This window comes from Anabrus simplex, chromosome 5, assembly GCF_040414725.1.
Source record: "Anabrus simplex isolate iqAnaSimp1 chromosome 5, ASM4041472v1, whole genome shotgun sequence".
NCBI classification, from domain to species: domain Eukaryota; kingdom Metazoa; phylum Arthropoda; class Insecta; order Orthoptera; family Tettigoniidae; genus Anabrus; species Anabrus simplex.
In genome coordinates, this window is record NC_090269.1 from 436,265,915 (window position 1) to 436,410,093 (window position 144,179).

The following is a 144,179-nucleotide window of genomic DNA, read 5'->3' on the forward strand; positions in this document are numbered from 1 at the left end:
AAAAAGGGTAATCAGAGGTAAAGCTTTTTTGCAGATGATGTTATTCTGCATAGAGTAATAAATAAGTTACAAGATCGCGTGGAACTGCAGCTTGACCTCGATAATGTTGTGAGTTGGACAGCAGGCAATGGTATGTTGATAAACGGGGTTAAAAGTCAGGTTGTGAGTTTAACAAATAATAAAAGTCCTCTCAGTTTTAATTACTGTGTTGATGGGATGAACGTTCCTTTTGAGGATCATTGTAAGTATCAAGGTGTTAATATAAGGAAAGATCTTCAATGGGGTAATCACACAAATGGGATTGTAAATAAAGGGTACAGATCTCTGCACATGGTTATGAGAGTGTTTAGGGGTTGTAGTAAGGATGTAAAGGAGAGGGCATATAAGTCTGTGGTAAGAACCCAACTAGAGAATGGTTCGAGTGTATTGGACCCTCACCAGGATTACCTGATTCATGAACAGGAAAAAAAATCCTAAGTAAAGCAGCTCGATTTGTTCTGAGTGATTTCCGACAAAAGAGTAGCATTACCAAAATGTAGCAAAGTTTGGACTGGGAAGACTTTGGAGAGAGAAGACAAGCTCCTCGACTAAGTGGTATGTTACATGTGATAAATATCATTTTGATCACTACTGATGACATTTGACTGAAATAATAACAATAAGTTATTTTATTAATTTGTCCACCTAATCAATACAATAAATCTTGTCTTTGTTGAGTTACACTGACATATTAATTAAAATGGTACATGTTTTGCCTTACATATAGGCATCGTCAGCTATGGGTTTAACCTTGAAATATAATCAGGCACCTGATTTACATAAAAATAAGATAAAACTAATATATAAAAAGCATTGAAGAGACTTGAAAGAAATTTAACATTAACATTTTATACGTTATAACATCATATCAATTTTTAATACGTTATAACATCATATCAATTGAGATGGTCCATGGAGGTCCAATATAAACATCATATATTACCCTTCAACGACAGCCTCGTACTTTCTCAACAAAGCGAACCACAATATCAGCACGTGCTCATGACTTTTGACTTTTAACTCACGTAAACAAATAATTACAGGTCACTGGACCATCTTTCAACTTTACTTTGTTCAACATTATATTTTGAAAATACAATTTTGAGTGTCATCCTCAATCTTACCTAGATTCAACTGCTAGTCTGTCAATATTATTTTATAGCCATTTTACCACTTGTTTATAACAAACTGTTGCTCTATTCATTTTACTTATAATATTAGTCTATCAATGTTTCTATCGTGAATACTTTCTCCAATTATAAACTTCTCACTTATAGCATTGTTTTAAAACCAACATTGTTCTTGTTAATTTTCTTTCCAGTCTCTTCATGGCCCTGAATGCAGATCAGTATTGATTGATTGATTGAAAACGGAGCATTTATTTGAATACAAGAGGGCTCTTAATGTCATCTACTAGGGTTCTTGGACACAACTTGGAAAATAAAATGATCTCTCATAAAGGATGTATGCAACAGAAACAATGGAACACAGCCAATGGAATTATGAGTTCTTTTATTTTCACAAGTTCCTTTATATAGCACCGACATCGATAGGCCTTATGGCAAAGATGGGATTGGAAATGGCTGGGAGATGGAAGGAAGCAGCAGTGGCTTTCACTAAGGTACAGCCCTAGCTGTACTTTGCAATCCCACTGGTAGATAGCACACAGGTGTTCCATTTGGTGGAATAGCATGATGGTAAAGCAATAGTCAGAAATGGGTGAGTAAGTGGTTGTGTGAGGGGGTTGCCAGAGACATCCATTTCCAAACAAATGCATGTATTCAATCTACATGTACAAAGGGACTATGTGTAAAACTAAGGAAGAAGTGATGTCTGCCCAGCTACTCCAGGAATGTTATGAATTACCATGAGGTTGTAGTGACTGTGAGAAATGAAGAGTTGAGTTGCTCTGCATCATCATCATATGCACCTGCAAACATGCAAAAGAACAAACATGTGGCACTTAATCAAATGTAAGTGCACTTCAGCAAGTGGTTCTATGAGGGATGGACAACCTGTATTACACTATGAGAAGTGCTTTAATAACTTCTGTGAATAATTTGAAATCAAACACAGTTCTGAAACAAAAGAGAACTTATATCCTGACATATTGTTACCTCTTCTACCACAATACTTTGGGAAAGCAAACTTTTCTGACACGTACCTTCTAGCTGCAATATCTACTCACCATTGACAGCATTATCTCATGATGCATACTAGATAATGGATGGAAATGAGATTGTGGTGCTGAGTTAGTCTGGTGGATTATTCATTCATCTACTGTGCATTTGCTTAGTGAAGAGAGGAAAACACTTCCCTTATTATGGCAAAACCGATTACAATACTAAGTTTATCTGCTACATACAGAAGACTGTACATGGCTATGCAACAAAATTCAACAATAGAAGATCACAACTAATCTCAACTACCTATATAATAACACGAATTAATACCAATCAATCAATACTGATCTGCATTTAGGGCAGTCGCCCAGGTGGCAGATTCCCTATCTGTTGCTTTCCTAGCCTTTTCCGAAATGATTTCAAAGAAATTGGAAATTTATTGAACATCTCCCTTGGTAAGTTATTCCAATCCCTAACTCCCCTTCCTATAAATGAATATTTGCCCCAGTTTGTCCTCTTGAATTCCAACTTTATCTTCATATTGTGATCTTTCCTACTTTTATAAACGCCATTCAAACCTATTCGTCTACTAATATCATTCCACGCCATCTCTCCGCTGACAGCTCGAAACATACCACTTAATGTAGGATGCTAAAAGGTTTGTTTTTTCACCTATTCAATACTATAAATTTTATAAATTAGGAATTTATTATTGATTCCACTTGAGACATGTTTCGCCCTTCATTGAGGGCATCATCAGTCAAATTATCACCTCAAGGTAAAAAATCAGGTATCTGGCTAGTAGTTGACAAGCACAAATAAGTACATATTATTAATATACATACAAAAATTAAGTATGGGAAATAGTTGTAAAAAAGTGATGGATGAACATGTAGGTTTCTAGATGAAAAGTCAGCACCAATGCGTAAAATTAACATAGTAGAGTTCAGCAGTGGTGTTCTGGAGAAACAATTGACGCGATCATAGGAAAATAAAAAGTTTGAAAATATTTACATTAAAACAATTAAGGGAGAAAAGGTGTAGTGTTCGGCGTCAATGTTTGTAACCAAAAATTAATGTCAAAGGTTGGTAAATATACAGTATACAGTATTTACATTGTTCAGTTGAGATAAAGTTTTAAAAAATAATTACATTATAACATTCAGCGTAAAAGTTTGTAATAAAAACTAATGTCAATGGTAGGTAACTATATAGTAATTACATTATCTAATTGAACAGTTGAGAATTTACAAATATATACATAATTATACAAGAACAGCTTGGTGTGCAAGGATAAAAAAAATTTTTTTTCTAGTACATAGTGCGTCCTGATGTTTTAGAGGTTGGAAGAAGGAATTAGCATTGACATTTCAGAAATATGTAGATCAGTTTATTTTAGTTAAAATCACCGGGGGTAGGGAAGTAATTTCGTAGTCATATGAGGTTATATAGGCTTCAAGTTGAAAGTTGTCCGGTTGCAGCGCTAGATCGGTACGGAGACTGGTCAGTGTGGATGGAGATTCATGGGTGTTCCGTGCATTTGAATGGCAACAATGGGCCGACTGAGCCCCCTTCATAGTCCACCAATACTCATCAACAATTACCTCTCAGCGACACATCAGATAACTTCCACTTCATACAATACAACTTTCAACAACACGCCGGAACCCAGCGCACATCGGCACGAATATGGCGTGCCACTACGGCTCCTCTTCGCAGTCAGAATGAGAAAATGCCTCACCCCAGCTATAACGCTCTGACTCTGCAGTTGCCGTATACTTTCTAATCTCTCCACAGCAGTTCACAACACAAGCAACTCTATTCTATCTCACCAGACCAGTAAAGAACAATAACTTCATCCAGATGTCCGCCATACTTATTCCACGGAACAATATCAATTTTTCTCACCGGCATTTCACACCGATGTCTTCACATCACATTCGATGCTACAGAAGTCAACTAAAAGAATAAGCGAAAGTTTCAACCCGCAACATTTTCCTAATTAGCAATTATCCACTAATAACTGTCACCATTGTTGCCATTCAAATGCACGGAACACCCATGAATCTCCATCCACACTGACCAGTCTCCGTACCGATCTAGCGCTGCAACCGGACAACTTTCAACTTGAAGCCTATATAACCTCATATGACTACGAAATTACTTCCCTACCCCCGGTGATTTTAACTAAAATAAACTGATCTACATATTTCTGAAATGTCAATGCTAATTCCTTCTTCCAACCTCTAAAACATCAGGACGCACTATGTACTAGAAAAAAAAAATTTTTTATCCTTGCACACCAAGCTGCTCTTGTGTAATTATGTATATATTTGTAAATTCTCAACTGTTCAATTAGATAATGTAATTACTATATAGTTACCTACCATTGACATTAGTTTTTATTACAAACTTTTACGCTGAATGTTATAATGTAATTATTTTTTAAAACTTTATCTCAACTGAACACTGTAAATACTGTATACTGTATATTTACCAACCTTTGACATTAATTTTTGGTTACAAACATTGACGCCGAACACTACACCTTTTCTCCCTTAATTGTATTAATGTAAATATTTTTAAACTTTTTATTTTCCTATGATCGCGTCAATTGTCTCTCCAGAACACCACTGCTGAACTCTACTATGTTAATTTTACGCATTGGTGCTGACTTTTCATCTAGAAACCTATATGTTCAACCATCACTTTTTTACAACTATTTCCCATACTTAATTTTTGTATGTATATTAATAATATGTACTTATTTGTGCTTGTCAACTACTAACCAGATACCTGATTTTTTACCTTGAGGTGATAATTTGACTGATGATGCCCTCAATGAAGGGCGAAACATGTCTCAAGTGGAATCAATAATAAATTCCTAATTTATAAAATTTATAGTATTGAATAGGTGAAAAAACAAACCTTTTAGCATCCTACATTCAGTATCTTCAATACGGATAACAATGATTTTTATCACTTGCAACATACCACTTAGTCGAGCAGCTCTTCTTCTTTCTCTCAATTCTTCCCAACCCAAACATTGCAACATTTTTGTAACGCTACTCTTTTGTCGGAAATCACACAAAACAAATCGAGCTGCTTTTCTTTGGATTTTTTCCAGTTCTTGAATCAGGTAATCCTAGTGAGGGTCCCATACACTGGAACCATACTCTAGTTGGGGTCTTACCAGAGACTTATATGCACTCTCCTTTACATCCTTACTACAACCCCTGAACACCCTCATAACCATGTGCAGAGATCGGTTCCCTTTATTTACAATCCCATTTATGTGATTACCCCAGTGAAGATCTTTCCTTATATTAACACCTAGATACTTACAATGATCCCCAAAAGGAACTTTCACCCCATCAATGCAGTAATTAAAACTGAGAGGACTTTTCCTATTTGTGAAACTCACAACCTGACTTTTAGCCCTGTTTATCAACATACCATTGTCTGCTGTCCATCTCACAACATTTTCGAGGTCACGTTGCAGTTGCTCACAATCTTGTAACTTATTTATCACTCTATAGAGAATAACATCATCCGCAAAAAGCCTTACCTCTGATTCCACTCATTTACTCATATCATTTATATGTATAAGAAAACATAAAGGTCCGATAACACTGCCCTGAGGAACTCCCCTCTCAACTATTACAGGGTCAGACAAAGCTTCACCTACTCTAACTCTCTGAGATCTATTTTCTAGAAATATAGCAACCCATTCAGTCACTCTTTTGTCTAGTCCAATTGCACTCATTTTTGCCAGTAGTCTCCCATGATCCACCCTATCAAATGCTTTAGACATGTCAATCGCGATACAGTCCATTTGACCTCCAGAATCCAAGATATCTGCTATATCTTGCTGGAATCCTACAAGTTGAGCTTCAGTGGAATAACCTTTCCCAAAACCAAATTGCCTTCTATCGAACCAGTTATTAATTTCACAAACATGTCTAATATAATCAGAAAGAATGCCTTCCCAAAGCTTACATACAATGCATGTCAAATTTACTGGCCTGTAATTTTCAGCTTTATGTCTATCACCGTTTCCTTTATACACAGGGGCTACTATAGCAACTCTCCATTCATCTGGTATAGCTCCTTCGACCAAACAATAATCAAATAAGTACTTCATATATGGTACTATATTCCAACCCATTGTCTTTAGTATATCCCCAGAAATCTGATCAATTCCAGCCGCTTTTCTAGTTTTCAACTTTTGTATCTTATTGTAAATGTCATTGTTATCATATGTAAAATTTTATTACTTCTTTGGCCTTAGTCTCTTCCTCTATCTCGACATTATCCTTGTAACCAACAATCTTTACATACTGCTGACTGAATACTTCCGCCTTTTGAAGATCTTCACATACACACTCCCCTTGTTCATTAATTATTCCTGGAATGTCCTTCTTGTAACCTGTTTCTGCCTTAAAATACCTATACATACCCTTACATTTTTCACTAAAATTTGTATGACTGCCAATTATGCTTGCCATCATGTTATCCTTAGCTGCCTTCTTTGCTAGATTCAATTTTCTAGTAAGTTCCTTCAATTTCTCCTTACTTCCACAGCCATTTCTAACTCTATTTCTTTCCAGTCTGCACCTCCTTCTTAGTCTCTTTATTTCTCTATTATAATAAGGTGGGTCTTTACCATTCCTTACCACCCTTAAAGGTACAAACCTGTTTTCGCATTCCTCAACAATTTCTTTAAACCCATCCCAGAGTCTGTTTACATTTTTATTTACCGTTTTCCACCGATCATAGTTACTTTTTAGAAACTGCCTCATACCTGCTTTATCAGCCATATGGTACTGCCTAACAGTCCTACTTTTAAGACCTTCCTTTCTATCGCATTTATTTTTAACTACCACAAAAACAGCTTCATGATCACTAATACCATCTATTACTTCAGTTTCCCTATAGAGCTCATCTGGTTTTATCAGCACCACATCCAGGATATTTTTCCCTCTGGTTGGTTCCGTCACTTTCTGAATCAGCTGTCCTTCCCATATTAACTTATTTGCCATTTGTTGGTCATGCTTCCTGTCGTTCGCACTTCCTTCCCAATTTACATCTGGCAAATTCAGATCTCCCGCTACAATCACATTTCTTTCCATGTCGTTTCCCACATAGCTGACTATCCTATCAAATAATTCCGAATCCGCATCAGTGCTACCCTTTCCCGATCTGTACACTCCAAATATATCAAGTTGCCTATTATCTTTAGAAATGAGCCTTACACCTAGAATTTCATGTGTCTCATCTTTAACTTTTTCGTAGCTTACAAATTCTTCTTTCACCAGAATGAAAACTCCCCCTCCCACCTTTCCTATCCTATCTCTACGATACACACTCCAGTGCCGTGAAAAAATTTCTGCATCCATTATATAATTTCTCAGCCATGATTCAACTCCTATTACAATATCTGGTAAATATATATGTATTAAATTACTTAATTCTATTCCTTTCTTTACAATACTTGTACAGTTCAACACTAACAATTTTATGTCATCCCTACTTGATTTCCAGTTCCCTGTTCCCTTATCACTGCTCCCTAGGCCATCCCGTTTCCCTGAATGTACCTCCCTATTACCCTTCCAAACAAATTTCCTAACTTATACGTACCACTGCGGTTTAAATGAAGGCCATCCGAGCGCAGATCCCTATCTCCTACCCACCCATTAGGATCTAGAAATCTCACTCCCAGTTTCCCACATACCCACTCCATAGTCTCATTTAAATCCCCAATCACCCTCCAGTCAGTATCCCTCCTACACAGTATTCCACTAATAACAATCTCCGCTTTCTTAAACTTCACCCGTGCTGCATTTACCAGATCCCACACATCTCCAACTATGTTGGTACTTATATCAGCTTGCCTTACGTTGTTGGTACCAACGTGAAACACTACCACCTTCTCCTTCCCCTCCTCCCTCTCTTGTACTTTCCTCAACATCTGCCTCAACCTAATTCCTAGATAACATTCTACCCTGGTTCCCTTTCCTCCACACACTTTCCCCACGTGTCTAACGATGGAATCCCCCATGACCAGAGCCTCAACCCTACCCACCTCATTTGATCCCCTCCCCTCCTGGTCAGCCCTATCTTTCCTGATAGCTGCAGAAGCTACTTCCTCCTCCCTTTTCTCCTTCCCATGACCCTGTTCCACCTGTGTTTTCCTATCCTCTACTCTACATTTCCCTTTCCTAACTTTTCCCTTCCTCCTACTTCCATGCATCTCAGCAACAGTTCCCTGTCCATCTTCCCTCTGTTGTTCTACCTGGAGTGACTCGTACCGATTTCGCACAGACACCTGTCCTGAATTCTGATCCTGAATAGAGCCTTTGGCCTGCAATCTCCTTCCCCTTAGAACATTAGACCACCTGTCTTCTACAACTCCTCCCTTTCCTTCCCCTCCCTCTTGTACACCTACTGTAACCTGTACATTGTTTGAGGGAGTCCTATCTTCCTTCCTGTCTTTTGTGAGAATCCTAATTGTCTCCTTCAAACTTTCCAACTCCTCCCTCATACCCCTCAATGCCTCACCACACCCACAATAAGTACACTCGCGCTCCTTAGCCATTCTTTACGGGGGAAAAATTTTTAATTAAAAAATAAAGTAACTTATTTGCAAAAAAATAAATGAACGGAGGGATATATTGTCTGGGATATTACACAACAATAAGGTAATTAATATACGACTACACTACAATACTACTTAGTCGTGCTCTATTTTTTTTTTTCAAACAACAATTTTCAAAACAACAATCCTTTAATCACAATACTGTAATGTGTAATATATATGAAATAAACTTACCGGTTATTATGTTGTGTAGATTATATTTGGGGTGTAAATTGCAGTACAAAAATAGTCAACTATACACTCGGGGGATTGTAACGCACTACCTCATATAAAACGATGTACAATAAACGGCCATATAAGCGGCCTAAATTGTGTTAAAATTAATGTACATTTAGACATATATTGGCTTTTGAAGGTGAAATTCTTTACCTTTCGCAGAGAGCTTTGCTCTGCGTCATCAGAAGAAAATCTCGACTGTCCACGAGAAAGGCTCCAAGCCGGCCGTACGTGCCAAAAACCAAATTCACATCATACCTTAAACAACAAACCTACCCCTTCGAAACCGAACCGAACCGTACATCGGTAATTGACTTTCATGGAAACGTATGTATATTACTGTACTCTTTGCCCATATAAATACAACCACGATATAAGTCGCTTAAAATACTATTACTAGTACTACTCTGCATGAAGCTGAATTATGCCAAGGAAAACAAACAGTTTACTGTACAGTTTACAGTACATAATCAGTATCAAAAGCAAAGTGTACATTATGTGTTAAAGCATAATCAATGTATAACGACCAGTTAACCATCGGGGACTAGGCAACGATACACGGACAGAAAGTAACGCAAGCACTATTTCACTCGAGGGTGGCGCTTCCGCAAGCGGGCCGGCATTGGTTTTGCAATACGATACCTAGAGTACCAGAGAGGAGGGATCCTTCAACTACGCTTGCTATAACCCCACTATCCCGCCCCAAAAGATATTCTTTCTTATATAGGAAAATTGAAAGCAAGACAGCATGAAAGAAGAAATTGCCACCATTATCTTTACTCTCATTGGCCAGCTCCGATCATTGAACTGTAGGTAACTTAATACTGTATGGGAGCGAAGTGCGACTAGCTGTGCGGCATGGAGGCATGACTGACATACACGTACATGCGACAAGACAGGTATCTAAGCGAATTTTAAAGATTTAGGCGGAATGTCTCTTGAAAATTTCACCTGATTTACGGTGAAATATATATTTCAGCGGATTAATAGCAATTTGAAACTGAAAATGGCTAGGAATATTGCGGAAAATGAAAATATATTCTAGGCCTGATTATTCTCAAACAATTTTTCCTTTAAGAGATCACAAGACAGTAAATGCGTATACCTATACCAAAAAAGTACCAAACCCCTGACAAAACAGCCTCAAAGGGTAAGGGCCTATGAAGAGACCGCTGCTCAGCCCTAAGGCCTGCAGATTAGGAGGTGTCGTGGGGTTAGCACGACGAATCCTCTCGGGCGTTATTCTTGGCTTTCCAGATCGATACCTACACTAGAACATAGAGGTCATACAAACGAAACATATGCATAAAAATTATAGCTTAGTGAGTTTAGACGGGAAATATCTGCGAATGATGGTCAATTGAAAATACATTGCAATCAGATTTTGAACCATATTTATTATCAGGGCAAAGGCAGCATACGTATGCGTGTATATACAGATACACAATGCACAACTTTACATTGGAATATGCACTTAATAAACAAAATATATATACGTTACAAAATATTCAATCAGATTTCCTATCAGTTGTTTCTTTAGTCTTTTTTGAAATGATTTCAAAGAAGTTGAAAATGTATCGAACATCTCCCATTTTGTTGGGGTCCAATATTTCCTTCTCACAGCTATAACCCACGTTTTTAATATTTCCGAACGTTTCCACGGGAATCTGCAGTTGAAGTTTTAAATTCTGTAACAATATCATTCTGACTATAACCTATAAAACGCAACGTACTGCACCTGTCCAGGGTTCCAGTGCATGACAATTTATATTAATTGGCTTATGAAGTGGCAGAAAGGATTTATTTGACGAGACCCTCGGACATTCCCTAGAATCGAAGACCATCACCCCTACTTGAGTCTTTCCTCGGCTTGCTCAAGAGCTTGGGTACGTGGTATGTCCGGAAAGGGGCTTAAACTATTTAATTCTAAGTAGGGGAAAGAGTCTCGGACATCATAGGAATACGAACATATCAAATAAGAGGGGAGATAATATATATATTTTTGCAAAAACATTTCTTTATTATCTAAGGAAACACTTGTATAGTACGCTACACACAGATATGCCGGGATATGTATATATGCCATAACATTAATTCCTAAATTAGGTTTGAGTTTAGAATGTCCATTTCTGTCCTTTCAGATTAGCATTTATCATCTCATAACCTTAAAAAATTATTGAAAATACATCGAAAGGGCGTCCCCTCCCAGAACAATTTAACACACGAAGACCTTATCAGCTAACACATTAAAACATTTTATACCTATTTCACCAAGACATATCTCCCTTATGACTTGAGTCATTTCATTCAGTTTTATCCTTCAATTTATATATCATGTTAGCTGAGGTTCACTACGAAATTTTTTGAGCGCATTTAAACCACATGACAGGTATGTCACATTCTCTATATTAATAACTTCCTCTAATTTATCATACAGAGTATTAACTCCTCATAACACTTGCTTCATAGGGATTACCAATACATTAATATATCACACGACCTTTCGAGTTCAACGGTGTCCTTAAAATAACAGGCATACCAATCGACAACCAATAGATTACATCATAAACATACAATACACTCACTGGAAGAAATAACACAACATCTTGCCTTGCTTCTCCATGCCAACAAAACAACAAAAAAAAAAGATCTTGCACGGCCCATCTCAGTGGCCATAGATGAGCAACAGTCTCCGTCGGACCCTGGATGTGGAACCCAGGACTTACACATGTAGGGTGTAATACCTGAAAAACCCTACAACGGTTTTTACTTTTAATTAAATAAAATAACAAAGACTGGAGGATTTCATTCATTTGTCAAATCTGAGATATGTACAACGTTGTCAATTTCTTGATTTATGCATGGTCAACCCACTTCGTTCGCCCCCTAGGCCATAAAACTGTCAGACGGGTCGGCTCGCCCGATCTTATTTTTCTTTTCCTTCCCCGCAGAGCAGACCTTCACTTCACTTGCTACTTTTAAATTAACGCTATCAGCGTAACATCACACACATGGCCTCAATCATTTTATTCACGAGACGGCATTATCCATCGTCCGAAATATACATTCAACGGGGGAATTTACATATTAAATCACCACTGGATATTCCAATTTACCGGCCTACCAATCAAATATTGTCTTCTCAACCCTCACATGCCAAAGACATGCATATTTAAAGAGAGTACTCTAACCTTCAGGATAAAAAAGAAATCACAGTTAATCGCGATCTATGTCAATGAGTTACACCCCACACTTGGTTCTTTGTCGTTTTGGAGTACACAGTCTTAAATCTATACAGGAGGAATTTCTACCATTTATTTGTGACGTGTCATCCAGAATAACTAATCGGGAATTCTTGTGATGAATCATAGCATTTAAACTAGCCTTGGACAATCAGATCATATTACGAAACTTTATTCCCTTCCATTGACGTCACGTCACCTGTAAGTTATACTGGGCCTTATTAACTACCATGCACTATATCCCCTAATTAATGAAGTGAGTGGTTCAGACCACGAAGAAAATCCCACAGGAAAGTCTTACAAACTATAATTCCCTGAAACTTGTGTTATACACAAATAATATTCAAAGTATTTACATGCAAATGATTTATCTATATGAATGTGACTAACTGTCATGCCAAAGAAATTCATATGTACTCAACACTCAGGTATCTGCCATCAGCTTAGGCCATCATTAGGGCGTTATCATTTGCGAAGGTTCCAGAGTCGTCCTATGACGGCTCGCCTGCATGCTGGTTGAATCCTCGGCTGGCGTCAGAAGGTACAGAGTATCCCTGATGCGTTGGCGTGACTGTACAGCGGACCGCTAACCAGCTCCCTTCCAACCTGAAGTTCTCGGAGGTCAAATATGCAAATGAGGAAGAACTAATTTGTTATAAATGCACTAATTGTGTCATGCATTATAACTTTGATATGACTATGAGTACTCATAAATTTAAGCACCTTAGCCCCATATTGGTGTTTGTCCTGCAGCCAATATCGATACCTTCATTTTCATACACTAGTTCAATTGTTCTCGGAGTACCACACACAGACCGGTCGACAGGATATGAATATTAGGTCTTTATACACTGACTGACAGTGACAATGCAACACCAAGGAGGAGTGGTTCGAAAGGGATGAAAGTTGGGAAAAAAACAGAGACGGCACGGACGAATAATTGATGTTTATTTCAAACCGATATGCAGGTTACACAATGCGCACGGCATCGACTCAGTAGGATGTAGGACCACCGCGAGCGGCGATGCACGCAGAAACACGTCGAGGTACAGAGTCAATAAGAGTGCGGATGGTGTCCTGAGGGATGGTTCTCCATTCTCTGTCAACCATTTGCCACAGTTGGTCGTCCGTACGAGGCTGGGGCAGAGTTTGCAACCGGCGTCCAATGAGATCCCACACGTGTTCGATTGGTGAGAGATCTGGAGAGTACGCTGGCCACGGAAGCATCTGTACACCTCGTAGAGCCTGTTGGGAGATGCGAGCAGTGTGTGGGCGGGCATTATCCTGCTGAAACAGAGCATTGGGCAGCCCCTGAAGGTACGGGAGTGCCACCGGCCGCAGCACATGCTGCACGTAGCGGTGGGCATTTAACGTGCCTTGAATACGCACTAGAGGTGACGTGGAATCATACGCAAAAGCGCCCCAAACCATGATGCCGCGTTGTCTAGCGGTAGGGCACTCCACAGTTACTGCCGGATTTGACCTTTCTCCACGCCGACGCCACACTCGTCTGCGGTGACTATCACTGACAGAACAGAAGCGTGACTCATCGCAGAACACGACGTTCCGCCATTCCCCCATCCAAGTCGCTCTAGCCCGGCACCATGCCAGGCGTGCACGTCTATGCTGTGGAGTCAATGGTAGTCTTCTGAGCGGACGCCGGGAGTGCAGGCCTCCTTCAACCAATCGACGGGAAATTGTTCTGGTCGATACTGGAACGGCCAGGGTGTCTTGCACATGCTGAAGAATGGCGGTTGACGTGGCGTGGGGGGCTGCCACCGCTTGGCGGCGGATGTGCCGATCCTCGCGTGCTGACGTCACTCGGGCTGCGCCTGGACCCCTCGCACGTGCCACATGTCCCTGCGCCAACCATCTTCGCCACAGGCGCTGCACCGTGGACACATCCCTATGGGTATCGGCTGCGATTTGACCAAGCGACCAACCTGCCCTTCTCAGCCCGAACACCATACCCCTCGTAAAGTCGTCTGTCAGCTGGAAATGCCTCCGTTGATGGCGGCCTGGCATTCTTAGCTATACACGTGTCCTGTGGCACACGACAACACGTTCTACAATGACTGTCGGCTGAAAAATCACGGTACGAAGTGGGCCATTCGCCAACGCCGTGTCCCATTTATCGTTCGCTACGTGCACAGCACAGCGGCGCATTTCACATCATGAGCATACCTCAGTGACGTCAGTCTACCCTGCAATTGGCATAAAGTTCTGACCACTCCTTCTTGGTGTTGCATTTGCTCTGTCAGTCAGTGTAGATTTTTTATCGGTCATCAACTGACCCACTCCACTTCGCTAATCATTGATACAAAGTACAACTCACTGCGTGAGAGAGAATACGGAGGACGCTGCCCGGCCTACATAATTATATCTGATAGCCGCTCACTGCTAGCGTGGTTCAGGCCTTACTGGAACACTGTGATCGAACTATCTCTTTATTGGACTACTTACTTCATTTAACCCCGTTTATCAATATCTCGTATAATGCGACACAGTCCACTATATTCATTTAGATCAGTTTCATAACTGTGCACGTAATAATTTACATTAACCGATCACTTCTCTCGCCTCTCTGACACATAATTACAGTAAAATTCCTTTCACGTCCAGATCGTAACAAACTGCATTAAGGAATTGATAAATATTTGGCACGCAGCTCACCATCACTCACTGAGTATTGTCATTTACCAATACATAACACTGTTCTATAAGGAATCTTCGCACTGCAAAACACTGAATATTAAACTGACTGTTCACTCACGAATAGGTCTGCTGATTAGACCGAATGCACTGCATATACTAGAATACACTGGCTTCTTGCCTCTCGCCGATATAGTGGAAAGACTTATTTCTGGAGGGGGAGCCAGTCCACGCCCCCTTGTCAAACATCGCTCCGCTGGCAGGTATATTTACACTCTGAATTTAATATCAAATTAAAGCCTGTACATCCCACTTTTCACTGATCAATTTTCGTTCCGAATCCTTGACGGGTTTGACTGTAATCATCAAAGCGTCAGTATCAATTCCCAGTAGGTGGAGCCTGTCTCCGGGGATATTTTTAGTTTTCCTGGTCCTGTCAGAGTTGGGCATCTGGTTTTAATCACTTCAAGACATCAACTACCTGCGCACTTCCCATTATTCTTATTATGTAGAATGGTTTTCTGCATGATAAATCCGCATAAAATCTCCTCATTCATCGAAGCTATAACTCGAAATGATCTATCAAGTATTTCCGAGTTATTAATGTTAATACCCTCGAAACAGTTGTCAGCTACACATTGGTGCCACTAGGTATTTAGGGGAATACATGGGGTGATATCGTCTCGTATGTTGAGACGACTTCTTTGAGGCTGTTTCGTGACCTCACTTCTCAGTCATGTGACATCTTGCTTGCTCCAGCTCTCTCGCCCAGAGAGAGACCGAACTCCACTTACCGGCGCTTGTACTCCCTGTTTTCCCAATTGCGCACAACGAGAGGAGGGGCGCGTGACTCTACGGGCGGGCGGCTCGAGTCCCGGAACCGTCAAGAATATCCTCGTTTGGCGGCTATTTAACGTAGAACTGCGCGGAAAACGGCACATTCTCTATACAGGATGTCTCTATATACATATGACGAGGTCATGAACGGTCACAGTACGACATTTAATATGCCAAAATATATTGTAAGATAGCTCCATAAGTGTAGAATACTTAATGACAAGAGCCAAACTGGAAGAAAGAAGTAATTATCGTTTTAAAATACCATACTTATAGCTTTGCAGTGAGATAGTGTTTAAACTGCTTACCTGTGGAAATGAAGCTTTTGTGAGTTCACAAATGGTTTCTTCTGCTGCCTGTTAGCGCAACCGTATGCTACACAAGAGATAGGCATCTTGGTTTTATCACAAATTTGACGTATGTTCAGATATTACCAAAAGAGTCCATTAAACACAGCACATCAACTATCTTCCATGCTCTGTATCTAGTCAACTTTGCCGTACACGAGGGAGCGTGACTAGCCAAGGAACAGGAAGCAGTTTTCTGCGAGAGCTACCACTACAGTCAGCATTCCAGTATTACCTATAGTTCAATGTCTCCGATCAGCTGTGAAGAAGTCTATGTAACTTTTTCCCGCTAGAGTTCGCATGTGCGCCACACCAACCCGCGCAAAAGAAACACCCTCGCTCGTCAAAAACAAAAATGTAATTCAGTAGCTGTAACCTATCTTCGTAAATCCAGGCCAAGCTTTGTCATGAGAACAGTGGCCCCCTTCGGGGCCTCGCTCCATTCGAGAGGCTCTTAACTCTCGCCGCGGCGCATACTGCCCGCACGGCAAGAAAAAAAGTTCATTTAGTGGTTGTAACATATCGTCACATTTTCTCAACAGTTGGTGGCAGCAATACCCGCCGCCAAGCCTCCGTGTGTACAGCGAGCGGAGTGTGAGGCGCGCCATGCCCGGCCCGCTTGCGGAAGTTTTACCTTTTTTTTTTTTTGCTAGGGGCTTTACGTCGCACCGACACAGATAGATCTTATGGTGACGATGGGATAGGAAAGGCCTAGGAGTTGGAAGGAAGCGGCCGTGGCCTTAATTAAGGTACAGCCCCAGCATTTGCCTGGTGTGAAAATGGGAAACCACGGAAAACCATTTTCAGGGCTGCCGATAGTGGGATTCGAACCTACTATCTCCCGGATGCAAGCTCACAGCCGAGCGCCTCTACGCGCACGGCCAACTCGCCCGGTGATTTATTATTAAAACAGCACCACACACAATTAACAACCAGATATAAACAAACCCACATAAACATACATTTCACAAGTAGGTTATACAAACTTAAAAGGAGCAAAGAGAGAATGTAAAGACTGATCACTAAGTCTTTGGATTCGTTTTGATGTAGATGGAGCCACCACAACACTTTGAGGTTTGCTTTTGAACAGGGTGGCATTGCATGGCGCGAGAACTTGCGTATTTTTATTCAGAGGGTTTTGAGGGTTTTGCTATTTCTCTCAGATTTTATCAAGCGAATGTGATTCCTTTCATTTCCTATTGTTACCACAGCCTATTGACACACTGCTGATAAAGTTCGAGTCTCAATTATTTACTGTTTTAGGCTTCCAGGTCTCAACGAAGTACTTCATACCTTACGCGACCTCATAAGGAATCAGGTAAGCTTCATTGTTCAGTACATATTTTCATGCAAAAGAGCAACGGTAAATATCTCTACCTCTACCTTTGGGGCTACTGTTGGCTTTCTAAATTAAATATTATCCAGAGACCATTCCTAAGTGTAATACATATATATTTTTTCATATTATCAAATTGGGCAGTCTCAATCAATCAGTCAGTCAATCAATCAATCAATCTTGATCTGCATTTAGGACAGTCGCCCAGGTGGCAGATTCCCCATCTATTGTTTTCCTAGCCTTTTCCTATTGAACTTCACTCTTGGTAAATGAATCCAATCCCTAACTTTCCGAGCTATAAACGGATATTTGCCCTAGTTTATCCCCTTTAATTCCAACCTTATCTTCATATTGTGAATTTTCCTGCTTTTAAAGGCACCACTCAAACTTATTCATCTACTCATGTCATTCCACGCCATCTCCGCTGACATCTCGGAACATACCACTTACTGGAGCAGCTCGTCTCCTTTCTTCCAAGTCTTCCCACCCCCAAAGTTTGCAACATTTTTGTAATACTACCTACTCTTTTGTCGGATATCACCCAAAACAAATCGAGCTGCTTTTCATTGGATTTTTTTCAGTTATTGAGTCAAGTAATCTTGGTGAGGGTCCCATATGCTGGAACCATACTCCACTTCGGGTCTTACGAGAGACTTATATGCCCTCTCGTTTACATCCGTACTACAACCCGTAAATACTCTCATAATCATGTGCAGAGATATGTATATATTTACAATCATATTTACGTATTTACTCCAGTAATGATCCTTACTTATATTAACACCTAGGTACCTACTTACAATGATCTCCAAAAGGAACTTTCAACCCATCAACGCAGTAATTAAAACTGAGAGGACTTTTCCTATTTGTGAAACTCACAACCTGACATATGACGCTGTTTATCATCATACTGCCTACTGTCCATCTCACAACATTATCGAGGTCATTTTGTAGTTTTTTACAAACTTGTAAGTTATTTATTACTCTGTACGGAATAACATCATCTGCAGAAAGCCTTATATCTGATTCCACGTCTATACACATATCATTGATATATATCGACATATATAAGAAAACATAAAGGTCCAAAAATACTGCCTCGAGGAATTCCCCTCTTAATTATTAGAAGGACAGATAAAGCTTCACCTAATATAATTCTTGGAGTTCTATTTTCTAGAAATATAGTCACCCATTCAGTCACTCTCTTTTCTAGTACAGTTGCACCCATTTTTGCCAGTAGTCTCACATGAACTGCCTCCGTGGCTCAGGCGGCAGCGCGTTGGCCTCTCACCGCTGGGTTCCGTGAATCAAATCCCAGTCACTCCATGTGAGATTTGTGCTGGACGAAGCAGAGGGGGACATGTTTTTCTCTGCGTACTCCGGTTTTCCCGGTCATCTTTCATTCCAGCAACACTCTCCATTATCATTTCATTTCACATGTCAATCATTAATCGTTGCCGAAAGGAGTTTGACAGGTCTCGGCAGCCGGTACATTTGCTATCCTCGCCGCAAGGTGGGGGCTTCATTAATTCCATCCCTGGCCCAGTCAATGACTGGAAAACTGGTTGTAGGTTTTCGTTTTCGTTTCTTCCATGATCTACCCTATCAAATGTTTTAGATAGGTCAATTGGAATACAGTCCATTTGACCTCCTGAATCCAGGATATCTGCTATATCTTGCTGGAATCCTACAAGTTGAGCATCAGTGGAATGATCTTTCCTAAACACGAGCTGCCTTCTATCAAACCAGTTATTAATTTTGCAAACATAACTTATATAATCAGAAAGAATACTTTACCAAGCTTATATGCAATGCATAGCAAACTGACTGGCCGGCAATTTTCAGCTTTATGTCTGCCACCCTTTCCGTTATACACAGGGGCTACTATAAAATCTCTCCTTTCATTTGGTATAGCTCCTTCATACAAACAATAATCAAATAAGTATTTCAGATATGGTACTGTATGCCAACCCATTGTCTGTAGTATATCCCCAGAAATCTTATCAATTCCAGCTGCTTTTCTAGTTTCCAATTTGTATCTTACTGTGTCATTGTTATTGTACCGGGAGGTACACCTCAAATTCGCTCGTTCAAAAGAAGCGCCTTAAAGAACTCTATCTAGCAAACAAAACGTGAAACATCTACGGCATGAAATTGGGACGTTGACCTGAAGATGTCACCATTGAAGTATTGAGTAATTGTGTTATTGTAAAGTTGCCTAAAGTGTCTGGATTTATTTGCTTTGTGTTTGTTTACTTCAAGAAGTGTATACCTTTCTCCATAGATGTCATTGCACAAAAACTGAGGTCACGCATTCTGGTGCAAGGTGGAATAATTTGTTGTTGAAAGAAATTTTATGTTTAGGGGTTTTCTCAAGTAAATTAACTTTCAATTTTTAAATATATATTTCAAGGTCTGGAACTCTTCTTTCTCATTCCGCAAGTTTTGAATCTGGCCAATAAGGAATATTCTGCAATTATTTTTCAGCCTATCACTGGCTTCATGTTGGTTTTTGGGTGTAACTTTTGATTCGGCCAATAAAATTGAGGGTTTGTCCGGATTAGTCCAGAACCCTCTAGAACCGTCCCCTTGCGTATATAAACTGCGGTCTTTCCGGCTACCTTGTCTCTTGATCGCCGTACTTCTGTGAGTGTGTTTGCGTTAAGACAGGACGCGGGGCGCCTTATCATTCGCCAGGCAGACCACCAGCCAATGTAATGACCACCAATCTAATTTCTTGTAGCTACCTCCGCAGACTTATACGAGGGGAAGATTCAAATTTCTAATTATGCGACCTTCTGTTTTCTAAAATGTAAACCTTGTTTCGGCTAATGTAAACGTCCATAAATTCTTAAAACTGTAAATCGGGGATAGAGAGTGCGTTACCCTCTTAAGTTCCCCTTCAATTTAATTTGAGATGACTAATATTTTGTAACCTTTTCTCTCTTCTGTAAAAAGTTGCATTAATCTCCATTCTAGTCAACTCAGTAGTTTGGGATTAGCCTCAGCGTCATCGGGCTGAGAGCCCAATTTGGATTTTTAACTTTCTAGGAGTGCAAGTGTACGCCTCCATTCATTTTGTGTTCAGGCCAGGTAATTTAACCTCTTTTTCTTTCCCACGAAGGCCCAGTAGTTTGGGTACTAGTTACGCCTGTGTACGAAATTGTAAAGTATACGTTAAGCCTAGAGAGGTCAGAAATTTATAAGATTTTTGATGTAATGTTGCCTTGAATAGGCTGTAAGATATCGGTTAAAGTGGGAGAGCGTGTAAGCACTTTTTGCTGATTTCTAAATTCAAATGTAATATTGAGGAGTGCCTCTGGAAGGCTGTAAATTTGTTGAAGCAAAGTGCTCTTGTTTTAGGGAGATTTCTCCTTGTCTATGTAAACACTAATTGGCAATATTGTAAAGTGGAAATTAGGGGCTTGAATCCCAAACTTGCCAAATTCTCTAATCTTGTGTTTTCCAATTCTTGTTTCAAGATTGCTATTTGTACCTGTCATTTTATTATTTTACCTAGTGAAAAGCTTGTTAAGTTGGTGATTTAAAGAGAGTTTGCGATTTAAAGAGAAATATAACCTATGTTAAAGTTTTAATTTAATTTATGATATCGTAGATAGACCCATAGCACCCAGCACCTTGTTTTACCTCTGCCTTCCACAGATAACGCCAGAACAGTTATCATTGGTAAATTTTAATACTTCTTTAGTATTAGTGGCCTCCTCTAAGTGGACATTGTCCCTGTAACCTACAATCTGTACATACTGCTCACTGAATGCTTCTGCCTTTTGAAGATCCTCGTATACACACTCCCCTTGTTCATTAATGATTCCTGGATTGTCCTTCTTAGAACATCTTTCTCCTTCAATGTACATATACATATTATTCTATTTTCACTAAAATTTTTATGATCGCCCATTGTGCTTGACATCGTGTTATCCTTAGCTGACTTCTTTGCTAGATTCAATTTCGTATTAAGTTCCTTCAATTTCTCCTTACTTCCACAGCAATTTCTAGCTCTAATTTCTTTCCAACGTACACCTCCTTCTCAGTCTACTTCTCTGTTATATTATAGTGGATCTTTACCATTCCTTACCACCTATTTTCACATTTCTCAACAATTGCTTTAAACCCATCCCACAGTCTGTTTACATTACATTTTTCCACCGATCATAGTTACTTTTTAAAATCTACCTCATGCCTGTTTTATTAGCTAAATGGCACAGCCTTACCTTCCTTTCTTCCACATTTATTTTTAACTGAGACAGAAACAGTTTCGTGATTACTAATGCCACCTATTACTTCGGTTTCTCTATAGTTTGTACAGGATTATATACATCAACAAGATTATACCCTCGATACGTATGGGTGGGGCAGAATGTCTCCCCATATATCTAATGAATTTTAAGTTTTTGAGCTGCTGAGGAAGGAAATACAGCTGATTTCTTGCTGCCATACCTCAGTGGCTTGTATTGCAAAATCAACAAATGTATACAGGATTTATGTGGGAGATATGAACCCTAAATATCCTCTCGGTGGCGGGGTTGCTCACCAAAAATGTGACCGGTGTTAAGAAATCTAAAATTATACACGGTGCGTGAAATCTCGGCGCAATCTTGCCTGCAGGGACGAAATTCTTAACCACGACCTGATCTCCGACCTTTAAATTGAAGGGCCTCCTTCCACGATCCTATTTCTCCCTAACCTTCTCATGAGAAGCCTTAAGGTTACTTTTAGCCTTCCTGCACAGGTCCCTAATGTTACGGGGGTGTATTGTCTCTGGCAATATCGCATTGAGGGACCAAAAGTTAGAAAACGGCTTGTTAGAAACAAACTTGAACATGAGAGAGGCAGGAGTGAACTTGTGGGACTCATGAACGGTCGAATTTAGAGCAAAGTATAACCAATGCAGAGAAGTATCCCATCTGGAATGATCTTCATGATGAAAAGCTATCAAAGCAGATTGAAGATTACGATTGACCCGCTCAGCCAGGGACGGTTCAGGGTAATAAGGGGAAGTAGTTACGTGGGATATTGACAAATCAAAGCATAATTTTCGAAATTAGTTAGCTGTGAAAGTCTTTGCACTATCAGAAACTGTATATTGAGGGGGAACGAAAGAAGCAAAGGTAGTTTTAAGACAGGAAATGGTAGACTGAGCGGTAGCCAGCTCATTCGGAAATAACTATGCAAATCTAGTGAAATCGTAGAATCAGTGGTAGAACTGCATTCTAAGGTGTCACCACTCGATCACTTGCAATCTCCTCCTTTAATCTGGCGAATGCTGATTCACATGAACTAATCCAATGAAACTTCCTATTCTTGCGAAGAAGCTGCCTCGAATGGTAGGTCATAGGTGAAATACAAATTTGTAATGAATCTTGAATAATATGTTATCAATCAAGGAATCTTCCAACATCGTCTGTAATGACCGGACGAGGCATTTTAAGTATTGCTTTAACTTTTGCTGGTGACTTCATGATTTTGTTATATTCAATAACATGGCCCAGATATTCGTTGCTGGTTTCAAAGAAAGCACACTTCCTTTGATTTAGATGTAAGTCGAACTCTGTGAGCCTTTGAAGGCAGGCAAATAGGTCATGTTGACATTCTGTTTTTTTAGAGCCATGGATCAAAATATGAATGACTTCTTGTTAGTCGAGATAAAACTTTATCTATGATTATATTAAATTTGGACTGAGCTGTTTTTATCCCAAAGGAAAGATGATGCATGCGATATGTACCTCTCTCCATCAACTTGGAAATGAAGATTTCTATTATATATGTCCAGACGGCAAAAGTACCTCGATTTTCTCAAGCTATTTAGGATGCCATCCAGTTTACGAATTGGGTACTTTGCTGCTACTAATTTGTTATTAACTCCTATCTTGTAATCAACGCAAAGTCAAACTCCGCCATCGGACTTTGGAATCACGACTAGTAGCGAACCCCAATCACTGTATTTGATTTCTGAGATTATCCCACCTGCTTCTAAATTGTCTAATTCATTTTCTGCATTCTCCCGGAAGGCATATGGAATGTTGCGTTCTTTATGGAATACAGGCTTGGCATCCTTACGGAGCTGAAGAGGCACTTTAAAATTTGGCACGCAGCCTATCTTTTCTTCGAAAATTTCTGGAAATCTCGTGATTATCTCAGTAATACTACTGACTGACTGGATGTTGATTCCGCTTCACGGTCAATTCCTGGAAAATTGATATCAAGGTGACGGATAGATACACGCCCAGAAGTGGCTCGAAGTCGTCTGGTACTACAAATAATTCTTCAGACGAAGTTCTGTTCTTATTTGTGACTGTAACTTTAAACTTGCCATCAGGTAAAAACACATTCTTATTATAAGAACGAAATGCAACCTCTTATTTCAGGAGTTGTACGCGTAAGTCAAGAGCTTTGAAAGTAGAACGTGATAGCAAGGTAAAATCCGCCACAGAATCTACTTCAAATCTCTGGGGTATTCCTTCTCTCAGATCTGTACCGTAAAATTTCTTCGCATGTGGATAGTCGTGATATTGAAAAATGTTTATTATATGGCTAACGCCAAATGTTTGAGTAATATCTTCTTCCTGAAGAAAATGAGAGTAGCTTTTGGAATTCCTTCTCGTTGCTAACAAAGTTCGTATGCACACTTTCTTAATACGGCTGAGTTCTCCACACGAACTGCATTTCAGATTGTTAAAATCAGTCCTACAGTCCTTTGCTAGATGATTTTCTCTACCACAAAGTAAACACATATTTTGAATTCCCAATTCCTTGAAGTCAGTTTTTGATCTGGTCTTGTTTGCTGGTGTTGCTTGGGCCTTGATTTTAGATTGATTTTTTGAACAAAATCATTATATGTACCCCTGTATGTAGCTGATGGTGATATTTCCTTGCTGACTAACTTACGTGCCTCAAGAGCGACAGATTTTTAATTTCGTTAAATTCTTGAACATTTCCCTGGAGTAATTGCTCACGAATTCAACTGTCATAAATTCCCCTGATGAATAGTGCTTTTAGAAATATATCAGCAATGCTTAGCTTACATTGACATGCAGATTTGAAGTCGCAGTCCATTGTAGCACGTCTTAATGTAGCCACATAGCAATAGGTTGCTTTTCAAGCTGGTAAGTGGATAAAATTCTATGCTGAGCTGCAAGAACATTCTTCTTAGGACAGAGGTGTTTTCTAGGGTTACAATTAAATTGTCATAATCGAAATCATTAGGTGTTTTTGGTGCCACGAGTACAGATAATGTGTTATAACACGTAGATCCAATCGAATTAAGTAGCATCTGAGCGGCATATTTCTTGTTGGTGGACAGATTTTTCAACTGTAGATAGTTTTCTAAATGTTGCGGGTACTTTTCGTAACTTCTCTGCTTGCGGGTTGAAACATCGGAAGGGGGGAATTAGAAATGTATTCGAATTAATAATAGGTTGAGTAGGTTGAAATGGTGCTCGACTTCGCAGTTGATCTAAGAGTGCCTGTTGATTGGCATTCATTGCCGCCAAAAAATCCCTAAACTTGTCTGCATCCATGTAGGAATGTTTTGAGTTATGTCTGATACAAAATTACTTGAATTGTAGGAATATGATATTTACGTAGTCGAGGTTATACAGGTAACACAACAGTCGTATTTTCGTTCAGGTCTAATCGCACAACATGTTTTATTCACACACAATATTATCATTTCCCTCTGAAGATTGAAAGATTTCCTCGTCGCCAATTGTTATGACCATACATAAATTACATGTATGATTAAGCATGAATACATTGCTTACAAAAATAATTGTATTGGAATTTGCCTCATGATACATCTGAATAATCAACCACAGCAGATGGAAAAGACTAAGAGTAAAACACTCACTATACTTTATAAATGCTGTGGTCGACATGCGCGCTTTCTACTGAGATATAACAATTCTCTTAATGATAATAATAATAATAATAATAATAATAATAATAATAATAATAATAATAATATTCTCGGATGTAATTCGCGGGTAGTGTATTGTGTTTCATTGTGGCCCTCAGTGGCACATGGGGTTATTCACTAGCCGACAATTCTCAAGATGGATGAAGCAGTGCGCATAACTCGGCTGTGGTGGTGGAATCATTTTTATGCGAATGGAGGAGGATAGACTTCCTTGAAGACTATTGGACTTGGTCATGGAGTGTAAGAGAAGTAGAGGGAGATAAAGGCTGCGATGGTTAGACTCGGTTTTTATTGATTTGAGGATAAGAGGTATGGAACTAAATGGTGCTCAGAGCTGGTCATAAATAGGGGATGTGGATGCATTTAGTAAATACACAGGGGAGTGCAGACTGATGGCTGAAATGCATAACGGTATATACAGTAGTGAAGTTAGATGCATGAATGTATTTTTAATTGTTTACATTCACCATGCCACGTTACTTGATAGTAATACTATATGCTGTAAGTATTTGTGTTACAAATTTATAACTTAATTTTCTAATTACATGTGACATATATTCATACAATGGCTGTTACATTATTAATTAATGTAAACAAAACTATATCGTTTTTTCACCGTAGCTCAAGTACAATTGAGTTCGTGATACGTCAGAATTGTTTGAAATAATTTTTGACTAACCTGTTCTTGCTCACTGGCCATGACTCTGTACCTAAAATATCTTTAATGAAACACCTTTCTCTCTCTCTCTCTAGTAATTCAAAATGGTCACCAGTTTGATCACTGGCATTGCTTGGACTATCTATACCGATGAAAATAAGGTCTTAATTTTCGATGAGCCATTTCCATTGCGGTGAAATTTGGCATTATATAAATATGTTGGGCATGTCGGTGTATTACATTGGGAAAAATTATTTTCTTTCTTAACCTTTCATCGTTTGATCCCATTCATTCTGCATTTTAATCAAGCTCTCGTCTCCCAATTCCTTAATCATAACCTGGAACACTTACTAATTTCACTGTCCTTGGTCTGATGATCCGCGAGCTCGTAATGTGGACCATAATCCAGGTTAACTCGATTTTGCACAGGAATCTTCACTTTAATCTTGATTTGAGGAATAAGTTAGTTCTAGTCTATTGATATTTTACTGTGATTGAACATCGTAGCTTGCTGCGAGATGTTTTCCTTTTATATCGATATTTCAATTCATTCAAGTGCTTTCAGAATTGCCAACCTTTCTGCTTGATTATTGAGCAACTTTTATCCTATTTAAATGTTAAATGTTGTGTACGTTTATTTTCCGAAAATATATATACTCCTGAACCAACTCCGATGTCACTCTTGCTTGTCTCTTGAACTCTCTAACTGCGATGTTCTCTGCTTGATGTAATCTGTGTTCACTTCCCACTGCAAGGTCTATTCAGTTATTATGTGTCATGTCTTTGAAATCTTTGTATAATTTTGCATACTCTTCTTCTTTAATAACAAAAAAGTGTAAGTTCTGTAGTGACACATAGTGCTTTTTTAGATATAGTCCGGAAAGCTGTTGCGAAGCCGTTGGTAAGCCGTTGCACACTTACGTAAATTTTCCTGGCGCATTCCATTTCCATAGCTCCTATCATACAGGTGTTGTTTAAGCCCCAAAATATTTTCGCTGATTTTGACAATGAGTGAATTAATTTCGCACACTTCTCGGCTGCATGGTATTTATGATGCTTAAAGTTAAAGTTGTGGTCTAATGTATTATCCCCAGATCCTGCCGACTTGCTCCGAGGTATTATTACCGAGGTAAATTATTATCACTTTTCTTATCGTCCTTTTTCCTCGTTATGGACAGTCTTTGATTTCTGTTCATTGAAATGAATTATTTTTAGTCCAGGTTGCTAAATTGTTCGTTTCCAAGTTCGTGTAGCATTCAGTTTCTTTAACGGTTTCCCCTTTGATGCCTAACATTAAATCATCTGCAGATGCTACTGCTATTGCATGTTTTGTAAATTCAAAGTTAAGCTAAGAGTTGTATATTCAAAATCCATGTCCACAGCCCAAACGTAATGGCCAGCCCATTGTCTTGGGAACTTCGTCATTTATGGTCGTGAAAGCTGTCATTTTGTCGAAGTAACTCCTTGTCATATTGTATAAATTCCTTGGAGATTTGAAGTCTCTTAAAGCTTTTAGAATATCCAGCCACAAAGCCGCATCAAACGCTTCTTGGACAACAAGGCTAACTAGCAACACATGTGCAACTTGCGAGCACACAAAACAGCGCCTTGTTTGCATTTGCCTTTAAATTATTGAGACACCATTTTTGTGTCTTTTTAAGCCAGTCAATTCCTGCTGAGTTAAACATTTCAGTTTCTGAACCTTTTTACACTAAGGCCCTCGAGATTCGGAGCCTGACGTTTAGCGCCACCGGCGAGAAAAAGTTGAGGAACGGTGCTCGATAATGGTCCGTTGCTATGGCAACAATAACAGAGTTGCCACATTTAAGGAAGCTATTGCCACGTGGGTTGGTTTCTGTATTTAACACGAGCATTTTGAAGTTATTGTCAGAAAGTGAAGATTTTGGTGATTATGAAATCTCATATTTATCGACAATGACGTGTCCTGTCTTAAATGATGGAATTATTAGCACGTGGTTTGGAACGGGTCAGAGTTTATTCCATTGCATTAGGGCTACATGTTTTATTAAACACTCAGCCGGTAGGAGAGGGTGACGTGCCGCAGATGGAAGTAACTATGACCACGCAGCGTACCTCGTAGTTACTGCTTTCGCCGCTGAAATATAAAAACCAACTCTCTTGAGCCCAACTATACATGCAAATGAAAAACTGAGGTAGCTAACGGTAGTCTCTGTTTGCGACTCAGCACTTCAGAAGTTTAATAGAACAATCTACGGAAGCCGAAGCAATGAGGTTTTATCTTAAGTAAAGTTACTCACAGGCATAGTTGTCTATATTAGTAAGACTCTTTTAAAGGTCCTAAGTGTGTTTTGTTTTTGAGTGTTGATTTAAATAAACTTCAAGGTATATTTCAGCGTTCTGTAAATTTGTATCCGGTGTTTGACAGACAATACTTGTGTTATTAAGTGTGGAGTGTGGCCTGTATTGAGGTAAGAGTACTGATTGCTTGTAGTCTTGTTAAATGTCTGACCAGGTCACAGAATAAGAGGTAATGAATGTAATTGAAGAGAAGAGAGCAATTTACCGTAAGAAGCTAAGGACACCCAGAATTGTTTTAGCGGATATTGAAGTAAAGTGCAGGGTGGGTAACAAACAGATTAGAGTACATGTACAGGGTCTGGCAGAAGCAGCTTGTACGGCCCTGCAATGAGCAGAGTAGCATGTAGCAGGAAGGATGCCATTTTAGTTATCATCCGTGATTTAGTTGGAAAAAAATATTTACAGGAACTCACTTTATTAATTCAGCCATTTTCAGATGGACTCGTATTGGGTGTCAAAATCAGCGGCCTCATGTTTCCGACAAGTCGTTTCATCAGATGAACGTCTCCCCTTTCGTAGCCATGACTTGACATATGGTTGTATGCACAGGAGGTCAAACGCTGCTTATGAAAATAAGTCCGCTTGATCTTGCAGCCAGCAGCCTATTTCTCTTTTCGGTCTGGATCTCATTCATGGTACTGAAAACTCTTTCAGCTTCTGCTGAAAAGATGGGAATAGTCTGTACATTCTTGATTAAAAGCATCAGCTCCACTGGAATTTCCTTGGTCTCGACATACTTTCTAAAAGCATTAATGTACCTCCTCTTGTCTGACATGTGGAAAAAGTCACAAAGGTTGCCAACACTCTCATCGCCATAGCAGATATCCAAAGTAGAAGTGGAGGGCCAATTATTTTTGTATAGTACCTTTGAATCACTGATAATTATGAACATAAAACCGTAAGGTTCAATATTAGTCCGCTAGAGTACACCCATGACGTTTCAGCGCTATGTATGGATTATAAGATTTTCTTAATGAATGTAAAAATGTTACGTTATTCTAAAGCGGGAAAATGTTTTCCGGAACGGCGTTCCGGCCCGTTCCGGTCCAACTAAACCACTGGTTATCATGGAGTGTTGGACCGCGACTCATCGTGCTTTTGTGATTGAAGCGTATTCAAAAAGTGGTGACAGTGTGGTAGCTACGCAGCGGAAGTTTCGACATTGGTAGACATGGAAGAGCACCAGAACAGCACATAATTCTGAGGTTGGTTGAGCAGCTCCGTGCTACCTCAACTCCCACAAAAACGAAGCCACTGGGAAACACAAGGAGAGTGCGGTCGCCAGAAAATATTGAGAGAATACGGAATGCTATCGACAGGAGTCGTAGGCGTTCAGTAAACAAACACGCTGCAGTGTTACACATGTCAGATACCCTGAAGACATTTAGAGAGTACGGAATGCTATTGGCAGGAGTCCTAGGTGTTCAGTAAACAAACACGCTGCAGTTTTACACAGGTCAGATAGCCTGAAGACATTGAGAGCATACGGAATTCTCCTGACAAGAGTCCTAGGCGTTCAGTAAACAAACACGCTGCAGTGTTACACATGTCAGATACCCTGAAGACATTTAGAGAGTACGGAATGCTATTGGCAGGAGTCCTAGGTGTTCAGTAAACAAACATGCTGCAGTGTTACACATGTCAGATACCCTGTGGCAACGCGTTCGTGAAGAGGTCCAAGCTATTCCATCTGAAATGGTGGTGAAAGTAATGTACAGCAGTTCGACTCCATGAGTGCATCGCAAGGGACGGTGGTTATCCGATAAATGTGATATTCACAAAATGAAAATTAAACATGATTTGTGGTATTGTGCTACACACTGGCATTATGTTACAAATCAATAACCAGTCTACTCGTTTACGTTTCCTATTTTGTATTACTGTAGGACTTATATCAAAAGGGTGGACTGTTTCTACCGGACACTACAATGTAGAACAAGGTAGGTGCGTACAGAGTGGTGGAACAAATTACTCTTTAGACCCAGCTGTAGTGAGAAATTAGTAACTGGCATAATGTTAGTGTTTTCACCAAGGGAGTGCAAATATATCCCAACCAATGTATATAAGATATTTTTTCAGTGAATATGTATGTCCCTCAGCTTCTTAACCAGGAGGTCCTGTGGCTAAGAACACAACATCAACCATCACCTAAGACTACAGTATTGACTGTATACTGATGACTCAAACAACATTAACAGTAATGAAATGATTCTGGTTCATTTTTCAGTGTGAGGTCAGTGGAAGTGTTATACATCCCCAGCACCATCTAAAACTTGGTATACTTTGTGAAATGGAGCTGGAAGCAAGGATCAAACAGGAACCGGTCTGTCTTGAGGAAACAGGAAATACTTCACTTGTAAGTACCATTTTATGCAGTGATTTGAATTTAACAGTTAGCAGTTGATTAAGCATGACTGGTCACAAAATTCTACCTGTACCTCCACATTTCAACATGGTTATGTTTTTTGGGCTGGAGGGGGGGTCTATCCGAAACTATCATGGGCAAAAGGCCGACACCTTAATCATTGTATTCATTTCCATGGTAGAACGACACCATGTAAAGGCATGTTTTTGGAAGATGTTGATTATTCGATATGCTGGACATAGAAAGAGAGACTGTAAACAAAGCACTGGAGAGGGAAGAAAACATTATTTTTGTCTTCTAAGCTTAAAAACTTATACATGATTCAATTTTTCTCCAAGTAGCTGAGAATATAGTAACTTTTTATACTAATCTAAAATTGGTATAAAATTATTTATATGATTACATTAATGGTGAAAATGCAGAATTAGAAGGAATAGGTCTGTTATTCTGCATCATCATGTCTGTAAGTTGAATTTATATTTATGTTCTTGCACTAGAAGTAGTTCATATTTTAGAGAGTTTGCACATTGAATCCCTGATGAACCTGGGGGTATTAAAGGTGCTCAAACCCACCAGCCTCATATTGGTAAATTTACTGGCAAATAAAGACCTGTTGCTCTTGTTGTAAAGGGTTGGCACGTTCAATCCCTGAACAATCTGGAGTTATTTAAGGTGTTCAAACACACCTGCCTCATGTTGGTATACTTACTGGAACATAAAAGACCTCTTGTGGGACATATTTCCTATGTCTTAGCCTGTCAAGGAACCATGCAAGTAGTAAGTGTGATGTGAACCTGTAATAATAATAATGTGATGGAGAAAATCTCTTCGATAAACTATGTCCTTCTACTTTGTAGATGTGATATTCCACAGGAGTTGCTGAAAGCTTAATACTGTAACATTATATTGCCAAGGGTTGGAAATCTTTCCTCACATCTTTGTTTCTTGTTTTAGTAGATAAAAAGGCATTGCATGCTGCACCTTCTAGTGAACCAGGGGATATTTTCTGAGTTTGTGAATTATCATACAGTCATGTTATTCTTAGAGCTTATGGAAGATCGATATGCTGAAGCTTGGAATGCTGACTGTGTTCATGTGAAGTTTCAGCACTTGGAACAGAAGATGAGCCTGTAGTACTGTAGGATGTTCTCTTGCAAAGAAGGTGCATCCCGTCGTGAGGAGGAGAGTCTCTGAACAGTCGCAGTCTCTGAGCAGAGGTTGGAAATCCAATCTGAACAATGCCGTGTGAACAGATTTTTCTGATGCACAGTACATCTTCATATGTATTTTAGTCATGGAAATCTCTGTCTCCCAGTGGACCTTTTCCCATGTATATTTCCTTCAGTAATTAGCTGTAATAATTTATATCATTTTCCTTTCATAACATGTACCAGGTATTGAGTTTTCTTTTGCTTTATACTAAGCAGCAGTTCTTTTTGCTTTTTCATCCAATTAAGAACGTGGATATATGAAATTTTCTGTATCCATGGTATGCACACTAGATGGTGATACAGATACATTTCAAAGACATCGGTTTGTTTTTCAGTCCTTGGATCCTTGGCCCAGCTTTCACATCCATTTCGGAGAAAACATAGCAATGGATCATGTAGCTGCAGACTGAGATGATAATGGCGTGTTCAGTTCTAGATTTTATCACTCAGTTCGAATCACATTGGTCATTGAACATTGTACCTAATTATTTGGAGGAGGACACTGACTGGACTATACTGTCTGTAGTTATGATATTTCCTCGTATTGTCTGTTTAGAGAACACCATTATTCTTGTTTTGGAGTGGTTAACACAAAAACCAAACTCTTCACTAAGCTGGACTAAGCGTTTAATCATGAATTGAAAGGTGATATACTAATCTGCCCTAAATGCAGGTGATTGATTGATTGATTGATTGATTGATTGATTGATTGATTGATTGATTGATTGATTGATTGATCGATCGATCGATCGATCAATCTTGTTTATAACTTCCCCATTTATCTTGATTCTGCCACATTAAGTCACTGTTTCCTTAAATATTACCTCAGAATAAATGTGAAGCAAAAGAGTTGACAAGTACACAATCCTGATGGACATCTTTACTGATTGAAGGCATTTCTGAAGCTCCTTGATCTGTTCAGAGATCTCCAATCTGATTCCACTACAGGATAGTGATTATGCGTAGATCTTTACGGTCAATCAGCTTTCTATGCCTGACATAATAAAATGCTCTTTTTTGTAATCTATGAGACATGCATAGAAAAGAAATTTATATCCCAGAATCTCTGCATCAGTACATTTAAAGAGAAGAGTGCCTCACATGTACCAACAACATTTTGGAAACCAAACTTATTCTGTTCCATCAGAAATTCACATTTCTCATTTATTTAGATGTGAATGATTCGCGAGGATGTTTCAAGGACAGTTCTTGATAAATCAAACTAACAGTACGATAATAATCACATTGAGAAAAGTTGCTGTTCTTTGGGAGTGGTACATTAGCCAATTAGGTGGCATCTCTCCTGAGATATATATTCTATTGAATTAAAATGTTAAAATATTGAGTCAGTGGATGCCTGTTCTAACATTACTTAGGGAACTTCAGCACATACTCCATCCGAACCCGTGACTTTACCATTCTTTTGAAGTTTTACCACATGCATAACATCATTTTTTTTATTATTTCCAGACAAGTCTCATTCATTCTCTCATCAGGTGAAAAAAAGGATAATTTCTCATCTTTAAAAAGACTATCACTGTATTCCTTCCACCTTCAGTTTCCCTTCTACAACCAAGATGATTTCACTGTTGGCATTTCTCAGAAATTCCCCACATCAACTGTGCCTTGCTGCAGGAAAGGGGTCTATGATTATTACTAAAACTCCCAGAGTTCATTGTGAATATCAGTAGTGAAGGGGGCCTTCCATTATAATGAAAATTCTCAACTTGATTGTGACTGGAAGTAGGTAAGGGAGCCTGCCATTATTATGACAAATCTCCAGCTCGACTCTTGCAGTCATTGTAATGAAAACTCCTGTACTCGATTGTGACTGTCAGTGGGCTAGGATGCTTGTTATAATAATGAAAACTTCCAAACTGCATTGTGACTGGCAGTAGGCAAGGAGGGCTTCCATTATAATTGAAACTCCCCAAGTTAGTGGTAACTGGTAGTAGGCAAGGGAGCCTGGCATTATAATGAAAATACCACATCTCTGTTTTCACTGGCAGTAGGAATGGGGTCTGGCATTTTAATTAACTATCCCCAAATGAAATGTGACTGGGAGTAGGCAAGGAGGCCTGCCATTATAATGACAAATCCCCAGCTCGACTCTTGCAGTCATTGTAATGAAAACTCCCCTACTCGATTGTGACTGTCAGTAGGCTAGGAGGCTTGCTATAATAATGAAAACTTCGAAACTGCATTATGACTGGCAGTAGGCAAGGAGGGCTTCCATTATAATTAAAACTCCCCAAGTCAGTGGTGACTGGTAGTAGGCAAGGAAGCCTGTCATTATAATGAAAATACAACAACTCCGTTTTCACTAGCAGTAGGAATGGGGTCTGCCATTATAATTAAATATCCCAAATGAAATATGACTGCAGGTAGGCAAGGAGGTTTGCCATTATAATGAAAACTTCCCAACTGCTTTGTGACTGACAGTAGCAATTGGGGCCTTTTATTATAACAACTGTGACCTGCAGTAGGAAAATGGCCTACCATGGTAATGAAGAATACCAAACTTGACAATGACTGGCAGTAGGCAAGGTAGCCTGTCATTATAATCAGAACTCCCAAACATGACTGTGACTGGCAGAAGAAAAGGGTATCACCTCAACCCTATTGCGACTGGAAATAGGACGAATGGTCTGCCATTATACTGAAAATTCCCGACTCCATTGTGACAGCCAGTAGGGAAGGAACCCTTCCGTTACAACCAAAACTCACTAAAGTCAATAGTGTCTGGCAGGAGGAGAGGATACTTGCCTTTTTAATGAAAAATCCCCTATTCAACTCTCACAGGCATTGCAACTCCCTTACTCAATTGTGACTCGAAGTACTGCAGGTAAAGGCACCTGTCTTTATAATAGGAACACCACAACATGATTTTTTTGTTACGGGCTTTACGTCGCACCGACACAGATAGGTCTTATGGCGACGGAACATGATTTTAACTGGTAGTAATATTGATGGGTCCTGCTATTATAATGAAGAATCCCCAACTCGATTTTGATTGGAAGTAGAAAATGGGACTTGCCACTCCACAAATCTGCTGGTACTTGCAGTAGGTATTGGATTCTGACATTATATTCTAAACTCCTCATCTCGAATGAGACTGACAGTAGGCGAGGAAGCTTTCCATTTTAATCAAAATTCCTCAACTTGATTGTGACTGGCATTGGGCAGGGGCCTGCCATTGTAATGAAAACGCCCCCAAAACGACTGTTACTGGCAGGGTACTAGAGTGCCTGCCATTATATTGGAGACTTCCAAGCCAGTTTTGCATTGCATTAGGGAAGGTGGCCGGGCACTATAATAGAAACTCCCAAACTCGACTGTTTCTGGCAGTAGGAAATTTAAATAGGAAACTTAAAAGTTTCCTATCTTACATTCTCAGTTCAATACAGACAAAAAATGAAATTCTTTGATTTCAATAAAAAAGGCAGTAGGAAAGGTGGCCTGTCATTATGATTAAAACTCCCCAGGCTAGGATTTCCATGACAAACACCTTAACGGGACCTCCCTGTGGTGTTTCTTAGGTAACGTTAAGATAAATGGAATTTAATATAATCTTACAGCGTGTACAGTTATTTACTAGAAATCCATATACAGTCCAGAAGTCTGTTGTGAAACATGGGTACATTTGCTAGGTCCAGTAATATTTGCATGACTATATACAAGACACAAGTAAGGAAGAGACAGGCATATATTCACTGTTATGTTGGACCACTAACTCTGTCATCATAGTTTCCCATTATGCAGTGCTACCTCCATTTATCTATTAGAGCTCGGTGTGATTTAAAAAGTCATAATGCTCATGTCCGTCACAAGGAAAACGTTCATCTTTTCTATGTACAATAAGTTTGCAAGGAGGAGTAGTGAATGTTCTGCTGAGCATTAATAACACCTCAGTACATGAGGGAGCAGTGTAGGAAGAAGAGAAGACTAGATGTGGAGATTGTCCCTGTCCATCTTTCATATTTCTCTCCCTTCCTATGTTTATCCTGTTGTGTGTTGATCTCTCTGTGTAATTATGACTTGCTACTTCCTTTCCGACACTTATATTTTGGCATTGGAAGATAAATTAATAATATGTTTATTATGCAACTAAGAAATGTATCTTATCAGTTTTCCTACTTATTTGTATATTGTTACTTCCTTACTTTACTTTTCTTAATTACTTTCTTTATTTACAGCCTACTGCAGACATTAAGAAGGAAACAATCATAGAAGAACTGGTCCCTTTTGTCAAAGAAGAAAGCAGGTAAGTACAATTTAGTTGTCACCCCTTAACTTAGCTCCTTCGTGGATCAGTGGTAGTGTGTCACCCTCTGGATCCCATGGTCACAGGTTCAAAACCAACAAAAGTGATAGGATTTTTGAGAGTGAATAAAAGATTTGATCGATACTTCTCCTTGTACAGTGTAGGATGTAAAGGATATCTGTTGACACATTTCGTGTTTAACCAACAAAACTCAGCCATAGACACTTAAGAGAAATTGAAGTCACTCTGTCATCTAGTAGGTCTGGGGTGAAATGGAACGCCCGATTTCATAAGCAGGTAGCCAGATGGCGTTGAATTAAGAGGCCTGCATATGGAAGCTGAAGGCATGATTCATTAATGCCCACTTACATCCTACGGCAAGATGTATCCTTGTGAACTTGCCATTTTTCTCAATTTAATGTTTTGTTTCTGAGATAATATTTAATCTCTGATTTCTTAAAATACTAGAAGTTGGAATTGCAACTTAATTCGAGCTATAAAGTCCCAGCCTGTTACGTCATGAAATCAAAATGACGTAAAGAAAATGTTTGTTATTAATAGTAGTGTACATTTTTATTAACACCAATGAAAAGACAATAATAATAATGTACGGATCTACTTTGGACTTAGGGTTATGGGCCTATATCCTAGGATACTCTGTTCTATACTTAGTCTTTAATACCTGTCAATACCACAGGACGTGCTTGCAAGGTTTACTTTCATTAAGTAATTATGTTATGTGGGTATGTCATTTTAATAATTATTTTGTTGTGTGTCCACTTTGACATGCACGAAATGTACTGTGTTTACCGAAATTCTTTATAAAACAAATGCATATTAGTCATCCAAACACAGGAGGAGTTTCAGTATTAGGATTTCAGCGGTTTTCTACGCCAGTCTGTTAAGGATACCTTAGCACATGATAATCACAATATAGATGTTGCATCATTCGGGCATGATGATCAGATGCTGCTCCGTGACACGCCGCCAGTACTAGCAAAATTGCATGTGAGCGAGCGACTACGGTACCGCACCGCCCAGGAGTTCTCTGGGCTACATGCTGCAGAGGCAGAGTCAAAAGTTGCTCACGATTGAACTTACATTTCTTTGTCGAATTTGCTGCGAGATTTCACTGCGAGGAAGCAAAGTTTGCTATAGATCGATGTTGTTTTCAAAACTCTATGTCCTCTTATATTTACCTCAACTCTTTTCAGACAACCTGTATAGTTATACTCTTGACTATTTTTAACCTCCGTACCAGGGAACCATTTACTTAACTCCAGAAAGAATTTGCTTGCAAGTAGAAGATAATCATATTAATACCAAGATGAGGAAATTCTTGTACTCCTACAGTTTGCTCCTAGCACTTGCTTTTACTTCTACTTTTTGCTCATAAATATTTCCTTCACGTTTATCCATATGGCGCACTCATTCATCTGCAGACAAATTTTTTGTTTCTTCCAGGCCTAGTGATACTTAAGTTACTCCAGATCAGACACTGGCCTTTATCATTGGAAAAACTCCGTAATACCCACATATTCTTAACAGATTTCCTCATTTGGAAATCAGCTTTCCTGCAGCTGATCAGCAACCTTGTTATCCTGCAAAGAAGAAACTCTTATATTTTGCGAAGTTTGCATCTCTCTGAGGAGAGTAACAACTGCCTACAAAACCTGTGTCAGCTTATTCAGTTCCGATAATATTCTTTTGGACTCTAAGAAAATAAGACAATTACTTAGAGATCAAGAATTCTAGAAGTTTTGTCGGCTTCCTCAAGAGAGAGAAGGTGTTATCTTATTTAAAGAGAACTTTTCGGCTGACAGTTTGTTGCAAGTGTGTAATGACTAGTATATCTTGGGGCCAGTTCTCTAAACTCATGGGTAAATAGCGAAGATATCGAGCTCGATTTGTAGGTGTTATTATAAATCAATCAATACTGATCTGCATTTAGGGCAGTCTCCCAGGTGGCAGATTCCCTATTTGTTGCTTTCCTAGCCTTTTCCGAAATGATTTCAAAGAAATTGGAAATTTATTGAACGTCTCCCTTGGTAAGTTATTTCAATCACTAACTCCCCTTCCTATAAATGAATATTTGCCCCAGTTTGTCCTCTTGAATTCCAACTTTATCTTCATATTGTGATCTTTCCTACTTTTATAAACGCCATTCAAACCTATTAGTCTACTAATGTCATTCCACGCCAACTCTCCGCTGACAGCTCAGAACATACCACTTAGTCGAGCAGCTCTTCTTCTTTCTCTCAATTCTTCCGAACCCAAACATTGCAACATTTTTGTAACGCTACTCTTTTGTCAGAAATCACCCAGAACAAATTGAGCTGCTTTTCTTTGGATTTTTTCCAGTTTTTGAATCAGGAAATCCTGGTGAGGGACCCATACACTGGAACCATACTCTAGTTGGGGTCTTACCAGGGACTTATATGCCCTCTCCGTTACATCCTTACTACAACCCCTAAACACCCTCATAACCATGTGCAGAGATCTCTACCCTTTATTTACAATCCCATTTATGTGATAACCCCAATGAAGATCTTTCCTTATATTAACACCTAGATACTTACAATGATCCCCAAAAGGAACTTTCACCCCATCAACGCAGTAATTAAAACTGAGAGGACTTTTCCTATTTGTGAAACTCACAACCTGACTTTTAACCCCGTTTATCATCATACCATTGCCTGCTGTCTACCTCACAACATTTTCGAGGTCACGCTGCAGTTGCTCACAATCTTGTAACTTATTTATCACTCTGTAGAGAATAACATCATCCGCAAAAAGCCTTACCTCCGATTCCACTCCTTTACTCATATCATTTATATATATAAGAAAACATAAAGGTCCGATAATACTGCCTTGAGGAATTCCCCTCTTAATTTTTACAGGGTCAGATAAAGCTTCACCTACCCTAATTCTCTGAGATCTATTTTCTAGAAATATAGCAACCCATTCAGTCACTCTTTTGTCTAGTCCAATTGCACTCTTTTTTGCCAGTAGTCTCCCATGATCCACCTTATCAAATGCTTTAGACAGGTCAATCGCGATACAGTCCATTTGACCTCCAGAATCCAAGATATCTGGTATACCTTGCTGGAATCCTACAAGTTGAGCTTCAGTGGAATAACCTTTCCTAAAACCGAATTGCCTTCTATCGAACCAGTTATTAATTTCGCAAACATGTCTAATATATTCAGAAAGAATGCCTTCCCAAAGCTTACATACAATGCATGTCAAACTTACTGGCCTGTAATTTTCAGCTTTATGTCTATCACCCTTTCCTTTATACACAGGGGCTACTATAGCAACTCTCCATTCATCTGGTATAGCTCCTTCGACCAAACAATAATCAAATAAGTACTTCAGATATGGTACTATATCCTAAATCATTGTCTTTAGTGTATCCCCAGAAATCTGATCAATTCCAGCCGCTTTTCTAGTTTTCAACTTTTGTATCTTATTGTAAATGTCATTGTTATCATATGTAAATTTTATTACTTCTTTGGCCTTAGTCTCCTCCTCTATCTCGACATTTTCCTTGTAACCAACAATCTTTACATACTGCTGACTGAATACTTCTGCCTTTTGAAGATCCTCACATACACACTCCCCTTGTTCATTAATTATTCCTGGAATGTCCTTCTTGTAACCTGTTTCTGCCTTAAAATACGTATACATACCCTTCCATTTTTCACTAAAATTCGTATGACTGCCAATTATGCTTGCCATCATGTTATCCTTAGCTGCCTTCATTGCTAGATTCAATTTTCTAGTAAGTTCCTTCAGTTTCTCCTTACTTCCACAGCCATTTCTAACTCTATTTTTTTCCAGTCAGCACCTCCTTCTTAGTCTCTTTATTTCTCTGTTATAATAATGTGGGTCTTTACCATTCCTTACCACCCTTAATGGTACAAACCTGTTTTCGCATTCCTCAACAATTTCTTTAAACCCATCCCAGAGTCTGTTTACATTTTTATTTACTGTTTTCCACCGATCATAATTACTTTTTAGAAACTGCCTCATGCCTGCTTTATCAGCCATATGGTACTGCCTAACAGTCCTACTTTTAAGACCTTCCTTTCTATCACATTTATTTTTAACTACCACAAAAACAGCTTCATGATCACTAATACCATCTATTACTTCAGTTTCCCTATAGAGCTCATCTGGTTTTATCAGCACAACATCCAGGATATTTTTCCCTCTGGTTGGTTCCATCACTTTCTGAATCAGCTGTCCTTCCCATATTAACTTATTTGCCATTTGTTTGTCATGCTTCCTGTCGTTCGCATTTCCTTCCCAATTGACGTCTGGCAAATTCAGATCTCCCGCTACAATCACATTTCTTTCCATGTCGTTTCCCACATAGCTGACTATCCTATCAAATAATTCCGAATCCGCGTCAGTGCTACCCTTTCCTGATCTGTACACTCCAAATATATCAAGTTGCCTACTATCTTTAGAAATGAGCCTTACACCTAGAATTTCATGTGTCTCATCTCTAACTTTTTCGTAGCTTACAAATTCTTCTTTCACCAGAATGAACACTCCCCCTCCCACCCTTCCTATCCTATCTCTACGATACACACTCCAGTGCCGTGAGAAAATTTCTGCATCCATTATATCATTTCTCAGCCATGATTCAACTCCTATTACAATATCTGGTAAATATATATCTATTAAATTACTTAATTCTATTCCTTTTCTTACAATACTTCTACAGTTCAATACTAACAATTTTATGTCATCCCTACTTGATTTCCAGTTCCCTGTTCCCTTATCACTGCTCCCTAGGCCACCCCGTTTCCCTGAATGTACCTCCCTATTACCCTTCCAAACAAATTTCCTAACTTATACGTACCACTGCGGTTAAAATGAAGGCCATCTGAGCGCAGATCCCTATCTCCTACCCACCCATTAGGATCTAGAAATTTCACTCCCAGTTTCCCACATACCCACTCAATAGTCTCATTTAAATCCCCAATCACCCTCCAGTCAGTATCCCTTCTACACAGTATTCCACTAATAACAATCTCCGCTTTCTTAAACTTCACCCATGCTGCATTTACCAGATCCCACACATCTCCAACTATGTTGGTACTTATATCAGCTTGCCTTACATTGTTGGTACCAACATGAAACGCTACCACCTTCTCCTTCCCCTCCTCCCTTTCTTCTACTTTCCTCAACATCTGCCTCAACCTAATTCCTGGATAACACTCTACCCTGGTACCCTTTCCTCCACACACTTTCCCCACGTGTCTAACGATGGAATCCCCCATGACCAGAGCCTCAACCCTACCCACGCCATTTGATCCCCTCCCCTCGTGGTCAGCCCTATCTTTCCTGATAGCTGCAGAAGCTACTTCCTCCTCCCTTTTCTCCTTCCCATGACCCTGTTCCACATGTCTTTTCCTATCCTCTACACTATGTTTTCCTTTCCTACCTTTTACCTTCCTCCTTCCACACATCTCACCAACAGTTCCCTGTCCCTCATCTTCCCTCTGTTGTTCTACCTGGAGTGACTCGTACCGATTTCGCACAGACACCTGTCCTGAATTCTGATCCTGAATAGAGCCCTTAACCTGCAATCTCCTTCCCCTTAGAACATTAGACCACCTGTCTTCTACAACTCCTCCCTTTCCTTCCCCTCCCTCTTGTACACCTACTGTAACCTGTATATTGTTTGAGGGAATCCTATCTTCCTTCCTGTCTTCTGTGAGAATCCTAATTATCTCCCTCAAACTTTCCAACTCCTCCCTCATACCCCTCAATGCCTCGCTACACCCACAGTAAGAACACTCGCGCTCCTTAGCCATTCTTTACGGGGAAAAAATGAAATTAAAAATAAAATAACTTATTTGCAAAAAATAAATGAACGGAGGGGTATATTGTCTGGGATAGTACACAACAATAAGGTAATTAATATATGACTACACTACAATATTACTTAGTCGTGTTCTATTTTTTTTATCCTACAAACCCTGACAGGATAAAAACTGCTGTTAATTACTGAATATCGAAAGTAATAGTCTACACAAGAACTACACAATTCCAAACTGCAATTAAGCCTATTCTAATTACAACAACAATATTTTAGTAAGAGTTTCTACGGATACCTCTACTACACCAGTACTACACAAATAATTTACAATAATAAAATAATGACAATAAATTCTAATAGGATATTACTTGTATACTACTGTACAGTACACTACAGTAATTTTAAACTACTTTCAGATGTATCCTAATTACGATACCAGTACCGAACCGTATGTCACTAAACTAAGCACAACAGAAATGAATTTTGCAAGATCTACTGTACTCAAAGGTTACCAACAAAGCTAAATGCTTAGACAAATTATTATTAGTATTACGGTCTAATAGATAGATTATTAATGTATTATTGATATTATTACTTGTGAGATGTGGCTATGTACGCTAGTATTTCGATTTATGAACTTGTTTACGTCTATTATTATTATTATTATTATTATTATTACTACGTATTATATATGCAGTTATATAGGGCAGGTTGTCAGTACGGACTTTATTTTGTATAAATCGTGGTTACATCATTTATTATTTGTGTGTTGTATGATCTGTCTTGTGTAGCTGAAAATGTGAGGGTATGTCACGATAATCATGCTGCATGTTTATTAATATGACTTTATTTAATGTAAGAACACGTAATTAATATTATACAATTTGTTATTACCTGTAAATATGATGTAATATTGTGCAACACAGGGTAAAAGTCTAGAAGCGTGCACCCTTGTCCTGAGGTCACTCGAGTTTTACCTAATGTTGTTCTACTCATTTGTATATAGGAGACTCGAGAAGATACCAGAAAGCATGTTGTTTCATACTTTTCTGGAAGCCTGGCGAGGCAAAGTATATAAAAGGACAGCCTTGAGTTGTTAGTGAGAATGGTTAATCGAGTTATGTATATGAACTCATGTTGTGTTTTGCCGTTGAAGTAGTTATGTTGTGTTGGTACAAGTGTTCTGTAGTTGGTAGACATGCTAATGTGCAGTCGATTGAGCTCAAGATGGTGGTTCATTTGATGTGCAACTGTTAATGTGCATACAAGTTGTAAATATAACAGTTTACATGTGTGACAGCATCTCGTGTGTGAATACAGCAAGTGGCGACCGTGACAAGCTGAGTGAATAAGAGTGTAAGTGGAAATCAGAATAAAATGAAAGTGAAACTGGAAATTTTGTTTGTAAAACAACTTCTAGACGAACTCGCAAAACGAAATCTTCCCACGAACGGTAGTAAGTGATCATTGAAGACACGGCTACAAGAACACCTCATTAAAATGATGAATATCCAGAAAAAGGTTTTTCATTGAGGTGGGAGAACAACCGAACACGTCATCGAAAATGAGATAAATATGACCGCAATGAGTTCCAACGTTATGAGCAAGGTACAGGCAATCGATTCCACCTTAACAGAACAGATTTCACGAGTTAATTTCGCCTCAACGGAGAAGCTTTCCGACAATGTATCGAAAGTAAATGGTATTATTTTAGACGAAATTTCTCAAGCTATTACAGTCTTATCCGGATAAATCTCTCAAGTATACACGCAGGTTTTCAAAGTAGAACAATGACAGAATTAAAAGGTTCCACCGTAGATGATAAAATGTGGCAGATCGATTCCCAAATTAATGACGTCACCAACCATTTAACGCAGCAGATATCGGACTGGAACAGGTTGAGCAGGTCAATAGTAGGGTAAGCCAGCTAGAAAGGGACGTCTCGAACATCAAGGGGGTGGTGGAATAACAGGTTGAGGGGAGAATTTCTGCCATCGAGGGAAATTATGGAAATCGTATCTCCGCCATTGAGGGAAATTTTGGGATCCATATTTCTGCCTTTGAAGGAACGTTAGAAAACCGGACTTCTAGCGTCAAGGGCGATGTTGAGAACATGAGAGAGACCATCCTTCACGTGGTAGAAGATAGATTACTTTGAACAGGACCTATCACCACACCTTCAACCCCCTCTGAGCTTACCGGCAATACAGGACAGCTAGATCCGAAGGTGATTAAAAAGAGCCTTGCGGAATTCCACGGGAGACTGAAAAAGAAACCGACTACTTTCATCGAGGGATGGGTAAGTCTACTAGGAAGGATCAATCTGCTTGAGGACATCTTCGTTCAACTCGTCACACTGCAGTGAAGGGGGCAAGCCATTATTTGATAGAATAACTTAAATGGATTGAACTTAAACTGGACTGATTTCAAGAGGGAATTCCTCGCTAGGTCTAATTCTGAAGGTGTGAAGAGTTCTGTGAAGAAGAAGCTACTGACTGATGCACAACCCACCGCCATGAAAGGTGGCGCGTTCGTCCTCCAGAAGAACCAGCACTCCATGCGGCTGCATCCTGAAGGAAACGAGAGCGAGGTCCTACCAGACATCATAGAGCTACTCCACGACAAGATTAGATCGCTAGTGATGGTATCGCAACCGAGATCCTTTGATGATCTGTGTACAATCATCGCCCACTTGGAAGAAGAACACCAGAATAAAGCCACGGAAGAGATCAGCACGGTTAGGAAATGCTACCAGTGTTGAAGAACGGGACACGTGAAAAACAAATGGCCAAATTTTGCGTCGGAGAACAAGGTCTGGCCCATTCTGGATTGAGGGAGTGGGACCGGGAACAGGAAAGCGCCTCAAAGCCAGACAGGCAAGCAGTCCTGCACAAGTAGGAAAGAGATTGGTCAGATTGTGATCAGAACAGACCAACCTCGACCAGCTGTCATCTTGAGGATAGGCAACGAGAATTTTTCAGCCATACTCGACAGCCAAGCAGGCCACTCATTCGTAAATGGGACTATTGCCAGATTACTACCGCCTATGAAGTCTCGCTGCCTCGGAAAGGTAGCGGAAGCAGCGGACGGGGTAACCTATTCCATCCAAAGACCGACTAACCTAACCGCTAAGTGGATGGACCTGCCTATTGTAGTTAACGTTGCAATGTTTCAGAACCTTATACCTGACATACTAGGACATTACTTTTCGGTAGATTACAAGGTGTTCCTAGACTGTGCAGCTCATGAAGTCGTTTTTCGAAAACAGACGTCTGAGGGTCGTCTGGCAATATAGATCTCCGGACTAGCAAGGATTCGGAAGTCAACGCAGTCTTGGGAGATATCCTGTTAACGCATCTTCAACCAAGTGAAGAAGAGGAGCTGAGAAGTCAAAAGTTATCACCAATAAAATAGGACGGACTACCACTGTAACTCACACCATTGAATGCAGCACTTCCCCACCCATCAAGCAATGCCCATATCCAATTATCCCGGATAAGCGCAACTTCGTCATTCAGAGGATTGAAGAGAGGGAAGGGCAAGGTCCCGTCGAACCCTGTACATCCACTTGAGTATCGACTGTCGTCTTACGGAAGAAAGATGAGGATTACCGACTGTGTGTGGAATCCGCAAGTTGAAATAGAGAAGACCGTTAATGACGCCTACCCCTGACCTGAAGGTGTCACTGAAAGAAGTGGATCTAAGATATTCGGCACACTGGATCTCAATTCGGGATACTGGCAAGTGGAAGTCGAGGAAAGTTCTAGGCCTCTGACCGCCTTCATAACACCGAGAGGATTGTACCAGTGCACAGCAATGCCTTTTGTACTGAATAATGCGTGTGTAACCTTCATGCGACTGATGGATAAGGTATTGTTATGATATATTGGAGAATTCTGCCAAGTGTATTTCGGTGACATCTTAAACTACAGCAGGAATTTTCAAGAATATCTTGTTCATCTGAAGAAATTGCTGGAACGACTGAAAATTCATGGACTGATTTGGCAACTGGAGAAGTGTCATTTCGCCCAGTCCCGCGTAGAACATATTCGCCATGTCCTAACATCTGAAGGTTTAGAAAGGCAACCGGAGAAGAATCGAGCTATCGTAGAAGCTGAACGCCCGCGGACCTAGCGACGAGTACGTCACTTCCTTGGCTTGTGTGGATGGTATAGCAGCTTCGTGCCACACTTCGAAGGGAAGGCAGTACTACATAACAACCGCCCGTTCCGATGGACCACCAAGGAAGAGGCAGCATTCCAAGGCATTAAGGCTGCGATATGCAACCCTCCCGGTCTAGCTCATCCCGACTCTCGACGGAAGATGTGCTTGCAGACGGACGTCAGCGACTTCGGCTTAGGAGCGGTGTTATTCCAGGAGATGTGTGACGGTGGGAAGGACGTCATCGGGTGTTACAGCAGAAAGCTATATCCCACCGAACAACGCTACTGCACTGCCGAGAAGGAAGTTTTAAGTGCGGCGTGGGCCACGAGTTGTGGAGCTGTGATAGTTCAGAGACAATGGGAGCTGGGTCAGCATTTTCCCACGAGGTCATTGACCCCATTACGTCATAACCACATTACCGTGACGTCACATTGTTTGTAAACAAAGCCACGTGCTTGGCCACGTAGTTTTTGACAGCTGTCATCTTGACCGGCCCTAACCTCACTTTGTAAGCAGGTGGGCGCTGCTAACCTCAGTGCTGCTATCTCGACAGGGCCAAACTTCATTGTTGCCACCTTAAGCACGTGGTGGGCACGGAATTTAAAATTCACGTGCTTTTAACAGCTGTCAAGATGACAGGTCCTAACCACGTGGGCGTGGAATTTAAACAAGTGAACGTTGCTAACCTCAGTGCTGCCATCTTAACAGGGCCAAACGTCATTGTTGCCACTTTAAGCACTTAGGGGCGCGGAATTTAATATCCACGTGCTTTTGACAGCTGTCATCTTGACAGGTCCTAACTACGTGGGCGTGGAATTTAAACAAGTGAATGTTGCTAACCTCAGTGCTACTACATTGAGAGGGTTTAACTTCACTGCTGCCATCTTAACTATGTGGGGCGCGGAATTTTAAAAACCACGTGCTTCTGACAGCTGTCAAGGTGACAGGTCCTAACCACGTGGGCGCGTAAGTTAAACAAGTGAACGTGGCTAACCTCACTGCTACCATCTTGACGGGGCCAAACCTGACTGCTGCCACCTTAAGGACGTAGGAGGCGCGGAATTTAAAATCCGCGTGCTTTTGGCAGCTATCAAGATGACAGGTCCTAACTGCGTGCACTTGTTTTGCCGCAGAATTTTGGAAAATTTATCGATCGCTATAGCCTCCCTGGTATTATCATGACTGGGACATAGCCACATGCAGACGCGGATTTCTTTATAAAGGGAACGATCCTCAATTTACTGCTATTATATAAAGGGAACATAACCAGGGGGCCTAACATCAGTGGATAAAGGTTAGTCACCCTTCGCGACACTATCAAACCTTATCCTCACTGTTGACATCTTAACTACGTTGTCCACGGAATTTTGAAAATGTAACATCTGTCAAGATAACAGCTTCTCCCTCCTCCTCCTCCGACCTGAAAAGAGGTAAGCTCATGGCTTGATGTCTCCATCCGACAGACTGTCTCTGACGGGACTGAACACGTGCCATTCAGTTTTAACATGCAGTGATGACGTCGACACGGTTATGCATGTTTATACTTGTTCGTTATCAAGGTCAGAACTCAAGCCTTTTATAGATGATATGAGTGAGCATTTTTCTTCAGTCTCTGAGATTCTGTGATAGCGACTAGAGCGCTTTATTGCATGATGACAAGAACATGAATCAGCGTATGGCTTTTAGTGCCGGGAGTGTCCGAGGACGTGTTCGACTCTCCAGGTGCAGGTCATTTGATCTGACCCCCGTAGGTGAACTGCGCGTCGTGATGGGGATGAAATGCTGATGAAGACGACACATACACCCAGCCCCGTGCCAGCGAAATTAAATAATGATGGTTAAAATTCCCAACCCTGCCGAGAATCGAACCCGGGAACCCTGTGACCAAAGGCCAGCACGCTAACCATTTAGCCATGGAGCCGGACGACAAGAACATTAATAACTGATGTACAAGGCTTCAAAGTAAACGGCAACAGATTTGTGTTCAAAGAGGTGGCTGTGTTGTCGGCGCCAAAACTCGGCTTTAGTATTTATCCCGCCTTTCTCTTACTGTCTGCAAACAGATGAAGAGAAGAAGCAGGCTCAATGAAAGAAGGAATGGTTGCGTGTGTATCTACCATCAGTGTGTCAAATTATCAACATGCACGTATTAGGGTGTCCATCGTTTAAAACTCTTCACAAGGAGCGTAGTGGGAAACAATTAAACAGTCTTTACGACATGTGTGCATGCTCTTTGATTGGTTGTGTTGCAGTGAATGCCGCGAGGTGAACAACATATGTAAATTGCAGTGTCGAAATGACGTCAGTGCTAAATAAACATTTCTAGTGTAAAGATATTGTCATTTCTATCTGATACTAATTGTAACGCAGTTGAAAAGACAATCGTTAAGTTTTATGCATGCAAAAAGAAACTAAACACTTTTACAGAAGAAGAGTTGAATGCATTTCCAAAAGAATTTTTGGTTAATGTGGCTGCGAATGCTGTAGAGAAGATCTGGGATAAATTGCCTCGTGAGTGGACTCATGATCCTGTCTTGTCAGAGCTTCAAACTTGCAGTTTACACCATGAACAAGTGAGTTTAACTAGGAGACCGTCAATGAGACAGTGTCGTACATGTCAACTCATTAAACTGTATCACGGGCCTCAAACTAACGAGTTGTCTTCTCTTATAAACACTTATCATTGCTGCGAAAAGAGTAAACTTGTTATCTGAGAAAAAGGTGAAGAAACGTGCTGGGGAAAAAGGTGAGGAAGCATGCTGGGCATGAACCCATCAATAAGTTGTTTGATCTTCTTCTCTTTGAGCTTCATCTTCCTAGTTACCAGTACTACGGCTCTGGAATACGAATTGACGTCCGCGTGGCACGTGGTGATCCCGGTATTAATGTGTTAGATGCTGCCTGCAAAGAGCACGACATTGCTTATCGTCAAAACAATTCAGAATTAAGACGTGTAGCTGATCAAAATCTGCTGCGTAGAGCTATGGAGGGTGTCGTCACCTAATGCTTCAGATGCTGAGACGATAGCAGCACTTGCCGTTGCCGGTGCAATGAAAGGAAAACTTATACTAGGTAGTGACATTAAACAGCGAAGACTGTATAATAATCTATGATTAAAGGAAGAAAGAGATTTACTTGAGGAAAAAGGTATATATCCTAAAATAGATACGAATTGTGAAACCTTTTGCAAGTGTTTTATTTGTAATGTGAATCCAACCCTACAGGATGTTCTAAATTAACTGGTAGTAATTATTTTGACTTGCAAGCTTAATCTTGTCTTATGACGTAGAAGGAAGGAGAGGTAGAGGCTCGTGAAGAAAAACACATGATTCAATGTACGTCCTCTTTATTAATCCATGAATTGATGTTGTTATTAAAACCAAGCCATTTTACAAAGAGTTTATATCCACAACGTCGAATAACACGTTCGATTAAATAGTGATCAGGATATTAAGTTTTCTACAGTTCTTCGATGTGGAATCCTCCGGTAGTGCGGTGAGGTGTATCATTGTAGGTAGACACGAGTCTAGGTAGCAGGTCAATCTAACGATATTAACCTTGAGCTGTAAATTCTCGCCACATTATATTTTGAGTGTGCGATTAAAGCGTTCTAAAGCACTTGCCTTCAGATTGCTGTAAGTAGAGTAGTGATGAATGCCAAGTAACTTGAGGTGAGAAGAAAAATCCTTGTTGTAAAACTCTTTAGCTTGATCGGTTTGAAGAAGCCTTGGGCAGCGTTCCGATTCTTCAGCACTATGTTTAAAAGCGTCTTTGACTTGCGTTGCTGTCTGAGAACGCATAAGTTTGTGCAAAATCAAACTTAGAGTACACGTCGATGACAGTAAGTAGATACTTATACCCTTTAATTCTAGGAGCATATGGAATCATTTCTACTAAGTCTGATTGCCAGAGATCATCTTTTCCACGTGTAATAACGCGTCTGCGGCAGTAGGTGCGCCGTGCTGGTTTATATAACTCGTGTGCAATGCTTACCTTCACAGGTGAGGTCTTATAGCCTGAATGTCGTAATTCTCTCGCTAATTCGTGACCTGTGCGACCAGCATCCTGCAATCGTTCAGTGAGTAAGTATCTTACGTCTACACGTGGCAACAGAGGTTGATGTGACGGAAACAGCTTAGAAATAAACTCACGGTACTTGTGACTCTTATATTTTGCATTTATAGCTTATGTCCTCTTGTAATTACGTCGTGTTGCGAGAGTATCAAAAAGTATTGCTTTATATTTTTTAAGATCATCTTGTAAAATTATATCCTTGTCGGGTATTCGTGAGAAAAATGTTCTAAGAGTCATTTAGTAAGTTTATAGGTAACACCTTTAACGATAAGTCTCTTGCTATTAATATTTATATTCGCATTACCTATCCAGAAACAGTTGTCTTCATAGCGAATACCGTTGATTTTGTCTCTTTGACCTGTAAAGAGTTTTTCAATATCAGGAGCAAAGAGAGATCCATAGGTATTTCGAATAAAATTCCTAAACTGATTACGATACTCTGGCGTTATCATAACCTCTCACAAAGAACGTAGACCTTATATTGATGTGGTAGGTGTTTCAGCAATAACATCTGTAGTTAAAACTTAACACGTTTAAATGGTGAAGTATCGTTAAGTTCTTCTTCCTCTTCCTCTTCTTCCTCATCCTCTTCTTCATCCCTATCCTGCTTCTGCTCCTCCTCATCCTGCTATTCTTCTTTATGATTTTCTTGTTTATGCTTTTCTTCTACTTCATGCTTTTCTTGTTAATGCTTCTCTTTATCATCATTTGCATAGAAACAAAACTTGTAGTAGACTTCGGCAATGAAGTAGAAATAAACATTTCTTTCAGTGGTGAACCCAGTTGCGTTTTCAAAAAATAAATCAGTGTCTGTTTGAATACGTTTAAGCTCTTTGTATTTCCGTCGAGTAGTGTGTCGAGCACCTCTTTGCTGGATGTTGACATGATGGTGGTTTTTGATCATGTGCTGACTGTAACTCTGTGTTAATGCATATGAAATGATCAAAACCCAAGCGATATCGTCCACGCTGAACGTCACTTTCTTTATCAATAACTAAAAAAGCCGTAACGATGTGATGACCAACATGTAGCACACATACGTTTAAAGTCATTGAATGCCATATCTGTGTTAACATGAAGATCGCCGGGCTGAGTGGCTCAGACGGTTAAGGCGCTGGCCTTCTAACCCCAACTTGGCAGGTTCGATCCTGGCTCAGTCCTGTGGTATTTGAAGGTGCTCAAATACGACAGCCCCGTGTCGGTAGATTTACTGGCACGTAAGAGAACTCCTGCGGGACTAAATTCCGGCACCTCGGCGTCCCCGAAGACCTTAAAAAGTAGTTAGTGGGGCGTAAAGCAAATAACATTATTATTATTAACATGAACATCATACACTTGCCGCATATTTCGCTCATCTTTCCGAAAAAGCACAATAATATTTGTGTTGTCACGTATGAACTGATTAGGCACACGAGAATAGGTTTGACAAATAGATTCAATCTGCATATTTATGCCGCCCCATACTAAAGTATGCTCGAATAACGTTTTGCCGTTCTGTTCCGACATCGTCAGGGATCACAAGAGAACTGCGAAGCACATCATCCGGTGATGGTACTTGCTCATGTGAATTAAATTCAAAATATTTCATTCCATCTTTAACTCGATCGTGCATTACAATTTGAAGAATAGTATATTGTGGTTGATAGAGTGACTTCGCGAAAACGTAAACATTCTCGCAGCGTATGCCACTGAAAACTGTAATCAGTGTGAGTAAAATATTTGTCTTCCCGCATCCCAATTGGCCAGTTATAATGGATCGATTAATAAAACGAAAAAAACGTTCAATTACATGTTTTTCTATTTGCACCAGAAGTAGATAAGACATGTGGCGCTATGTCACCCAAGAGGTTATGTGCCATGCTGCTGTATAATCTTCAGGGTAACTGAATAATAAAGCAGTCCATAGTAATATATATATTTATATTGTACCGGAAACACCGCTACGTGAACCAAGTTCGAAGTATGTGTGTTAAATTTCGCGCGAGGTGGAAGATAGGCAGCCCGCCGAACTCGCTGACGTGCACTGCTGTCGCGTAGCTGCATCGAGCCAGCTTCACGCAGCCAGGCGTGACCATATATGGTAATCTTCCGACCCAAGTGTAAAAATCTACTTGTAGTTAAGATGTTGTTCTTTTACACCGTCATCGTAACAGGTGCAATCTGTCAAATTCTCGAGAAAATCCACCCTGTACTTTGGGAGTTATAGAGGTGGATAATATCCCCATTTCTAGATGCTTCGCCACATCCGGGTATACAGGTAGGGTGATCCAGGCTACAGGTACAGTAATGCTCCACCGTCTCTGCGGTACGGGTGACAGGTAGAGCTCTACAAGTGCGCCAGGCCGACCCTATGGTCAGACGTGATTTTACATCTCGAGTGCTCGGTTCCAGCGTAGATGGAATTTAATGATTTCTTCATGTGTCATATTAGGACTTGTGTTTCACGGACAAACTGAAGGAACATAGAATTTTTCTCGTGAGTGTTGTATCTCTTCCAAGTACTACATTTGAACTTGCGTTTGATCTCGTGTTTCGTAAACAAACTTTGAGAACATAGAAATTTTCCGAGTGCCATATTTGAACTTGGTGTTTCGTGACGAACTGTGGAAAACTTAGGGTATTTCCGAGTATTACGTGTGAACTTGTATTTCGTAACGAACTGTGGGAACATAGAATATTTCTGAGTGCCACATCTGAACTTATGTTTAAGCTTGTCATCGTAACAGACTGTGGAAACATAGGACACCCATGCCATATCTGAATTTGTTTTCCTCTCGTGAAGTTCCGAGAGAACATAAAATTTTTCAGTACTATTTTGAACTTATAATTTCTGCGTCATAATCATTTTTCGCAGACAGTGTCAGACTCTTTCCAAGTGTAGTTTAACTTTAATAATCACCTAATGACATTGCTGAACAGTCTTGAAGTACACGTAATTTGTATTTATAGACGCAATAGGACATTTCCGAGTGCCGTCAAATTTGCTTAATTTATTACGAACGTGCTAATGTGTCTTGAACTTTCATGAACTGTGGACATTGTGCTCAATATTGCGTTCTGATTATAAATTGACAAAGTCAGCGTCTTAGGAACTGTAATGTTAAAGATTACGGATCTAATGAAACAATCCAGTCTGTCATGCAAATGCCAATATATATATTAGCGGACTTACGTTGTGAACTTGACATTATAAATTGTACAGAATTTTCCCAAGTATTAATTCAGCTGACATCCAATATCCAGTTTAATTGCTTTACTTTCAAGTAATAATTTATGAACCTTGGTGATTCAACGACGTGTTTGAATCAAGATTCTTGTTTCAATTTCATTAACATTCGACATATTCCACTTGCAATGAATAGATGGATGAATGCTATATTTAAAGGTCAATGTTAATTCATTTAACAGTGCTACGAGTAAGTTAAATGCCATACGGGGGACCTCTGCGCGCGTCACGCCTCACCCCTCAGTATTATCGTGTGAGATCGAACCCCGCAACGTGTGCACCTAGAAATTCGAGAACTCCCAGATCCTCTAGAACTTCGAAAATTTCTAGAACGTGGAGAACTTCACATCCAGTACGGGCGTGGTTCCTGTCCAGACCGTGTCCAATAACCATCCCGGAGTCCGGAGATTCCAGCCTGCTGCAACGCTTCAACTCAACTTGTATGAAATGTGATATGAATTTGTTTCCAATGAACAATGAAATCAAATTTCCAAAGAAATCTAAGTTCAATGAACTAATACCCCTCTCTGTACCAATTCCAGTGTTTACGTACCACACCCTTAGCAATATTCCATGCTCTTCAAGCTAGTGTCAGTGGCCCCAAAGACAGACATTCTTTTCCCAGTACAATATATATACTGTACTAATATATAAAGAGGTAAGGTTTGTATGTATGCAATGGCTAATCCCAGGAACTACTGGAGCGATTCTATAAATTATTTCACTAATCTAAATATTCACTATTTCCGAAGGAAATTATCTATAGTGTACCACAAAAACTAACATGTTATAAACATGAAAACTGGTATTTGGAATCCCCTTTAAAATTAAAAGAACACACATTTTTGTTTCCAGAAAATCCACTCAAGGGGCGAGGGGGCTGTGTGAAAGAAGTGAGGAAGGCGTTGAAGTCTTTATAAGATGATACATATATCTGAGAAACTGAAGATGTTACCGGTTTTAAAATTGACACTCGGAATCTCGTTTAAAAGTAAATGAACACACTTTTTTGGAAAATCCCCTTAAGGGGCTGAAATAATAAAAGAAGCGGGTGAATTTTTAAAATGAGTAAATACTTCTTCTACCACTTTTCGCACACCTGTGGTGTCGCCGGTGCAATCTGTGTCGGACATGCAGATTTGACCCTGTTTTACTGGTGGATGCCCTTCCTGACGCCAACCCCGTATGCAGAGATGTACTCACTATAGCGTGTTCCTGTTGTGGTTGGTAATGTGGTGTGCTGAGTGAATATGAAGAGAAGAGTGCTGGGGCAAACACAAACAACCTGTCCCCGAGCCAGGTGGATTAATCATACGTAATTAAAATCCCCGATCCAGCCCGGAATTGAACCCGGAACCCTGTGAACCGAAAACCTCAACGCTGAGCAATCAGCCAATGAGTGGGACAGCTTTTAAAATGAGTATATCTACAGTATATGTCATGAAATTAATATGTGACAGACGTGAAAATTTGTATTTGTAATCCGTTTTAAAAATAAAAGAGACACGTACTTGTTGTTTTTTGGAAAATCAACTTAAACTAGAGATCAAAAATAAACGAAGAAGGAGTTGAATTGTCTTAATAAGGCTACTTATATCTCAAAACCTAAGATGCTACTGACGTGAAAATCGGCATTTGGAATATCCTTTAGAAATAAAGAAACTCTTCCCTTTTATCGACTCAAAAGGGGACTGTTTCTCACATGATCCAGCGATAGCTCTGCCCCTAAAGGCAATTCACAAACGTGGCCTACAAAGAGGTTGTGGGGTAAATTGAATCCAATTTTTCGGCGAGTTTTTATACCTTAGGGATTTTCAGATAGTGACTTAGTGCAGTACCGAGGATCAATTAATTTTATCAACTTACCAGATCTTTGCGAGCGAAGCCGTATGAAACAGCTTGTATATATATATATTCTTCTTCTATATTTTAAATATAAATAATATCGTAACGACCGTGTGTTTGTACATCGGCTATTTTGGCGAAATGTCCGTACAGTTATCCGTTTCACGTGTAATAATGACAGATAAGGGCAGATGCAGCTTCTTCTCGTCCTGCAGCTACACACAAAACTGACTATGCACGTGGCTGCGACTCGATCGACTGCACTCACCTGAGGTGTGTCTGCGTGTCAACTCGAACTTGGGCTCGGGAGAACATACCACTTATATAGACAGTGCTCACCCAGAACCAGAAACCTTGGACGGGATGAAAGACAACCTACTACTGAAAGGATCTCGTGTTGTGAGTTACGAGATGCGAGGAGAAAGATCGAAGGACAGAAATTTCATTTCCTAGATGTGAAGTTGCATGTAAGTTACTCCAAATAGCGTATTATTCTCCTCTTGAGTGATCCAAACGGCGTAAGCAAGTAGAAGTTTAGGAAAAGGAATGCATGCAGACGCTGGGTGAAAAATGAGATGAAATGAAGTACAGTTCGAAACAAACTAGTCACTGTTTCTGGGTCCATCCCCCACTCCCTTCACCCAAGATGTGTTTCACCAAGTCAATTCTAGTTTTCCCTTCTTGACCTTCAAAATCCCTCCCATTATGCCACGTGGACACCGAACTGTCCAACAAATCTTTCCCTGTTTGCCTCATTTAATATATCAATTTTCTACAATTCTGTTTCTCACTCTCTTTGTCGAACATTCAAGAAATATCATTGTAGTCGTCATTGCCATTAGTCACGGTTTTCCTTCATTTCTCATATTTTCCAATGACTCAGAAACACACGACATGCTGGCCTCTTCTAACTCTCTGCTAGCACATTGTAGAAGTAATTTCAGAAACAAACTCATCACATGACAAAACTGAAATTACAAATATGTTTCAGACTAAAGCGGTAGTTGGACATCATATGGAAAATCTGAGATATTTGGATTATTAAAAATAGAACTTCTGCTCGAGGATTCATGTGGGACATAATTCTGATTATCACACTCAAAATTTGTCACAATTGAAGGGATATTAAATATATTATTCAACAGACATTTACTTGTGTTTCGTTAATTCAAGTAACCATGTTGATATAACTCAAATAGCATCAAATCACTATAAAGTAACATAAGACTTTATTACAGTCCCTAATATCTCACAGAATTAAGTCTGCAAGCCTCTGTGAAATATCTAACCACCTTTTTATACTATCTTTGTGGCTTTGCTTATTTCCACCCCTTTTCTCATCAAACAATTTAAGACTGAGTCTAACAATCGTTGCTTAGATTGATTTCTGTTCCTCTTACCCTGCAAGGCTAAGTCTGTTATTATCTCAGTTATCCAGTGCTCGTCCATTTGCCGGATATGACCGCTTCACCGGAGCTGCGTTATACATAGAGTTTCATCCATAGAATTTATATATATATATATATATATATTTTTTTGCTATTTGCTTTACGTCGCACCGACACAGACATGTCTTGTGGCGACGATGGGATAGGAAAGGCCTAGGAAGTGGAAGGAAGCGGCCGTGGCCTTAATTAAGGTACAGGCCCGGCATTTGCCTAGTGTGAAAATGGGAAACCACGGAAAACCATCTTCAGGGCTGCCGACAGTGGGGCTTGAACCCACTATCTCCCGATTACTGAATACTGGCCGCACGTAAGCGACTGCAGTTATCGAGCTCGGAATTTTTATTTTTTATTGCGTCTTCCTTTAAATGGCCGCCTCCCATTGTTACTGTTTGTTTGTCACAACAGCCATTCCTCCTTATTTCATATGTGTTACTCCTAACACTCCTTAGTCCGCCACTGTACAAGAAAGTCGATCTGAAAGCACATCGGTGTAATACTGATAGGGGCGTAATGGAAGGGAACTTGAGGGACTCTGTACATGATGGTGACTATACATTGTTTTAATGGGAATATGGATGTGTTGTAAAGCCTGACACATTAGAATTGCCTATAAGTGCATAATTGAGGTCGATCTCAGGGTTTCCGAGCTGAGCGACCATGGAGTCACTCACTTGTTGATTTTAACTCTTTGAGCTTATAGATATGAATTTTAGAGACTTCTAATTGCATACCGTAATGTTTAAATCATTTAGAGAATAAAGCTTTAGGTTTAGAACTAAAAAATATGCTGATAGATAGCTGTTAAATCTGTATAGACTAACTTTGGCTGAGTAGCTCCTGGAACTGAGCACTTGCCTTTCGGACCTTGAAAACTGCACTGTCATCAACCAAAAGGCCTGATCTTAGGATCACTAGACAGAGGTGATATTGAAACATAGCAGCATTTCACATCTTTGTAGACTTACTTAAGCTAAGTAGCTCAGGTTGGCAGCTTTTGCAGTCTTAAAAAACTGCATGGCCATCAGCCCGAAAGGCTGATCAGAGAATGATAGTCATAAATTAAGTTAAACTTAGTAGCACATCAAGTTTATATATAGTCTATAAGCTCGGAAGATGTTATCTAGTTATAAATATGGTACAAACACACACCCATCTTCCAAGTTTGAAAATCTGCCTAGGTGAGGGGTAAGCCTTTTGGAAACTACATGGCCATCAGCGATGAGCAGTCGATAATGAGCAGCGACTAATAGGCGTGGATTAATGAGATGTGCATTACAAGTTTTCTTAACACTTTATGTAACTATGTTCTTACAACTCAGTAAAAGTTTAAATTCATGCGTATCTGTGTTAATATAGCTTGTACAAAAACTCGAAAACTCTTGTTCGGACAACAAATTATTAGAAATGTTATGTTTTACACCTTTAGTTATGTAGCATTTTTCGATAGAAAGACTACTAATGCTGTTATACAAGAATTAAAATTTATACTTCTCCCTAAACTACCACTTTAGCTAGCCTTCTATTTAAGGTGTCTCTCTTGCTTTATCCAGGCTTGAGACCAGCTCTAGACATAGCTGTAAAAAGCTATTACTCAGTAATACCCACACAATGTAATTATTGCCCTATTTCCAGAATCTCTACTTAATATTTTATGTAACGACAATCTTGATCTGCTCTTTGCAGTTACAAGCGTTCTACGAGTAGGTTGGAATCTTACATCTTCATATGGTAACAGAGGCTTGTTGTTAACATTTCAAACTACGTGCAGATAGTTTGTGCCGTATCTGCCTTCCAAATATCCCGGGCTAGTTGCAGAAGGGCGCGTGGTTATCGTTCGGAAATCAAATGGACAGATCTAATTAATCTAACCTCTCCCTGAGGTAAATTCCATAGGTATATTGACAGGAATACGGGTACATAAATCTCGTGAATAAGAGAATGAAATCGGGTAAAATGGATTTATTAAACTATGGTATTAATATCATTCACACTAACAACACCACAAAAAACATACGATGGCTGACGGCCAAAAATAAACAAAATGTGCTGGGCACATGCCCATATCATTTAACACAAAGAATAATACACACACGGGTTACGGCCCGTATAAAGAAACAAACGACTTGGGAGTGACTTCGGATGATTACATTTATGAAATTCAGGTTGTCTGAAACTTCCCTTTATGTCCTAATCCCGTTGGGATTCGCTTAAAAATGTGTCATTACATGTCCGCGGTAGATAGTTAATCACACTAGTAATCGATCCATTATATACATTTAAATCATTAATCATGAAACAATTCAGTTTCAACGCCAGTCCTGCGCTGCAAACTTAAAACTACACAGGCTCTAATGTGTGACCGCAAACAGAGAAATTGAATGGCCTAAAATGCCAGCGACCTTTATTTAGCTGTCGAGCTAAGTAAACAAACAAAAACTAATCCAGCGCTCATTACATCGACACATATAACAAAGAAAGAAACAGTATAAAATCAGCCATCATAATCACAAATCAAACCAGAAAGGCTTGAAACAAACATATGGATGAAATAGCTCACATGGGACCTGTAAAATAAACATGATATATGCACACATTCTCCACATGTGGTGCTTGGAATCCCCCACGGCAAGCAGACACATGGCTTGCGTCCGGACGTACGACACAGTGCATGCCTATTCCGGGACACTTTTACTCTCGCCTGTAAACATTCTCCAGGCGACGCTCGACTATGAAACGGCCTTTGCGGTGGTGCATTGAACTACTCACCAGGGCTGCTTGTCGCTACTTGCTAACGTTCAATTGGAGACAAGGCTAATTCCTTAACATTCGCAGTTGTATGACCGCTGCTTTCATAAAATAATCTGCGATCTCAATTCACTAATATAATGAATCGTTCGTCAAACAGGACTTCAGCCTGCTTCATTTGTGTATGCACATCATTTTCCATAAATCTTGAGACCAAAGTCGGGCCATTCATTTGGCGGTATTCGGATTCTCGACCCTCCTCAGGTCATAACCATTGGCAATTCTAGCCTCCTGGGCCGATGACCTTCGATGTTAGGCCCCTTTAAACAACAAGCATCATCATCATCATCATCTTAAATATCTCAGTCAAGCATCCCCCAAATTATGCATTATTTCACTAATGACTTCTCACGTCTAGTGGTCTCCAGCCACAGGTTAAATACATCTATCTTTGCGTGCCCTTCTGGCGTCTTATACGGCCAGTCAGCTGTTCGTCTAGCCCATTTGTCCCATTTCCCTTGCATAATAAAGACTCTAACTTGTCAACGTTGATTTTTCCTTGGTCCGGCTTCAAGATCACACCTGAAAAACTCACGCATGATAACAAAAGAAATAATAAAATGGGAACTGCAGCTGTGAAGTTATCTCCCATACGTAACTACCGGCGTATAGTTTATGTAAATAATGACCAGATCTTGCATATGTACCACACAATGGAATACACTAGAAACGCACAAAACACTCCCATATCTACACTGTCATACCCTTATACCTAACTAACTAACTGAAAAGTAACAAAAAAAAATCACAAGCACGCATCAGGTCAGGGCACATGTAAATTTACATTGAATTGAAATCAAATCTGTGCCGTCTGGCAGATCATTACCTTTAAGGTAGTTATTTACATCTGATCTGAACTGGTGTATAAATATCACCCCAGGCTTGCTAAAATATGGCTTGCATCGACTCAGCATTCGTGATGATCTCATTGCCACAGCGTCGCCACGAACTTGGGCCTTCATCTTGTCACTCTCCAGGGTGTAGGAAGTCGCTCCATCGACCCTTGGTGATGCTCCTGCAAACAGTTGATGTACTGTAGGCACTCCTTATTCACCGCTCGTAGCACACGTGTGCAAGATCGCGCCCTTAATCTTTGACCGTTAATTGACTACAGGCTGTAAGCGAAAATTAGACCGTTTCGCTCGCCATTAATTTTAAGGGCACCTCTTCCCGGACGCAATCCATCCTTGACGCGGCGCTACCGCGTGCGGATACGAATGTTCATGCGATCACGGACGCGAACCGTTATAGTAATTTGATTACACTGGCGAAAATTATCTGTCGGGTTATAGGTGGCAGCGAATAATACCGTTCATTTTAACGTCAGATATCTCACGCGCACTTGGCGTCATTATAGATAGAGGTAACTATCTTATTATTCTTAAACTGTTAACACTCACGGACCGAATTAAAACACACTGCACATACATTGTGCTACAGAGAACCACAATTACAATTTTACACGTCACGGATATGTTTCACTAACTCATCAGAACAAGCCATCCTCTTCTAATTATGATCTCGGCGAGCGAACCACAACCAGCACGAGGTTCAGACTAAGAGTGGAGAGCGAGTAGTCAATAGTGGGGGCCCCTCTCCTTCTCCTCGGGCTTACAAAGACTCGTACTCTTTCAGTCAAACGTGGGGTGTCCCCTTTGATGAATACAATGTCAGTAGGACGGCAAGTTGAGTTTGATGAGAAGCAGTTGATAATGCGAAATTACACATTAACATTAAGTAGGCACCAATTATATCTACAAGCATCAGAAATATTACATGTGTCTTTCTGGACACATCAGAACTGTGGAATATCGGTGCAATGACCATTACATTCATAAATATGACTGGTTCAAACATGATTGTCCTGATGTCGCGGTTCGGTACCTCGCAGAGTTTCCCGTACGAGCTCGTGATTGGCTGAGTTCGAAACTCGCCCGACAAAGAGTGCGGTAGCGGTTCCCCAGCAACGTCGTTCAAATTTAAAAATAACGTTGTCAGGAGCTATGTACTGGCTAGTCGATTCGACCGTCTTCCAACCGACCCCCACACAAAGCCATGTTGCTCATTGAGACCACAGTGTTATGCAATAATTAAAATTACGTATCTGAAGCATATGACGATATGGTTCAATTTAATATATAGAAAACTGCATTCAACCTGCTTTGTTGGTATAAAGGCGTTGAGATCTTCATGGTCGTCTTCTTTTTCGTCGCATTTTTCATTTCGTAACTCATCCTGCTGCTCTTCTTCTTTAGATGTTTGCACTGCAATAGAACATGTAGTAGGATTAAACAATAAAGTAGAATTAAAATACTCTAATGGTAAAAACTATTGAGATTTTTTCCTTCCTCTTCTTTATCTTGCTTCTCTTATTCTTGAGATATGAGCTTAGGGACAGAACTTGTTGTAAATATAGACAATGAAGTAGAGTTTGAAATATTTTGTAATGGTTCATTATCCACAAATGAATTATCTCCTAGAATACGTTTTGTTCTATAAACTGCTTCTCGATTAAGCTACACTACAAGCTTCTTCGAGGTGTTTGTCGTAGGTAGGGTTCTAGAACAGACTTTTACAGTGTTTGCACCGAAAAATTGTACTACACGACATCTCATGACGTCTCTTGTTGTTTCCCCAGAGGAAGATTCTTCCACACGTTTTGCAAATATAACCCGGAGTGGGTTGTTTCATGGTAGATATTTCGCTAATGACAGAGAGCGTCAAAGTGAGATGAACCAGTCTTTTCAGTTTAATAGTTATTTTTTCTCCTAACCAGAGAAACGGGTCATCAGTCCAACAAATGGGCTTTTTGTCTGGTTACATTTAGAAATATTTGTTTTTGTTATGGTTGTGTACTAATTTCACACGTTTTACGGAGGTAAATTGAAAAACTTATTTCTGCTTTGTAAAACATGTCAGAAATACCAGTGTCTTTCTAATTAACGTATTGAATCACTGCAAATATAATCATAGAACAGTAAACTTTGTTTTCTTTGAAGTGAAACAATATTAAATATATTTGTTTTATATGTTTACATATATTTTAAATTTAGGTATACAATCGATGACATAAAATTATTAACCAATTCTTCTTCAGGTGAATAAGCCAAGTTGTCATAATTTCTGAAGAAAGGAAAAATAACAAGAAGATCCTCACTCAGTGGTGTGCAATCTGCAGTTGTGCAAATTTCCATTTAGAGTTTAAATTTTTCTATGTGCTGACTCGGAAGTGGGGAAGAGTTGATTTATAGTAGGCGTTGGTTGGTTTGTAAGAATGGCGGTGGCGAGAGGCGCAGGAGAAAGTGCTTATAAAAGTTTATGTGAGTTTCAGGAAGCCGCATTTTGTAAATAGAGAAGGCAAATGGCGTGTAGAGGGGAAAGGATTTTATGGAATGTATAAAGCTTTTTGATTATTTTGAGCCTATTTTCTCGTCTGAGTCGTTAAGCTAGTCGGATAGCATTGCGGTAAAGCTTTAATATGTCTTAAGTATTGGATAAGGGAGGCGGAGATCCAGGGTAATGGGGCGTATGTGGTAACAAGCCGAACAAATGCTTGCATATGTTAATGATTTGGATGGCTTTTAATCGCCAGGTTTGACCTAACAGCCAGCGGACGAGGTGAATCGTACGGGATGCCTTTTTAAATATTTGGTTCAAATGAACATGCCATTGTGAATGATTTTGGAACGTTGTGCACAGGGAGGTAAGAATGGAGATTTCAGCAAGGGGTTGATTGTTATTTAGGGTCAGGAAGAGTTTCTCGGTAGCACAACATCTACGCTTACGATTCTGAAAATGATAAATTGCTTTGCTTTCATTAATTCTCATTTGTCGGAGATTGAGCCATCTTTCGAGTTCATTTAAATTGGTGTGGTGACGGGATTACAAGGATCGGATGTTGGTTTCTAAAGCCTGTATATTTGTGTGATCAGCAAACTGCAAGTCAAGGTGGGAGTATAGTTTGAATAATATTGACACAAAACTGAACATACCAAGGTGTTGACAATGGGCTACCTTTCTGGTACTCCTGCTTAGTTGGAAAGGTGTAGGTTCATGTGTTATGGATACTGATTTTGGCTGGAAACGGGTGATTATCATAGGAACTGGAAGGTGATGGCGTTTATATATCAGTCCGTTGAAAGACCTTTCAAACATGAAGAATGGAAGTTGTTGCGCATACTTTGGTAGGTAAATATTTTGTAAGGGGATACAGAGATATGAAATACCTATTCACGTATGGAGTTCTGAGGACACAAACCAGCTTGTGACTGAGGTATGGGAAGGAGGGAGTTGAGATAGGTGTATATGCAGTGAGCGAAGGTTTCAGAACACACCGTTGGAAGACTTATTGGTCGATATGAATTAAATTGAGACGATAGTTGGCGTGTACTTAATTGGGGGGGGAGGGCGGGAAGAATCCAGTATGGAAAATAATGGTATATACTACGTTTCGGAGCTCTAGGAAGGGATGCAGAGGTTCTGTTATGTGCCGCTAAGTAATTTGATCTAGTTCAGGGGCAGTGTTCTAGTCCTGGGTACGTCTGTTATATCTTGTGCTGTAATAGGAGTATTTGGGGGATGTTGGGAGTTGAGAGCTTGAGGGGATTAAAGGGTAAGGCAAAGAGGATTTTGTGTGATATCCAAATAATCGGATATTGCACCGTGGTCAGTGTGGTAGACATTGGGATCGGAATATAATGTGAAAATTACTTTACAATTATCTGCAAAAATTTTCGACCTTTCTTTTACTATCACTGAGTGCAGATTTGTTATGTGTTACTTGATAATAGGGGTAGAATTGTTTTATTTTTGTCAGTTGTTTTAATTTGGTCCGGTATTTGCGAATGGCAGTCATGGTGGATTATTCAGTGCAAGAATTTGCCCAGGCTGTTCTTTTAATAGTCTTGGCGATAGATCGAGCATAAGTAAGATTATTTGTATGTTCGCGGATAATATTTGGGTCATGGGTTGGAAGGTATGCCTTGTAAAGTTCATGGGAATATGTTAATAAATGGAGTGCTTAGGGTGCAGTGGAGATTTTGTTAGATGGGACATGTGGTGAGTAACATGGTGTCGGTCGACAATAGTTAGTGGGGATTTTAAAATCTTAACTTAATCTTATAGTTTTTTCGGTGAAGTAGGTGGCTCAGGATTGCGTATTATGTCTGATATAGTTTTTCTGTCTTTTACCGGATCGATTAATGGATACCTTACGACTGTTGGGGAATAATGTTTATGTTGGCATGGGTTTGTTAATAGATTTCTTATTGCTAGTAGGGCTGGGACATGGTTATATCCCATTGAAGGTCGCATGGTGATATCTCAGGTCGTTGCTATGTTAGGGCTGAGGATCATAAATTAAGGGGCCGTACTTGATATAGGGCGGGTATGGGAAATAAAGGGTAAGTTAACACACCGGATATCATGTTATTGTTGATCATAAATAGCTCCTTTCTTATGTATATGATGTAATGCAAAATGATGTAAGTACTACGTTTATGATCGATGTATTCTACAAATTTATGAGGTGATGAATAGCCAGGAGTAGAGGATCTAGAAGAAAGCTGGACCAGAGTTTCGATAGAAGAATTCTGGACCAGCGGCAGCCACTGCGCATGCCCCCGTGCGCTTCACTCCCTGAAGGGTCCTCTCACTTGGCAAGGCACGTGCGGGGGGGCGCGTCTCGCTGTCAAGGCTACACACACAAGTGTGGAATGTCGCTCCTTGCGGTGGCTTACTAATGCTATGCTTAGGGTGGGTGGGCGTGATAGGTGACATCACTTGTTTTGGTGCGTAATTGAGTATCTTTTTTACTGAAAGGTATTGTAAGAGCAAAACAAGTTCACTATTAACCTCACTCTTCTAGTAGAGATTAAAAAAAAAAGATCCTCTATTGAGTGTAATAAAACTGCTTAGCTCAATTATCAAAAAAAAAAAATATTCTACCCTACTTGCCTATGTGATTACCTCTTGAATTGTTTATGTTGGTGACAGGAAAGACATATTGACAAAAATCATCATGTTAGATATGGTACTAAATTTATATATTTTTTTTTGCAGAGTTCTTTTTACTTGTTAGGGTGCATGTAGGAAATGTTAACTACACTTACCCAGAGGTCTTTATGTAAGAGGTAAATATTTCTTGAAAGGCAAGGTTCTGTGAGTAGATTTGCTTCTAAAAGTTATTTGCTGGAGTTCCTCTCACTGCTCAAGGTGAGACAGCTACATGTTAAATAATTGCAGCAACTGGATTTGCTTGACAAGGTTACTTGCTGCCCAAAAGGTGAACAGGATATGAGATTTTTTTTTGGTCTGTTGAAGGTTAGCGAGTAACAACTCTAACCAACTGGTTGGTGATGAGTGAAGGGCAACACAAAAGTGCTTAGTTTAATTAAATAATAAAAATATTTTTCATGACTACTTACCTTTAATTATTTTTCAACAGGATGCACATCTAGCTGTAATTCTTGACGATAGATACACGCATTGTTTACTAACCTTACATCAATAAATGTCATCTATGAAATATCATTGTACTAGGTAAAAAACAAATTTAAAAAAAAAACTCGGATAAAGTCTGAAATCAGAGGATGATTAAGACATTCCGTTGTTACGAACGCGATAGTATGAATTTTTACATACGGAATAAAACAAAAACATCTCGCCATTTTTGTTGGATACGTCGGCAACTGTGTATACTCATCGAGGTCAAACAGCTCATACATGAGAGTGTCATGTCTGTGATTTCTTATTATCTTTGTCCAAGATGGCTAACACAAAAAAAATGCATTATGATCTCTGAACTAATAAATTAGTTAGGCAAACACATGATGTGCTATCTCATCAAAAATTATATCGAATATATATGTTTAGCACGGAAGATGAAATAATAAATCGTCTAATGAATCGGTTAGGGGCGCGTGAATTCACCGCAAAGAACAACAGCAAAAGAACTTCAGTGAACAAAGACATCAAACACGACAGTGTTTTAACAAAACAAAAGAACGTGCTGCCACGTAGCTGAAATATTGGTTGACAAACTGTAAAGCATGGTTTCTTTTTAAATAAAATATTTCGAATTATTTCTTAATCAACCTCTGAATTGAGACAGTGTGTGAGTGAAAGCTATAATTTGTCACACCTACACAGGTTGGTGATTTGAGGATAGAACAAATAAAATCTGGTAAAGGATTCAAGGTTATAGCATTTGGATGGTGTAAAAACAAAAAAAAAAACAAAAAAAAATATGTGTATGCATATATAGGTTAGGATGAATTATTCAAGCAACTCGAATAATAAGTGGAACATCACACTGTTTTATTTACCTGTTAGTTCAAAATACATGATTAAATTCTTTCTTACATGCTTCACAGTCTTTAATCATTGGATTCGCCCCGTCAAAACCATCAACTTCATCCTGTCCTCTGTAGCAAAAATGTCTGACACATGGGCTGCAGACTGCTATTTCCAGTTTTGCTTTTACATAGTAGGGTAGTTTCTCCCATGCTTCATCTAAATCTTTAGCGGCATATGTTGAGAGAAACCCAGATGGTAAATAGCGAATTAGATGTTGTGGCATTTGAAGTAAACTGCCATGTGTATAGTATGATGTAATAGCCTCACTTACTAATGAGAAATATATTGTACGTAAAGGATCAGGTTTAATACTTGGTGTACAAAGTTCACATTTGCACTGGATGTTACGGTTTCTCTTCTCACCAAACTCATTCTTTACTTGTCGCTCCATGACTGATGACACGCACACACTGTTGCCAACAAAGACAATACCTTAATATTTATTCACACACTTTTTTAAATAGTGTGCTACAGTTTACGTTACGTCACACTGACATGGTGTATACTCCAGTTAGCTTTAAAGTACACTTCTCTTAGCAGTTACCTAGTGTTAAAATAGCGAACTAGAGAGAATAATTTTATGATTGCTAACGAGGAGGATCGAACTTGTACTCATCTAGATGTGAGCGAATTCACTTGCTTTATATAAAAATTTTAATGCTAGGTGTAAGATAATCTCACATTATATTACCAGACGCAACTTTATTGTGTGTAAAATTATTATTTTGTAGACATATGTTTGAACATTCCTTTGTAGTGTATATCTATCCCAGATGTTTTCTGCAAGCAGCTTTCGCATAAACCGGTTAACGCCTTACTTCTTTCGCGGTCATTGCTGGTCATGGATGTGCTTTGACCACGGTTTCATCAAGGCTACAAAAAAAGAGGATGCGTGATCTCAAGTCCGGTTCGCTACGCAGCTTACTAGCAGATGTTGTACCCTGGCAGGTTTTTTGAAACTAGTTGTTTTTTTCAAATTACATATCACCGTTAGAACAGGTATATATACAGCGATCGCTTGCTGTAGGTACGTTACAGTTTCAAACTGCCTTCGACATGCCGTCCGTCCAAGAAACTCTCTTTGAAAAGCTTCTAGCGTTGAGGGAAATAGTTAGACTAATGGAAATGAGTGAGATAAATAATATAGTAGAAGTTCAAGGCTCATTTGAAAGAGCGATTGTTAACAGAATTCGGCATATGATTAACGAAGAGTTTCGGCTTCTCGTTAGGTTGCATACACGTATTTTGTTACGGCGCGAAAGCCCGAACTTCAATATATTATTTATCCACAAATTTAGTTTTTTTTCGTGCAACGCGATGTTAGCAGAACTAAGAGAGCTAATGGATGATCACGGAAGTGATGGCGATATTTTTGGTGAGTTTTAACTTTTTTCTAAATTTCAAGACTTCGTCTATTGTCGGATTGCGAAAGATTTTAATCTTACATTAACTTTTTCTTTCTATATAGGAGAAGATTAAGAAGTGAGCCTAGAGGAGGAGGAGAATTTAATTTATTTGAACTGTTATAGGTGAGTGCAAAAATATATTTTATTTATCTTGCTTTCTTTTCTGCTCTTAGGAAGATAAACTAATTAAATATAATTTTTTTTACGTCGCACTAACACAGATACGTAAAGGAGTAGGAAAAAGGACGGAATTTAATATTTAAAAAATTACAAGAGGTTAATCTTTAGTTAAATTTTGTTTATTATAATTTATTAAGATACATGATTTACACAAAATGTTTCGAATTAATTATGCAGAGTTGAGGTAGAAATATCTTCTTGCTTGAGGTAATGTCCAACGTTGTCATCAACAAAACAAACAGCACAGTTTCTTGAGCAAGGGAAGTCTGCAACAATAGAGAGAGGACACTATAAGATGGTAAATCTATCAGACATTAGAGTAAAAAATTAAAAATATATTATACTAGCGTACTTACTATTGAATTTTTTTTTTAGAATACATATTCCTTCGGAATCCATGAATTATGCGTGGCGTCGAATCCTAGCCACGATACGAAAACTTTGTCGTTCTTTCTTTTTAAAATTTTATCAATGAGGTATATTTTAGGATGTTTTGTCTTCTGCAGTTCTTGTTCATAGAACGCACCAAATATTGGTTTATTTTGATAGTCGTGAAGCAAGTAAGTTCTCGGTGATGTTTCTTTTACTTTTCTTACAGTAAATAATTCATTACTCCAATTAGGAGTATAGCCCTTTGTAAAATATCGCTTAATTTTACTTATTCGTACTGTGTCACCTACTTTAAATTTTGGTGGATAAGGTGACTTCTTTTTCTTCATTTCCCGTAATTTGTACACAGTAGCAAGTTGTTGTAGATTGTTTGTGACGTCTATAGGTTTCATACCAATCGTACGATGTTTTCGATTATTATATTCATCTAATAGTTTTGGTAGCATGCGAAGCCAGTGGTATGATCCGCACGCCGAGAATTTCCTCCACATCCACTGCTTCAGTGTTCGATTGAAGCGTTCAACTACGCTTGCCTTCAAGCTGCTCCCTGTCGAATAGTGCTTAATTTTTCTTATTGTAATCCACTGTTGAAAAATCTTATTATAAAATTCTTTTCCCCTGTCAGTTTGCAGATGTTTTGGATAGCGTTTACATTTTGAATAGATGCGTTCCATATTCTCCACTACTTCGTTTCCTGTTTTTGTTTTAAGTGGAACTGCCCAGGCATACTTTGAATAAACATCAATAACAGTTAACATGTATTTATATCCACTATTAACTTTCGAAAACAGAGACATATCAACAAGATCCGCTTGATGTAAATCATCTCTCCCCCGGCTAATAACGCTCCGTCTTTCAAAATTCTTTCGCACTGGAGCGTGGAGTTCTTTCGCTATTTCTTCTCTGATATTGTTCATAAAGTATAGGTAAAAGAATTCGTTCTGTGTCGTCTATTCGTTTCTTGAATCGCAGTCGATCTATAGCCAGTTGTTGCCAGTTGCTTCTTCTGTCTTCACATCCAATTTCATAGATTACTGAAATATCCTTTGAGAATCTAACCGCTTTAAATATATTTGCGAACGGAAGTTCGTCCCACCGCGCAGTGTTCATTTATTCGATGTACCTCGACTTTCGAAGTTCTTCTTCGATTGACAAGATTTCGTTTTCGTGTGACGAATGACCAGCACTTCTAGATGCTATTAACTTTTTCAGTCTCTCCACTAGACTGTTTGGATCATTCCAGTGAACTAATTCGATCTTCTTTCTTTGTTCATTTTTCCACTTGGCTACTTTTGATCCTCTTCCTGTACGTTTGTATTTGTGTACACTTACAAATTTTGGTGTGCTCCTTCCTTTTTTCACTTTTGCATCTTCTACTAATGGCTTGATAATTTTTTGAAATTTGAGCGATTTCGTGCCTCTCATTGGCTTGCCTGCGTCATACTGTTTCCTGTGCACGTTAGTGTAATTTAATATATGACTGTAAGCTGACAGATCCTTATCATCATACAACTGTGCGTCCGGATCTTTCTGAAATATTAATTCAAGGAGACCTTCAGTTAAAGGATAGTTAAAATTGTCAATTATAAGATTGTTATCGCGAAACAGTACTTTTTTACTCCCTAAATAGTGTTCTCCATGAACTACTCGAACCCCGAATATTCTATCAACTTTGTGTCTCAATTGTGGGTTAAGATAATTTTGCAGGAGAGTTGTAACCTTTCTGTCCAGAGTTTCTTCTTCTTCTGATTCTTCTTCTTCCTCATCACTTATATAACTATTTAATTTTCGATTTTTCTTTGCAATTAATCCATTCGAGTTAACTGTAAGCTGCTGTAGTTTATTTAATGGTGCAGTTATTGGTTTAAATGTTTCTTCTAACTTTAGTTGGTTTAAAGCCATATCTGCTTTAAGAGAGTTATATTTTTTTTTTTACATCTTTTCTTAATTTTGCTAGTTTGTCCTTTACACGACTTTTTTCCACTATGTTCGCCTGCATTTTTTAAACTGAAGCGTAACGTCTATTGTTTTACTCATATATAGTATATTCAAAGAGTATATGGAGCGGAAGATCGTTAGTATTCCATTGTTCTGGGTCTTTTAGGCGGAATTGTATTTCATCACCTTCCTTTACAGCAATTGGTGTACCTACTTCTAATTCGATTGGATTGTTCACGTGATTAATCATCGCATATACCAGAGAACCACGTGTACTTGTTAACGGTGTAAGTGTACCTGTGTAGGGAAGCTTATACATAAGACGAGAGTTTTGTAGCATATATATTGGTGACTGATTTGACGGTAGACTGTTAATTTGAAAAAGAGCTTTTCTTGGTTTTTTGTGCAGTTCCTTTTTCATCACTTCAAACTCTTCTTTTTCAGTAGCAAACGTTTCTAAATACTGTTTGTTAACAACATCTTGCTCGTGGATAGGTGAATCAACATTTGTAATTCGTTTGTTCTTCATATTTAATTCTCCGTTAGATTCTACTGGTAGAGAATTTTTCTGAAGTTTAGATATGACAAGTTTTAACTCGTCAACTTCTCTCCGCGCAGCTGCATACTGTTCTACAAAGACTTTATTTGCAACATCTTTCTCATTTAACGGATTATGTACGTTAGTAATTCGCTTATTTTCCATACTCAAAGTACCACCTACATCAACGTTTAGTTTCTGTTGATTGCTTATTTCATTCTTCAGTTTTTCGAGTTCTTCACGCGCTGCTGAATGTTTTTCTAGGTATGCTTTATTAATCGCATCCGTCGAATGAATAGGTTTACCGATGTTTGTTACTCGTTTATTTTGCATATCTATCGATCCATCGTCATTCACTTGTAGTAGTCTACCTTTTGTATGCTTTTCTAAAAATAAAAGCGAAATTGCATCTTGTTCCTCTTCAGGATCTGCCACACCCGATATTCTCTTGTTGTTCATGTTGAGGTTATTGTCAGTTACAGGAAGGTGATCATCCACAATATCACGTAAAAGAGAATCAACATATTCCATGCGTGCAGAAACGTCGTTAACTCGTTTCTCTAAATTTCTCTGCACATGGTTAGTGTGCGTACGCATTGTGTCAAGCGAAACTGCTTCGTTTCCATTCATCGCAGGAGCTATTCCTTTCAGCCTTTTGTTCTTAAAATCAACTGCATCCTCTTCTAGTTCACATATGTCATGTATTTCATTTTTAAGATCTAAAATGTCACGTTGTATTTCTTCTTTATTAATACTGTCCTTAACGGTTTTTAACACATAATTTTTATTACAAGCATCCTCCATGTTTATAGGATTGCCGACGTTCTTTAAACGTTTACCATGAATACTTAAGTTTCCGTCAGATGTTGATGTTACGTAATTTGTATTAACCATCATTTTTTCATCTACATATGATTTAGTAGCAATATCATGACGTGATGATGGTCGCGTTACATACACGTTACTGGTTCTGTTGTTTGATGCCATCGTGATGTTCTTTCTCTACTCAACAATTCGAAAATGAGTTCGTTAATGTATACACTCTCGTATTTATATCACATAAAATATATCGAATCCATTTCGATATCGACCTTTGCTTATTTCGCTATCCTTATCGATAACGAGAAAGCTGAATTTCGACTGTGACCAACAACGATAACATAAATCAGTGAACTGGTTGTAACTCATATCGGTGTTCACGTGATCGTCGTAGACATGCCGAAGATTTCTTGCATCTTGTTTAAACAGAATAATGAAATTAGCGTTGTCTCTAATAAGTTGTTTGGGAATGCAGGAATAGGTCTGACATAAGTAAAAAACATCCACGATATGGTGTCGACCTCTACTAAAGTAGTCTTTCATGTGCTGCTGTTTGTCGCTTGCTACATCGTCAAAAATAAACACGGAATTTCTTTGAGCTTTTTCTGGCGGTATTACTTGCTCACGATCAGAGTAAAACTCGCATTTTATTTCTTTAATAGATTTTAAAAGCTTCTCTAGCTCAATATATTTCTTCTGCGACAATGATTTTGAGTAAACATACACATTCTCAAAACGTAACCCGTTCGGTTGCAATAACAAATTAATCATTACATTAGTCTTCCCTGCATTCGATGGTCCGCATATGAGACAGCGTATTGTGTCCGGCAACAGTTTACTATGTTTATTTTTCTTTCCTACTGAACGTTTTGTGTCGTTCAGATTTGCAACAGGTAAAGATATCGATTGTTTTATTGTCTTCACCATCACTTTCTTTTGATGTTGATAATTTTCAACGATCGAGTGCACAGTGGATTTCTTTTTTCTCAAAGTTATTGTTGATTACTAAATAAACACGAACTTTTTTTTACCTTCTTTTTACTTATCTAGTTCCAAAATGGTTCGTGCATCACACTACACGTAGTATTAAGAAGTGCTGGAAGAGCTGTCCTGTTATAGTGATCTAATACTATGTTGCCAACTTCACAACCTCTCATATACCGACAAGAAGGCGACCATTTTCTATGTTCTGTTAACGGGTCATCATCTTTATCCCACGAAAATAATTCGATTCCGCAAAAAATACATTTAACTGCGTCTAGGTATCCCGTGAAGTAAAATCCAGCTTTAGCTAAACTTAAGGGGTCTATCCACGGTACACGCCATCTAGCGAAAGTCCTTATCCGATCTACCTCAGATTTTAAATTTAACGGACGAGGAATGTACGCCATGTCGCTGTAAAATGAGGAGAGCAGAAAAATATCTCTCTTATATATATCTTTCTACCTTTCAGAAAAAAAAAAGAAAAAAAAAACTTACATACATTTTTAGTACTCAACAGTTGCACATCGTGTAAAAATGTAATTCGTATATAACATCACACTTGATAGCAGGAGCTCTTATTTGAGTATGCTGCGTCGAAGACGCAACGTTGTAGCAGCTCCATGTAAACGAGTAGGGAAAGGAGGAATAATAGGCAAAGTTCTTAATAAAGCTATAGATAATTTACCAGTAGAATTGCACATACCAGGTTATGAATTCTGTGGACCTGGGACAAAGTTAGAAAAACGACTTAAGCGTGGTGATCAAGGAATAAATCCGTTAGATAAGGCATGTAAAGAACACGATATCGCTTACGCTACATACAAAGACCAGAACAGAAGGAAAGAAGCAGATGAAATCTTAGCCTCTAAGGCTTGGTCTCGTGTAAACTCTCAGGACGCATCATTAGGAGAAAGAGCAGCTGCACTAGCAGTTACGGGAATTATGAAAGCGAAAACTAAAGTAGGTGGTGGTAGACGAAGAAGAAAATCAAAACATCGAAGAGAACGAGTAAAACCAAAAAAAAGACAACATGCTGTAAAAAAAAGAAAGGTGGTTTTCTTCCACTCCTTCCGATATTTGCAGCCTTGTCGGGCTTGGGCGGTCTAGCAAGTGGAGCTGAGGGCATAGCATCGGCTGTAAACAAGGCGAAAGCCGCACAGGAAGAATTAAAAGAAATGAAGCGCCACAATCGAATGCTAGAAGCGATGCGTGGGAAAGGGCTTTCTACTCGAAACAAAGGAAAGGGCATTTACTTAAATCCTCCAGCATACAAAAGATAATGGAAGGTCTGCCGAATAGAGCATTAACTAACATAGATCTGTATCGTTACGCATATCGTTTAAAAATTCCCTACTTCAGAGGTGTGTTTATGCGAGATACGTTACCGAAAATTTCTCGTAAAAATGAGAGTTGTATTTTGAATTTAGATCCGATAAGTAAATCTGGTTCGCACTGGGTTGCGTTCAGTAAACGAGGTGCGTATGTCTACTACTTCGATAGTTTTGGTAATTTACGTCCCCCAAAAGAGGTATTAGAATATTTAAGAAACTGTTACATTCGATATAATTTTCATTCTTATCAAACTTTTAATTCATCAATTTGTGGTCATCTGTGTTTACTATTTTTATACTGTATAAATAAAGCAAGACCTTAGTATTTGTGTTCAGTGTGCACGATGCCGTATGAAAGACGGATTACACTCGAGGGTAGAGGCTCGAAGATTGATGTAGTATTAGAAACTCCGATTTATTTGAATAGAGCCTCTTTCTATGAAATAGGTCTTGCCGCACTATTTACATCTAATAGTATTCGTAATGTCACTAGTAAAAATAATAAGTTTGCTATATATTTGAATGGTAAAAAAATTCTTTTGAGTGTAGCAGAAGGCATTTATGAATTCGAAGATCTTGTTGCAAAAATAGAAAGTTTGCTAACTATTAAAAATGTGAAACTATTTCTGCGGGAGTACACTCCAAAACTTAGTTTTTTTATCTCGACTATTAACAACAAACCTACTATGCATTCCCCGTTTGACATTGATTTCAATGTACCGAACAGTGTTGGCACTAGCTTAGGTTATCTGTTAAATGTATATGAGAAATATGCTAACCATGAATCACAGCTGAATGAAATAGGTAACGTAATCGTTAATAGCACAAATAACCAGATTGGTATTAAAATGAAGGGAGACAAAACAACTGTACTCACATTACCGGAAGGTAGTTACACTTTTTCGGAAATAGGAGCTCTAGTTCAAGAAGCAATAATTAACAACTTTCCTATTCTCGAAGAGGAGAATGACCCTCTAGATGGAGATAGTAAACTTATTACTATTACTTACGAAAAGACCTATCTTCGCTGTAAAATGTCCTCCAACCTAGACGTAGACTTTGATGTTTCCGATTCAATTGCTGATTTGTTAGGATTTTCACGCCGAAAATATGATGCTAATAAATTACATATTTCAGGAGAGATTATTAAACTTAATAACGTGAACTCGATTCGTGTATGTTGTAATCTCGTGTTAGGTTCCGGTTCCTACCTCAACGGTAAACAAACACATTCGTTATACAATTTTAAACCGCTTGTTCCAGCAGGCTATCCTATCGTAGTTCAACCGTCAACTATAAGCTTCTTACCGGTAAACACTAGTGTTATTCAACATATATCTGTCGTACTCGAAGATCAGTTCGAAAACCCAATCGACTTACAAAATGAGGATGTAACAGTAGAGTTAATTATTCGTCCAGTAAAAATACAGTAATCATATATAACATAAAGCGTACACTTATGTACTATCATTCGAGTAAGGAACAGTTGATCATCAACATCATGGTAGTAATTTACAACAACCAGTCAAAAAACCGAGGATTAAAAGAGGCAGCAGCTAGAGTAGTAAAATATAGAGTAAAGCTAAAAAAACAATCTCATCGTGTACGCGACAAGAAAAAATTAACCTCAAACAATAAAGACTTTTTACAATCGCTAGGCTACCGACTACTATAAGTTCTATTTCTCCTACAGAAACTACTTTACTCTCTTTTCGTGTGCGTAATCAAGGTAACATTACTCTCTTTTTGTGTGAAATCACTTTACAATGCTACCGACTGCCCCCCCCCTAGGATAAAGCATATAAATTCTAATTCTCTACGAAAAACTACTTTAGTCTCTTTTTGTGTACAATCACGCTAACATCAAGGAGAAATATGTTCAACGTAACGGACAAAGTTATATTTGACAACAGAGTTGCTAGGCGGGAAGTAAGGAGCTATCATCCATATGCTGGCACGAAATATGAAAACAACGATGAAATTCGAGTTCCTGTACACAACCAAGAACATATATTTTTACCCTCTGAAGCTGATGTTCACATCGAAGGTGAAATAGTTAGATCAAGCGCAGATAATACACCTTCAGCTACAGCCGTTCCCGATCAAAACTTTGCAGCAAATCTCTTCGATGAAATGCGTATTGAATTGAATGGGAAAGAGATTGAAAGAACACGACGTGTAGGCACGACTAGTGCTATAAAAACTTTCGCCTCTTATTCTAAAAATGAAATGTTAGCGCTGCAAAATGCTGGCTATTTTCCATCAATTTCTACACCACCAAACGAAGCTAATATTATCCACGCGACTACAAAGCTGTTCCATGCAATTATCCCACTGAGTCTTCTTTGCGGATTATTTGAAGACTACAGGAAACCATTCATAAACTGTAAACTTGAATTTATCTTTATTCGTTCTAGAGATGACAAATGTGCACTGTTTTCAGCCAACGCGGAAGATACAGCTAAAGTCAAAGTACGAAAAATGTATATAAAGCTACCAACTCTAATACTGTCCGACGAGGAAGAAGTTAAACGCATAAAGTTAATCCAAAAAAATCCTTCTATTCCTGTAGCATTTCGATCGTGGAGTTATCACGAGTTACCTACTATTCCAAATTCAACGAAAATAATTGGACTGTTATGACTACGTCACAAATAGAAAAACCGAGAGTTTTTATGCTTGCTTTCCAAACCGATCGTAAGAAAATTAATGTTTCTTCTTCTCTGTTCGATCACTGTAATATTCGATCCGTTGGTGTATTCTTAAATTCAAACTTTTATCCCTATGAAAAGGCTGTAGCTAATTTTAACAATGGCGACTACAGTGAATTGTATGATATGTTCATCAAGTTTCGTAATGCGTACTATCAGCTTGATGATAATCGTTCCGAACCGAACATATCACGAAGTGAATTTCACTCGCATTGTCCTATTGTTGTTGTTAATTGCATGGAACAGGTTGAATCGATAAAATCTTCCTCTGTAGATGTTCGCGTTGAAATTGAAACAAACGAACCTATTCCAGCCAACACTACTCTGCATTGCATTATTATTCACGATCGCATAATAAATTATAAACCACTAACGAATGAAGTATTTTTCTTCCAATAATCTTGCGCGAGTTTTTCTTCCTTTTTTTTCTTTCTAATAGTGTATATAAACGAGAGAGTGAAGATTCTCTGCTTCAGTTCTTCGATATCAAGCACACCATGAGTGCAAAACCCAGAGGAGTGATAGTTGACATTCAGAGGTTACCTACTGGAGGTTACGAGATAGCCTGTTGTAATATAGATTCGTCTACAAATGTGTTATCTACTGCTCTATTAGGTATGAGTGTACCTAATTTAGATTTCACGCTTACGTCGTTTTTCAATCTTCTCAGTGAACAACAATACCAATATCTGGTTGTGTGCAACTGTGTTAATGAGTTACGTCTATTAGCACTGCAAGAGTATCCTCGTACATGCATAATTGACTTGAACACTATAGAAGGTGTACCTGATTTAAGAACAATGCGTAACGAGTGTTTCCCTGTTGAGTGCCCGCGCCATTTACCACATGTTGCAAGACATTCAGGCAGCTGTGCTATGTTCAACGTTCACGCAGTTCATAGTTGGCTAAAATCGTCAGATGGTGTGATGAGAATAGTGTGTTCAGTGATAAACAAATTTAAGAAAGAAGGTGTGAGCAGATTCAATAAATTTGAGTGGACTTTCTTCCCTGAAAACATATTATCTATTTACGAACAACATCAGTTAAGTGCGCTCTGGCAGTATCTACCAGATCATCTGAAGGCGAACTTACACCAGGCTTGTCAGGATTCAGGAGCTAACAACAACGACATCGTGCGAGCTTGATATCGGCTACTAATACATCAATTATTAAGGTGAAAAAAAAGATATAATACCATCCTTTTTCCTTGCTTGTTTTTTCGGTTTTATTCTGCTTCTAACTAATTTATTTATTTTTTCTCCTCTGCAGGTGTCTCCTCATAGTGGGATCAACAACAACAACAACAACGTCTGAGCTTGATATTAGATACTATTTCATCAATTATTAAGGTAAAGAAAAAAAATAGTTTCCTTTTTTTTTTCTTTCTTGCTTGCTTTTTCTGTTTTATGCTGCTATCAACTAATTGTTCTTTCTTTTTTTCCCCTCTGCAGGACTCTCCTCTGGTAGCGGTCGAAGATTCAGTCTCTGCAGATCTCTCCTCGTGGTTGCAGTTACAAATTCAATCAGAAGTTTATATTTTGAAAAACCTCTGTAGTTTCCTATTCAATAAACTTGATTGTAAAAAAGAAATATGTTCTCTTTTTTTTTCATTCTCCTACTCCTACTTTAGTTAAGAGTACAAGGAATAAAAGGAGAGGCTGCGCAGGATAGTTTGAAAGAAAATCAACTTTTTGATCATCTAGTGTAGAGTTTTTTATTTTTTCGAGAAAGAAAAAAGATTAAATAAAGGTTTACAATGCACTTTAATATATAAATGATAGAAAATTAACTTACAGTTCAATACTAGTTAGTACAATAGTATACAATGTACTTAAACAGCGAGTGTAATTGTATAAGATTCCTTTTTTTTTTCATAATTAAATAATTATAATAATAGTATGCAATGTAATTTAAAAGTATAAATACAGTACAATACATTGAATAAAAGAAACAGCGAGTGAAATGTTTATCTAGTTTGAAATTCTATAAGCTTACATTTTTTTTTTCATTAATTACAGAATGAAACAAAAGTTTCTCTAAAATAAAAATGATTAAAGTAATCATAGGAGCTTCTCCTCTTATTACTTAATATTCACCTTCAGAGAAAATTACATTATTTTACATACAGAGGGGTAAACTGATGACAAAGTGGAGGAGGTGTTCACAAAAAAAGCAAACCTACTTTGCAAGATAGCTATACATTAGTTATACTTCTTTTCTCTGCAAGACTGTAATGTCCAAATGGTAATGTATTAATTTTGTTATCTGTGATGTACCTTTTGTCATCATTAGCTGTGAGTGCTAGTTTGTATTGACGAACCGTGAACACAGAATGAGAATTGGAAGTAATGCACACTTGTAGTTTGGTCACTTGTTCACCTTCATACAGACAACGTCTATACTGATCAATTGTAAGGTGATCGACAACATTTTTTTTGACACCCTTAGCTTTACATGTAGGTTTCTCTTTTTCACACAACTTAATAGCATACATCTTTGGTCTCAAACCTACAAATTCTTCAACAATACTTCCACCGTTTTCATCCTTCATCAAACCTATTTCACCTGAATTTTTTCTTTCAATTTGGAAAGGATTATTTTCATCATAATTTCCTGTATCAAACAAAACTGAATTTTCCTTCATAAACTCATAGATATCAAATGAAAAATTGTATATTAAACTGTCGGTGTCAGTGTAGAGTAGTTGTGAGTTTGATTCTGTGTTTCTCAAAATAACGTTGTAGTGAAAATCGTTCATTTTCATTTTTGACAAATCTAAAATTGTAGCACCGAGGTAAACCGGTTGATTGTGATGAATTTGAAGTTTCTTCATTTCGATAACCATACACTGTTCGTCTACTATAATACGACGTTTGAAGTTTGCTCTTGAGATCAACGTACCAGCACCATAACGTCCCTTCCACTGTGTGACCCATCTGACGTCGCGCAGCTTCCTTACGTTCATTAATGAACGCCCAAAAATTGCGTTATTCATTAATTTATAGAAACTTTTCTCGAACTCATTTTTTGCTAACTTTCGTTTCTCTGTGTTCAAATCAATGTAGCATTTTAACCATGCGCTCTGATTAAACTGAATCGCTCTGTAAATGTGAGCTACTTTCATACCTAACTCTACACACTGTTTTAATAGCCTATAATGAAGAACATACCGTTCCTTGTTGTAAAGAGTGCTCATTAGTTTCGTAGATTTTTCAGGACACAATGGATAATCGGCATGTTTATCATGAAGTTCTAGCGGGTAGATTAAATCAACTTCTACCATAAACCCAACATCTGCTTCATCTCCTACATTCATAATGTCTAAATTCTCAACGTTTTCGACCCATTGAAAGCCGCCCGTTGGAAGAAACTGTTGCATAGCGAATCCATACAAATTGTTCACGTCAAAGTACATTATGTATGATTCCGGTTTGGACTCATCGTATGTTAACATGTACTTGTTATTTGCTACTGCATGCCGCGTAACGCATTGCACATTACCACCGCGTATGGAGCGTTCGAAAAACTGCAGCATGTCGATATCCTGAAGTAATTCTAGCTGGACAGCTGTTATTTTCTTCATAGCACATCATGCCATAGACGGTACCGTGTAGAAATGAGCGGCATCAATACCATATGTCTCTTTTCCACTCAATCTAAAGTTTTCAAATACATCGGCCAAGAGTAAAGTATCAATTTTCAAGTAAAGATCAGAATATTCACCCAACGATTTACAGTTAAACTTATTCCAAATAAGCTGAGCAAACGCGTAGTTTTCTTCCGAAACAGTTTCACCCTTTAAAGAGCTAAAGAATGAACTCCTTGACGGTAAACTAGTGTCGTCTAACACCTCCATACTAGTAACATATTCGTATGGAAATATCCCTTTCCGAGAAGCGAGTTTAAACTGTAAATCATCGGTGAAATACCGTCTCGTTACAAGCTTTGACTCGTCACTAAGTAATAGCGACATTTTGTCCAGCGAAAAAGGAATAAAGTTGTAAGTGTCTATAAATCTTAGTTCAACACACTGTCTTTGGTTATAACGTATAAAGTTTGAAAATCCTTTGTATCGTTCCATGTTCACTGCTAATAGTTTAATGTTCGTTCTGAGATTTGTCACAACATCCCCTCCCTTCCTATGCAGTTCTCTAATTATGAAATGACCATCATAGGCTGTCAAATTATGGAATGCTACCGGCAAGATAGAAATTTTACGATACTGTAAGTTACACAATTGATGTGCTGATCCCCTGTAAACACCCGTTAAATGACAATGATCGCGAACTTTAATTTCATTATCTGCAATTTCCTTCTCACATATGTGACATAATGTAGACGAAAGAAATTCATTTTCTTGCTCAACAGTTAATGCTAACATTGGTTTCGTATCAAAATAATAGGGCGCAAGCGTGTCCACCAAGTTATACATCTCATCTACGAACCATTTTACACAATCACTACCTCGATAGAGTTTGAAAGAGCACAAATCTCTGTCAAAACTACAGTGTAAATAATATGCTACGCTGTATGGCACATGTTCGTGAATTGGAGTTGAATGTGAGGTGACATCACTTGGAAAACAAGTAGACACAGGTTTCAGTATGCATTCTGTGTCAGCATACACAATAAAAGGCACTGGCTCTTTAACCTTATACTCGGTAAAGTACACTAGCCGTTCGCTATCCGAAGGCATTATACTTTTGCCCACCGGAAATTGTATACAGTTATTAGTATGCAAAGCTAATTTTTCCTTATTAGAAAAGTAAGACAAACACCGTCTGCAAATATAAATTCTATTATGGTTCTTCGTAAGAGATGAGCGCACAAGACGTGGAAGATTCTTAATCAAACAAAAGTGATACTTCTCACTGTCGCCAATCTGAAGCATTAGAAGATCTACGATCTTTTCACACGTTTTATGTGAAATGTACAAAGGTACAAGAGTAAACTCTTTTTTGTCATCATTCCGTCCTATGCACACCCAGTTGTTCTCGTCATACTGCGCTCCGAATACATTCACGGAGATTTCGTTTTGATCTTCAAATTTTCTCATGTATCTCATTTCCATCGGGATTGGTATGTCTTTTAAATTTAAAATTGCATTATAATGTGGATAAGAAGAAATGCGATCTACATGATGTTTAGCTGGAACTAAGCCAGCAACTACACTCCACGCAAAGCAAGCATCTCGTGTGTTCCGCAGATTAATAACTGCTTTCTTGTTTCGAATTGCTGTAGGCAACGTTAGACTAGTTGGCGACTTGCCCACGTGAAAACCTACATTTTTATTAATGTTTATCCGCAATTCGCGAATTCGTAGCAGAGACCATCCCGAATCACGAGCCTCGAACTCTGATAATTTTTTCAGAATCGGTCTCGTTACATGTTCGTTGTACCATTCTCTTAAATTAGTACCGTCAGTAATTTCAGCGTTCCTTGTATGAAAATAATTGTTATCGATTTTCTCGTGACGGACATGTTGTGTGCAGAGAACGGTATTTACTTTTAATGCTTGTGTCTTGAGTGCTTCCTTCACGTATTTATTAAACCACACGTAAGATTTATCTAGGAACTCTTCGGGGAGTAAGAAATCATTGTTAACGTTTACCACCGCTAGTGTGTACACTCTGCGCCTAAAAGCTTCCTCGATTTGTTTACACTGGAAAGCAGACAAATCTTCTATCTGAAAAGTTAGTCCATTAACAGCGCGAGCGTGAAAATAAATTTCTAACATCTGATTACGCATTTCCTCTAGCTCGTTAAGATTTTCAATCAGCTTGAACTGAGCTTCTTCTCGCTCGTCGCTAGGTTCGAACCGATATGAAATTAGTATTGATCCATTTACCTCCCTCATAAACGCGCGAATGCGTTCAAACGCTCTATCGAAATGAGTTTGCATTCTACCCGCATCTTCATCTGTCTGTAAATTAATGTCTAGTTTCCTACGTTTGCTGCTCGACTCCATGACTACAAAAAAAATTACGATTTGGTGCTAAATTTTTCAGCAATCTCAAGACAAGTCCAGCAGTTGCTGTAGCAACGACTTATCAAGAATGTACAATCCGTCATTACACAGTATAACCATCGAGCTAGGTCACTACCTTCTGCATCGCGTGAACAGTGTACAGCTTCGCTAGGAAACTCCTCCTGAAGCTTCCCTAGCAATGTATTACGGTAATAGGAAATGTTATTTGAATTTTGTGACGAAAAGGAAAATTCAATTTTATAAATTTCTTCGAATGTATTATAGCCAAGAAATAAAAGAAAATGTTCATTACTTGAAAGTTCACTCAAAAGAAATCGCACTACAGCAGCTGTCACTTCCTGCTGGCTTTCGTAAGCTTTACTCAGGTTCGTCACATATACTGTATAACTGAAAAGAGAACCCCCTCTGTTCCATAGTTCAATACAATTAGCACTCACTTCTTGTTCTTGTTGTGCGCTCAGTTGTCCCGCTTCATCTTCAACAGGCTGTGAAGTAGCGACCACATCCTCCTCTCGATGTACTTGAAGACGACGACTCTGTATGCTTGGATATGCTTGATGTTCAGTTCCTGGTTTAATCTCAACTTTCTTCCACTTCATCATATTACCACCTCGGACCTGAAAAGACAACACCACATACTATTTTCAATTAACAAAACAATTATGCGAATACGGCGAGAAAAAAAAATTACATTAAGAACGAAAATACTCTCTGCATACTTACTTAGTTAAAATAGATGTCGTAACTGATGACATTCTACTGTAGGAAGCACACTTGATGGTAGCCCCTCTCCATGCCTCTGTACATCATTTTCAAGTTGTTTTTTAAAGAATTTATTTCTTCTATTTCTTCTGCTGTAAGTTTTGAGAATTGCGCCGGCAGGAAAACACTCACAGTCTCCTCATCTTCCCCTTCTATATCAACGATTATTTTCCTCCCAAATCTTGTTTCTACCGCTCTCAGCGCTTTAACCTTAAATGGATGGTTAAGTTGCAACTCACTTAACTTTCTATTATGATATTGTGGTGCCTTGGCAATTTTGTTTAATTTCATTAACATATCCATTCTGTTGAAACTGTTATATCTTTTTAAAATTAACAAACTAAATAAACTTACACTTACTGAAGAGGAAAGAAAAGTAGTAGTAGTAGTAGTAGAGAACTCTTCCAACTAGATGATAGTTTTCATGTTGCGCTCTGCTCCTTAAATACTCCCTGCCACCACCTTCACTCCTCACCAGTAGGCTGGACTTGTCACTAGTTCACCTTCACTCAAAATTACAACCTACAAAAAACATCCTGTTCATGACAGAGATAACCTTCAACAAGTTAGAAAGCGGATCTTGCCTAGTAACAGCTGCACTGTAGCACTCCTTAGTGTTTCCCCCTCACCCCTCTAGTAAGAGAGGAGTGAGGGATCATTTTTTTTTTTTTACATAAACTAACATCCTGTTCAGCTTTCACCAGCAAGTGACCTATTAAAGCAAATCCAGTTGCCACATAGTTACTGTACCTTGGACACAAGAGTAACCTTTCAAGAAAATTAATTACCTCTTACATAAAGACCTCTGAGTGTGTTGTCCTCATTCTACATGTGGTTGACCCCCTTAGCCAGTGAAAGCTACTCCAGCAAAATCCAGTCACAGCACCTTGCCTCCCCACACCTTTCAAGAATTAATTACCTCTCACATTAAGACCTTGCAGTATGTGTAGTTAACATTCCACACACGCCTTGCCAAGTGAGAGGCCCCTTCAGGGAGTGAAGCGCACGGGGGCATGCGCAGTGGCTGCCGCTGGTCCAGAATTCTTCTATCGAAACTCTGGTCCAGCTTTCTTCTAGATCCTCTACTGCCAGGAGGTATACAAATTGTTCTTGAAGCTATTATTTTATTTACAACCGTGACATCTGTTTTTAAGTTTTCAGATAGATATTCATTCATTATATTCATAATGTTGTTGTGATGGGATGGATTTATGAAGTTTAATTGCTACATCTCCGTGACATATATTGGGGCATTGCTCGCATGGTCTTAAGAGAACACACGTTTTCAAAATAAACTTCCATTTTCTACAATAGTGGACAGGGATCAAGGGGAAATAATGCACAGTTCATTCCTGTATCAGTGAACGTTCCGTCAAAGTGAGTCTGGAACTTCGATCGCGCCGCTAGCTGAATCTGACACAGAACATCAGGACAGTGGAATGGGGGAATATTCTGAAGCACCATAGGGATGATTTTTGGAAGTTCTCATTGGAAGGAGTGGGAGAGTGTAAGGGAAGGGTGGAGAATGGAGTTCAACGGGGGTGATAGGTAACACTTTTTTGGTTGAGTGGGAGGATCTAGAGGTTTATCCTTCAATTTCACTGAGAAAGTTGGAAGAACTTTGCCGCAAGTGTTGCATTTGAGTGGTTCCTTTTTCGTGCAAGCACTTGCAGTGCGAATACCACAAAAATAGCACATTTGTTTTCAAGAATGCAATAGTACAATGATCACGGTATTGGTAGCGATCGCAGTGTCTGCGCTGTGGTCAAGATGACCAAGAGGCCTCCACATGATGTCGCTTCGCGTAGTTCAGCACATCATCCCTCAGCAGATCGTTCATTGTTGCCGTATTCCGGAACAGGATACGCATCAGCGAGGTGTGTCTGTTAGAATTCCGGATCCTAATGGCCTGGAATATTTGGTGTCCATTTTACTCAAGTGGGCAGGGATGACGTCTTCCTTTTAGCTGCTAACGACCCCATATGCCACGACTGACTAGGTGGATGGTTGCGCTGCATTGTTGAGCCAGATTCTGTGCTGGATCATGCGTCCAAAATGCGCCAGTCCTCTTTCGTGGACTGGGACTGTGTTAAAAGATCTAGAAGTTTTGATGGTATGGTATGACCATCTTTGCTTCACCGAATTTGTAGGTGGTAACCTCATGTGTTGTTTGTAGAAGCTTTGAGTTTATATTATAGATTGTTATCGGGTTGATATTTCTCAACTTCGCTATGTGGAATGGGGTAGAATTACCGGTGTTTGTTGCAGTGCCATCGGGTTTTGTGTTCTTGTATTTTGTGTGGCAGTCCAGTGTTTCTTGCTGCCTTTGCTCAGCTCCTGATTTATATTGACATAAATCCCGGCGAGCGGTTCCCTGCTGGTGAATGGAACTGTGCTAGAATATCACTACCTATTATGTTGAGACATGATATTCCAGCTGACTGACTGACAGTGGTTCGTATGTACTGCCAGTCAATGCGAGTGGGATTTATTCCTCTGGAGCAATAACAAGCTACTTGCATTGGTTTTGTCTTCCAGGATCCTAGCCTGTTTTCCTGCCTACTCCTCCACTGCAGTTTGTTTTCGTCATGGTGGTGTTGGTGGTGTGGAATTTGGAGACACCCTAGGAGACTTACTTATGGTGCTCTCTGTTGCTTTTCTCTTGAAGTTGTTGTGTTGCCGCTCATCGTTGTGTTGTCATACTACTCAATATTCGAATCTCTTGATGAACCGATTCTCTGTCAAGAGATATGAAAAGCATATTGCTGAGCGAATATGAGTATTAACACATTTATTTGCAAAGGAATTTGTAGAATTTGGGGCTCAAATCTCTATCTCTGAAATCAGAGATTCTTAACGGTGGTGGTGAGGAAAGCATTTATTTTAATCTGAAAGGATGAAGTATAAATTTTAACAGCAATTCTGTTATGTCTATTCGAAAAAGGTGTAAATTCGATTGTCTGTTAAGGGGTTGGGGAGATATATCTGAGGTTTACTCAATTTTGTAACAGAAATGAGTATAGAGTAGAAAGAGGTCATGCACAACTCCGTCCATGAGGAGGTCAAACGCTACTAAGTCTTTGAGGAGGACGAGTTTCACGCTACAGTGACGTTACCTTGACCAGCATGGTGTGAAAATGGGAACCCACTGTAAAACTATCTTCAGAGTTGGGGTTCGAACTTACCATCCATGAATGGAAGTTCTTGGTTATAGCACCGATAACCATGTAGCTAAATCGCTCTGTGGAGGAGGAAAGCACGCCGACTCCGGGATGCAACAGCCTGATGCATTATCGACCGTTGAGCCTCAAAGCTAAGCTCTATGATTTATCCCAAGGTTTTTCCAATCATACCGGGCATAATGACGTCTTTAACGAATTTTCTGTTGGATCCGCTGATTGTTTTGTGTTCACGGCATATTTATCGTCATTCATTTTATATGTCAGTGAATACATTTTGAAGTTTTAGTTATCGTTTCATTTTCTTGCACGTCGAACCTAAGAGGCCTATTACCTACCTCGCAGGCACTTTTAAACAAGAAATATAATCATCATCATTGATCTAGTTTGTACCCGTGTTTAGTCCCACGATGTGAGGAGCACCATCGCTCTGCAAAGCTTGTGAGTGTTACCCTTATGTGAGGAACACCTTCGGTCTGCGTTACCTCTGAGTGGTGCCATACTGTGTGACATGCCATGGTTGAACAGTACCTTGGATTATTACCACCATTCGAGGAACGCCATGATTACGTTACTTGTGAATAGTATTTGAGGAAGGCCATGGTTCTGCTTTACTGGTGACTAGTTCTAATATAAAAGGTAGTGATACGGATTTTGAAAACCTTTGGACATCAAGTATCATCTCTGGAAGTAAGGTGTTGCGAATTGGATCCACTGATATTATTGGCTTCACTATCATTTTGTCATCGTCATTCGTTTTAGATTTTATTTCACACTACCAACAAGAGTTCTTCCTGGAATGGTACGGTTTGCAAACTTGATAATCTTAGCAATTCTGCTTGTAAGAAGTTCAAACAAGCCAACATAGATTATCTTCGCAAGTTTTTGAGGGCAAATAAGCGTTGTTGTCTGTGTTTTTCTGCTTCTCATGTTTCTAAACTGTGTAAGCGACACCACTGGCCCTAGGTTAATTGACCCCACAACTTATTGGTTTGTAAAGAACAATTCATTTCCAATAACGAAATAAATGTTAGGTGCTGTGCATTTGTTTCACCCACTCAAATATTTTGCTAAGAGCATCTTGTATACCAGCGAAAAACACTTCAGTATAGATTGTACTAGTTATAGATTTATTGCGACAGGGGGAGACATGAAGCCTGACTTTTCTATTAAGACTTGTCGGTTACTTATATTTTGTTTAGTCAATGCTGATTCATCGCCTGGAAGGTTCACATGAAACATTGTTTTTTTCTCTAATATGCCAGACTATACATTGAATTTTACTGTGCACTTGTGAATACGACCACAAGCCAAATTTCTGCACAGCAAATTTATTGTTCCAATTGTAACATTGCTCATGACGTCATATAAGTGTTAGTATATTTAATCAGCCTTCTACTATTGATATCTTGCTGGGAGCTGTTGCCTACTTTGAAATTGTGTCTTCTGATATCCTGCATAAAAAAGGTTATTACACCTTGATTGATGACCGAATATCAGGCGCCATCCTTTAGTCTTGCGTTAAGATTAACGCCAAAGTTCGGGATGTCAGCCTTGTGAAACTTGCTTCCCTTGAAATAAAATCGCAGACGTTATGGAATCTTGAAGGACTTTATCAACCAATTCTTACTCAGGAAGAAAGAGCTTGTAAAGGACATTTTTGGAATAATAATCGAATGGATGATTCTGGCAGGTTTTTGGCAAATTTCTTATTCATCCTGAAGTATCACCCATAACTAGGTCTAAATAATGTTGTTAAAATACTCAAACACATTGAAAATAACTTTGCTAGATTTCTGGACTTGAAACAGCAGTATGTAATTTTCTTATGTGAAATCAGTGAATTCGGACACGAGGAAATTGCATCCCTCGAGACTTCTAACTCATTAAGCTTTTACATGCCCCATCATTGTGTGCTCAATTACTCTGATACGACAATCAACCAAGGAGCTGAGTTTGACGAAAGTTGTGAATATTGAAATGGGATAGCATTGAATTCTTTGTTAATTGTCGACCCAATAATTCAGGCTGACTTCCAGTCTATTGTTTTAATTTTCAGGATATATATTGTTGCTCTTTCACGTGATAATGCTAAGATGTACAGGCGTGTGTTAATACATCCAAACCACAAGAGTCTTCAGAAAATTGTGTGGCGTAAATACTCTGATGAATGCATCACTACTGTTCCACGTTTGCCCACTGTCTTGCTAAGACATGTCTAGCTCAACTTGTTGGTCAACGCAGAGAATTTCACCCCATTGCATCCTCTTCTTTTTACTTTGAAGACGTGTTGACAGGTACTAGTTCAGTTGGAGAAAGTAAGGAGCTTCAATCAGAACTTTTTCTGTGCTTTTTAGTACACATGTGTATCCCAGAAAGAGAGGCCAAAGTGTCCAGAAGCCCTTGACAATGTCCATGTAGATGATAGAGAAATCCTGTCAACATGTAACATCACTAAGAATGAAGTTATTAAATCATTAGGTTTTTGGGATCATAAATTAGGTGTGTTTTTGTTACAAATGAACTTGAAGGAAGCACGTAAGAAAATCACTAAGAGAAGCATTCTCACAGTCGTTGCCGCCTTATTGGTCTCTGTTGAATTGTTTGGATGCACTGTGGTTTCGTGCAGACTTGTACAGCCGCTTTGGCATGTGGAAAATTATTATGGATTCTCTGCTAAAGCCTTTATCTGAAATTATTGAGAATTTGAGTGCTATTAACTCTCTTGGTGCCAGGCGGTAGTGCGAGCATCCGCCCTTTAAATTGCCAGAGCCGATCTGGTCGGCCGTCAACAATCCAGTCGGAAGTTGCCAGAGCCGATAACATCGGCCTGCTTAAAATTTTGTTATATACGTAATTTTGAGGCAACCTATAGTTACGTGCATACTTTTGTTACAACCTGTAGTAAAGGGGCTACGCGTTATTGTGTGCCTGGCCTTGCTTTGGCAGTTCTAAGAGGGAGTTGTACCTTTCACAAGAGTCGTTTCCTGTGTTTACAAATACCGCTAACCGGTCAGTAAGAGATTGCTCCTTGCAGTGAGTGGATTTGTGACAGGAAAATGACATGTTGTTCACGTGATAATTTTTCAGCAGGTATTGATGACAATAAATAAATGCAGTATTTAGATCAGTGCGATGTTAACGCTGATTTATCGGATAGCGATAGGGAATTTAGTACAGAGAGTAGCGACGAAATTATACCGGACACGTCCGCGGAATCGCCGCAGCTAAAGAAGAGACGTTTAATTGCGTCTAACAGCACTAAAGCTACTCTGAATATGGTGGTAGATGAAACTAGTGATAACGAATTTGATGATGATGATGATGATGTCTCTGGAGAACATTTTGTGGAAATTTGTCCCAATGAACCCGACAACATTCCTCAACCTCCTGTCTCCTTGAAGGACCTAAACATGCCCAACCGTCTGATTCTCCGCCCATATCACACTTAAATTTACTTTTCACTTACTCTCTGCTAAACCTTATAGTCACATATAGTCCTCTATCATTACCTAAACGCCGGTCTCCGCGGGCCAAGTGTAGCGTGCCTGCCTGTCACCCGGAGGGCATGGGTTCGATTCCCGCCCAGGTCAAGAATTTTCGCCTGGTCCTGAGAGTTGGTTCGAGGTTCACTCAATCTAAGTGACCCTAAGTGATTGCAATTGAGGAGATATCTGAGGGTGAGAGGGCGACTCCGGTCTGGAAAACCAAGAATAATTACTGAGAGAATCCGTCTCACTGACCATGATTCACCTCCTAAACTGCAGGTACCGAACTGAGCAGGGGACGCTTAGTAGGTCAAAGCAAATCACGGCTTTAGTGCCATACATGTCTTAATTTCGAAAATTCTGTTGTATTGTAAAATTATTTTTCTAATATATATAACAACCGAAAACGAGAAACTATTTTTCTGAAAACAAAAACTATAATATCAACTACTATTTTTTACTTATTTAATGATTCAGAATTATTTTAATACTGTGTTGTCCGCACGTAGAAAATTAGTTGTCAGTATTTGCGAAACATCGATACATACACGCGAATTTCATCGGTGAGTAAAATTATCTTGTTTTTATTAGCGCCATATGTTTGAATTTTTATTTTATACGTTTTTATTTTTCTCGTCCAAATTAGTTATTCTATAGAACTGTATTTAGAAATACATTATACATAATTACGTATATTCTTTTGTGTCGTAAATTATTTTTTCAAAGTAGATAATGAGAGAGAAAGTGCGAAGATATTTTTCTTTTCCTAAAAATAAACGTTTTCGACAACTATAAATCAACTATAAAACGTTTTTGACTCTTATATCACTCCAAACCAGTTTCTTATTTTACGTAGTCGATGTGTAGAAAATTTCATGCCGGTATTTGCTATACACCGATAGAAATACGCGAATTTTAAAATACATGTATTTCCACTGAAAACGGCCTGGCACTTTACAGTAGTAGAGTGGAGGCGAAGCTCTGACCTCTTCCAGCTGATGGGGAGCGACCGACCAGATCGGCTCTTGGCTCCAAGAGGGTTAATTACCTTCTAATAATAAAAGAAACAAATTCGGTACATATATACTGTATATATATATATATATATATATATATATATATATATATATATATATATATATATATATATATATATATATAAAATTTGCCACTGATTTCTGTTTTTAGTTACCTAAGTTGGAAAATGTAATAACTTTTGTGTTTTCTGTTCTCCAGACTTCAGGATGTCGCATTACTGACCGGAGCTCATTCTGATGAAGGCCCAATCCATACTACAAGACAATGGGTAATCTCTTGTATTGAATGTGGGAGTAACTTTTCACAAAAATCTGCTTTTCGTAAACACCTGCGCGCTCATAGTACAAGGTGTAAGGACTCTTATACTGAATATAGTTATATGTCTTCGAATAAGACGAATTCTCGACAACACATCTCTACACATACTACAGAGCGTCACTTTTCCTGTCATGATTGTGGTAGGAAGTTCAAACGAAAGTATGATCTTAAAAGCCACATGATCACTCACTCTGGTGAGCGTTCGTACGGTTGTGATCAATGCAATAATAAGTTCTTCTTTAAATTCGCTCTGCGAGAGCACCTCCGCACACATAGGGGGGAACGTCCACATTCCTGTGTTCTATGCAATCAGAAGTTTACAAAGAAGTCGGGTCTAAACACACACATGCTTATACATAGCGGCGAACGTTCTCACCAATGTGATATATGTAAAAAGAATTTGTCCACTAAAGGAAGTCTTAAAATACATAAGCTAACACATACGGGAATGCGCCCATTTATATGTGATCAGTGTGGTAATAATTTTTCCATGAAGTCGATCCTTGAACGACACATGGTTACACATACCAAAGTGCGTCCACACTGCTGTAGTCGGTGCGATAAGACGTTTTCTCACAAGATATCTCTCAAGCAACATCTGCTTACGCATACTGGTGCACGTCCTTTTTCATGTATTCAGTGCAAAAAGAAGTTCTCAAGGAAGTCTTACTTGGAGAGCCATATTATTTCACACACTGCAGACCGTCCATATTGTTGTGACCAATGCGGAAGGAAGTTCGGTCGAAAGAGTAATATGCGACAACATTTGCTAAACCATAGTAATGTGCGGCTCCATTTTAGTGATTAATGCAATAAGAAATTTTCAAAGAAGTGGCACCTTCAGGATCATACGATTACACATACATAACATCGCTGACAATCCTTGTAATCAATGTGGCAAGAGATTTTAATAACAGTATATCCTTTGAGAACAGCTGCTCACCCATACTGCATACTATCGCATACTGGTGATCAATGTGGCAAGACGTTTTAACAAATATCCAACCATTGACAACACCTGATCACTCATACGGTTTGCGTTTACAATCCTGGAATCAGTGTGGAAAGAATATTTCCCTAAAGGATTCACTGCAACAATGTCTGATTACTTATCTTTAGAGCGTCCACATTTTTTATCAGTGTGGTAATGAATTTTCTTCTTCTTTATGTTAACAATGGAGGGTAGTTTTCCCTCGGACTCAGTGACGGATTCCTCCTCTACCGACTCACGGACAATGTCCCGGAACTTCAGACTCTGGGTCAGGGATACAACTGGGGAGACTGACCATTACCTCGCCCAGGTGGCCTTACCTGCTATGCTGAACAGGCGCCTTGTGAGGGATGGGAAGATTGGAAGGGATAGGCAAGGAAGTGGGTAGAAGGCGGCCGTGGCCTTAATTTAGGTACCATCCTGCCATTTGCCTGAAGAAGAGTTGGGAAACCTCGGAAAACAACCTCCGGGATTTCTGAGGTGGGAATTGTACCTTCCACTACTCATTTGACCTACCGAAGCTGAGTTGACCTGTTCCAGCCCTCGTACCACAATTCAAATTTCATGGCAGAACCGGGATTCGAACCCGGGCCTCTAGGGGGTGGCAGCTAATCACACTAACCACTACACCAAAGAGGCGGGCAATGGATTTTGTACCAAATTTCATCTTCGAAAAAAATATGCTCATCCATACTGGAGAGTGTACACATTCTTGAGATTAAGGGGGAAAATAGGCAAAATTGCACCGTTTAAAGAGGATTATCTAACTCTCAGCATTTTAAAGATAACATTATAGAATTCTGTATGCATGGTTTGGGCATATGTGTGTTAATTATGTTAATTGTGGTGATAAGTTAAGCGGTGCCTATTTTATGGATATTTCAACTTTCTGAAATATGTACTCGATTTAAAAAACCATCAAGTACTAAGTTACCAAATTTGCCGCATAATATCTAAAGAATAATTGGAAGATATATTTTGAAAGATATCTTGTTTACTTTTATTTTTTAGAGGAATTCGTATTTGAGGATCTAAATTTGTATAAACTTAGAGTGACTTGTTACCTCATAAAATCCGAAATGTTTTCTTTAAAAATGTTTTTCTGCAGGAAGTTATGTATATTAATGTTTTGTAGAAGCATACCAAGTATCATCATTGTATTTTGAAAAATATAGAGGGGAAAAACACATTAAACTTTTAAAAAATGTACGTTACTTGAATCATAGATTTGAGATTGCTTAAATTGTTTTACCATTCTTGTAATGAATTAGTGCAGAGCAAATCCATATTTTTCTGTTTCCTCTTTCCCCTCCACCTGTTTCTTCTTTGAGTTTCTCCTTTGATACGCCTTAGTTTCAAATTTTATCACTGTGGAGTCACCTGTAGCAATTCTGTCATCTATGTCCATTAGACAATAAACTGTGAAAGCTTCTGCCTGCAATCCCAGTCTCTTCGAAGTCTGTATGCTCTATAACATTTCCATTTTTAAACACAAAACAATCATCATGTAATGCCATTTTCAGCACATTTGAAAAGGCAAATACAGTTTAGGGACATCTCCACATAATTGAGTTGAAACCGTCTTTAGGATTCTCGGTTCTGCCATGCAAACACTTCAAAAAAAATTATTTTCGAGAACCCTAAAGGGTGGTTTGACTGACTTGCTCTTTTAAGGCTGTAAGTGACTCATTGAGCATTGATATGCTGTTAGACAGTACACTGCAGGAACATGTCTTAGCTTTCCAGGAACTTTCAATCTGCTCTGCATACCACCATTGGAGGTCATAAAAGCATCATTCACCGCTATACCTACCACTTTATGTCCTGCAAGGCCGTTGTGGGGCAAATTCACTTAAGTTTGGAGTTTAGGGATTCATTAATGCTCTGGATGCGGTCTCCTACACACCTGTTCATTATAACTGTTTTAACTATATCTAAATACAGCTTCGACAATCCCATTATGGAAAGGGTATTGTACTGGGAAATGATTATGGGGCCAGAGCGTGGGAAGGATCTCAGGTAGTGTGCGGTTACTTATTGGAGCAGATACAGAGAAGGATATATTCGCAGAGCGAATAATATGTGTTAACTAAGATTTTGACAATATTTATTGAAATTTTCATGTAAATCACCCTGCAGTTGAATTGTCAGAATTAAATTTTTAGTCCATCTTTTCAAAATGCAAAAATGAAATATCAGCGCTGTTATATTCTGAGACATCCACTTGATGTTCAAAATGTCCATATGAATACCAATTTTCTGAGATTATAAGCACCCTACAGTTCATCTAGGATCTCATATATAGATTTAAATTCCAAAATAACCCTTTGCACATAGTTCTTCATTTAACCAAATTTCTAGGTTGCGTAAAAATCAAGTCCATCACTTGTGATGCAAACCTACAGTTTTTCTAAAATTTTTGAACATAATATTGAAACACACTTCCATTAATAATCTTACAGTTCAAATAAAAGTTTTCAATCACTTGCTGTACACTCCTACAGTTCATCTAAATCTATTTTATAAGAAAATAAAATAGTGCACTTGCTTTATGGCAAGCTCTATAGTTCATCTGTGTGAAATGACTTCAATTTGTAAAAGATTTTAAAGAGAAATCTACGGTTCAAAATAAAACACGAAGTCTTATTGAATTATTAGGAATAGTAAAGTTCACACAAAGCACTTTTGAATGTAGCACTATAAATGATTGAATGCTTTGTTAAATGTCAGTTAGCGTCTAAGTGGAATTACTCACTCAAATCTATGAAAAACTCCTATATCACCTGTATCTGCTTATAAGGATTGATGAAATACTGTCCTGTGGCTTGGTGACTGGAACTTTCTGCAGCGTGCAGCCAAGACTCGAACTCATCACCAGCAGCGTGACACGTCCATTCATTGAATACACCACGTTTTATCACTCGTCGAAGTCACGATCAGTCCCTCGCTGGATACCACGATCGAAGAAACCACGATTAAACTCACGCTGGAGATGACGTTCTACGCAGTGTAATTTCACGATACTTCGCCTAGATTTCCGATCTTCTTTTAGAGAGAAATGTTGAAACACGGAAAGTTAAATTGGCACAGTATAGTGGGTTGTAAAACTCTTAATTTTCATTAAGGTTGGTATTTTACACTGAAACAAGTCTTAATGCACAGTTTGTATTCTCACTTTTGTTTTACGATGTTAAATACTTGACTTAGAATATCACAGTCTATGCTAGAGTATGATCTATTATTGAAGTTAATGCAGTAGTGACCTACATTCGTTTTCAAAAATGGAAAAACAAACCTTCACTCACAGTTTATAGAACATGAATTGAACACTGTCACAGTTCGTAATAGTCACTGATTATGTCCTAAGTTCAATCGTAGAATAATCATTACAGTCCATAAAACACTCGAGAAAATGCCATTAATATCACTCCTATAACAGTCTCTGGAATAATAATGTTCATGGATTAACAAGCTTTTATGACTGAATTTATATGACACGAGTTCGTATGACCTAATGTTGCCATAAAATGTCTTTTACTTCAGTTAGTTTCTCAAGGTATTAATCGAAATTTCGAGAAAATACATGAAGAAATAGTTAATCCTGTTATTTGTTGAACATTTAGTGGAATAGTATTTCACACAGTTCACAATCATACTAGTATACGAGAAATGCGTCTCAGAATTAATTAAATTGTCATAAATTGGAAGTTCAGTTTATCACACACAATGCCCTAGTATGCTGTCACTGTCAATGACAAAGTTCAAAATTACGAGAAATCGACGAAGTCCATAATACCGTCAACTGGTAAGTTAAACACTTGAATTCCCAATTATACTTCAGTGCACAGTCTCTATCGTAAATTTACTTAGTTAAGACACTCGTCTGCCTGCTGTCATTTCTTGATGGATATAGTACGTTTGCATCCATCTCTTGGCACAGGCCAGAGTAAAGTGTGGCTTCCACCGAAGTCCCAGTCAACATCCATGGCTGTGACAATATGGAAGCTGCTGGGGTATGGGTAGTGCTGAGTAATGACATTCAGAGCACAACTAGTGCATCTGAGTGTTATGAAAGGTGCTGCTCACAGGGTCAGTCGTGCTGCAACAGTACTTTCTGACCTAGTGAGGAAAGCAATGGCAAACTACCTCACTCCTCATCTTGCCTAGTACGCCTCATTTTGGTGCTGCCATTGGTTTTAGGGGTTTCCTTATAACCGCATAAACTTTGGTGGTCCTGTTTGAGGATCCAACCAGCCTCTGGGCTGTTGACCTGACAGACACAGACAAGACACTCGTAAATCTTACACAATGATGGTTTAGTCGGAGAAAATTTTATAACATTTCACCCAGCCCGACGTGGCTGAAACTTCACTTGTGACGTCCTCGCACAATTTCACAGTTCTGGAGTGTAACTTTTATGTCTCTCGCGAAGCGCGACGGAGTATACTGACGTCTTGCCATGATCGTAGAGTTTAAGATACACTGACTATACCCTCGGTTCGCCAACCTATTTATATCCGGCTGGGAGCCGCACTCTGAGTCAGGTGACAGAGGGGTGGTAATACTTCTCAAGCTTCAACTGTTATATTTTTGTAACCACTGGACGGATTAGTCTAAAATTTTCAGGGTTGTACTTTTTTGCTATTGGCTTTACGTCGCACCGACACAGACAGGTCTTACGGCGGCGATAGGTTGTACTTTTAAAATGTGAGCTACTATTTGGTGTTAGTCTCATATTTATAGGTCAAGTCGTTGAGAAGCCTAAAGAATAGTTTCGAGACGTTCCTGAGGGGAGGTAAGCTACAAGCGGTGCTGACATCACTTGACCTTGCCCCACTCATGCTGTCTTCCTCACGCAGTGCAGTAGGGACGAGAACATTCTCTCGCACAGCTGTTCGTACGTTGTAACTTAGCCGTTCGCTCATGAATAAAGATTTTATAACTCGTAATAATAATAATTTCGTGTGGCCATTTCTAGCCGAGTGCAGCCCTTGTAAGGCAGACCCTCCGATGAGGGTGGGCGGCATCTGCCATGTGTTGGTAACTGCGTGTTATTGTGGTGGAGGATAGAGTTATGTGTGGTGTGTGAGTTTCAGTGATGTTGGGGACAGCACAAACACCCAGCCCCCGGGCCATTGGAATTAACCAATGAAGGTAAAATTCCCCGACCTGGCCGGGAATCGAACCCGGGACCCTCTGAACCGAAGGCCAGTACGCTGACCATTCAGCCAACAAGTCGGACTTTATAACTCATATGTGCCAGTATGTATGCTATATTTGTGTTTGCAAGCCTGAACATGCCCTTCCACTCTATTATTTTGGTACGGGCACAAAGAATTGGGTCTCTTTGGGCAGAAATAATGGTGTGGCTTATACATTGAGGATGTTCTGTAACACCGCACAGTTCATATGACCTTCCTCATCTCATTTACAGAATTACAGTTTTCAAATATATGGAATTACAGCTTCCCTGATAGCATTCCCATAGTAAACAATCAAGGTATTTATTCTAGCACTTATCAAGCGATTCCTTCCGGAAAGGGGCTACCCATCATTCAAAATCCTCCTCTTCTCAATCCTACTTTAATTTTCTGAGGCGAGTGACCATTCACTTCTGTGCATGGCAAACACATTTCCGTTTTGTGATAATCACATCGAGTCCACGTGGTTGATGGTCAGATACGGACTTAAAATATTTTGCGTCCCCATCACCAACACAAGTGACATAAGCAGATTATGCTTAGCCGCATACATACAAACATTACCTTTATACACATTATGCCTTTCAGCGTTCAGTCTGCAAGCCTCTGTGAATTTACTAAATGTCGCCACAATCCTCTATTTGCCACTAGAGCTGTGGCCTCATTTAGCTATACACCTCTTACCTTTAAATCGTTAGAAACTGCGTCCAACAATCGTCGTCTTGGTCTCCCTCTACTTCTCCTTCCCTCCCTAACAAAGCCATTATTCTCCTAGGTAATCTATCCACCTCTATCCGCATCATATGACCCCACCACCGAAGCCGGTGTATGCATACAGCTTCATATATCGAGTTCACTCCAAAGTCTTTATTTCCCCCATTCCGTGTACCCTCCTGCCATTGTACCCACCTCTTTATTCCACCAAGCATTCTTGCTACATTCATGTCTGCTACTTCTAATCTATGAATAATATATCGTGAGACACCCAGCTTTCGCTCCCATAAAGCGAAGATGGTCTGAAAACAGACCGATGAAAGGACAGTTTCACCCGAGAGATGACTTCCTTCTTCCAGTAAACTGTTGATCACAACTGCGAGCTCACTGCATTAGCATTAGAGCATCTTGATTCAATCTCTCTTTTTAAAATGCTATTCACTCGGCGCATCGACCCAAGAAGATCTTTTGCCCCTACATTGCACTGTATGTTATGAACCAGCGTGTATTTAGAAATTGCGGAAGTGTAAGATGTTGAATGTGAGGAAAGGAACATTAAGGGCGACACAAACACCCAGTACGCAGACCAAGGATATTAATCATGCACAATTAAAAATCCCTGACTTGGCCTGGAATCGTACACGGGACTGCCGGGTGACAGGCGGACGCGTTTCCCCCTACACCGCGTGGTCGGACTTAATCTCACTTACTATAGTACCACCCTGGAAAAACACACATCCTAAATAAGTTCAATTATCTACGTTTTGCAACATTTTATCACCAGTCTGACATTCAGTTCTCTTGGATTTCTTACCTACTGACATCAATTTGGTCCTTAAAGAACTAATTTTCATACCATACGCGTTGCACCTATTTTCAAATTGTAATATATTAGACTGCAGGCTTAGGTCACAATCTGCCATTGATACCAAGTCAATCAACATAGGCCAGACTACTTACTACATTTTCCGCGTAACTGAGTCCCTCCCTGCCACGTTATACCTTTCAGCAGACGATCCATGTAAACTATGAACAACAAAGGTGAAAGATTACAGACTTGTATAACATCTGTTAGTACCCTAAATCAAGAACTCATTCTACCATCAATTCTCACTGCGGCCCAACTATCAACATAAATGCCTTTGATTGATTTTAATAATCTACCCCTGATCCCACAGTCCCCCAGTATGGCGAACATATCATTCCTGCTTGTAGAATCCAGTGGCATGGTAACAATATTTAGCACACAAAGCGACTGAAAGTATCCTTCAACCCCGCTGCTTCCAGCAGCGCCCTTATGGTTACTACCACACTCTATCTCATGTCCCTCCATCCACGTAGAATATTCTTAAAGGCCGATTTCCTCTTTCCCATGTTTAACTTTAGAACACAACTTGTTAGACAATAGATTTACATTATAAAAACAGACGTCACATGCGCATGCATGTAAACAAGTGATCTTCCCTAAGTGGGGATACAAACAATAAAGAAACAGATGTCGCTACCGGTGCCATGGAAGTGTGAGAAAATGAGCAATTCATATGACAATCAGTTTCGCGGCAACTGTAGTAATAACTCGGGAACAAGGCATAAGCACGTTCCGATCTATGTGACAGCAGAATGGGGCGTGTTGCGTAGAGGGATTTAAATTATATTTTAGAGTATTGCAGATATTGACGTAATTCTTTCATGGAATTACACAGAGAAGTATAATCTAAAATCACATAACAAAACATAAAAATCAATTTTTTATCAGTTAAGTTGTATGCACCTCCCACGCTGGTATCTTCATCTCGTCACGATGTGGGAGCTTGCTTGCCTAAATGATCCTGAGAGCTATGCTGGCGGGACCATAAGCTCCTTGTAGGGCCACCCAAGCCGGACAGGTCTAAGGTGATAGGCAGGACTAAGAGCGATACCCTGGTACTCCTAGTACGGGGGTTGATCATGGCGCCAACAACCGTATATCGGAAGAAACAACTCATTACGAAACTCATAGACAAGAATAGCCGGACTGATGATAATGGTGAACGATCCACGCGAGGGAATGGAAGATGCAAACGGAAATATGATATGTATATAGCAACCTGGAATGTATGAACCCTGAATAAACCAGGAGCCTTAACAGTCTGAAACAAGAATTGGAGAAATATAATATTGGAATAGCAAGAATTCAAGAAGTTATATGGAAGGAAAATGGTGTGTTTAAAGTGGTAGATATACAGTTCTACAGAGTGGTGGAGACAGAGGTACAATAGATGGCACAGGCATCCTAGTGGATGACAGATATAGGTAAGCAGTTTTGAATTTTAAACCTGTAAATGAAAGAATGTGCACTCTAAGGATGAAGGCCCTTTTTTATATCACCTTTGTGTGTGTGTAAGCACCTACAGAAGAGAGTAAGGATGAAGATAAAGATATGTTCTATGGCCAATTGGAACAAGAAATAGAATGCATCTCGGGACAAAGATGCAAAAATCATACTTGGAGATTTAACGCTTAAGTGGGTAAAGAAGAAGCTTATAGGGAGACAGTTGGGAAGGAAAATTTGCATGATGAGTCAAATGATAATGGACAGAGGTTAATTGATTTTGCCATAGGAAACTCGATGGTGGTGAAGAGTATATGGAATCTGAGAAAGAATATACGGAAGGCCACTTGTTGTTCACTACATGGTGTCCCCTTTAATCAAATAGACCATGTAGTGTTCGATAGGAGACGTGCATCTGCTATACCACAAGTAGTCAGTTGTAGGGGAGCTGACTGCGATTCGGACCATTACGGATAAAATACAGTCAAGATGTTGCAATTTACAGATTTGCTAAGAAAGGGAAATCTTCAAATAGATATATGGTCTCAAAATTGAAAGACAAAGAAACTCCGAAGCTATTTGAATCTAGAATGGAGAAGAAATTGGAGGTTAAAGAACAAAGTTGGGCAGTGGAAAACATCGTAGGAAAGTGGATTTTATTTAGGGCTGCATTGCATTGCAGGAAACTGCGGGTGAAGTACTAGGAGTGGAATTAAAGACTGAAAAGCACGGATGTCTTGATGATGATTGCAGAAGAGCAATTGAGGAGAGAAATGCAGCAAGGAAGAAAAATTTTAGTAGGAAAACGAGCACATATGTAGAAGAATTTAGAAAGAAGAGTATGGAGGCAGACGGAATTTGCAGGAGAAGGAATAGAGAGGCAGGGAGGAAATGGATTACAGATTTGGGGAAACAATATATATATATATATATGAAAAGGGTACGGAAGTTCAATAGGGAAGTAAAGGACATACAGAAAGGTTTTCAACCACATGCTGTATTCTGTAGGGACAAAGAAGGAAACAAGATTGGGGAAGAGACAAGATTCTTCACCGATGGGCGGAATACTTTAGTGAAATGTTAAATGTGGCTACCAGGACGGTGATATTCGAAAAAGAGGATGGGTAGCCTTGGCACGATCCCAGCATAGATTTAAAACCAGTGCCTGTACCGTATATAGAAAAAGTGAGGACGGGAATTAAGTACATGAAGAATAATAAGGCTCCAGGAAGTGATGACATTTCACCTGAGATGATTAAATACTGGGGTGAACAGTTGACGCAACTTGTTCATCAACTAATTATGGAAATTTGAGAAACGGAATAAATGCCAGAGCACTGGAGCTTAGCGATTATTTGACCCATGCATAAGAAGAGAGGTAAAGCAAATTGTGAAAATTATAGTGGTATACCTTTGCATAGTGTGGTTAATAAGGTCTTAGCCAAGGTTTTGTCTATGAGACTCACTCCACTGGCTGAGCAGACACTAGGAGACTACCAAAGTGTCTTTCTACAGGGTAGATCAACAACACATCACACCTTCAATGTCAGGCAAATAATGGAGAAACGCTACGAATATGGTGTGGATTTGAATCAGCTGTTTGTGGATTATCGGCAGGCTTATGATAGTGTGAAAAGGAGGAAACTGTACCAAATAATGATAGAGATGCAGTTCCCAGCTAAATTGATAAGACTGGTACAAACAACCCGCACTGGTATCAAATCTACTAAATGCATGGTTAAAATAGAAGGAAATCTTACAATAGAGTTTGATGTAAACCAAGGTTTGGGGCAAGGGGATGTGTTATCTACCCTGTTCTTTAATGTGATGAGAAGGGTGGAGATCAGTAGTCCAGGCGGTACGCTGTTCAACTGTGTAACACAGAATCTGACTTACGCCGATCAACTGAGCATCGGTGAGGCTCGCATAGGGCTGCTCACAAATGTAAAGCCACAGCGATACGGAAATTCTCGTTGGAAAGATGAAGACCAAGAGAAGGCTAAGGTAATGTTTGAAGCCATGCACCACATTCAGGAGAAGAAACGGCGAGCAGACTACTATTTGGCTGCTGCAGAAGCGATTGGAGATGACTGACAAGATCAGCAACTTGAACAATAACTGGGGGATCAACCAGATGTGCTCCCATGTACTGCGGAATCAGGTTCCAGGCATCCACCTGGTGGAAGGAGAGCCTCGAGAACCCTGGAAAGACGCTAAAAATAACGGAATCGCCTAATCTACTGAATGACGAGGCCAACAGAATCAAGAGAAAGAGAAGCCTGTAACAAGGCATTGTCACTCAGGGATCAATTGAGGATAGTTTCGAGGCCATTTTTAATGGAAAATCGAATTCTTCCAATAGTGGTGTGTCAGCCACGACGGAAAATAACTCCTGAAGTATATAAATCGCGTGATGTAAAACGATGCGCGGAGCAACAATGGAAAGGCCTGAAATAAACAACTTCAGTTTCGCCGCCTTTTCATCCAATATCCTGCACTGAGTTTCAGGGTATAGCGCTGCACCGATTGGAAAGGTACTGCAAGTTGTTAAAGGACGAAATCCAGGGGCGGAAGAATTAAACATATCGTACAGTTTCTCAGCTTGTTCCCGATGAACGCTAAGAAAGCCCACTTCGCACTTAAAAACTAAGACGTACACCAATGTTTGAAGCGTGTGTGCGAATGTTATCTATATATGGAAGGACGAAGTCAGGTTTATCGGCAATGGTACCATCATCCAAAATCGAAATGTTTATCTCGGTATTAATGGAGTTGACACTCGACTGAAGATTGCTGCAAGGAGAGCAGAACCGAGTGGGTCACCTTGTTGATCTCCACATTGAGACAGTATAATTTACTCACCAAGGCAAGTGTCACTAATCTGGGAGTAGCACTGATAGACATACGAGTGGAGGGAAACCCATTCTTCACTGCCAACAACATAGCATCACAATGGAACTCGTTGAAAGCATTACGAAAATATAGTTAGACTAAATCTTTCGGGAACAGATGAGGAGACGAGTAATTATATACTTGTGGCATGGACAGCAGCTTCAGCTCCATTGGGAACACACACTCCCAGTCGGTAAGTTCCATAGCTGCTGTTCGGATTTTGTAGCATACGATTTTCGCAGCCGTTCAACGCCCAACGGTAGCGGCAGCAATAGGGCGAAAGCCACCACATTCCTTCTTCAAAGTAGGGAGTGAGGCAAAAAACATAGTGGGCGAACCTCCAAAGGGACTATGTCAGAAACGATGAGATCAAGTAGACCACGATATGATCTTATGATTTGTTCCTTAGAATTATGCCCTAGACATTGGAGAACTTCTGACAGGACCAACGGACATAGGCTATCAGTCAACCAGCTGATCCAGAAGGAAAACAAGAGATGGCATTACAAAGTTCTGTGGTCGTCACTCGAGGAAAGGAAGTTGATATCTTCAGAGGATCCGGATGAACGACTGGACCTAAAAGGGCAGGATGTTCCCCACGAAGGGCTTCCAGTACAGATGCATCAGGCGTGGTGGCAAGGTTATCAGAAATGAGCAACCGATCTGCTTCCCGAGCCTCGCTGTCGACAAGTTGGTTCTCCACGCTCTTGACATTGACTGAACTGAGAGACAGGGTACGACATGACAGTGGACCTCATTCCAACATCGAACTCTCAGAGTAGTTAGTTCCCTTATCTAATTTCTGAGGAACACGGAGAGCAGCAAAAGGAAAAAGAAGAAGACCAGCCCAGGAACGACTACTGTTGGTATCCACCACACGGCGAATAACTTCAAAAAGCCGAAGGCTACAGTTGAGAAAGCACCTCTTGGCACACGGCGCAGAACAGGGACACCAGACTTTAAAAGAACAATAAACGGGCCATTTTTGGTAGTGGCAAATTCTTCTGTTTCCTACTGTCAATGTGTATACATCTTGAGGAGCCGTGTCGCTTTTCCTTCTTGACATGGGGTGGCTCAGAATTCCCCTCTAAATCATCAGTATGTGACGTACTACTGGAACCCAGGAAGAATTTACAGCAATAAGGACAATGAATTTCGTTTATACATCTTGACACATTACTAATGCTCCTTGTATCCTTGACAAGCCCTGCTGAAGCAACATCATTGTCCTTCCTGTTATTATCGTAATCATATTCTCCTTGTGATGTTGTCATGGTCTTGAAGTACGGCACGATGTGTGAAGTGCTATTTGCGTGTCAAGGATAACGCAAGAGTTGTACATGGCGTTGCTATATATGAAAGCCGGTAACATTTAGTAGTTCAAGTTCTTGCCAAACCATATAGTTTTGTATTTCTCTTCACTTAGATTATTATCTTCCAAGTTTATGATCAATGTCAAAGAAAACTTAAACAATATGGCTACACTCCATGACTTGAAATAGTTAGAAGAATTCAACAGAAATATCGTCACTGATGGTACAGGTAATGTAGATAACACCAATACATATGAAAAACTCACTTATACACCAGGAAGTGTTGTTAAAAGCTTTTGGTTAATTATGTCGTGTATCAGAGTGGTGACATCATTTGTGACATGACATGTTCATCGCCATATTTGTTATTTCACACTCCATGGGCTGAGTGATTGATATAGGATAATTACCTCCCTGAAAACTGCTGGCAACCGCTAAATATTTTCTAAAGATTGTCGGCTTTCAGCTTCCCAGGTGGCCGTTGAAAGTATCTGTTATTAGTATGCCATGGCTCAAATGAAGTGACAGGACACGATAAGACATTTTAAAGAAATATAATGTGTCATTTGCATAACTGAAATCTGCTTCCGGAGGATTCCTATGCAAAGTTAATTTTACACATTTGCTTCGAGATGTCACAACAAAGCAAGTTGGCGCGATAACATAATGATCAGGTTCCTGTCAAAGGGTAGGAAGGGTCCACCTATTCCATACTATTAGCTTGTATATTGTCATAAAACTGGGACTAGTTTTGACCCCATGTATATTGGGTCATCTTCAGCCACGCTCCTATTGGAAGACAAATGCACACATGTAACCAATAATGATATAAACACTGATACGACACAGTTTATAGTCTTAATTTCAACCGTTGATGAAATCCGAATAAAATATCCACACTTTAAACATAATAACATATAAAAATGTTGTGGTTGATGCCGAACTATTTCGTCGTTTCTACAGCAGCTATTGTATTTTGAGTTGATCTGGGAGTTGGTATCCTTTTCTGTGTAGACGAGCAACTTGATTGGTGTTCATGTTTGTTCAATAGTAATACGAGTCAAGACTTATGTAGCTCTAAGGGGAACATTCGTAATTTGAATAAGTATTCCTTATTATCAATGTAGTGATCTATTGTTTAATTTATTTGGAGGTGAATGTCCCTATGTTCTTCGTACGTTGCATTCACTTGGCACGGCTACCAACACCAGAGTAATAGTATTGAATAGGTGGACCCTTCCTACCCTTTGATAGTGACTGTAAATACGAACCATAATGAAATTCATAATATATAATGATCAGGTGACAGAGAGTTGTGTGTGGCGATTGATCATCGTAAGTTTAAGAAATGAAACGTTAGAATCCCACTTTCAAGAATTCCAGCATTATGCTGCGTATGTATGATGATAGATAATATTCCTTCTTCCCAACTTATCATATATTGTATAGGTTGTTAGCCTATGTGTTTATCTTTTGTCCCTGAGAGTTTATTTTTATTTCCATTTGTTGTTGGTAATTGATTCACTAAATGTTAATTGTTTTCTCCATACTGGTCCTGAAGTCAGTGTGTCACTATATTTGTCTTGTGCTTAGGCATTGCTTTGATGTAGGCTTATTTCAGACAAGAGTACACCAAGCGTAGTATAAACAGCATTTTCCGGCTGTTTGAGAAGTTTATAAAGTTTTAATGTAGATGCCAGTCGCATGAATATTTACAGTTAGGCTACAGTTCTTAATAGACAAACTCCAGTGTTACCTTTCACACGGTAAACGCAGTACAATGTGAGTTGACTCTGCTGTTAAGGTCGCCATCTGTAAGCTTGGTGGTGGTGGTAGTGGTGGTGGTGGTTGCTTAAAGAGGAAGTACAGCTCTTAACACCAATCATGCGGATAAGCTGGAATTGGTCCCACGCTTAGAAAATTGAAGATGTCTGCCATAAAGAGACAAATGCCACGAAAGGCATGAAAAGGAAACTTTCCCTAGTATTCGAAAAACTAATACCGTCGAGGTCAGAAGAGAGAGAAAGTTGACCAAGGGAGGTCGAATATAATAGGTGAAAGTGAGGAGCCTGGCTAAAGAAGTGGAAAAAATGCCTTGATTCAGCTAAGTGCCCTGTGGTCGAGAAAGAAATGCTACGAAGAGAGGAGCCCTTCCGGCCCTTTTAGTAGCCCCTTACGACAGGCAGGGGATACCGTTGTTGTAATTTTTTGCTACAACCGACAAGCGGTCCTATGTGTTTGCATTCGGGGGATAGTGGGTTCGAATCTAACCGTCGGCAGTCCTCTCTCCATTGCCGAAAACCTTCGATGTGTTAGTGCGACGTTAAACAGGTAGCAGGTAGTCCGATACCATGAGGACTGTCCACTACATTAAACCACTATAGTGCTACTCATGTGTTAGTGCGAATTTAAACATGTAGCAAGTAGTCCGATACCGTGAGGACTGTCCCCTACATTAAACCACTATAGTGCTACTCATGTGTTAGTGCGAATTTAAACAAGTAGAAAGTAGTCCGATACCGTGAGGAGTGTCCCCTACATTAAACCACTATAGTGCTACTCATGTGTTAGTGCGAATTTAAACAGGTAGCAAGTAGTCCGATACCGTGAGGAGTGTCCATATATTAAACCACTAGCAAATCTACCCGTGCTTCGCTACGGTATTCTATATTGTATACGGATATCTATGTAAATTACTGTACATGCTGTGAATAAGATCTTTTTAATTGCATATCTCTGAGCGTAGGCAGGTCACAATTTTCTCGCACTGATCGATCGTACGTAAGAAAAATATACGAAAAAGTTTTTTGAATTTAGAGGAACTGCTGAATACTCATAGCACATAACAGCGGCAACCTGTTACGCGAGAATGTACGAGCGATTCGGAGTTGCTAGTCTTGAGCAAAGATCTTGTAGGCTGTAGTGCTGTGCGCAGGTTATTCACGCGCAACCACACTACAAGCATCCGGGTGCCAACGGTTCTTCTCGGCCCACTAACCAACCCCTAGAAGTATTCTTATTTACAAGAATTAAAACGTACAGCGTAAAACTGAAATTTGCCTCCACTTTCTGTGTTAGTATAGGCAGACTAGGGCTGCCAATATCGTCGAAAAAAGAGAAAATCGCACAGTGCGCCAGATAAGTTTAGTCACAGGGTGATTAATCGCGTTGTACGCTGTGGAGTGTGTGGGATGCTAGAGGCCTGTTGAGCGCTTTGTTGCCCTCTGCCCAATTGTCTTGTCACAAGCCGGACCTAACCAAGCCAGACCAATAATGTTTTCTCATAGCCTAGTCTTGTAACTAGTTCCTAAGTTGGCATATTCGCACAAGCCGCTGTGACATCGTTCAAGACGCGCCGCTTTGGGTATCTAACCTATCGTTCGCAAAGGGTCTGCGGAATCATTTCCTAAATAAAGGTTATTGCCGTAATATCTATGTATATCTTTAATTTACAATAAAAGAACTGGACTTAAAGGTTTTCAATTATTACGAAATGTGTAAAGAAAAATGTAAAACGAAACGGCGTAAAAGTCACGCTTTTTATTTTCACCTCGTAGGCCTATACTTTGATACCGGTATGTATAGTATGAGCTAAATGGTTAGCACCTGTTGGCCTTTGCTACAAGGAATCGACGACTTTAACTTTCCTTGGTTAATTCCAACGGTTCCGGGGCTGTCTGTTTGCCGAATTAAACCTTAGAATTCATCCTAAGTAGGGCCGCATTTTCATATGCGCGTAGATCGCACGCGGCTCCGGAGGCCACGCGACATTACTGTTGTTGTTTTCATAATAATAATAAAATAATAATAATAATAATAATAATAATAATAATAATAATAATAATAATAATAATAATAATAATAATAATAAAAACTAATAATAATAATAATAATAATAATAATAATAATAATAATATATTTACATAACGAAAAATATCCCAATACAGTACCCGTATTTTATTATTTTGATTTCCCCTGTTTTTATGTTGCTCGCATCCGTCGTCATTCTCCCCCTGCCCCCTGGGAAACGAGGTTTTACTGTAGGCCTATATATTATGATCACCCCTGAAATTAAACACACAAAGCCACATCTTGATGAGTGCTCATCTGTTTTCCAGGGGCGATTTCTCCAAGCATGCTATGCTTGTTGCACAATCGCAATATTTTTCTAAAGCAGGCGAGTTAAAAAATTACAGTATGTACCGTATCTGTAATAGATCTGCATTATACAAATCGCATGTTGCATATATCTTGGCAAGTCCAGCGAGGCTTGCTCGTGTTTTAGGAGCTTCAGCGGAGCTGTCGACACAGCGAGAAATGTATGCGCGCGCAGGTTTTTTCTCTCCAAGGCCGGTTACAAGCTGTCACGTTTGTAATGTGTAGTTGCAAGCTCTGGTCTGAGAGCTACAGATCTAGTTGTTGTGTCAGTGAGTAGTGTACTGTAAGTTCCTGATCATCTATTCTGAATGATTTGACGTGCTTGCGAACCGAGCATTATTGACATCCACATTCTCGGATGACTATCCAAGAGAAAACAGACATTATTAAGAATGGCAGGCCCTGTCCGGCGCTGCCAGATTTAAAGACACAACACAGGGAGAAAAATAGAGAATATGTACATTCGTTCTCTGTATCTCAATATAGTAATACGCACTGGTTGACAGGGTCCACGAAACTGAATAGACTGTTTTGCTGGCCGTGTTTACTATTTTCTGCTGATAACGGTGTATGGTGTAAACGTGGCTTTGACAATTCGAGCACCTTGACACTGTCCATTACAAGACATGAGAAATCTGCAAACCATGTGAAGTGTTTCTTGGAGTTAAATAGCTTTGGGCGTACAAGGATCGACCACCCGCTGGATGAACAGAAACGCACCAGTGACCAACTTCATAATGCAAAGGTAAAGAAAAATCGTGACATACTTAAACGACTGATCGATGCAGTATGTTTTTTAGCAAAACAGGAACTACCATTTCGCGGACATAACGAGTCTGCAACTTCCGTAAACAGAGGGAATTACATCGAACTTCTACAAATTATAAGTGAATATGATCCTCTTCTGGCAGCTCATCTGAAAGATCCCACCATTTTTAGAGGGACGTCGTCTGCAATCCAAAATGATTTAACGGCAGAAATAAGTTCAGTAATTGTGAGAAGAATAAAGGAGCAGTTTAAACAAGCAACTTTTGTGGCAATAATGTTGGACGAAACGTCCGATATTATTAATAAGTCACAACTCTCTATTTTACTCCGTTTTGTAGATGAACGTGGTGAAATTCAAGAGCGGTTTCTTGGTTTTGCTGACGTTCATAAAGATCGCACTGCTGGAGCCCTCTTAAATCATGTTCGTGCTATTTTAAAAGAGTTCAGTTGTGAGGAAAAGATTGTGGCTCAAACATATGACGGTGCTGCTGTCTTAGCCGGTCATGTGAATGGGCTTAATAAACTACTTCAAGACCAGTATACATATGCGACATTTGTGCATTCTTATAGCCACCTATTGAATTTAACACTAAAGCAGTCTGCTTCAAAAATCAAAGAATGTACAATTTTCTTCCAACAATGTCAGTACTTGCTGCTCTTTTTTCTCAAAGTCTACAAAGAGAACAGCTACTCTTCAAGATTTTGTTCAGAAGAAGTTGCCAACAGTAGCACCAACGAGATGGAATTTTGCTTCACGACTTTTTAATACTGTGAAGGAATATTATAATACGTTGGTGAAATTCTTTCAACATGTACAGGATACTTCAGACGACTGGGATGAAGCCACTACATTGAAAGCACAAGGAGTTTTGTTCTTCTTACTAAGTTCAACACTAGATTTCTGCTGGCAGTGTTCTCCAAGATTTTTTCATGCTCCGATACTGTGTTCAATATTTTACAAACAAAAAGTCTGGATATTCAGTACTGTGGCAAGAAGGTTGAGAAGCTCTTTTTAAATATCCAGTCTATGAGAGATGAAGGTTTTGATAGTTTGTATGGACATGTTGATACCGAAATTGATGTTTAAGGAGAACAGCCGTGCTCTAAAAATCGAAGAATTAGTGATGAACCAGAAAAATCAAAATACAAACGTCTATTCAATGAAATTATTGCAATGTACTTGTCCAAATAGAAAAGCGTTTTAAATGCATAAAGAAATTTGTGTTCTTTTCGCTGTTGGATTGTGATTTGTTTGAGAAGCACAGAAATAGGTTTCCAGACAGTGATATTACTGCCCTAGAAAAGACTTATGGGTCATTTTTCGACATTGTTCGCTTAAAAACCGAATTAAGTGTGATGTATACTAATAAATTTTACATTGGTATGCCAGAAATGTTCACGCTCATCAAACTTGTAGCAATAATTCCTGCTACTACATCCTCTGCAGCAGTGGCGTATCCTGGAATCTCCACTGAGGCATGCAACTAGTAACCATGCAGTTAACACAATGTATTAAGTAAATTTCAATTCTACTCACCCTAATTACATGTAGGTGAACTCGAGCCAAACAGTTTTACTGTAAGTTTCTGGATTGAACGTGCGTACACAATTCTTGTTTTCTGTTTTTAAATTTACGAGGGTCCGCCTCTGTGGTGTAGTGGTTAGTGTGATTAGCTGCCACCCCCGGAAATTTGAAAAGTGGTACGAGGGTTGGAACGGGGTCCACTCAGCTTCGGGAGGTCAACTGAGTAGAGGTGGGTTCGATTCCCACCTCAGACATCCTCGAAGTGGTTTTCCGTGGTTTCCCACTTCTCTTCCAGGCAAATACCGGGATGGTACCTAACTTCAGTCCACGGCCGCTTCCTTCCCTCTTCCTTGTCTATCCCCTCCAATCTTCCCATCCCCCGCAAGGCCCCTGTTCAGCATAGCAGGTGAGGCAGCCTGGGCGAGGTACTGGTCATCCTCCCCAGTTGTATCCCCCGACCCAGAGTCTGAAGCTCCGGTACACTGCCCTTGAGGCGGTAGAGGAAGGATCCCTCGCTGAGTCCGAGGGAAAAGCCAACCCTGGAGGGTAAGCAGATTAAGAAGAAGAAGAAGAAATTTACGAGGGAAGGTAGAGGTCTCCCGGCTTTAACTTTTTGAATCTTTTCATCAAACGAACGGCCAGTAAATGGCTTTTCAAACTGATTTACAATTATATCCGTTTTAGACTCATCCATCGTTAATACCACATGTGCGCAAAATATAATAAAACACAGAAAACACAACGAATTAACTCACTAGTTATCCACAAGTCAAGCACTGGAGGTAAGTCACCCCATTGGCATTGCTCAGTTTCGTCATGTTGGGTTCTCGCTGGGGGGTAATCTGTGGCTCCCGTTCGCTGTAAAGATGCCGACTTTCTCCAAGTTGCTAACAGATGGCAGAAGGTAGCACGGGTATGGGGTGGCAAATTCTGACCAAGTTTCAATTGCAGCGACATCGTTCGGAGGGTTGCAGAACTACGTCTGCCACCGAATCCAATTTTAAGATTGAATGCCTTAGATCCCTAACTCCTCCATTCGTCGTCTCTTTCTTCCTAGAGTGGAGTAGACGGCGAGACTACACCAGCACCACACGTAGTCAAGTAACGGAACCAGTACAGTTGCGCGGACCTTTTGAATTTCTGAGAGATGAAATCGTTAATATTTGACTTGAAACAACCTAAAATCGTACATCAGATAGTTCTTTGTGTTATCATAACGCATGCAATGAATGCCTTGCATTCAAGGAGAATACGCCCCTGCTCTGCAGAACGTTCTTTTTCAAAACTGAGACGCATTAATACATATTGCAGATCGACTCAAGGCCAGGAGAGGATATCATCATTAGCTATGTTGTCGACTGAACAAAGATTGCTTGCAAAAATTGGATTACAGTCCTCTTTCTATGATGATGGTTCTGTAAAGAGAAGCCGCAGAGTAGAGTTTGTTTTCAAGTAGGACGATCTAATAAATAGTTGCAATTTTTCTGTGTACATAGTTTGACGTTTACTTGTTTAAGTCACTGGATTGTCGTGATTTGTTAATAATTATAAAATGTGTCTGATTGTTATTCTTTTGGCCATTCTTGAAGGAGTGACGTAACCAGTTTGAATGCATGTTCATGTAACCGATGATTAAAACGTTCATGTGATTTAGCGATTATTGGGTTTATACATTTTATTCATTCAGAACTATGCATGTCCCATCCCACCAACTTTCACGAATGGAAGAGCAAGTCTGATTTTCATGACCAGCACTCGTATCGGTATCAGACTACTTGCTACCTGCCTAAAGTCTAGCTAACACATGAGTAGCACGGTAATTGTTTAATATATGGACACTCGTCTCGGTATCAGACTACTTGCTACCTGCCTAACGTCTAGCTAACACATGAGTAGCACGATAATTGTTTAATATATGGACACTCGTCTCGGTATCAGACTACTTGCTACCTGCCCAACGTCTAGCTAACACATGAGTAGCACCATAATGATTTAATATATGGACACTCGTCTCGGTATCAGACTACTTGCTACCTGCTTAACGTCTAGCTAACACATGAGTAGCACCATGTGAACACTTTGCGTGATCGTACAAAACAAGGAGAGTAAGCAGAAGATGCCTCCCGTAAAGAGTGATAATATCGTTTCTCAGTTGAATTCATTACGAACACTTGTAAAAATACTAAATCGCTTAGAAATTCGTCACACAGTTCCAAGAGTTTCAGAACTACCACCAATGTTACACACGCACACAAACAATGCCATTCAGCTGCTACGCAGCACGACGCAGTTACTAAAGTTGTTTTATATAAATTCACAACCTGCTACTTTTCACGGATTTCTTTTCTTAAAAACCGCAGCCCGCTACTTGTTTGGGAACATCTCATTGAATGAAGTAGCAGTTGAGGTAGAACAGGTGACAAAAGCCCGGTGATTATCGATACATTTACCGGTCGAATTTCAAACACTGCATCTCATATTACCAGCTACTATCGCAAGTCAAGGAATAACCGGAATACTTGGCAGGTATGTAATGTATAAGGAATAGTGATACGACAAAAAGTCATATTACCAAAGTTGTAGATCACTCCAAATTGAATAGAGAAAATGCCATCCGTTTTGTGATACGACTTACCGTTTAGGCACCAAATTCCTCGAAAGGAAGGTCTGCACCGTCTTTAAAATTGCCTCCGCATTTCGATATTTTTTGGGGGTAAAAAATAAACATTTTAAACATCTCGTAATTTTCCCGTCGGTTACAGGCTAAAAGCAATAATTTTGCTAAATTTTAATTCTCTAGCGCGTCTGGTAGATTATACCGCCATCTTGATATGAGGGAATGGATAAAAAATTAGAACTTTCAGGAAACTTTTAAGCCCAGGAAACCTGTAGGTCATCGTTTAGGATGAATATGTCCGACTGCGTTCTTATGCTGAGCCCTAAATTTGGTACTTTCAGCGAGGCCCCTCAGGGTATTTTGAAAATTTTCTATTTTTCTAGGGATCCTGAAGTCATCAGTTTCTTTGACACCAAGTTTTAAGTTTCTAGAATGCCTGGAAGTGCCTCTTTAATTCACGTCTATTTTAACTTTTATATACAGTAAAGTATACTACGTATATAGATCGTTACAAACCGACTTCCATTTATTAATATAGGCTATATTTAACCCCCCCTTCCCTAGGGGTTCTCAGGGCGTCTTGCCCCCACAGAATATTTTCCTGATAGGTATGCCTCCCACCCCAAAATGCGGGCCGAACTTGTACTTTTAAAATATCCTGAGTGACACTATTCAGCTCAGCAACCCCGAAAAGTATGAATTCGACACTATTTTCGATTATTTTCGTACATCACTATCACCTCGCCCCTCACCCAAATGGGGGGCTGAGGTTTGACTTTAAAAATTCCGGAATGTCACTATTCACCTAAGTGACCGCGAAAACTATAGATTCGTCGCTATTTTGGATTGTTATTATTATATATCGCTCCCTCTCAGATCCCCATACCAAAGGGAGCTGAATTTGGACTTTAAAAACTTACGGAGTGTTACTATTCATCTGAGTGACCCCGAAATCAATGGATTCGACGCTATTATCGATTATTTTTACATATCACTCTCCCCTCGCCCCCATTCCAGAATGGGGCTGACTTGGACTTTTTAAAAAATTCGGCGTGTTACTATTCATGTCAACGAACCCGAAAACTGTGTATTCGACACTATTTTCTATTAATTTTATATATAACCCCCGTGACCCCCACCCCTAACAGGGCTAGGGATGGCTTACCCCCACAGTGCTCGTCTCCAGATAGTAAGTTATGAGTATACCAAATTTATTTGATTTTGCTCGAGTGGTTTAGGAGGAGATGTGTCGTTTACATACATACATACATACATACATACATACAAACACACAAACATTCATTTATATATATACTAGCAAATATACCCGTGCTCCGCTACGGTATTCTACATTGCATATGGATGTCGATGTAAATTACTGTACATGCAGTGAATAAGATTTTTTAATTGCATAATGACAGGGCGGCCGTGTTACTTTCACACAGCGCTTAGGAGCATGCTTATTGTAAAGTCCATGAATATGAGAATTCATATTTTCCAGTTTTTCATCTATGTCATTCATTAGTATTATGTCACCCCAAGGAAATTTGCATGCATCTTCTTTTAGGCGATTGAAATCTATATTTTTAAAGTCTCTAAAAGTCACGTATTTCGACCTATATTTAGGAACTCTTAGCGAATACGCGAAGTATATAAGGTCATGAGTTGATATTTCAGGAACAGGTATTTGACCGTGTTTAAGAACCTTGTGTGGATTATTGGTTATCATGAGATCAATTAGTGTATCGGAAGAGACGGTGGAATTATGAACGTGGATAGTTGGTTCCGAGGGCAATATTGTCATGTCACAGGAGAGAAAAATATTTCGAAAACGTATTGTTTCACTAGACGACATTAGACGAGCTATAGATGAGCGGAAAGTGACTATACTTATTTTACTTGACTTCAGTAGTGCGTTTGACACAGTAAATATTGACATATTATTAGCAAAACTACAAAGATTTAATCTGAGTCCCTCTGCTATTCAGCTCTTTGCTTCGTACCTCACCAATCGGCGACAATGTGTTGTCATAAACGGCATCACCACAGACTGGAAGACGAAGCAAACAGGTGTCCCACAGGGATCCGTGCTTGGACCTCTTCTGTTTACTCTATATATCAATGATATATCTTCTCAGTTCAGTAACTGTAAGTATCATTTATATGCAGATGATCTACAAATATATTATCACTGTAAAGCTATTGATATTGAGTTTGGAATTCATCAGATGAATTCCATTTTAAATCTGATTAGCTCCTATTCTAATAAGAATTGTTTATTAATTAATCCTAAAAAGACACAAGCTATTATAATAGGGCAACAAAGGCAGTTAAATATCCTTAATAAGAAATTATTGCCTTCACTTTTGCTTTGTGGTGTAGCTATACCACTTCAGAAGTCGGTAAAAAATCTTGGAATTATCATAAGTGACACACTAGATTGGAGTGAGCACATAACAAGCATCTGTAGGAAAATTCACTCTTCACTTCACCCTCTCGAAACTCGCCAATCACTTCTTCACCTAAGCTTGAAAATTAAACATATCCAGTCCCTCATATTTCCCATACTTAATTATTGTGATTTTGTAATGATAGATGCCACCATGGAACAGACACTAAAATTACAGAGGCCAATGAACTCATGCATTAGGTTTATATTTTCAATTAAATTTTCAACTCATATCTCCCCCTATTATGAACTTCTCTCCTGGTTAAAAATCGATAAACTACGACATCTTCACGTTGTTACTCACGTATTTCGTCTGCTGAATGAATCTAAACCCCAGTATTTATCCTCAAAGTTTAATTTACTCTCCTCCTCTCATGAACACAACACACGATCGACTACTACACTCTCAATTCCTGTGCATCACTCATCTTCATTTAACTGCTCCTTTCAAGTGTCTGGTGCAAGGCTATGGAATTCCCTACCAGTTAATGTTAGGAATTGCACTTCCTTAGCTTCTTTCAAGCGGTCTTGCCGAGATTACCTATTAAATGTATAACCAGCTTGTATGAATGGCAGTATAAATGGAAGAATGAATGAGGTTAGGATTTATATTTTGTTATATTATTTCATTATTCTGTTTTATGAAGTTTCTTAGATATGTGGTTAAATGTAAGAGAGGGCCGTGAGCCTTAACTTCGCCACAAATGAAGGCATGAAATAAATAATAAATAAATAAGTTATGCGACAGCTTAAAACATAGAATTTGGCTCAGATATGGCTACTGGATGGGCCAATATTCGTGTAGAATTTGATGATCCTATCCTCCTATAAGTGATTCAAACCAACAACTATTCGTGTACAAATTGCAAAATTTAGGTAAATTCAGAAATAGAGACAAATTTAACGTATAAGGGATAGAGATACGACAAAATGTCATAGGAACAAAGTTGTAGATCATTCCAAATTGAACGGAGATTGGGCCATCCGTTTTGTGATACGACTTACTGTTTAGCCACCAAGTACCTCGGAAAGAAGGTCTGCACCGTCATTAAAATTGCCTCCATATTTCGATATTTTGGGGGGTGAAAGAAAACCTATTTAAACATCTCGTAAATTTTCCATCGGTACAGACAAAAAGCTATAATTTTGCCAAATTTATATTTTCTAACTCGTCTGAGAGATTGTTCCGCCCATCTTGATATGGGGGACGGGATTAAAAATTAGGACTTTCAGGAAACTTTTAAGCCCATGAAACCTATAGGTTATCGTTTTGAATAAATATATCCGTCTGCGTTCTTATGCAGATTTGAAACTCCCTGCGTGTCCCCCTCAGAGAATTTGGAGAATTTTCGATATTTCTAGGGATCCTGAAGTCGTCAGCTTATCTGGTTATACCAAGTTTTAAGTCTCTAAGATGCCTGGAAGTGTCGCATTCATTCACGTCTGTTTTCATTTTCATGCCTTAATTATTTTATAAATACATTAAACAATACAGTATATATAGATCGCTCCAAACTGACTTCCATTTGTTAATATGGATTATATTTCGCCATCTTCCCTATTGGTTCTTGGGGCGTATTACTCCCACAGTATATTTTCCAGGTAGTAACTCATACTTGTAAGTCATATTGGAACAAACACACGTCATTATCTCGGTCATTTTGGACATTTTTTCACCCTTTCTCACCCCGTATGATCAAAGGGGGCTGAAGTTGGACTTTAACAAATCCGGAATATTACCATTCATCTCAGCGATCCGGAAAACTATGGATTCGACATTATTTTCGATTATTTTTATATCTCACTCTCCACCTCCCGCCCCTAAGGGTTCCTGGGGTGTCTTACCCCCCACGTGGTTTGTCTCCTGATATTAAAAATCCGGGATGTACAATTCACCTCGGCGACCCCGAAATCTACGTATTCGACACTATTTACGATTAATTTTATATATCACTCCCCCTCGCCCCCACTCCAAAGGGAAATGAACTTCGACTTATAAAATATCCGGAGTCTCACTATTCACCTCAGCGACCCCAAAAACTATGGATTCGACACTATTTTCTATTTATATATCACTCCCCCACCGCCCCCACCCGAAGGGGCTGAACATGGATATTAAAAAATTCCAGAGTGTCACTATTTTCATTTTTGCGAGCACGAGAAGTGTGGATTCGACACTACTTTCGATAATTTTTATATCTCACTCCCCACCCCCCGCCCCTAAGGGTTCCTGGGGTGTCTTACCCCCAAATGTTTTGTCTCCTGATACTAAAAATCCGGAGTGTACAATTCACTTCGGCGACCCCGAAATCTATGTATTCGACACTGTTTTCGATTAATTTTGTATGTCAATCCCCGCCCGTCCCCCACCCCAAAGGGGACTGAACTTGGACTTTAAAAAAATCCGGAGTGTCACTATTCATCTCAGCGACCCCATAATTATGAATTCGACACTGCTTTCGATGATTTTTATATCTCACACCCCTCGCCCCAACGCCCCTAAGGGTTCCTGGAGTGTATTAACCCCACGTGGTTTGTCTCCTGATGCTAAAAATCTTTTGTGTCACTATTTATCTCAGTGACTCGAAAACTATGGATTCGACACTATTTTCAATTATTTTAATCACTCCTCCATCGCCCCTCACCCCGAAGGGGGCTTAACTTGGACACTGAAGAATTCTGGAATGTCACTATTCATTTCAGCGAGCCCGAAAAGCATGGATTCGAAACTACCTTCGGTGATTTTTATATCTCACCGCCCTCTCTCCCCCCGCACCTGAGGTTTCCCTGGCTGTCTAACACCCGGCGACCCCGGAAACTATGTTTCGACATATTTTCGATTATATTTATGTATAACTCCCCCTAGCGCCCATGCCCAAAGGGACTGAACTTGGACTTTAAAAAAATCCGGAATGTCACTATTCATCTCAGCGACCCCGAAAGGTATAGATTCGACATTATTTTCGTTCATTTTGAAATCTGACCCGCTCGCTCCCAGCCCCTATAGGTGTTCGATGTTTCTTACCCCCACGAGGTTTGTCTCCTGATATTAAGTTATAAGTGTACCAAGTTTGGTTGAAATTACTCCAGTGGTTTAGGAAGAGATGCGTCATTTACACACACACACGCGCGCGCGCGCTCACACATGCATCCATTTTATTTATAGTGAAGTGAAGAAGTAATACAGTTTCTCGATTATTTTTATATCTCACCCCTTCGCCACCCACTAGCACTTTTATAAAATCCGGAGTATTACTATTCACCTCAGAGACACTGAAATCTATGTATTCGTCACTTCTTTTAATTATTTCTGTCTCAGCCCCCTTCGCTCCGCACCTAAAAGGGGGCAGAACTTGGATTTTTAAAAATCCTGGAGTATTACTTTTCATATCAGCGACCCCGAATACTATGAATTCGACACTATTTTCGATTAAATTTACACCTAACCCCGCTGACACCCTCCCTTAAGGGCGCTAGGGATGGCTTACGTCCACAGTGCTCGTCACCCGATAGAAAGTAATACGTGTACCAAGTTTCGTTGAAATTGCTCCAGTGGTTTAGCAGAAGTGTCATTTACACACACATACACACATATATCCATCTATATATATAAAATAAGAGTTTTGTCTGTACATTGCTCAGAATTTGAAAATAATGGTATTTCTGTATCGGTTATGTCCATAGTAACAAGAAAATGCACTTTTTACTTTTCCGTAATTTCTGTCTGTCTGTCTGTATGTATGTATGTACACGCATCACGAGAAAACGGTTGAAGAGAATTTAATGAAAATCGGTATGTGAAGTCGGGGGATGAACCTCTACAATCTAGGCTATAAATCATTTTACTCACGCTGGGTGAAATGGTAGTTTAGGGGAAGGCCTAAAATTGAATTCTCAACTATTTATGTTATTAGTGGGCGTATTTTAAAGAAAATGAGTATACAAAGTTGGGGAATAAATTGCTAGAATCTAGACTGTGAAAAATGGTAGTTTAGGGGAAGGCCTAAAATTTAATTCTCAAATATTGTTGTTATTATTAGTAGTCCTATCTTGATGAAAATCGGCATCCAAAGTCAGGAAATAAGTCGCTATAGTCTTGGCTGTAAAATATTTTATTCACGCTGAGTGAAATGGTAGTTTAGGGGAAGGCCTAAAATGTAATTCTCAAATATTTCTTATTAGAAGTGTAGTCGGTGAATGCTAGATAACTAAGGTTATATAGTATTAAATTTCCTATTATTCATGTCTTATACATTGTTACCGTACTGGCTATGATCACCAAGATATTCATGAATTTGAATTTTTGTTACTAAGTCCATATCAGCGCCGAGTAACGAGAAAATGGGTAAACAGTATTTAATGAAAATCGCTATGTAAAGTCGGAGAATAAGAAACTACAGTTTACGGTACAAAATATTTTACAAATCACAGAGTCGAAAGAAAACTAAATGTGTAGGCCTACAATATAGAAAGCTCATAACACTGATCAACAATAACATTACATTGACCATTGTTTGTCGTGATGTTTGTGTCTTCTGTTGCCCCTCATCTCCGGAAGATAGGATTACTGCTGCGTACAGAGTAATTTTTATTTGATTTCCGTCGCACCGACATAGATAGGTTTTATGGCGACGATGGGATAGGAAAGGGCTAGGAGTTTTTTTTGCTAGGGGCTTTACGTCGCACCGACACAGATAGGTCTTATAGCGACGATGGGATAGGAAAGGCCTAGGAATGGGAAGGAAGCGGCCGTGGCCTTAATTAAGGTACAGCCCCAGCATTTGCCTGGTGTGAAAATGGGAAACCACGGAAAACCATTTTCAGGGCTGCCGATAGTGGGATTCGAACCTACTATCTCCCGGATGCAAGCTCACAGCCGCGCGCCTCTACACGCACGGCCAACTCGCCCGGTTGGGCTAGGAGTGACTTAGGTCTTAATTAAGGTACAGGCCCAACACTTGACTGGTGTGGAAGTGGGAAACCACGGAATACCATCTTCAGCGCTGCCGACAATGGGGTTCGAATCCACTATCTCTCGGATGCAAGCTCACAGCTGCGCACCGCTAACCACACGGTCAACTCGCCCAGTTGGACAGAGTGTAATAGCCTGCCTGAATATTGATGGGAAGTAGCTGGTGAGTTAGATAACTTTCTTCTTTAGCATGCCATTCCCCTGGTTTATAAATTTGCTGATACTACTGGTACGTAACACACTGGATCATCATAGCATTCGGGCTATTCAATCCCTACTCTGAGGTACTGATTGGAATGAACAGTGTGCATATTTAGCAGAATAATGACAGATGAGTGTTCATGGCAATCTGCGGCCTGGTCATCCCAGCTCTGGAACTTTGGACTATTAGATCGGCACCGCAATCTAACCGCAGCACTGTTCGTTAAAAATGATAAAACGTGCGGCTTTCTATTTGATCGAGTATTGTATATGATAGCATTGCTCTTAATCGCTACATTCATACTTACGTTTTTGTAATGACCTATGTTGATTTCAGTTAGGGAAACCACAAAGTCAGTCTTTCTGAGAATCCCGTAGCGAAGCACGGGTACATCAGCTAGTTTTTATATATAGTAAGATTATAGAGCTACTCATGTTCATGTAGTAGCTAGAAGTTAAGCAGGTAGCTAGTAGTCCGATACCGTGACGAGTGTCCATATATTAAACTGTTATGTGCTACTCATGTTCATGTAGTAGCTAGAAGTTAAGCAGGTAGCAAGTACTATGATACCGTGACGAGTGTCCTTATATTAAACTGTTATGTGCTACTCATGTTCATGTAGTAGCTAGAAGTTAAGCAGGTAGCAAGTACTATGATACCGTGACGAGTGTCCTTATATTAAACTGTTATGTGCTACTCATGTTCATGTAGTAGCTAGAAGTTAAGCAGGTAGCAAGCAGTGGCGGCCGGTCAGTACGTGCTACCGGGCTCCAGCACGTAGCTTGAAACTGTAAGGAATATTATTTATGTACAGTAAAATTATCCTGGTGCCTTTTCGTTTTGAGTACGATATGAATTTGTGTTTTGTGAAAATCAGGACGAGATCTGTCGAACACCTAGCGCCGTTCTCCCGGGGAACAAGGCACGTGCTCATGTGAAGTGAGCCCTTGCCTGTAGCCTGGAGGAAGCAATACGCAGGCGCAGCCAAGCTTGCAACACTCCCCCTAGCCGGCGGAGTATACCATAAACCGGGATCAACTTTCACTGATCCCGTCTATAGTTACTTCCTCTCCCGCAAGGGGGTAGAAGTACTCGATGTCTCCTGCTACCTTGATGTTCACGGCCGACTGGATCCCTCGCTGCGCTCCTTAGCTAGCTAGAGCGACGCATCAAGTCGGCCGTGTGATGTTGAACGTGGTAAGCAAGTCTGCCACTAGAGAGTAGCATCGTCTGGGCTCGAAAGTAAAGCGTAAGCGGAGGCAATCTATCTCACACATGCGTATTAAAATATCCATCTTCCTTTTGTGTCAAAAATAAGGAATTCGTAGGTGAGTCAAAGAATCTTTGAGTGACCCTAAATGTGATCCCGCATTACAATGTAATTTACTCTGGTGAAATGAAATAGCGTATGGCTTTTAGTGCCGGAAGTATCCGAGGACATGTTCGACTCGCCAGATGCAGGTCTTTTGATTTGACTCCCGTAGGCGACCTGCGAGTCGTGATGAGGATGAAATGATGATGAAGACAACACATACACCCAATGATGGTTAAAATTCCAGACCCAGCCGGGAATTGAACCCGGGATCCCTGTGACCAAAGGCCAGCGCGCTAACCATTTAGCCATGGAGCCGGACATTTACTCTGGTAATAGGGGAGGTCTTAATGAATCAGTTGGCAGCTCTTTCAGTTGCTTTGTGCGGTTTTTAATCTCGCGGTTATATTACTGGTGCGTGTTTTTTCTGTCATTGTGTTAGTGCTCAAGTTTATACGGAGATTTATCAAATTATTTATCCACTGCAGTGTATATAAAGTGAAATTAAATTAGTGTTCTTAGTGGGGATCTATATTCCCACGATTCTATTTGCACTGATGTAAGTTGCGCCATTAGGTTAGTAAAACCAATATTTCTCGAATGAATTATTTATCTCGTTGACAGTTGTCGAAGAATTCATCTGCTTCCAAATTAATGTTGTTTTTGTTCGTTCTGAGTTATAAATTGTTAGAAAAGTTGTATTGTTATTATTATTATTATTATTATTATTATTATTATTATTATTATTATTATTATTATTATTATCATTATTATTATTATTATTACCAAGTTTGAAGTATGCGTTGTTCATCATGGCAATATGCAGATTTAAAACAGCGTATTTAGCTTGTTTTTTGTAGCACGTAGGACGATTTTTTCACGAGCCGCCACTGGTAGCAAGTACTATGATACCGTGACGAGTGTCCTTATATTAAACTGTTATGTGCTACTCATGTTCATGTAGTAGCTAGAAGTTAAGCAGGTAGCAAGTAGTACGATACCGTGACGAGTGTCCTTATATTAAACTGTTATGTGCTACTCATGTTCATGTAGTAGCTAGAAGTTAAGCAGGTAGCAAGTACTATGATACCGTGACGAGTGTCCTTATATTAAACTGTTATGTGCTACTCATGTTCATGTAGTAGCTAGAAGTTAAGCAGGTAGCAAGTAGTACGATACCGTGACGAGTGTCCTTATATTAAACTGTTATGTGCTACTCATGTTCATGTAGTAGCTAGAAGTTAAGCAGGTAGCAAGTACTATGATACCGTGACGAGTGTCCTTATATTAAACTGTTATGTGCTACTCATGTTCATGTAGTAGCTAGAAGTTAAGCAGGTAGCAAGTAGTACGATACCGTGACGAGTGTCCTTATATTAAACTGTTATGTGCTACTCATGTTCATGTAGTAGCTAGAAGTTAAGCAGGTAGCAAGTAGTACGATACCGTGACGAGTGTCCTTGTATTAAACTGTTATGTGCTACTCATGTTCATGTAGTAGCTAGAAGTTAAGCAGGTAGCAAGTACTATGATACCGTGACGAGTGTCCTTATATTAAACTGTTATGTGCTACTCATGTTCATGTAGTAGCTAGACGTTAAGCAACCGTACATCGGTGGCACACAGTCGTACGTCAGAGACTCAGGCCACTTCATAGAAAAACTGAATAACATCCAGCTAGAAGCCGAAGACCTGCTTGTCAGCTTTGACGTGGTCTCACTCTTCACTAAGGTACCTGTGAATGAGGCCATGGACCACATCGCTCGGATTTTTCCCGAGGACATTACCAACTTGTTCAACCACTGCCTCACGACAAGCTATTTTCTGCGGAATGGCAATTTCTATGAACAAGTGGACGGCATTGCCATGGGCAGTCCTCTGAGTCCGGTGATAGCAAATTTCTATATGGAAAGGTTCGAAGAAAAAGCACTCGAGACCGCACCGCTGAAACCTAAGGTGTGGCTGCGCTTCATAGATGATACCTTTGTGATCTGGAGCCATGGAAAGGAAAAACTACAGCTGTTTCTACAGCATCTGAATAGTATTAACAACAGTATTCAGTTCACTATGGAGACAGAAAACGAGGGAAAGCTCCCTTTCCTCGATGTTCTGGTAATGAAGACTTCCGATTTAAACTTGGGACACACAGTATACCGCAAGCCGACCCACACAGACCGCTATCTTCAGAAGACGTCCAACCACCACCCACGACAAAAATACGGAGTGATTAAGACGCTAGCCGACCGTGCTAAGAGAATTTGTCAACCTCAGCACTTAAACGAAGAAATCAGCCACCTCAACAGGGCCCTACTCACTAACGGGTACAGCCCTAAAGATATTCAGCGAGCACTCCATCCCAGACGTCCAACAACCAAGAAAAAAGAAGAGGAGCGGACGGCAGCTAGAGCCTTTCTGCCGTATATCGAGAAAGTAACTGACAGAATAGGGAGGCTACTGGAGTCCCATGGGGTTAAAACCATATACAGGCCGACGAAGAAAATCCAGGAACTGCTTAGGTCTGCCAAAGACAAGCGCCATCCTCTCTCCACACCAGGTGTCTACAAGATCCCGTGCAGCTGCGGCCAGGTATACATAGGGACTACCAAACGCAGCATCGCCACACGACTGAAGGAGCATAACAGACATAGCCGGCTGGGACAGACAGATAGATCATCAGTCGCTGAACACTCGCTGCTAGCAGGCCATGACATACAGTACAACAACACCAAAGTACTGTCAACTACTGTGCCTTATCACGCCCGGCTACAGAGGGAAGCCATTGAAATCCTAAACCATACCAACAGCTTCAACCGTAAGGAGGAATCTGAACGGGTAAACAAAGCCTGGTTTCCAGTCTTGAAAGCTCCAACCCTGAAGGACACGATAGCCGCGGCAGACCGGAAGAAAGCAACGGGTGATCGCTTGCCTGTCTCCGCCAAGGCAGGTCAGTGTACATCGGGCTCCCTACCGCCTCAACCATTGGCCGAAGAACAGCCAATCAGCGACCGCCCCTCACCATAGCGGCCAATAGGCGAGCAGCGTACCGTATCCTGCACTATATAAGTAGGTGGAATTACAACAGCACTTCATTCCACTGAGAGCTTCGCTGCTATCGAAGTCAGTCGGAACCCTTGACAATGCCGAACGCAGTCTTCGGTGAAACGTCGGGACATTCACTCGCTCCTGGACCACGGCCTACAAGCCCGGAAAGCGCTGACATGAATTGTAACGCCGGCCGTGAAAACCTCAATTGCTACAGGTAGTAAGTAGTACAATACCGTGACGAGTGTCCATATATTAAATCATTATGGTGCTATTCGTGTGTTAGCTAGACGTTAAACAGGTAGCAAGTAGTACAATACCGTGACGAGTGTCCATATATTAAACTGTTATGTGCTACTCATGTTCATGTAGTAGCTAGAAGTTAAGCAGGTAGCAAGTAGTACAATACCGTGACAGGTGTCCATATATTAAATCATTATGGTGCTATTCGTGTGTTAGCTAGACGTTAAACAGGTAGCAAGTAGTACGATACCGTGACGAGTGTCCATATATTAAACAATTATAGTGCTACTCATGTTCATGTAGTAGCTAGAAGTTAAGCAGGTAGCTAGTAGTCCGATACCGTGACGAGTGTCCTTATATTAAATCATTATGGTGTTGTTCGTGTGTTAGTTAGACGTTAAACAGGTAGCAAGTAGTACGATACCATGACGAGTGTCCATATATTAAACAATTATAGTGCTACTCATGTTCATGTAGTAGCTAGAAGTTAAGCAGGTAGCAAGTAGTACAATACCGTGACAGGTGTCCATATATTAAATCATTATGGTGCTATTCGTGTGTTAGCTAGACGTTAAACAGGTAGCAAGTAGTACGATACCGTGACGAGTGTCCATATATTAAACAATTATAGTGCTACTCATGTTCATGTAGTAGCTAGAAGTTAAGCAGGTAGCTAGTAGTCCGATACCGTGACGAGTGTCCATATATTAAACTGTTATGTGCTACTCATGTTCATGTAGTAGCTAGAAGTTAAGCAGGTAGCTAGTAGTCCGATACCGTGACGAGTGTCCTTATATTAAATCATTATGGTGTTGTTCGTGTGTTAGTTAGACGTTAAACAGGTAGCAAGTAGTACGATACCGTGACGAGTGTCCATATATTAAACCACTAGCAAATGTAATCGTGCTTCTCTACGGTATTCTACATTGTATACGGATTTCTCCGTAAATTACTGTAAATGCAGTGAGTAAGACTATATTAAATTGCACCCACAATCGGACTTCACCATCAGACGACTCGTTCAGTGTTCTACAGGGTTGGTCCCATGACGTCTTCTCGTATCTCCTATATGTATGGTTTGATAGAGTTAGAGTCATTGAATGGGGTGAAATTTTGTACAGTTTTCACATACAACTTTATATTTTTGATACTCATGTGACAGATAGAATCATAAAATTTCGCTACCACATGGCCAATGGTCATGTTAATGTGTGAGCCGAATGTCATGATTCTATGTTTCCTATAAGTGTGCCAAATGATAACATATACGTGTAAATGTATGCTGATTCAGAATTATTTGATAAGATAATCAGCTATTTAGGAAACGATAAGGAAAGGAACGTGATCGTAGCGGGTGATCTCAATTTACCAAATGTCAATTGGGAAGGTAATGCGAACGACAGGACGCATGACCAACAGATGGCAAATAAGTTAATGTGGGAAGGACAGCTGATTCAGAAAGTGATGGAACCAACTAGAGGGAAGAATATTCTGGATGTGGTGCTGGTAAAACAAGATGAGCTATATAGAGAGACCGAAGTAATAGATGGTATTAGTGATCACGAAGCTGTTTTTGTGGTAATTAAAAATAAATGTGAAAGAAAGGAACAGATTAAAATTAGGACTGTTAGGCAGTACCATATGACTGATAAAACAAGGATGAGAGAGATTTTTTAATAAGTAACTATGATCGGTAGAAAACGGTGAATAAAAATGTAAACAGACTCTGGGATGGCTTTAAAGCAATTGTTGGGGAATATGAAAATAGGTTTGTACCTTTAAAGGTGGTAAGGAATGGTAAAGATCCGCTATATTATAACAGGAAAATAAAGAGACTAAGGAGGAGGTGCAGGTTGGAAAGAAATAGAGTTAGAAATGGCTGAGGAAGTAAGGAGAAATTGAAGGAACTTACTAGGAAAATGAATCTAGCAAAGAAGTCAGCTAAGGATAACATGATGGCAAGCATAATTGGGCTTATGCCGTGTAAATAATTATAAACATACTCAACGTTTCAAAAGGAACCTTGCCTTTCTTCATCAGAAGACAAAAGAGAAAAGAAACGACGTATTGATGGTTGCTAGGAGAAAGCAACAAGGAAGCTTCAAATGGTACCCAAAGATGTAAAGGGGGCGCCATTTTAGCCCAATGCTAGAGACAATGAATAGTAACAGCAAAGCATTACTCTCTAATGGTTCTGATTATAGGTAGCCATGATTCACTGAGGTTGTAGCCTGTATCGCGGTTGAAATTATCTGGATGTTTACGTATTTCAACCGCCTCCCTGATAATTCTTGGGCGATGTTGCTTTATACGGGCAAGAACATCCACTTCTTGGAACAAGACATCATGACCAGGTGTTAGGGCATGATCAGAAACAGCTGGTTGGTTGAGTCTGATACATCTGGTATGTTCTTTGATGCGAGTACACACCGTTCTCGAAGTCTAACACGACAACCTGGTATCTACAGAGTTCCCTGCACTTGTGGCAAAGTTTATATTGGGCAGACTTCGAGAACTGCAAAATGACCTCGATAATGTTGTGAGATGGACAGTAGGCAATGATGTGATGATAAACGGGGATAAAAGTCAGGTTGTGAGTTTCACAAATAGGAAAAGTCCTCTCAGTTTTAATTACTGCGTTGATGGGGTGAAAGTTCCCTTTGGGGATCATTGTAAATACCTAGGTCATAATATAAGGAAAGATCTTCATTGGGGTAATCACATAAATATGTTTGTAAATAAAGGGTACACATCTCTGCACATGGTTATGAGAGTATTTACGGGTTGTAGTAAGGATGTAAAGAAGAGAGCATATTTGTCTCTGGTGAGACCCCAACTAGAGTATGGTTCCGTTGTATGGGACCCTTACCAGGATTACTTGATTCAGGAACTGGAAAAAGTCCAAAGAAAAGCAGCTCGATCTCTTCTGGGCGATTTCCGACAAAAGAGTAGCGTCAGAAAAATGTTGCAAAGTTTGGGCTGGGAAGACTTGGGAGAAAGGAGACGAGCTACTCGACTAAGTGGTATGTTCCGAGCTGTCAGTGTGGAGATGGCGTGGGAGGACATCAGTAGACGAATAGGTTTGGATGGTGTCTTTAAAAGTAGCAAAGATCACAATATGAAAATAAAGTTGGAATTCAAGAGGACAAATTGGGGCAAATATTCGTTTATAGGAAAGGGAGTTAGGGATTGGAATAACTTACCAAGGGAGATGTTAAATAAATATCCAATTTCTTTGCAATCATTTAAGAAAAGGCTAGGAAAACAACGGATAGGGAATCTGCCACCAGGGCGACTGCCCTAAATGCAGATCAGTAGTGATTGATTGATTGATTGATTGATTGATTGATTGATTGATTGATTGATTGATTGATTGATTGATTGATTGATTGATTGATTGATTGATTGATTCATTGATTGATTGATTGATTGATTGATTGATTGATTGATTGATTGATTGATTGATTGAAGTACAAAATTAACATGAAATCGAGAAGTACAGCTCTATGTAACGTATAAGGGATAGAAATACGACAAAAAGTCATAGGACCAAAGTTGTAGATCTCTCGAGAATGAAAGGCGATTGTGCTTTCTGATTTGTGATACGACTTACCGATTAGCCACCAATTATTCCGAAACGAAGGTCTGCACCGTCGTTAAAACTGCACCCATATTTCGATATTTTCCGGGGCCAAAAGTTATACATTTGCATAACTTGGAATATTTCCTCAAAGAAAAGAGTGCCCATCTTTCGGGATTAGCACTCGCATACATACGGAGCAATTAAGGAAGCAAAATAATACATCTAAGAAAACTGACATTAATAGAAAATGGATTATAACTGAGGATATCCGGATGACGACAAATAAGTAAATACCATGTGAATGTATTGGAAAATTAAATGCCCCTCAATAAATTATGTTGGTGTGAGTTATGGATATAAGAAAGCGGTAACAGAGGAAAAAATTAGGCGCAGGGATTCTTAGGTAAACAGATAAGGAGATGAGTATTGGTGTTATTACTTGAGCTATTCGAGGACGGTTATAACCTCCAACGATATTCCGCCCATAGCCCGCACAATGTCCGATTGACGCCTCTCTTGCCTTCTACCCAATGAACAACCACGAATTTAAAAGCATGATGAGGAAAATGGCAATAGGTTACTACCTCGCTGGCATGCAGTCAGAGACGTTGCCATGGTAACCTGTAGGTTCGTTGTCGGTCTGTCCGTCACTCAATGCAGAGCATGATACCCGCAGAAAATAGTAAATTTCTCCGTCACTTGACGAGTAAGGTAAATTATGAACATAACGAAAGTTGTTTATAATGAAGATGCGTTTCACATACGGTCCACGGATTTTACAGAAAATCAAGAGTATAAGAGAAAATGGAGGAAAACCGTTCTGATTTTCCTATAAACCCCCCCCCCCCCGTCCATTCAAAGATTTTAATATGAAATGCATATCGAAACCTTCCTCGGGATGAATATAATCTAAATATGATGTTTGGTTGCGTTATATCCAGCCGTTTCGCCGTGATGGTGGAACAAACAAGCAGACAAACAGACAAAAGGACACGAAAAATAAAAACCACCGATTCGGTCTTGAGTTGACCGAAAACGGATGAATATCTGAAAATTGGCAAAAAACGAAATTACAGACAGCAGACCCCATACAACTTTATTTATATAGATTATAGTGCTACACATGTGTTAGCTAGATGTTAATCAGGTAGCAAGTAGTCCGATACCGTGACGAGTGTTCATATATTAACACTAGAACCGCGCTTGGGACATTTGTGACCCAGCTGTTAGTTCTTTCTTCCATATCTTCTTTGTTTCTCTACCTGGAGTGCTAGAATTTTTTGACTTTTCATAAATAAGGGTCTTTAACAACCACATATAATTTTAGTCCCTGTTTAAGAAACCCAGATTTACCTAGAAACGCGGCTGGGTCAGATTTGACCCGTCATTGATAATAATGTGTTAACAGCTGTTCTTCCATTTAGCTGCTTAGTGTCACCGGGATTCTCCAAGCCGCAACATCGCATTGGCTGCGGAGGAAGTGAGAGGTACTATACCGTTTAGCCACATCTGAACAATCGTGCAGTAAGGACACTACTCACTCTTTGTTGTGCAATACGTTGTCAGCTTTGTCGTATCGGTGTATGAGTAGTGCGTGAATAGTTGACAATGGCTTATTACTGAACAAAATAGTATTGATGCCATAAACGACATTTCCGATGAGGAATCTGAACGGGAACCCTTGGATTTTTCATCCAATGAGGGATCGCAGCTCGTACTTTCAGATTCATCATCAGAAGATGATGTCATGTCATTTGAAGCTGTAGCAAATCCTGATAGATGAGGTATGTATTTCTAAACTTTCATTTCGTTATTTATAGACTATGATTTATATTCTTCGCGAATTTCAGGCCTAAAAGCTTTTAGTTTACTGTTTCTTTATCACTGTGATATTTATATTCGGGCTGTTAGGTTTATGTAGCTTGGTGCATTAACATTTTACTTGCTGTAAATATTATTTTAGGGTGAAAAACTAAGACGAACCTTAATTTTTGTATCTAATCAGGTCTTGCAATGCCACGCACTTCTTCTGCTCGTCAAAGGGGGAGTGGCCAGGAGCACTGTTCAGTTCCTTCATTAGGAGAGGAGGCCATCGCTAACGGTCAAGGAATTGTACAATTTGACGACAACAGAGAGGATGCGCCATCAACGAAACGAAGCAGGTTTTGTGTTGAGAGCCTGATTCAGCTTCCAGCAGGTACAGAGTTTGTATCTCCAGATGACACGACCTGGAAAGTTGGGGTTATTGGTGTTGTTATAGCTGGTAGACGTGGAGCTCCAAATGTGTTCATAGATCACGCTGGACCTACTACACATGCTATAAGTAATGTGAATGAGACTTGCATCATTGCTTGGTGCCTTATGATCACGGACAAGATTTTGAAACGTATTGTGACATATACTGAGACAGAGGCACACCGTGTACTGATGTCAGAAGATTGGTGTCTAAAGATTGAGCCTTTCTTGCTATACTGTACATAGGAGCTAAAAGCTTAGAACTCGACTCAATGTGGTCAGAGAAGTTGGGCAATCCTATTGTAAAATCAACAATGGCTCGTGATAGATTGAGAGAAATAATGAGTTTCTTGAGATTTGACGTTAAGGTTAGAAAGACTAAAGCGAGGAAAACTTCCATTGGTATCAAAAATCTTGCAAGCCTTCATTGTAAATATCCAATGTAGCTATATACCTGGAACAGCTCTTCCCTTCTAAATGCCGCTGTAAATTTACCTAGTTTATGGCCTCCAATCCAGACAGAAGTATTGGATGGCGGTAGACAGAGATGTCAAGTATGTCGTGAACTCTTTCCCGTATCTCGGAAAAGATGATGCTAGGCTAAATAACGAGTGCCTTGGTGATTTAGTAGTAAAGAAGTTGATGGAACCTTACATGAAGAAGGGAAGAAATGTCGCATGTGACAATTTCTTCACCTCCTTATCTCTCTCCGAAACATTGAAATCAAATGCAACAAACTTGTGGGTATCTTGAGCAAGGCTCGCAGGGATGTACCAGTATGTGTGAGAAAAGCAAACACAATTTACACAGCACAGTGCTGCTACGTCATTGGCAATCTATGAGGGAAATGTTCTGCACCCTGATGTGAAAATAGAGCCTGCTAACAAAAGGAAGAAGCCAGGCACAGCAACATTTTACAGTATGGATTAGATGGCTCGCAAATACTCAACGAAGGCAACATGCAGGTGCTGGCCAGTTCTACAACTTGCTGGATTTGCCCTGGGTTGTGTACAACGCACTGAGTGAAGAGCTCGCTGAGAAATATGCAGCAATTAGGATTGCAATTGCCCGCACCATTATTCCAGGTGAGATTCCTGAGGGACTGGAAAAGCGCACGCGTTGTCAGGTAAAGTCAATTGCAAAGGAAACAAATCGTGCCTTTCCAATTTGCAGTAAGTGTACAGCCAAGGACTATTATGTGTGCTCACCGTGTGTCGTGTGAAATGCCATTCCTGCAAAGAAACTGCACATCATTGTCATTCGCCAGATAAGTTCCACAATTGTCTAAATGTTCCTTATTTATATTCTCAATAATCTAAATTTCAAATCAATTATCTAGCGCACGCACCGGTATATTCTATAGTTACCAAATCGCCATCCATTCACTAATAATCACGAAAAAGTGGGGTGGGTTGTAAGTGACCCACCCGCAGTTCTAAGGGGTATACAGACCGCAGCGGTTTCAGTGTTACTCATGCTACTCATGTGTTAGTGCGACGTTAGACAAGTAACAATTAGTCCGATACCGTGAGGAATGTCCCCTACATTAAACCATTATAGTGCTACTCATGGGGCTACAATATGATCAGAATGATATTATAACCTATCCAAGGTCCCATTCGTTTTAAGGTTCGGTCATAAATACTCATTTATTTACACGGATTTTATTGTAATTTATCCTAAACCAAAACAGCCAGCAGGGTTCTGAACAGTGGCGACTCGTTGGTGGGGCACATTCAACATATTAGGAACACTAGGAATCAATTACATCAATTAAATTAATCTTAAATTAATCCGCCATTGAATATATTGTTCATTGTACAATCCCTCTGTATGAGCCTTTGGCTCGTTGGAATTAATTATTGAAATAAATATCCATCTATCATCTACCTTCTTATTTCTTGTATATGAAACTGCGATTGTAGGTTCTACTTTTATCTTTGAACGATTTATGCTAAGCTCTGGTCTTGGTCGGCCCATTTCTGTAGCTAATAATCTGTTTTCGTAATTAAGAGATTTTGTTTGTAAGTAGCTCACTTGATTCATTTTAAAAACACTTATGCTCGCAGAGGAATACACTCAGATACATCACACTAAACTTCACACACTTTTCAGACTTACAATGAACATCGACACCGATGGACACGATTAATATAACAGACGTAGAAGGTAAGCACAGGTTTGCTACAAACACTACCTTTGCGTGCGTTAATAATACATATGCCGACAAGAAGGTGTAGCTGGGTGCTATCTAGTAGGCTGTAGGAGAAGTAAGTTCAAAGTACAAACTAGCGCTGAAGTGTCACGTCGTAGAAATACTGTGACCGGGTCAAAGGAATTTGCCATAACCCCCTTCAGGTATAAGAACGAGTCGGTCCCATCCAGGATTAGACCTTTACTATGTTGCCTAGTTTAGTCCAGGGCTGCTAGAACAAGAACAACCATGGTGAACTCTTGAACTCACTGAAGGTGGTCGTGACAGTAATCGTGCATAATGTTCTTCTGATTTTTATAATAGTTTTAATCGGTGGAGGAGCACGTGACCATGTGACCTAAAGGCAGAACCGCGCCTGGTTCTGAATTCGTGGCCTGATCGTATGTCACTGTATGACGATTTTCCGTATATCCTTTTCGAACTACGCAACAGTCAGCTGATCGAGATGCTGGCTTCGTGTAGCAACTAGGATGAGGTGGCGCCATTCGCACACTATGATTATAATGCTCTATGCTTTCGACTAACGGTCCTTAATTATGCATCAGGCCTTCCATAATGCGCATCTTCTACATTGTTCCTCATTCGGGAATCACGCCCCTTTGGTTATGTGACCACACAAACATTGCGGACGTACCTTAAGCCAGAAAGCGCTTCCGCCTCTCTGTGTTATTCTAGCTCGTTGTAACCACCTCTGTGGCATTGTATAGTTCTAAGCCTCTTGCCCTTGGAAGCTGAGTATAACCATTGCCATCGTGGTCTCCTTCTACTTCTAGGTCAGTTACTCTTCAGGACCGAGTCCATTATTCTCCCAGTTAACATCCATTTGCCTCACTGAAGCTGCTACAAGACTACAGCTTCATCCATAAGAGATAATTCTTAACTAACACTTCATTTCCTTACTCCGCGTACCTTACTGCCATGGTAATTAAGTAGAGGATCAAAGGCAGCTCTACACCGATGGAGGGTCTGCCCTTGCAATACAGGGCTGGCCACAACGAGGCTCGCGATTCGCATGCGGCTCTTGAGTCAGTCTTGTGCGGCTCTTGACACCAACCTTAGAGTAAAATTAAATGATATAATTAATGGAATCTAACGACATCTTGCGGCTGGCGGCAGTCAGTAGCAGTGATGTGCGGCTTAACGTTATTAGCGCTGTAGGTCAGTGGTAAGACATGGGAGGTGAAGATAGTTCCGGAGCCTTTCATTTGCCATTTGATAGTGCTTTGATCGGGAGAGTGTGTCAGTGAGTCAGTGTCGTGAGGTAAAGCCAGTCGTGTTCACGTCAGTACAGTATGGACACTCGCTACAGCCTATACGTGAACGCGACCGGCTTCACCTCACGACACTGGCTCACTGACACACTCTCCCGCTCAAAGCAATATCTTCCTTGTAAAGATATTTCTGAATTGGCCCAGACTGTATTTAGCTTTCATAGCAAGTTAAAGCTTTTTGGGAAAGACCTTCAGACTAAAGCATCTTCTTACTTCAAATGTTTGAATAAAATTACTGAAAGCCTTCCTGGCGTTCAGGTGGAAGCTGAAGATTACATGAGTAAAATGTCTGGTTTGGTGAAGAAATCAATGCAGATTTAATGATTTTAGATCACTTAAAAACCTTCATTTTCATTCCCGGAAAATCCTTTTTCTCTTGATGTTGTGAGCGATGGCTGTCCTGTTTCATCACCAATAACAAAGGATACAGGAACTGTAGAGTTGGAGCTACAAGAACTGCAAGAGGACGAAGGACTAAAAGGACTCAAACGAAGTGGCATTTCTACCATAGAATTTTGGAAGAATGTTCCAGAAGAAAAATACCCACTAACAAAAGTGTGTGCTAAGAGACTTATCACAATCTTTGGGGCTACTTATGTATGTGAATCACTGTACTCAACGATTAAATTCATTAAATCTACATATTGATCTGAACGAACTGATGAACATTTAAGTGAACTTGTGCGAACTGCGCTTACCAATTATCAGCCAAATTAAAAAAACTAACAGCAAAAATGAACACTCAAAAAAGCACTTCTGAAAAACAAAATCTCATTCATTGATGTGTACCTGAAAAATAATGTTCTGTATAGTGAAGAAAATAAATGTCCCTTCATTTGTCATAAAAACCATTTTCTAAACATGCTCCCAATTTTTTGTCTCCTAAATTTGCGGCTCCCAGAAGTAAGGTTAGTGGCCACCCCTGCAATATAACGTGCATAGCTCCTACTATTGCACTGGAACCTGCGTTGCTCCCCTACTAGAGGTTATTGACCCGAGGTCATCGACCCCTAGTATTTTAGGTGAGCAATGACGATTTTCGGATTTTGCTTAAGAGAGCGATCCTAACCTCACAGTCGCCATCTTGAGGGGCCTAACTACACGTTTACGGCTATTTGCCCTTCCCGACGTACAACAGAGCGAGCCTAACCTCACAGTCGCCATCTGAGGGGTCTAACTACACTTTTACGGCTATTTGCCCTTCCCAACGCATAAGAGAGCGATCCTAACCTCACAGTCGCCATCTTGAGGGCCTAACTACACTTTAACGACTATTTGCCCTTCCCGACGCACAAGAAAGCGATCCTAACCTCACAGTCGTCATCTTGAGGGGCCTAACTACACTTAATAACTATTTGCCCTTCCCGACGCATACGAGAGCGATCCTAACCTCACAGTCACCATCTTGAGGGCCTAACTACACTTTAACGGCTATTTGCCCTTCCCGACGCACAAGAGAGCGATCCTAACCTCACAGTCGTCATCTTGAGGGGCCTAACTACATTTTAACGACTATTTGCCCTTCCCGACGCACAAGAGAGCGATCCTAACCTCACAGTCGTCATCTTGAGGGGCCTACCTACACTTTAACGGCTATTTGCCCTTTCCGACGCAGAAGAGAGCGAGCCTAACCTTACAGTCGCCATCTTGAGGGTCCTAACTACACTTTAACGACTATTTGCCCTTCCCGACGTATAAGAGAGCGAGCCTAACCTCACACTCGTCATCTTGAGGGGCCTAACTACATTTTAACGACTATTTGCCCTTCCCAACGCACAAGAGAGCGATCCTAACCTCACAGTCGTCATCTTGAAGGGCCTAACTACACTTTAACAGCTATTTGCCCTTCCCGACGCAGAAGGGAGCGAGCCTAACCTCACAGTCGCCATCTTGAGGGTCCTAACTACACTTTAACGACTATTTGCCCTTCCCGACGCACAAGAGAGCGATTCTAACCTCACAGTCGCCATCTTGAGGGGCCTAACTGCACTTTAACGGCTATTTGCCCTTCCCGACACATATGAGAGCGAGCCTAACCTCACAGTCGCCATCTTGAGAGGCCTAACTACACTTTAACGACTATTTGCCCTTCCCGACGCACAAGAGAGCGATCCTAACCTCACACTCGTCATCATGAGGGGCCTAACTACACTTTAGCAGCTATTTGCCCTTCTCAACGCAGAAGAGAGCGAGCCTAACCTCACAGTCGCCATCATGAGAGGCCTAACTACACTTTAACGGCTATTTGCCCTTCCCGACGCACAAGAGAGCGATCCTAACCTCACAGTCGTCATCATGAGGGGCCTAACTACACTTTAGCAGCTATTTGCCCTTCCCGACGCACAAGAGAGCGATCCTAACCTCACACTCGTCATCTTGAGGGGCCTAACTACACTTTAACGGCTATTTTCCCTTCCCGACACATATGAGAGCGAGCCTAACCTCACAGTCGCCATCTTGAGAGGCCTAACTACACTTTAACGACTATTTGCCCTTCCTGACGCATAAGAGAGCGAACCTAAGCTCACAGTCGCCATCTTGAGGGGCCTATCTACACTTTAACGACTATTTGCCCTTCCAGACGCATAACAGGGAAAGCCTAATCTCGTGGAGGGGCCTAAACTCAGTTTTTCAGCTAGATGCCCTTCTCGGAGTTGATTGTCCTTATCTTGGAGGAGCTTAACCTTTCAGGGTGTCGTTTTACGTCGAGTTGCTCTTCCCGACGCCACATTGAGTAGTAGAACAATGATGATTCTACGGAGGTTGTTTTAAGTGATAGGGCAATGCGGATTGACATAGGTAAGCACACGTAGCTACATGGAGGATTCTAACTACACAGGGCCGTAGTTTTACGGCAAGATGTGCTTCCCGACGCTAATTGCGCAAGATGGCGGCTATACATAGGCTCTTATGAAACGGCCTACGTATGCTTGCGATTGATGGCGGCTATACAAGGACGGCCTAAGGACACTTGCGAGAGATGGCATCTCCTCTTATACGACGGCTTAGGGGCACTTGAGCAAGATGGCGGCTGCTCTTATGAGACGGCGTAGGAGCGCTTGCGCAAGATGGTGGCTGCTATTATGAGACGGTCTAGGGGCGTTTGCGAAAGATGGCGGCTGATCTTGTGAGATGGCTTAAGGGCTGCTTGCTCAAGATTGCGGCTATACATAGGCTCTTATGGAGAAAGATGCCAGCTATGGACGATTGCACAAGATGGCGTCTATACATAGGCTCTTATAGAGATAAATGATGGCCTGGGCGCTTGTGCAAGATGGCGGCTATACATAGGCTCTTATAGAGAAAGATGCCGACTATGGAAGATTGTACGAGATAGCGGCTATACATGGGCTCTTATGAGGACGCCTAGTGCTATAAGAAATACATTGGTTACATTTAAGCCCCTAGCAGTCGAACAAATTATCGGATAACATGTAACTTGATATTTCGGTTTGGAAGTATACCATTTGAATCTGTTGACATGGGTAATAAACATGTAGCTCATGCGGAAAATGAAATTAAACAGAACGCCTAGTGCTGTAATAAATACATTGGTTACACTTAAGCCCCTAGCAGTCGAACTAATCGGATAAACATGTAACTTGAAATTTCGGTTCGGAAATATACTATTTGAATCTGTTGGTATGGGTCATAAGCATGTAGCTCATGCGGAAAGTGAAATAAACAGTTCACGTAGCGCTATAAGGAATGAATACATTGCTTACATGTAAGCCCCTAGCAGTCGAACAAATTATCGCATAAACATGTAACATGAAATATCGTTTCGGAAACATATCATTTCAATCTGTTGGCACAGGTTATAAGCTTGTAGCTCATGCGGGAGCGAAATTAAACAGAACGCCTAGTGCTATAAGAAATACATTCGTTACATTTATGGTTAATAAAACTAATAGCCTTCAAAGCTATAAATAAAGACAATATCTTTAAGCCTTAATAGGTTTAAATGATTAAAAATTCAATTTACAACTATATTTGTGGGGGTAAACTTAACATTCTTTCCTCAACACAAATCGAACAAATTATCGGATAAACATATAACTTGAAATTTCGGTTCGGAAATATACTATCTGAATCTGTTGGCATGGGTTATAAATAAGTAACTCATGCGGAAAGTGAAATTAAATAGAACACCTAGTGCTATAAGAAATACATTGCTTACATTTAAGCCACAGCCGCTCTCCCCCTCTCCTCTTTATTCGTATAGCAAAAGGGCAAAGGGCAAATGGACTCCTCCCCGTGGCTATACATAGGCTCTTATAGCATCCTCCTCCTCCTCTTCCTCCTCTGACCGGACATAGCCGTGTTCCTTCTCCTCCGCCTCACAGGTCAGCTACGTTCCTCCTCCTCCTTCTCCTCCGACGGGACGTAAGAGGGCAAGAGAAAACATGTTGACTATTAACAGAAAAATTTATAACTAAACACAGTACTGTGCTGTGTGTGTCTATTCGTCAAGACAATTTTTATCCTGTTACAATTAGCACACACTAGAATTGATTGTAGAACAAGAGAAAACATGTTGACAAGTAGTGTTGAGAAAATATAAACACCTTTTAACGCTACTGTACTGTATGTTTCTATTCGACAAGACAAGTTACAAATAGCACACACTAGAACTGATTGTAGAAGAAGACGAAACATGCTTAAAATTAGTGTTTGGAACAGAAGAATAATAACGCAAAACATTATGAGATTAATCACTCTGTTGATACAAACGCACTTCTATGCAATCAGCGCGCACAGTCCGACTCGTTGGCTGAACGGTCAGCGTATTGGCCTTCGGTTCATAGGGACCCGGGTTCGATTCCCGGCCGGGTCGGGGATTTTAACCTTAATTGGTTAATTCCTACAGCACGTGTGCTGGGTGTATGTGTTGTCTTCATCATCATTTCATCCTCATCACGACGCGCAGGTCGCCTACGGGCGTTAACTAGAAAGATCTGCACCTGGCGAGCCGAACCCGTCCTGGGATATCCCGGCACTAAAAGCCATACGACACTTGATTTCATTTCAGCGCGCACACCTAGAATAGCAGTTGTTGTACTTCTTAATCACTGCAGATAAAATGATGTTACAACTTAGCAGGGGATTGCTACAATATACCGTGGAATAGAAAACAAAACCTTAGTTGGTATCCAATCATGGCAACAAGTTGGGAGACTCTTCATACATGTATTTCATCGCGTATACCAAGCGATATTATAAGAAATTCATTAAATGTTTTAGATCCAAATTCTTTTCTAATACCTTGCTACAATGTCTTTCAAGAAAAAGTCACTTCTTTGCTCACAACGCATGCTGCGCTGAAACTAAACGCATCACGTGATAGTTCATTCATTCCTTTTAAAGACAATGCGGAAATTCATTTAAATTTTTACATTTCTTCGAAAATTACAAAACTGTTATTTTCGGACAATTTTTCAGAATGGTTTCGCGAACACATTGTTGACGAATTGCTCGCCAAATTTCAATCGATTGAAAAGGGTGCGAGCAATAAAGGACTCCAAAATATTTGACATATTCAGATCAATGCTTGCAAATTTGATCCTCTAAATTCAGGTAGTCAATGTATCGAAGTTCCGCAAACCGTTGCAGATAAAAAAGCCGTTCTTAATATTCAGAGTAAAGATAACTATTGCTTTCTACTGCGTATCGCAACGCCGTTAATACCAGCAAAACTTTATCGTAGAAAAACTTTTCAGTATAAAGATATGTTTATTGAGTTGCAACAGATGTTGAATTTTGACGATGGTTATTTTCCCATTGACTTAACAAACATTTCTACTTTGAGAGAAACAATCCAAATTCTTCCTTTTCTGTGTACGGTGTCAACGGAGAGAGTACAGTAGGACTACTTTATTCAGCTTCTTCTCACAAACATCACCGTATTCACCTTTTGGCAGTCCCTTTTCTCTTTTCGCTCCACGTCGGGCTGACAATTACATAAACCGTATATTGGGGAATAGGCATATGTTCCCGCCTGCTCCTCAGGGTAAAAATATTAATTTCGTCGGTAAAATGTGTCAATATTATCGTAGGTTCCGTTGAAGAGTGAGAGCATGTGCATATCTACCTTTCAATTCCCATATTCTAACAATTCACCGGGATGTTGGTCATATTATCTCATAAAATCCTGCTATAACCATATGTATTACCTTATAGCTACATATTATAATCTACATTACAGAAAGAAAACTCAGAAATAATCCAAACATTAGTTTATTAGCATGCTGATAAAGTATCAGATGAATTAAAATTGAATTGTATGCCGTAGACAAGAGTGAATGAAGAATATGTTCAACTTAATACATAAATTATTTCAGTCAACATATTTGCAATTAGGTCTTTTAAAGTCTTTCACTCATTACCTGTCACTATCACTTCGTTAAACCAATTCATCTATCATTTCACACAGAAATAGTACATGGGGCTAAATTTCATTGTGTCAGATTCTTTATTTATGGGGGATTTAGATGATTCATCACATTTGGTTTGGATTTTCGTATTAATTTTTCGAGATACGAGATAACTACTAAGTTTCCTGTCTGTGGCATTAAATTATCACCACGTTCTAAAAATATTATTTCAACAAGTAATACTAGGAAGGCATAGTCATATTAATTCATACATGATAATATAAATCGATTATAACATCAATACGTCCTTCTCATAAAATTACCTAGCATAATTAATTGTAAGGTTGTGCCATAGGATTATCTATATGTGCTAGTGTTATTGAAGTAACTCTCATTTCATTTACCGCTGTGCCAATATTACGGTGTAATTCATTTCGTCAATCTACATTCTAATTGGGAAACATTTATGTTCTTCACGTTTATAACTAATTAAGTCCCTACATTTCAACCAATAATTATCTGAGCCTGAATAACCATGCATAATCCTTCAAATTATACTACCAATCGACATACCAACATGACCTAACCTTGTAGTCTGCGTTTTATTTACCATACAATTTCCATGTTTAACACATAAATCCGTAACATCAACTCACTACATTTAACCTCTCGACTACATGAACAGTACGCTCCATTACTCTCATTACTTCATATTTCTCATATATCACTTCCTATAAATCCATCTGACTACATATATTCTCAATTCATTTCTTCAATCAACTTCTCTGTTATGGTTTAACATTCCAACGACGACATATTCTTCTCATTAGTCGCGAAATCCCAATATTTAATCCATCTTTTCATATAATACAGTCATAATTGCCATGTCTGCCGATTTGGTTTCTTCAGAATGTAGGTTTTACTTTGAAAATCATGAATTATTCTCTCATACTCGCCTAGTTCATAGCTATATCTTTCCCTGTAGATTGGCACATTAACATCGATATTCACACATTTGTTGTCAATAACCTATAATCTCATCATCTGGCACTCACTCGCGGTATACTACTTAATATTTAGCACTGACATTTACACTTTGGCACATATTAGTCGTTTGAAGGTAATTTTTCATTCCTACCATTACATTTCAACAACTACAAATACCGTTCAATCTGTAGATTTGAAACTTAGTACTTATCTCGCCTCGCTCAAATCAGCTGCTAGCTCCTGGTTGTGTTATGTCATCTCCGAGTACTCAGCTTCCACCTTCGCACACGTCACAGCTGGTCATCGGCTCGGCCACCTTGGTTTGTCATAGCAGTTTGGGCAGTCTTCCTCCATCAGTTTAAGCGTGTTTCATCATATCGCCGGTGTCCATGCAAGAAGAAATCAACATTATTTCAGCAGAATACATAGCTAGTCCTTTCATTATAAGCCTTTTAGAAGAAACAAATGGTTGCTAGTATTTTCAAATATGTCGAAATTGTGCTATATATATATATATATCAAGTATGGCTTATTCCCAAATAATATATCGTTTCCTTAATTTGGCTAGCGCTCCTATTTAATATTCCTGCTGTTCTTGACGGTCTTCAGTTACTTATTATTCTTTAATTCGCCCTCTTCTTCTCAGTCGTGCGCTGGTCCGTCACTTTCTTTAACTCCAACATTTCTCAACAGAGGTATATAAGTTTTCCTTTCGTCTCAGCTTATTCTCCAGCCATAAATTATTAAGTTCTGCG

General features: G+C 39.7%; 1 protein-coding gene across 2 annotated transcripts; it reads left to right on the forward strand.

The window, feature by feature from the left end:
* The first annotated feature begins 9,898 nt into the window (after positions 1-9,898).
* LOC136874619 (gastrula zinc finger protein XlCGF46.1) lies at positions 9,899-94,393 on the forward strand. 2 transcript variants are annotated; one of them, XM_068227979.1, is made up of 5 exons: positions 16,817-17,188; positions 17,378-17,432; positions 30,612-30,740; positions 36,157-36,224; positions 91,930-94,393. In XM_068227979.1, the coding sequence occupies exons 3-5, from the start codon at positions 30,675-30,677 to the stop codon at positions 92,855-92,857; spliced, it is 1,062 nt and encodes a 353-aa protein (XP_068084080.1). In that variant the 5' UTR covers positions 16,817-17,188; positions 17,378-17,432; positions 30,612-30,674; the 3' UTR covers positions 92,858-94,393. The 2 variants fall into 2 exon arrangements, with proteins under 2 accessions (XP_068084079.1, XP_068084080.1); XM_068227978.1 differs by lacking the exons at positions 16,817-17,188; positions 17,378-17,432 and adding an exon at positions 9,899-9,935.
* Positions 94,394-144,179: the final 49,786 nt, after the last annotated feature.

Coding starts and splice junctions, on each gene's coding strand:
- LOC136874619 (XM_068227978.1), top strand. CDS start 9,903: ATGACTGACATACACGTACATGCGACAAGACAG. Junction 30,741..36,156: donor AAACAGGAAATACTTCACTT/GTAAGTACCATT, acceptor CTTTATTTACAG/CCTACTGCAGACATTAAGAA. Junction 36,225..91,929: donor TTTGTCAAAGAAGAAAGCAG/GTAAGTACAATT, acceptor TCTGTTCTCCAG/ACTTCAGGATGTCGCATTAC.